General features: G+C 45.0%; 1 pseudogene; it reads right to left on the reverse strand.

Annotated features, from left to right (window-relative positions):
• Positions 1–48895: 48895 nt before the first annotated feature.
• Positions 48896–106536, reverse strand: LOC132244245 (leucine-rich repeat transmembrane neuronal protein 4-like; annotated as a pseudogene).
• Positions 106537–144179: the final 37643 nt, after the last annotated feature.

The following is a 144179-nucleotide window of genomic DNA, read 5'->3' on the forward strand; positions in this document are numbered from 1 at the left end:
CCCACCCTGGGCTCCCTCTCTCATGCCCAGCCTCTTGCTGGGACTCTCATCTAGCCCACTCTGGGCCTCCCCTGCCGGCGTGGTTCCGCTTCGGGACTCTCTAGCGGGCCTCCGGTCCTATGGGCCAACTGCACGGATACCCTCCCTGACTCTGGCTCCCCGCGCTGCTACTCCCCGTCTTCTCAGGGGCAACCGCAGCGCCCTGCCTTGGTCTGAGGGGGATTGCCGCACTAGCCTGCGGCCAGGCTCGCTATGCCCGTGCGCCTACACTGAGCTACTCAATAGAACACAATGGTGTTTCCCCCTCTCTGGGGCTCGCCGTGCCCACACTGGGCTACTCGATAATACACAATGGCATTCCCCCTCTCTGGGGCTCACCGCGCCCATACTGGGCTACTCAATAATACACAATGGCGTTCCCCCTCTCCGGGGCTCGCCACGCCCACACTGGGCTACTCAATAATACACAATGGCGTTCCCCCTCTCCGGGGCTCGCCACGCCCACACTGGGCTACTCAATACTGTACAAGGGCGTTCCCCCCTCTCTGGGGCTCGCCGTGCCCGCCCTGGGCTACTCAGTAATACCGCCCCTTTCCTGGGACCGGGGGCTATGTTCCCCCACATGCAATCCGGGGTCTCGGTCCCCGTCCGCAACCTACAGGTTGCGCCCGCAACCCACTGGCCGCGCTCCTTGCCGCCAGCTGCTCGCGCAGTGGCGTGCGAGCTGCACCTTTCCTGGTGCTATACAGGGGGCTATGTTCCCCCACATGCAATCCGGGGTCTAGGTCCCCATCCGCAACCTACGGGTTGCGCCCGCGACCCACTGGCCGCGCTCCTCGCCGCCAGTTGCTCACACACTGGTGTGCGAGTAATTGAGGCCTCCTCCAACCCCTACAGCCTCGCCCAAGCCTCTGGGTGTAATATACAGAGCCAAACGTAAACTAGAGCCTCCTGGCTATAACACAAACATAAAGCCCCCTGGCTAAACCATAGTGCCCATCCTCTCAGGGCTATCACAAGCTGTACTTGCGAGTCATGCTCCTTTCCCTATCTCAGCTGAAGGAGCTCCTGCCTCTCCAGCTGCTGGCAGAGAACTGCCAGCCTGGCCTCAGCCCTGAGCTTTATAAGGGCCAGGCCCTGCCCCCTACAGGCAGCTGGCTCCACTTGGTTGCCTCGGCAACCCGCAGCTGCGCTCATTACCTGAGCAAGCCTCAGCTGGGCTCGTTATGTCAGGCCAGGGTGCGGTCACTCGCTCCCTGGCAGTTTCTCCTCTATAGGAGTAGGGGCACCGAGGTGCCCTGTGACACCCTGGCTGTAAGGCAGAGAGCCAGAGGGAATCTTTCCTTTAATGGTCTCGCTCCGAAAGATATTAAAATTAAATTTCCTCCCTGACCCAATTCCAAATCCTACAGCGTGTTTTTTTTCCACGACAGGCCCCTTCCAGTCCTGTTTTCTTGTGCAGCCTCTATACTATTAAGGCTGTACCCACCATAATTTTCTTCGATGAAACCTTATTATTTAACATGCTTTCATTGTTCAAACAGAAACCAAAGAAAGCTGGCCTTTTTCAAAGAAGGGTCCAAAAAGCTTTCACCAACATTTTTTGGAAGTGACTAGCAATTTCGGGTATGCAACTTCAGAGACCTGATTTCAGGGAGGGGGGTTGGCAAAAAAAGCCATGCTTATTTTTGGGGGGGGGGAGAGGGGAGGGGAGGTTGTATGTAAAATTCAACAATTTCTCATTTTCTTATTTAAAAGCTTTGGTAAAAATATATCCACTCTCTACCCCTCCACCACCTTTTAAGAAGGGAAAGCTCCACTGAAGACATTTCTGTGGGAATCCCCTCTATACTCTCTGATGATACTTCAGTTGTCCATCTGAGGATCTTGAAGCACGTTACAAATATTTAAATGAGCTAATCCTGTCAGACTTCCTTTCAGATACTGTTATGGCAGGAATTACTAACAGCCTCACAAGTTCTTTTTCTTCATGTACGAGTACGGTTTTACTATTTGAAGGGACAGCATAGTGTCAAAATTGAACAATGTATAGTATTATTCCCTTCAGTTTAGCAATGAGGTAACCAAAAATAACAGACTGCAAGTTTGGATGAAGTTGATTTTTGAACTGAGTTCCCAAGCTTGGGATTTATTAACTTCCCTGGTACTCAATTCTTTTCGTAAACCGATCCTGTTCCCATTTTTTTCTCTCTTAAACATAGGCGACCGTGTTGTTCAGAGCATCTGACGTGAAATCTCACTAGTGTTTTGTACCGTGACATTGAAGAAATATCAGATGGCATTGAAAAAATATTGCTATGCGGTGATCCTTTGAGAGAGGCGCAGATGGCACAGAGTTGATTTTCTGCTTTGTAACATATTGATAGGCAGTTACTAGGAAAGAGAAACTGGTATGCAAATCCTGCCCAGGTGCCATTTGTGACCTCCTCTGTTTCAGGGCTAGTGTGTAAAGAAAGCAAATGAGTTAGACTGCATTACTGCTACCCTTGAGGTCCTTTCCAAACCAACAAGTCTATGATTTCCTTCTCCATTGCAAAGCTGAAGTGTAAGGCCCAACAGTTATGCTAGAAGGACCGATGCCACCGCCAGCAGGAGGACAACACCTTCACAATGGGTGATAATGGTACTTTACAGATGGAGGAAATGAGGGATCAGGTAACTCATCCACAGTCATGCAGCAAAATAGGTGGAAAAATGAGACAAGAATCCAGATCTGAAGTCAGGCACGACTACTTTCCCAATGCCCCTCTGGACTTTTCCCAGGAGACTATCTTCCACTGGGTGTGAGCTTCCTTCTAATAGGCTTTTCCGGTTTCAATTGTCACTTCTCTCTAGGGGCACAAGCTTCAGTTAAGCCTATATCCCATTGCTTCCTTGCTATCAATCTACTTATTTATATCCCTTGTGTACATTTTATTCCATTATGGGAGTCATGAAGAAATCAATTAGAAGCACAGCACATCTACATCTTGCTCTGAAAGAGACTGTTAGCACTTGACTCACCTACTTACACAACAAGTTAGCCTACCCTATAACTTCATGTCTGGATGTTTTCCGTGTCTATATCCAAGGACTTCAATAAACATCAGAAACCAGTGCAGAGATTTTCATCAGATACCAGTGCGTTCATTTTTGGGTGCCCGATTCCTGACACCTGAACAAGATTGATTTCCAGAGCATCTCCCCTGCATGGCTCAAATTGGGTGCCCAAATTCAGACTCCTTAGGATACAAGTCAGTTATAATCATCTTGGTCTAGATCTTTAACCTAACATTTGTGGATGTAAATCTAGCATTTTATATATGCACACCTTAACGCAGACAAGACTTGGAATCAGTGGGATCCAGGCATGTCCTTAAGAGCTTTCCTGAATTAGGGGCTACTTAGCACACAGGAAACAAAACTATTCTGTTTCTGGGCAGTTTATTCCACTAGGTATAGCTGTCCCAATAAATGGCAAAAGCATGGGATTTTTCCTCCCACTATTTATGAACCACGGAAATATGGGAACATTAACACCTGGAGGCATCTCCAATCTTTTCCCTGTTTGCCTTATCCGTGACGTCTAAAGCATGCATGAGAGCAAACGCAGCATTGACTGCTACCTAAGGTTTAAGAATGTATAGAAGCAAAAGGGCTTTGTTACTTCGGCCAGTGTCAGGATTACCGTAACAAACTTTCCATAAGGTTGGTCACATATTCTTAGCCACGACATGCATTGTTTGATTAAAGGGTACTCCCTGTGAAAGTAAAGCTCTTCTCATCAAAGTACAGCCTTATACAATAAAACCAATACCAAAGCAGGCAAAATGCATGTGCGCACACATGTAAACACACCCATTTTAAAGTTCAACACAATCCAACAGCAGCTCAGAAAAGTGAAGTATTCTCAAGTTGAAAACCCATTCCCATATCTATCTGTATACGGCATTTGAGTAATTAGATGTATAAAAAAGCCATGCCTGTTGCCTTTCACGCAGTTTCAGAGACATAAGAAGTCACAATTATAAGTCATTAGGCTGAAAAAAGTTCTTTGCTGGGCTTAATTAAGTTAAATATTCATGCAAACAGGATGGAGGAGGTAAGTGTTGTTCTTAATCAGAACAGAGACTGCTGCTCTACAGTGCAAATTGCTGTCTTATGTGGACAACACAAGGAACCTACAATGCAGGGAGCAAAGCATGAGTTACAAGGACAAAGAGAAGGCACTTCTGAACGACTCTCACTGTGCTTCCTCTACAGAACAAAAAGGAAATTGGGCCTGCTGAGCCCAATGTATGCTAAGGAAATATACTGTACCCAGACTAAACTTCCTTTAGGCTAAATTCACCGAATAGGAATCTCTCGCTCAATCTCTCTTGCACACGCACACACACACCTCCAGTTCTCAAACATTTGCACTGTGTGACAGTTGATTTCCTCCATGAGCACATCAAGCCCATGCTCAAATTGTTGAGCTCATAGATCCTATTTAAGCTTCTGCTGCCAGGTTAAGGCTTTCTTTCTAACCTATGAAAGTACCTAGTGACTAAGCTAAATATTACTTGAGGACGGTACAAAACCAGAGAAGTAGATAGTCCCTGCATAAACCAAAAAAGGCATACAAGGAATAGGGGGGAAGTACAGAGGTAAAGGACACAGACAGAAATGCCAATTTTTGCCCCATCTGGCCCCTGAAAGCGCTCTACGGCCATGACCAAACAGAAGTGTATGGGTGCAAAGCACTTTCAAGGGGCCCAATCCTGCACAAATCTGAACCCCCATTGCATGAGGGTTCAGAGGAAGAGGTTTCAAAACAACATCTTCAGTAACTTGTGTCTGCTCTGCCTCCCAGCTGTTTTTAGAATGGGAGGGGGAAAGGGAGCAGAAGGATTTTGGTATGGGGTTTTTCAGCCTCTGCTGGAAGAGGGGAGGGTGAATTGGAGCCATCCTTAGGTGGGGGTAGGAGCTCCAATCCACCTACCCCACCCTCCAGTGCTGGCTGGGGAACCCCTAGAATGAGCTCCCTCTGCTCCCTTTCCCCTTCCCATTCTGAAAACAGTGCCTGGGCGGGGGGGGAGGAGGAGGGGCCATTGCTAAGGGAAACCACCTGCAGGCTGGCAGCCAGCAGCTGGATTTCCCAAACCCTCCCTCTTCCCTGGACCCAACAATTAACTTCTGCTCCGTCTGAGGGATCGATGCAACTCAGAACACCTCCTGCAAAGTATGATGAGTTACAGTGGGAAGTTGCTCTTTTGCCTGTGCCCAAAAGCACACAACTGAACCGTCTTGTAGGGCTGTGTGAAACAGCCATTTCATTTCAGTTTTGGATTCAGCCATTTTGGAGGGACAGGGATTCATTTCTGTGTTTCGGATCACCGTTACATTTCAATTTGACCAACTCTGCTTCAGAGTTTCGACACTGTTTCGGAGATTCGGATCAGCCGGGGAGAGGCAGGCACAGCTGGGCAGCTGCAGTTTCTTCCACAGGTCCTCCAGCTGTGCCTGCCTTTCCCCAGGTGGGGGGAGCCATGGAAGAAATCCCCATGGCTGCCCTGCCCAGCCCCAGCCTCCTGGCACTTAATATATATATATATCTCCCCGCATTCACCAGCTCCAGCAGCAGTAATTCGGACCCTTGGGGGCTCATGGAAGAGCGCCCCCCACATACAGCATGGGGCAGTGGGAGGCAGCGGGGATCACCCCTCCCTGCCTGGCACCCACATGGAAGCTACACAATGACATAGGTACAGTGTGGCTCAGCAGGGTGCTGCATGCTGCCTGGGAGCTGGGGCTGCTGAGGCTGAATGATGCCAGGCTCCAGCTGACAAGTGGAGCCGCCCCAGCTCCCATACAGTGTGCAGCGCCCTGCTGAGCCACACTGCACCTGCACAATGTGACAGCTGCTGTGCGGGTGCCAAGTGGGGAGATGATCCCCACTGTGCCCCATTAACCCATGCTGCCACCAGTGTCCAGAAGTTCTGATTGCCGCTGCTACATCCGGTGAGTGCAGGGCTTTTATTTATTTATTTTTTTAATAAGTGCTGTGAGGCTGGGGCCAGGCAGGGCATGGGGCCAGGCAAGGCAGCCATGGGGGCTTCTCCTGTGGCTCCTATGACTGTGCTTGGTGCAGACTGCACCAAGCAGACTCAGGTGCTGGTGCTGGCCCCAGCCAGTAGCATGCTGTCATCATCCACGCAGACCCAGGGGCTTGCACCCCTCAGGAGAGTTGCAGGGCTATGTCAGACTCCTCCCGGGGGAAGCAGGCCCCTGGATTTGCACGTGGGATGACAGTAAGCTGCTGTCCCTCCCTCAGCGCACTGGGACTGGAAGGGACCACAGGGACAGATCGCAGACACTGATCAGCTACAGATGCCAATATCAGAGCCCTCCTTCTGCCTCTTCCCCCTCCCTCCTCTTAGTTTCTGTTTCCCTACGAGCCCAGCTCCAAAACATCCAAAACATTTTGGATAGTGCAGTTTTGTTTTGGAACCTTCCATGTCTTTTCAGATTTCATGTTTTGGGCATCAAAATGGGCCAAAACACCTCCAAATCAAAACGGCTGCCAAAATTTCGCATTACCTTACTACCTGTAAATTTACTACCTGTAGTAAACTAATTGTGCAGTAGTTTACTACCTGTTTACAACTAGTTGACAACCTATAGTAAATTAATTGTGCAGTAGATACTGCATAGTAATGCTTGTGCAAATGCTGACTGGGAGCAAATTTGCTCCCGGTCAGTCTACGCAGCAGGAATCCCTCTGTCCCCAGTCCTGGTGCTGCTCAGCTCTCCGGCTCCCCCTACAAGCTGGGAGCCAATCAGTACTGGGACTAGGAAGCTCTCAGCCTCCTCTCCTGGCTCCTGGGACATACCTGGCAGCTTTGAAGAATGAGCAGGGGCTAGAAATTCAGCCTCCGCCTGTGCACTGGAACTCCTCTGGAAAGCACCTGTGGTGCGGAGCTGGCTGCACCAGGGAGCAGATTGGAGCTGGGTATCCAGCACTCACCTGTCTCTTGGAGCAGGTCTGCACCGTGTTGAGCTGCTCCAGGGGATGGACGAGGGCTGGATTTCCAGCCTCCGCCCACCTCCCGGAGGAACATGCCGCTGTGTCGAAGCAGAGCAGCTGCCGGCAAGCTTCCTTCCCCTCCAGTGGGCAGGAGGCTCACCAGCAGCTGTGCCACATCTGGGACAGCTCCTAGCAACCCCTTGCTTCACAGGCAAGCGCTGCCTGGGAAGGGGCTAGCCGGCAGCTGTGTCCCCCCAATGGCACAGGGCCAGGAGAGCTCTGCCCACTGCAGGGGCGGCTCTCTCCCAGCCCCATGCACATCAGGCCCCCTCCCAATGTGCATGGGGCCAGGAGACAGTTGCTGCTGTGGCCAGCAGAGCTCTCCTGTTCCCATGCTACCTGGGACCAGCCCTGTGCCCTTGCCAGCCCCAGGGCTTGCACCAGGTGGAACCTGGAGCTCCCTTTGGCTGCTGCAGAGGGGCAGAGTGGGGCAGGAGCAGCCCTGTACCAGACTGTTTCCAAGGGGAGCACAAGCCTCAATTTGTAACTTAGTGTGTAGTAAGCCTACTGTGAGTTTCTAGGGTCGGGAGGGACTTTTATGCATAATTTCATAGTTTCTATGGTCGGGAGGGACCTGCATAGATCATCAAGTCTGTCCCCCTGCCCTGGGCAGGAATGAGTGCTGGGATCATCATACCCCAGCCAGAAACCTATCCAACCTCCTCCTGAGGACCCCCAAGGTAGGGGAGAGCACCACCTCCCTTGGGAGCCCAGTCCAGAGCATATAGAGAAGCACCCCCAGTTTGGCAATAGCTGGGGATTAAGAGAGTTCATGCAGGAAGTAGGACCTTAGTTCAAGCCTCTCCTCTACCATAGGCTATAGCAGGGGTTGGCAACCCCAGGCACATGTGCCAGAGCATGGCACATGAGGCGTTTTTGCTCCACACACCACATCCAGCCTAGGCTCCGGGCAGCTGCTGTTGGCCACAGTGCCTAGGCGGTGCGCAGAAGGCAGTGGAGAGGCTGCAAGTCCTGCTGCAAGCAGCCCGGGCTCTTTGGCAGGCAGAAGCTGCACAGAGCCCGGGCTGGATGTGGCAGGCAGCCAGGAGGCTGCAACCAGTGCAGCAGGATCTGGTGCCCTGGCCCAGCTCTGCGCCGAGCCGTGGCTGCATACATGCCTTGCGGGACATGGTGGGAAAGGAGCCTGGGGCAGTGCAACCCCAGCCCCTCCCCTGCTGTGTGCCCCGGTGGTGTGGGTGCAGCTGTTGCCGCCACAGAGTCCAGACTGCTTGCAGGGTGGTGGGCAAGCTGCAAACAACTGCGTCAGGGTCTGAAGCCCCGGCCTGGCTCCATGGCTGGTGCTGGCTGCACATGTGCCTTGGGGTGCATGGTTGTGGAAGGGGCTAGGGGCAGCGCAGCCCTGGTTGCTTCCCCGCTGTACTCCCCAAGGTGTGCATGCAGCTGCTACTGGCACCAAGTTGGGCCAAGCCAGTGCAGCCACGTGCAGGCTCATTGCTGCCTGCTGTGAGCAGCCCAGGCTCCATGGCGGGCAGCAGGGGCCAGCCCAGAGCCTGGGCTCAATCTAGCAGACAGCCACAAGGGTGCAAGTGGCTGCACCGGGTACCTCAGACCCAGCCCAGGTCATTGCTGGCAGCGGCTTTGCACATGCCTCGGGGAGCACAGCAGGGAAGGGGCAAGGGCTGCGCTGCCACAACAAGGATCAGGCCCCTCATCGCTCCCCCGCCATCGGCCTCTGGCACACTGACATCTTTCAAGTCCAGGGTGCAGGGTTCTTTACCCCTCTGCCCAAAAACGTTGCCGACCCCTGAGATACAGGCTTTCAAGCTAGAGGCATCTCCACCCTTTCTGAGCTGCCAGGTACAAAAAGAGTCCAACTGAGCCACAAAGAGAGCAAAGGAAGAGAGCGGGATTCTGCAGCCTGACTTGATAGTGTTGGAGAAATTATTCGCTTTAGCTCCCAACCTGGTAAGGGAACACCTGCGAATACTTCTGAACCCAACGGGGCTCATTTCCCAGCTGAGACTCAAATAAGCAGGAGACGAGGGTGTGTTCTTTCCAGTTTATTTGGCGGAAGGTCCCCCTGCCCCAGTTGCACTCTCAGACACGTATTTATATTCTCTGGTTACATGAGATTTTCGCATGCGCAAAGCTTTAGCGGAAAATTACTAGTATTGCATGACTCTTCTTCCACCTGCGGCATAAGCTCCAATCACAAAAAATGTTACCAAACAAGGCACAGGTCTGCTGTTAAGCTTGTCTATCATGCTTAGTTACTATGGGAGAAGTTGTGGGCACCTGAAGGTGCAGGCTGTGCTCCCTGTGTTGCTAGAGAAGGGAATGCCCTTCTCTGCGCACAATTTCTAACAATAGGAAGGGGCAGGAAGTCCTGGGTACGGGCCCCAGGTCCCAGGAGTGTTTCTGTATTTTATCTTTTTGAAGAAAAATGCAGACACTGTGCTGGGAGCAGGGACTAAACCCAGGACTCCCCTCTCCCAGCTGCCTGCTTGATCACTCTGCTAGAAGCCTGCGCCCTCTTGCTGTAACTTTCTGGCTTATTGCATCTGGAATGCTTTTCTGCACAGCTGCACGATGTGAAAAGGACCCCATGAAAGTCTCCCATATCCCAGCTTGGCATCCTATCAATTAAAGCAGACTTCCAGGTCCTGCCACTTAGTTGGAGATGCATTACATAACAGTGTGGCTCAGTCAACATGACAGATCAGTACTGCAAGCAACAGTCGAATTAACACAACTTTAACAACAAATGCTGTTTCTAGTTTCCTCAGGGCCATGATTAACAACAACAAAAAATGTGGCATGGGGAGGGGTTGCAAAAAGGAGCTCTCAGCTTTTGTCTATCTGTTTAAAAAGTACATTTCAGTTCGTTGTCTGCAAACCCCACGCTGAGCCTGGAATAGACCATTTGCCCTGATGGAAGTATCAGCAGGTTTACTGTTTATTAAATGGTTATGGATCCACTTAGTATGCTAGTAAAGAGCGAATGAATTCAGTTCAGATGAGAAAAGAGGAATGCGTCCTAAATCACTTTGCTTGGAGATGTGCTGCAAAATATTATTGCTATTTTACTCTGAAACAAAAAAAATATCATTGATCGTAACCAGAGTCTGAAGCACTTGCATAGTGCTTTCGTGATAGACTGCAGTAAACTAATGTGGTAGCCTGTCAAGAAAATAGTACTAACAGAAATAACATTTCTCACCTGAAGTATGTATGACAAAATGGTGAGAGACTTAATCTTGAGAGGGGCTTCTTCCTTCTACTGATAACCTTTTTCTAGGGGCAGGGCAGCCAGCCGGCCTGTGGTCACAGAACTACGCTGGGATGCTGAAGAGCAGATGTTAGACAGCATCTCATCAAGACCCCACCCCTATTTAGAAATATGGAAAAGGAATCATGGTCATGACCCTGACACCTCTTTGTGAACCGCCTCCTCCTCCTCCTCGTCCCCTCCTAGGTCTTTGTGCAAGGCAGCAAGCCCAAAATCACTGATAATGTTACCTTTGTCACCAGTGACCCTAGAGAAGTACAGCACTTCAGTGGGGTGAAGGTCAGGGAGCAGATTCAAATTCCAAAAGTGAAATTTCAGAGCAGAAAAGAAACACCTGACTGCCAGCCAGAGCAGGCTGACCTTCATGCCCATCGATGCCTCAGGACGAATGGAATAAATCTCATCCCTTTGTTCCTTCTGGTTTGGATCAAAGCATAATAAAATTGAATAGTCATGATTCAAACTAAACAGCAACAGTTCAGCCCAAGAGCCAGCTCCACTTTCTGACATGCAACCAATGAACATAATATACATGTGCAGGAAAGTCTCATCTTGCCCTGTGGACTGGAACAACTGCTGACAACCAAGCCCAAACCCCTAAGCAGCGAGGGACTGGTTGGAAGTCCGTTCTCACTGAGAACCAGTGCTTCGGTGATTTAACTGCAGCCAAGATGCTCCAAATGAATCTTCGTTGTTTGCAGAAAGCTCACATGTTGAGAGGATAGCGGGTAAGTCACTGGGCTGAGTCCCAGAAAATCTGGGCTACTATATTATACTAGACAAGTTACTTCATCTCTGCTTTCTAGCCTTTCTGTAATTTTTTTTTTTTTAATCTTGAAGGTAAAAAATGTCTTATTTCCAGTTTAAATTTCAGTTCAACTTGCTGTACCTTTCCCTGCTAGGTAGCCAGTGTGACTCTGTAAAATATTGACAAGTCCAAGTGAATCAATTTACTGGTCTGTTTCTTCCTTCTTCTTTTCAGTCTGATCCAAGCTGAGGTGGATCTTCACACAGCCAACAGGCACGCACCTCCAGTTAATATTCAGATGGCAAGTGTTTGTATCAGTTTGGAGCACACAAGAGGGGGATTTTCAGGGCTAGGGACAGACATGCAAAAAGCCAGATCCTAAATTGATTCAGTCTTTCCAGGTTAGTCTAACCTGCAGAGAGTGAACTGGTTTGCAAGTGGATAGATGTTCAGCACATGTCTGTGGTTGGTCAAGCAAGACACCGTGGGGTGCTAGAGCAGCTCTCCCTTTTCACAGGCAAACTGAGCTAAGGAGCGGGAGGGGCTTATGGCCAGGCCCCGGCAGGCCCACCTTTGCAGCTCCCTTATAGCCTGAAGCGATCTGGGCATAGGAGGGCTGCCTGACGCTAAAGGGAAACTGTGTGGAGATGCAGGCATGGCACAGAGCCACTATAGGGACAGCCAGCGCTGTGCTGGGGGCAAGGAATGCAGTCTTGGGTACAGCTACTTGTCTCACTGGTTGCAGGCAATTTAGAAAAGCGCTATCGTGAAGGTATGAGCTTTATCTAATGTGCAGAAATCCACAGCACCACAGAGGCAGTGGACTCCAAATGTCGAAAAACCAGCAAAGCCAATACAGGAAAATGATATTTAGCAAAGTCCAAATGCAGGAAAATTATATTCAGGCAAAGCCAGTGTGGGAAACTGTCTTCTGTTGTTGCTGCTATTTTCATTCTGCTTCACAATGAAGAAAAACGTTGAAGCATCAGTGTTTTGCAAAAGGGACAATCTGGTTCCTGCTCTGCTTTTGTTCCCCAATGTGGCAGATCTAATGTGTGGATAGCGAGCAGGATATGGCAAGGCAATAAGAGAAGGTCTATTGAAGGGAAGGAAACACAAGGACCATAGGCATACAAATGCATCGAACTTGCAAACCAGAGCCATAGGAGCGCAAAGTTTGGATGGGGTTCTGGACAGAGACTGTAATTCGTTCCGCCAACCATCAGTACGTGAAGTCTAACCACAGCCAACATGTTGAGGGGAAGAGAAAGGGAGAACAAAACTACAAACTGATTCAGTAATCCAGTTTACTTCTTCATACAAATCTTTCCTTGCTCTGATCTTTTGGCCTCGCGGTAACACTGAGATGGACGCCAGATTGTACTCAAAGGGTCACAAGTCCCTGGTGTAAATTTAGAGAATCCTTTTTTTTTTTTTTTTTTTTTTTTTTTTATTAACGAGCCACTTTCATATAGCTAAGGTCAAGATGCAACCTATCATATGAAATTCCTATCTCCTCTCTCTATTATGGCCAATCGTAGTAAGGTAAAAATAAAAAACAAAACACCTGGGGACTCATAAACCAAAGAGAACCAAAGTGGGTAAATTCTACTTTCAGACACCCTTTCATAGCTCCCAGGTGCTGACTACTGACCTGGCTGTTTTACTGAAAATGAGCAAAGATGCAGATTATGTTTGGTACCGTGCCACATAAAGCATATCTAGACTAAAGCTAGGTTGACCACTGATGTGTTTTCCTGGTCTAGTAGCAGGTCAAAAAAAAAAAAAAGAAAGAAAGAAACAAAGGTCAAACACAAAACAAAAACTGTATGTTTGGGGAATGACCCAGAATTTGTTGTTAAGGTTTTTTTACAAAAACCAACAAAACAAAAAAAAAACTTGAGAGAATATCAGTTTGGGGGTCTCGGAAACATTGTGTTCAACCAGAATTTGAAATCAATATCAGACCAAAATGTCATTTTGAATAAAATACTCCAAAAGTCTTCATTCTAATAACATAATAATTAAACATTTCAGTTTTTTTCAGATTAGTTTTAAGGGACAGTTCAGGGAATAAATTATGATTTGCAAAATGTTTTGCTTGATCCATTTTTCATTGAAAAAAACTTAACTCCACCCAAGAAAAACAAATGGCCACTGCAGAACAACACTGCACATTTCTCCATGGTGCTCACGCAGCCAAACGCTAGCTGATTGGAAGCCATGCCTGTAGGGAGAAGGACAAATCTCCAAATGACTTAAGAGCTAGCTGGAGTGAGCCTGAAGAATGACTGACTTTGTACCACCCACAGGCAATGATGGCATCAAGCAAAGACGTAGGGAAATACCACGATAATTGGAATTGGATGCTTGGAATGACCCTATTTCTAATTAAAAAAAAAAAAAAAAGTATGCCTCTCAGGGGTAGAGGGTATATGATCGAGGGGGAAAGCAGTGATATGCCCGTGCTCTGCTCCTGCCCTTCACTCCCAAGCTACAGCCCCACAGCCCTGCCGGTGCCCTTCATTCCTGCCCCCAAGACTTGCTTCCCATGCAGCTCTCTGCTGCCTCTGAAGAACGCCCCTGCCTTCTTCCCCCACCTCCCCTGCCCTGCAGCCCCAGTGCCAATCCACAAACACACGCACGCAAACACGCACGCGCGTGCACACTTACTTGCCTGCAGCTGCCAGGGTGTGTACAGAGGCATGTGATGCTCTTGCCTCCAATTGCCTTCCCCCGCTCTCCCCAGCCGCAAGCAGCTCCTTCCTGCCGCAAGCTGGGAAGTGCCAGGGAAGTGGAGGCACAGCAAAATCCTGGACATTTGCAGATATGTTGAAAAACTACCTGGATGGAGATGGGAGGGCTCAAAAAGAGGACATGTCTGGGAAAACCCAGACGTATGGTATAATCCTACTGGAAGATCAAGGTTAACAGGGTGGGGGAACTGCCAGAGACCATGGAGCTTGATTTACCGCTGTTGAAGTCCTGTTGTATTCTCGTGTGAGCCCATTAGAATAACTGATAATAGCAAGTTTGTTGGCGCATGAAATCTTGAACCCAGGACCTGAACCACAGACAGAGAAGGCAACCCCTCACACTGTGTCAGCTGAACTGTGCTCACATCCGTTATAGACAGTGGAGCAACAAGGATATCAAACCACTTTTCCTTCGCAAGGAATACTAGACACAAGTTCTTTTTCAGCACAGACTTTTTGCTTCTGCTGCCAAAATCCCAGGGGCTCTTTGCTACAGATTGACCTAAGGATGCCTTAGCCATATGCTCTTTCTCCTGGCTATGTCTTGCATCCATTGCCTTACACACACACACACACACACACACACACATGCATGCACACACATGTTTTATGTGTAAAAAGCTTCTAACTCCTAATGGGAAAAAATCAGTAGTGCTTAGGATCTGAAAGTGCCAAGGTAATTCTACAAAGGCTATTCTAGGGATGCAAGGTTATTTTTATATATATCATGACATGCAGCTCTAGAAAGATCCAGCTGCACAAACAATTTGCTAAGAGCTTTCCATAAAACAGGCATAATTTTAACATTAATACTGACAAATTTAATGCCAAAGACAATAAGCAGCAAATCAGGCACTAGGACAGCTTGCGACTACCACAGCAAAGACGCTGTGGATTTTACTCACCTTGCTCACAAAGATCTAACTCTGTTACTACAACGGGGTCCCTATCTATCTAAGACTTCACCATTAGATATTCATAGATTCATAGATGTTAGGGTTGCAAGGGACCTCAATAGATCATCAAGTCCGACCCCCTGCATAAGCAGGAAAGAGTGCTGGGTCTAGATGACCCCAGCTAGATACTAGTCTAACCTCCTCTTGAAGACCCCCAGGGTAGGGGAGAGCACCACCTCCCTTGGGAGCCCGTTCCAGACCTTGGCCACTCGAACTGTGAAGAAGTTCTTCCTAATGTCCAATCTAAATCTGCTCTCTGCTAGCTTGTGGCCATTGTTTCTTGTAACCCCCGGGGGAGCCTTGGTGAATAAATCCTCACCAATTCCCTTCTGTGCCCCCGTGATGAACTTATAGGCGGCCACAAGGTCACCTCTCAACCTTCTCTTGCGGAGGCTGAAAAGGTCCAGTTTCTCTAGTCTCTCCTCGTAGGGCTTGGTCTGCAGGCCCTTGACCATACGAGTTGCCCTTCTCTGGACCCTCTCCAGGTTATCCGCATCCTTCTTGAAGTGTGGCACTCAGAATTGCACGCAGTACTCCAACTGCGGTCTGACCAACGCCCTATAGAGGGGAAGTATCACCTCCCTGGACCTATTCGTCATGCATCTGCTGATGCACGATGAAGTGCCATTGGCTTTTCTGATGGCTTCATCACACTGCCGGCTCATGTTCATCTTGGAGTCCACTAGGACTCCAAGATCCCTTTCCACCTCTGTGCCACCCAGCAGGTCATTCCCTAGGCTGTAGGTGTGCTGGACATTTTTCCTCCCTAGGTGCAGCACTTTGCATTTCTCCTTGTTGAACTGCATCCTGTTGTTTTCTGCCCACTTGTGCAATCTATCCAGGTCTGCCTGCCGCTGTTCCCTGCCCTCCGGCATGTCCACTTCTCCCCATAGCTTTGTGTCATCTGCAAACTTGGACAGAGTACATTTGACTCCCTCGTCCAAGTCGCTGATGAAGACATTAAAGAGTATCGGTCCAAGGACCGAACCCTGCAGGACCCCACTGCCCACACCCTTCCAGGTTGAGACCGACCCATCTACCACGACTCTTTGGGTGCGACCCTCTAGCCAATTCGCCACCCACCAGACTGTGCAGTCATCCACATCACAGCCTCTTAGCTTTTCACCAGTATGGGGTGGAATTCCGTATTGAAGGCCTTTCTGAAGTCTAATATTGTGTTAGTAGGAAACACAAAACCAATTGTAATAGCTAGTTTTGACAGCTGCCAATCTGTGAACAACCCATAGGGGAAAATGTGTTTGTCCTTCTTATTTATGGACCTATTCAGCGTGCAGAATTCCTCCAGCTCTAGTCAAAGCCATGAGGGTGCCCTTTATTATTTGTTTGATGGGTGGAATACTTTATTATTTACTGAGTGCTGGAAAATCCTGGTAGATCTGGGTTTCATGAATGCCAAGTGTTGGTCTAATGTCTCCCATTGAAGCCAATGATAAAATTTTCCCCGGTTTTGATGGGAGCTGAATGACATGATATTTTCGAAAGAGTAGGGACAGACATCATGTATGAAGTACTCTGAAGTGCAACTGCAGCTGGTTTGAAATGGGAAATGGCTGCTTGACTTCTGTACCATCCTCTGAAGATGACAAGGCAGAGTTGTGCATGCAATTCAAACAGTGCTGCCAGAATCTCTTCCTTGCAGGCCCCACCATCTCTTCCTGTTTATCGTCTCAAAATGTTCGTCTTGAACATATCATCTGGAAATGGTCTGCTCTGCCTGATGCCTCCAACCTGCCTCTTTCTTCATTCTGCAGCTAAAGATGGCCCAAGATACAGCGTGTTAGCAAGGAAATCTGAAGCTGTATCAGAAGCTCCAGAACAATATCAGCAGCGCCAGAGAGAAAACCATGGTTCATTTACATTCCTGATACCTCTTACGCCCTGGGATCATTTTCAGGAAACTTGCATTAAAATGCCTGCTTGCTCAGGGAGCAGTGAAAGGGTAATATTACTTGGGGAGTTGACTGCATTTCAACCCAAGGCACTCCTTGCCTTCCAAGTTCAGCTTTCTGAATGTGGTGGACACTTCAGGATGAAATTAATTCTTGGACACTGTCACTGTTGCTGTCATCCCTAATGTATACTTTAGAGAAAAACGACTAAGCAAAGCACTGATAGCATCCTATTAGTCTAGCAGCAGGTGGCAGCTCCAAAAGTGTAGAAAACCAAAGGTAAAAAATGGTCTCTTTACAGAGGCAGACAGAAGTCTGACTTTGGTACCATGGAATACTTTTAGAAAGGATGGGCCTATGTAACACCATGCTGCTTTGGATTTCATACACCTTCCTACCCATGAACCTCCACAACTCCAATATTTCACAGGTGTTGAGCCAAGCTTTTGACTTGGCATATTAGAAAGACAGTCAACTATTATAAACATGACTATTTTGTACCAGTTTACTGTAAAATCAAGAGCCAGCTTGAATGAAATGTTGGGCTTGGGGGTAGGATTAGAGCAGGGGCGGGCAATTATTTCTGGCAGAGGGCCATTTACTGAGTTTTGGCAAGCTATCAAGTGCCACATGACAGGCAGCCAGGGGCAGAAAAAATATTAATTTTCTAAATGTTTAGGGTCCCCATGGGCTGGAGAAAATGGCCTGGCAGGCTGCAACTGGCCCGCAAACTGAGTCCGGCCCCCAGGCAGCATTTCGCCCACCCCTGGATTAGAGGCTAGTTGTGCTTGAAATCAGTCTCCACGTATCACCAAGTGATAGCATCCTTAGCTTTTGGTACCATCCACTGAAACTGAGACTAGTTCCAGGTATGTCAGAATCACAGGAGCAACTCTTTAACTATTTCTTCAAACTAAATAATAGCAGCTAAATTCACAGTTGCTTCTGTTTCTGTGGCTCTGCCTAGAAAGCTGATTTATGTATTGGAGAGCCCCAGGTCTCCTGTTCAAAATAAATTTGACTCTGCAACGAAGAGCTGTAAAATTCCACCTGCCCTGTCGACTGAATAACATTCATCTATAAGCATTTCTATATTCTCATCATGGGCATTTGCAAGCACCTTCACTAAGCTCTTAGGAAAATCAAGAGACATTCCTCTTGCAAGACAGGTGGAGTTTTAAGGCAGCACAAGTGTGCGGGAAATATGTCCTATAATGATTGTTCCCAAGGAAGTGTAACCACAACCAGGGATCTAAAAATGAAACAAAATGCAGTTCAGACCAAATATAGCTGCGTGGGAGCCAGATTTTCAAAAGAGCTCTGTGCCTTGGTGCCTAACTCTTTTGAAAATATTGTCCATTAGTGTCACTGTGGGAGCCACAGGGCTCTGAGTTGTTTTGCAAATTGAGGAATTATTCAAAGCCTAAAGGAGACCTTTGCTCTTTTGAATGTGTGACCCCTAATATACAATACATTATGATGACAATATCAGATGAATTTACAATCGGTACTGGTAGAAATGCCCTCCCAGAAGTTAACTTTGTCTTGTTATGCCAAGCATAGACAGTACTTGGAATCTAGTACACATTTGAATTGAGGCACAAAATAGGATTTAGTGAGAGGAATTCGATCTAGAACCTGGAATTAGATCAATGTCCGGCTCCGCCCATCAAATGACCTGCCTCTGAAAAGTGCTGTGTTCACTCATTATCTGGGGACTTGCATGGGAGTGAAAGATGTTGAAACCTGGAGTATGCTGGAAATATTTCAGCATGTTTTTTTGGCCAGAACATTACAAACTTGATTTTCAAGAAACTGCAATTAGACACAACTCGGACTGAACTGGGTTTTTCAGGACCAGTCTACTAAAAAAAATCAAAGGAAAAAAGGGCATATTCCATGCAATTAGGGCCAACTTTGATGAAGTCTCCCACTTCATGCCCCTACGTCTGACTTTTTCATCAAAGAAAAAAAAATATTTCAATTCCAACCAGATGTGAAATGTCAAAAAAATCAAGGAAAAAAAAATCACAATCACAAAAAAATCAGGAAAGCTGTTACACTGCCCCTATCTCTATCCAATGCCTCTCAGTGGTAGTTGACTCCTGGGCTAGGAGACATCCAGAACTGAGTTCAACATTTTACATGAGTACATGCCCACAAGAAAGAAATATGTACACTATGGGACAGGGAAGTCCGGGTGAGGGTGATTCCCTGCCCTCCATTAATGCTGACTTCATGAAGCAACGTCTTGAGAAGCTGGATACCTTCAAGTCAGCCGGCCCTGACAATCTTCACCCCAGGGTACTCAAGGAGCTGGCGAGCATTATAGCCCAGCCTCTAGCACGGATCTTTGAAAACTCTTGGTGCTCTGGTGTAGTGCCTGAAGACTGGAAGAAGGCCAATGTGGTGCCTATCTTCAAGAAAGGGAGGAAAGTGCATCCAGCTAACTATAGACCCATTAGCTTGACGTCTATCCCGGGGAAGATCTTAGAAAAGTTTATTAAAGAGGCCATCCTTAATGGACTGGCCGACGCCAACATCTTAAGGGATAGCCAGCACGGGTTTGTCGCGGGTAGGTCTTGCTTGACCAATCTCATTTCCTTCTACGACCAGGTGACCTATCACCTGGACAAGGGAGAAGAGATTGATGTCATATGTCTTGACTTCAAAAAAGCCTTCGATCTGGTATCCCATGATCACTTCTTGGAGAAACTGGCCAATTGTCGCCTTGGGTCCTCCACGATCCACTGGCTGGAAAATTGGTTCCATGGTCAGACCCAGAGGGTAGTAAATGATGGAAGTCACTCATCATGGTGTCCTGTGACCAGTGGGGTCCCCCAGGGCTCTGTCCTTGGACCCATACTGTTCAACATCTTCATTAATGATGTGGACACTGGAGTCAGAAGTGGACTGACCAAATTCGCCAGTGACACCAAACTTTGGGGCAAAGCATCCACACCAGAAGACAGGCGGGTGATCCAGGCTGACCTGGACAGGCTCAGCAAGTGGGCGGATGAGAGTCTGATGGTGTTTGTCGAGAATCAGAGCAGCTGCCGGCAGCTGCGTTCTGACTCTCACCGGAGTGCTTAGATTTTGACTTGACAGGTGGGTAATTAATGGATGGAGTGAAATTAACCAGGCACAGATGCGTGTTGGTTGCAGGAGATTGTTTACTTACGTTGCCCAGATAGTGATGTGCAACACAGGCAGAAGGCTTGCGTTGTTTACGTTCGAGCGTGTGTCTCAGGTTACAATCGACTGTGTGTGACGAACGAGATGCTGTGAACGACTGGACGAGCCTGCAGGAGGGTTAGGGTATGTCGGGACCGCGATGACGGGGAGTTATTGGTGGGTGATCAAACCACCAAGTTACTCTGCTGCGTGTGTTCAGAGTTCTCCGATTTGGGCGGAAGTGCGAGTTAGTTTTGTTTGTGTTATAACCAATTGATTTATGCCACGTCATCTGGTTTGTGTTAGAATCGCTAATTATACAGCAGTTTTCGCCAGGTTTTTATTGCAGGGATTTATTGCAGGGCTATCCCCTTTTACTCTGACCAATCATAAATTATGCTTAAGTTTTGTTTCTTGTTAGTAGGCTTAAGTTTCATTTCTTGGATGTGACGTGGGCATAAATTTAAGTTTCGTTTCTTGCCAGTGACGTGGGCATAAATTTGTTTTCTTGCTTGTGACACGGGCATAGTTGCTTTTAATTATGACAATGTTCAATGCCGATAAATGCAAGGTTCTCCACTTTGGGAAGAAAAACCCGCAGCATCCTTATAGGCTCGGCAGTGCTATGTTGACTAGCACTATGCAAGAAAGAGACTTGGGGGTCATCATTGACCACAAGATGAACATGAGCTTGCAATGCGATGCTGTGGTTAGTAAAGTGACCAAAACACTGGATTGCATCCATAGATGCTTCTCAAGCAAATCCCGGGACATCATTCTCCCCTTGTACTCGGCCTTGGTGAGGGCGCAGCTGGAGTACTGCGTCCAGTTTTGGGCTCCACAATTCAAAAAGGATGTGGAGAAGCTTGAGAGAGTCCAGAGAAGAGCCACGCACATGATCAGAGGTCAGGGAAGGAGACCCTATGAAGACAGGCTGAAAGCCCTGGGGCTCTCTAGCCTGGAAAAGTGCAGGCTCAGGGATGATCTGATGGCCACCTATAAGTGTATTAGGGGTGACCACCAGTATCTGGGGGAACGTTTGTTCACCAGAGTGCCCCAAGGGATGATGACTAGGTTGAATGGTCATAAACTACTTCAAGACCGCTTCAGGCTGGACATAAGGAAGAATTTCTTTACTGTCTGAGCCAACAAAGTCTGGAACAGCCTGCCACCGGAGGTGGTTCAAGCGCCTACATTGAACACTTTCAAGAGCAAACTGGATGCTTATCTTGCTGGGATCCTATGACCCCAACTGACTATCTGCCCTTTGGGCAGGGGGTTGGACTCGCTGATCTTCCGAGGTCCCTTCCAGCCCTAATGTCTATGAAATCTATGAAATGTAGGTATGAGACGTGAACTGCTAGCACTGACCACGTGGGACCTAAATATAAAACCAAGACTTGAGCTGCATGTTGCATAAAAAATAAAAGGCACCTCTGGAGAAGCTCAAGAGAAAGCCAGAGCATAGTTTTGCGAGATCAGGTGGGATATTAGGGGACTGTCAGCCTTGTGAGGATTCTCTGCCCAAGGGTAATTTTCATTCTAAATGAATATCTGCCCTAAGTATTGCCCTAGAGGTCAGATTACATCTTAAATCCAGAAAAATGCTGCTGAGACGAAATTAAATCAACACTGATGAATATGAAGACTATGGCTAGGGACAGAAATTACACATAAATCGGTTGAAGAGATCAGAACCTGGTTTCAACCTGTAACAGAACAGATGTTCAGTGCACATCTGGACTATCTGCTCCAGAGAGTAGGGCTGGGCCCACCCCTCACCTCCCTAGCCAGAGCTCCAATGGGCTGCAAAGCAGATGGCAGACTGCAGGCACAGCAGCATCTGCCTGGTTTCCCCCTGCCCCACCCTCCCCGCACTCACTACTCCAGCAGAGACCCCTCCTCTCCCACAAGAGGGACCACAGTGGCACAAACACCAGCCAGCATCTGGCTATGTCACCCCTGCGTAAGCTAATGGTGTGTGTGTGTGTGTGTGTGTGTCCAATTTCACAACAAAGGCAGACAGAATGGTGTCTGCTTAGGGATTTTTGGAATGAATCAGCAGGTCAGCTGGTAGTGTCCCTCTGTTCTTCCTCACACATGCCTTGGAAGAACTTGAACTAATGAGAGATGCTTTGTTTTCTTGATGGGCTGATAATCTTTTCTTGATTGGCTGATAATCTTTGATAAGCTCTTCTGGCTTGCTTCAAAGGCCGCAATCTGTCAGTGTTCAAGAAGGGACAGAAAGGTGCAAGAAATGACCCTGTTTGCAATGAACGCAGTGCCTGTCAGTTTGCTGCAGACAGTATGAAAAGCTCAGTGCCATCAACAGATGCACGCACTCCACACAAACAGTCCTCCCTCCCCACACCCACTTTTGCCTCAAGTGCTAGCCATGGGCCAGGATCTCACAACACTCCTTCTACTTGAGCAGCAAGCCGGGAAAAGCCTGGTGAGGGCTGCTTCTCTCTCCCCTTCCAGGCACACCCCAGCTGCGGACTGTGCAGGCTAGCATTGGCGATGCATAGGGGGTGCATGTGCACCCCCTGAGATTGGCCGTGCATCCCCTGGAAGTGCCGGTGGAAATGCACTTCCATTTTCACCACTGGTGGTACCATGCTTGGTGGCCGGCCACTGGGAGACCACCTCCCGGTCAGTGATCAGCCGCTGGGAGCCCCCAACCCCTGTCAGCCATCTGGTGCCCCACCAGGCTCAGGAGGCACCAGTCGCCCATGCAGCCAGGGTTGGGGTTTAAAGTCCTCACTTATCATAGCATCCAGCTGGGTTTTGGCCATGCCCCCCGCCCAAAAAAAGGGAAGGGAGGGCTTGCTCTAGCGCCCCCAGCTTCTAGCCTGAGCCACTGCAGGCATGTGCCTATATTTTGTGACTCAAAAGTGAATGTCTATCCACTTGTAAATCAGTTCAATCTTTGCAGTTTAGACTAAACTGCAAAGATTGAATCAATTCAGGCTCAGGCTCTAGACCCCAACCAAAGTGCACACCATGGGTGAAGGAGACCCTCTGAGTGAAGCCATACAGGATGCTAATGTACATCTATTTTCCAGGCTATACATTAATACAATGCTCCTACATACTTAGTCAAGTGTCACCATGGGTGGAGACAGCTAAATGACAGGAGTGAGCCTGGCAAAGTTACTGATGTTGTTCAAGCATGTGCAACACATTCTGTGGGCATACATTATTTCTGCATGGAGCCCACCATGGAGCAGCCAAGAATGCATTAACTGGAGGATAAAGGTAGACTTGCTGCAAAAAAGAAATTAAAAGGGAAAAAAACGACCTGATCTTGAAAGGTTTAACTAGGGAAATACAAGCTTTACATCCCAGATGACAATGAGACTTGGATCAATTTACAGGCTTCAAGGTGACATCAGCCATGAAACCTTTAAGAACCATTTCAGAGACCACTTCTTCCTCAGCAGCCCATCACGAGACCCACAATTTCCAGGGAGAGCCTAAGTAACAACGCCTGGACTATGCAAATGAACTTGGACTCTACCTAGAATTGATAGTTGCCACCAGATACAAATTTGTCTGGTCTTACACTTGTGATGTACAAACGACAACTTAAAACTGAGGTCTATTTCTCCACCGCAGGAATTAGAAAAAACAAATTCCTCCCACAAAAAAAACAGTCCCTCAGAGAAGTCCCAGGACTGGCGTGTATCACAGTGGTTGGTTGAGGTAATCTTCACCAAAAGTACCATCTCATGTGAGATTCTCTTTGTCCTTTAAAACAATCTTTCCTAATGTAGTTGACCTATTGATAGTGCTAACTTGCAGTACCAGCTAAGGCAGACAAACCTCAAAAACCCAAATCTAAATTCTATGGGGAGGAAAGTCAAACCTTGAACTCAAACCCAGAGGCAAGTTTTGCCTCTGGCTGTTTTTTTTTTTTATTTGTGTTTTTTTTTTTTTGTTTTTTGTTTTTTTGTTTTTTGTACTGTCCAATTGAATAAAGATGTCAGATGCAAAATCATTCCTTGAATTTGGGAGCATTCGAGTTTCAGACCCATTTCACATCTCCATACCGAGCGTGGCAGATACAATCATATTCTTGTCACTACATCTGTCAGGTTTAATACCAATATTTTGTCCAAGGCTCATCACAGAACACACACTTCAGGAAATTGTCTCTCTTAAACTAAATACCCTTTATTATTATTATTATTATTATTATTAGAGTATTAGTTTATGGCTGCTTTTGCTTGGAAGACCATGCCAGTGCATGCAGGAGATATATTTTGGTAAAGAGCTAAGTGGGTCTTCATTAATGCGTGTAGTACAATAATGGAGAAAACTGGTGTAGTGACTAAAGCACAGCATTCAAAACTAAGATAACTGAGATCTAGCCTCTCTTTCATCCATTGACTCACCACATGACTATGGGCAAAGCCATTTAACCTCTCTGTGCCCCATCTTTAATGAGAACAATGATGTCTATGATACCAGCTTCACAGAGATCATGCTGGATTAAATTGATATCCTTTGAGTAGAGCTACTGGTGTACAGTCATATCATCATTCAGAATTTAAATGCCTCACGGTAAACTACAGTTGTTAATGCCCAATTTAAGCAATACCGCACACATCAAAAGCTCCAGTCCGTATAATCTCTAAGCTTTGATCACGTCAGTGAAAAAATCATTGATGCAAGCCCCTTATCTGACAATTGTGGCTGACAGTCTTACATCTCCCTCCTATTCCCGCAGAAAGCATATCAAGAGGTATCTTCAATAACTTCCTACTAATGATTTTTACATCTTCTGGGAAACTCTTGTTTTTCAGTTCCACTGAGAAACAAAAATTGGCTTTTAGCTGGTGCCATTTTAGAGAGATGGGTTTCAGTAAGCACTGTCTTTCCCCATTAGTGCTGCTCTAGTGCTACTGATAGGTGCCAGATTGACATCTGCAGACACCGCACAAGGAAGAGATAAGTCCTCTGTGCATCCATGAGATATAGGTAGGAAGAGATGTGGCAAGCTCTCCCAGCTTGCCTTACTCTTGTTCCACAAGCACGGCACCCTGGGATAACTCTTTGTGACAGATTCCTTATTTTTTTTTGATTGAATATTACTAAAGGTGCCAGTTAGTGGATTACTAAAACCCCAGCTGAAGCTACCCATCAGCTGCTAAAATAGACACACAGGGAAGCTTTACCTTGTGGACCATCACAAGACATTAGCTTTACTTCAACTCTGAGAAAGCTCAAGTTGGATTGGAAAAGCCTCTGCACCCAGACAAGCTTGGTCCCCTTCTTCTGCTCAGTGAAGTTTCTCACCTGAACATTTTTTACCTGAGAACATGCCGTTTGGGGTCAACTGAAATGCTTGACGAGTTCATGTTGATTGCAGTGAAACATTTCCTTTTGTTAAAATGACATCCCTCCCCCACCTCCACCCCCAATCCTGAATCATTTTTGCCTTTTCCAAAATGGTGTTTTGTTATGAAATTTAACGCCTTTATTTTTTTTTTTAATGTTGCTTGGCCTGAAACTTGTTATTTTTTCTACAATTCTGTGTTTGGATTTAAAATTTCAAAAGGCTTTGCTCTCAGGTTAACCCATAAGAAATATTTGGTTTCCTAATACACTATTCTAACACCAAATTCTACCTTCCTCCTTGAATAGTTGCATTCACTTTGCTGGGATTTGCAGTAAAAGGTCTGAGTGACGGATATGGATAATTCCCACTGAGTTTCTACTTTTACCACATGGGAGTTTGATACCCGGTGTCCTAGGAAGCACACAAGTAGCCTCACTGATACTCCTATACAAATGCAATATGACCTAGCAAACAAAACCCTAGACTTAGATTGACCTGAGTTTAGTTTCCAGCCATGGCTCGGGTTTGTTGCATGAATCTGGGCCTCTCTGCTCTTTGGCTTCTCCATCTGCATGGAATAGAAATGCATAGATTATTCTCCTTTGGAAAAGTGCTTTGAAATGTATATAAGACCAATATTACTAATGCTCATGAACTTAAGACTAGCTGGGGCATTAAACGATTAGAGAAGAGGGACCGTAGAAGCACTGCCAGAGCGTACGAGCACAATTAAATCATCATCAACCTCTCTTCACCCCACTTTCTCCCTCTGCAAAATAAGGACAATCATCTGAGCTCACTTATGGGATACAGCAAATCTTACAACTTGCAGAATCATAGAAAGTGAGACTTGGCAGAGACCTCAGGAGGTCACATCTAGCCCAGCCCCTGCTCAAAGCAGGACCAGCCCCAGTTAGATCATTTTGGTGAGGGCTTTGGTGAGCTGGGCCTTAAAAACCTCCAAGGATGGAGACTCCACCACCTCAACAGGTAACCTATTGTAGTGCTTCACCAGTTTACTACTGAGAAAGTTTTTCCTATTATCAAACTTAAACCTCCCTTGCTGCAACTTGAGACCATTGCTTCTTGTTCTGTGCCCATTTGCTCCATCTGACCATCTGCTCCATCCTGTGACCATTGCGCCTTGGCCATTGCTCCATCTGACACAGTGGTGATAATCCTGGGAACATCTATATGAGTCCAGGGACAGAGGTCTTGGGATACGCAATTCTTTCCAACTTGACCATCTGGGTTTACTGTATTCTCCGTCAGTTTTAAATGCTGATATCAGATCCTCCCAGCATCCACAAGCATATGTGATCATATTCTCCTGAGGAGCCTTTGGAGAACAAAGCAAAACGCCTTATACTATCGTTGCATGTCAGCAGTTTATCCCATTAAGCATGGCAATTGCACATCTGGATATGCCCTTCCAAGTGCAACCAATACTGTGGAACGGATAAGCGATGTCCAAACCCGCTCTTTTGCTCTGATGGAGAAACACAAGAAGCCTTATGCTACAAAAACTTCTCCACAATGAGCCACTGTTTTGTCTCCAGGGCAGTTCTTGTGCACCTATGACCTACTTACCCGAATCAGGACTTGCAGGATGAAACCCTCTTTTTTAGTCCGTACGCAAAAGAAATCTTAGTAACTGCATGCTCCTTTTATTTTTTCCCACAAATCAAGCCTCGGGGATTTGCCCCAGTTACAATTCATGATTTGCCCCAGTCGTAGCCAATTCCAGATGCTGGAGAAACCCCTCATGCCAACAGGATGAAGAGCCAGGAGCCATCAATTTGCATGGAGGGAACTTAACCCAGTTGCAAGAATGGGTGCATGGGAGCTTTGCCTCGTGTCCCCTAAAGGGTCTGCCTTCTTGGTCATCCATGTGTTTAACAGATTTAAAATACCTATTAAAATTAGCACCAGGACTTGGGTAACTCCAGTAAAAGGAAAAGTGGCCATTCGAGCTAACACGATGAGGTCTGCTCATGCTCGCCTTGTAGAATGAGTTAACTAACAGCTATAAACAATCCCACTTATTGCATGCTTGGAAAACACTCGCACTATAAAGTGCAGATCCCTCATGCCCTGCAGACTAAACACAGGTCCCAGCTAACTCAGTTAGCCCAGCACAGTTGTTTCTGGGCGATGCGCTTCGTTTGTGCGCTACAACACACGCAGAAGCGCCATGCAAAAAACAGGAAAGCTCTATTCATATCAGGCTGACCTTGGGGATCTGTGCAGATTAGACTGCACGGAGAGCACACAGGTCAGCTGTAAGAGAGACAGCAACTGCAAAAAAAGAAAGCAGTACATGAATCGCTTTCATTTCTCCAGGTATAAGGAGAGAGGAAAACAGAACCTGAATGGTACAAAAGACTGGACAGGAGCCAAAAACTTAAAAACACTAAGCCATGATTGTGTCCAATACTTTTGGGAGCGGGACTGCTGTGCTTAAAAGGACAAAACACCTATTGAGGTCACAAGGAGATTTGCTTCATTAAGTACTACAGAATTTGGGCCTTTGGAGTTAGTTCTGCAAACAGACACAGCTCACGTGATCCTCAAGGATGCTGCCATTGAGGGGGCCCTGTAGTTCACCAAGCAAATTCAAATCATCATTGCAGCACATCCTACAAGCATTTTGTGCAGCACAGCAATGGTACCGAGGGGAAAGCCAGGAGGAATGGCCACAAAATCCTGGAAGATGGATTCAGGCTCAACCTTAGGAAAAACTTGTTCACAGTCAGGGAGTCCAGACTGTGAAAAAGATCCCCCCAGAGGTGGTGAGATCAGCTGATCACCTACCCTTAACCTTCAAGAGGAGACTGCACAGTCATCCTGCTGGGGTCAATTGACCCCGGCTGTCTTTCCTGCTTGGTTCAGGGGGCTGGACCCGGTGATCTGTCAAGGTCCCTCCGGCCCCTTACAAGCTATGAATCATGCACAAACGCTCCAGCTGGGGAGCGAGACAGCGGGCTGTATGCCATTCCGTGGCTGAAGCATTCAGCTTTTTGAAGCACTTCCAAGTGAAGCACTCATCAACTCTCAGGGTGGACAGGCACAAATTTGGCCTGTGCACCAAGCCGCTTTGAAAACCTGATTCAATGTGAAATTTGCTCTTTGCAAACATTAAAGTCCAAGGCATCCTCTTATTACTATGACATCCCTGGAATAGGGTTCAGCGCGTATAAGTCTGCATGATGTATCACAACTACTGTTTGTAGAGCCAGACACTATTGTAAAATGATACTAATACTCACACACTCAAAGGGCTGGATTAACCACACACACACACACTTTTCAGACTCTTTATACAGATAACACTCAAAAGCAACTCCCTGCCACCCCCACACTCCCACACGTACGCACACACTCTCCACTGTGCTTTGCTCCAGGAATACTGGCACATTTTCCAATGGGGAGTGGATGCCATCTGAGTACTACATAGGCTCAATGAACACGTGTTGACAGATAGACCATTATTTTCCAAACCGTGGCATGTTTGCAAAAGTGAGTGTGCTGGTTACATTACATCGCTGAAAGGGAGTTGATGTGTTAGTTTGAGTGCTGTGCTGGGACCGAGCAAAACACTGGTGTTACTGGCTAGGAAATGGACCGCTCATCTCACCAAGGGTGGCACGACGGCTTCTGCAGCTGCTCTGCTGGGACATGAACCCTGCAGCTATGAAGAGCAAGCGCTTGATCTGCAAGAGTGCAAAAGGGGAATATCGACACGTGAGGTTTTTCCCTCCTGCTTTTCCTGCCAGATATGCAAAAAGAAAGGAGAGAATAAATGGTCCTCTTTGTAAACGCAGCCCTAGCAAACAACTCCTCTTCAGTCACCCCATGTCACTCCCACAAAAGCCTCATCAAAAACACGTCACAGACAATAAAAGGTACCATTTTGGAACCACAAGTTCTAGTTTTTTTGTATGTCTTTTTGTCTCAGACCAACACGGCTACCAAGTATGCCCCTGAAACATGGAAGATGCTGAATTTTAGCTGCTTTTGAATTTTAAACTTCATTGTAGAACAACAAGGAATTTTTTTGGCCTCCCTGACTCCCATCTCACACCTCCAGGGAAGGACTTCTACCTGATCAACACATCAAAGAGCTCCTCAACACAACTCACAAAGACACTTTCATGGACCCAGAGGGACAGACTTCCATCTTCAGCTCCCTCTCTGCAAAAATGAAGTTTATTTCCTACCTATGGGGACTTTTTACCATCTTGTACCATCTACACTTTTCCCAGAGCCCGACGAAGGGACTTTGATCCAGAAAGCTTGCAGAAAAGGACAATTTTCTTGCCATTTTCCAGTTGGTCTAATAAAAGGTATCATTTGGGAACCACGACTTCTAGTTTTTTTTGTATGTCAGAGACAACAGGCATTTGTTAATAATCATTGAATCGCCTCATTTCAGCAGATGCCTCATCGCAAAAAAGGAGGTGAAGTGGGCAAGCATTGCCTCCAAACAGACTTGATTTCAGGGGATCCTGTTTGGTTCAAGTCCCGAATGTATCTGTGCTTCAGACAAAATATGTAGTGCAGTGACTTTTAGTGTTGAGACTTACATGCACTGGAAATAAAAGACTCCTGGAACAGAGTTGGCAGGGGAGGTATTTCTACTAAAAACTTGCAGGAATTGGAAATTTTCTGCACATGCCATTTTTACTGAAGACCTTTGCTGCTGGGTCTTGTCACTTTTATTTAGGAGCCTAAATACAGCCAGACTTGTGTTTTGTTCAGAAGAAGCCCCAGTGAAGACAAGGAGCCCAGCGTGCTCGGTGCTGCAGGTCCAGCTGTGCCCCAAACTGCTCCCAAGAAAAGGTGACAAAAGAAAAGGGTGGGAGAGGAAAGGAAAGGAAGCATGAAGTGGCTTGCTCAGGAGCAAACACCAGCACAGGAGCAAACAATCAGCAATAGCATCTGGATCTCCAAACTTCCTCCCCATTAGCCTACATGGCCCTACATGTGCCTTCTTATACCCCCCCATCTGAAGTCATCTGCTGCTGGGCCAGCCCTGCTGATCCCAAATGGTTTGGCAGAAGGTTCAAGCCATGTGCTCCCCTTCAGCTTTCCTGTATTGCTGAAACTGTGCGGAGGGGGAAAAAAATCCCCGGCTCTACTGGAAGCAAAGTCAAAGGAAGAGTTTTGCTAGATCAGACAGACAGATGGAGGGGCAGGGCGCGAAGATTTCCAGCGTTTTCAGTGAGCCTGCTGCAGGGCCCATGATTACAGGCAGGCTGGCAGCCTGGAGATGGGTTATGGCTGCATCCTGTTGCTCTCAGAAATATTTCTTAATCTGGCAAGTCCTGCCACCTGATGCTCAGCTCACCTACGCCCCTTGTGACCAGCAGCCCTGCTGCTTTGCCTCCTTGTACTAAAGAGTGTGCAAAAAAGGGTGGACAAAAAGGAGCAGTTGTTCCTCTCTGAGCGGTGCCTCTACCTCGATTCTCTGCCAGCCCCTTTCCTTCCCCCCCACCCCTCCCTCCCTTGCTCTGCAGGCTGCACAGATGTTTGAGTCTGCTGTCTGCTTAGTCCCTCTAGTGCCTTATTGCACCGGCTGGTCCCCCAAGCAATCTGTCCGGCCCCCCAGGCTCAGGCTCCTGCTGCATACATAGCAGACTCAGGTACGGCGGACTTACAGGTCTAGCAGCTCTGCCCCTCCGTACATCTGTTTCCTTTCCCAGAATTTTGGCATTTGGAAGACTGCAATTCGTCTCCTTTCCTCCCAGGTTTGTGGTTTCATACTGCACCTCAGCCTCTGCATCCCTGGCTATGCCCCTGTCCTCGCTTTTACATTTCATTCTTGCCTGCTGAAGTCACACTAGGAGGGGGCCTTCCCCTCACCTCCCAAACACAAAGAACTAAGGAGGGAAGAAACACACAAAGCATCCTTCTGATTTCTACTTGGCCTATGCGTTGCACTACAAGAGTACCAAATAAGAGCAGGGCCCCATGGCACTAAGTGCCTGATATCATAAATCGTCTCTGGCTCAAGCTCCTTATGAACTACATAGACAACAGATGGCAAGAGTTAGAGAAACACAGAGAGAAGAACTGACTTTCCCCGGGTGACAAAAGCTGCAGGGCTGGTAACAAAACCAAAATCCCTTTAGCTCACGCCTGTCCTCCATCCATTCAACCACTCTGCATTCAACAGGGACTTGAAGATCGATATACTGATCAGTAGCTTTATTAAGTAAAACACTTTTTCTGTTCCAGAAGCCCTTGCAAGAGGTCTATAATTGCAGACACTTTGATAAATAAATATCAATACATAATCTCTAGGTGTATCAACCATCTACAAAGGGTTCCTTCCCTCTTCCTCTGTTGCATTTTTTTCTTTTCCAAATATTTGTAAAGGCTCCTTCTGATGATTTTTTAAATTATACTCAGACCAACTAATGGTGTATTTATTGCACCCCCCCCCCCCCAGCATATTTACTTTTCATTGCAGGTCTTTATAAAGGACATCAGTATCTAGATTCCCTTTTACAGGCTGGGAAATAGGCACAATAAGGCAACGTAATTTATCCACACCTTAGCAGTGGCAGTAGATTCACCCTTGGTCTCCCCTAAGTCTGGAAGTTCATAGAAGTTGGGTACCAAACCTGCCTACTGGGATTTTCCAACAGCATCTGTAGATTTGTGTGTTAGGCACCTAAATCTCTTTGAAAACCCTGATCATCCGTGCTCCAGCTCTCCATTATACCATGGTAACAGTACTTCACAATCATTTACATAGATATCCTCATCCAGGAGAGGCAGGGAGGTGCTAGATACCATAGTAATGGAGACTATAACAAATTCTGAATTCAAAACAAGATCCATGAATGTGGATTAGGTCAACTGAGCTCTTCATATCTTACATGCTCTTTCATATCTTTACTGGTGCCAGCTCCCCTGCAGAACAGGGAGAGGAACAAGATAAACTGGTGCCCAGTCTCAAAGTAATTCCCCTCTTGCTGCCAGTTGCTCTTCGCTTTGAAGCATCAAATCTGACATAGTAACAGGTGCAGTTTGCACTCCCCCTCTAGTTAAAGACAAGCCCTGCACTGGATCTCCCAGAGGTTACAAGAACAAGAACTAATGTACTGAGTTGCTCGAATAAGACCATAAACAGCTAGAGAAAGTAATGGGCTGAGACAGAGACTGCTAACCATTATTATCCAGCCACAAGTCCAGAGCACAGGGCTCTTGCACTAGCATGAGTCATTACTTACTTTTTAATTACTAAGTGCAGTTTTCAGCACTATTTTAATAAACAGATTGATTTTTTTTTTTTTTAACAAGGATAGCTCTGGATGTTCTTTGTATAGCATCCTGTCTTTACCAGAGATGTCTTGCTTGCTGCAAGCAAAACCATCCAACTGGAATATTGTGCTTGTGATATGGACATTTTGACCAGCTTAATTTATGCAACACCCAGCACACCTTTTTGTCTTTGTGGAAACTCCCTCTCCTCAATAACAGCAAATCAATAGCTCCCTGAAAGATCTCTGACCTGCCTAGATCTTGGGCAGCTGCTTGGTTGTACACAGGCCTTTTTTCATTTCCTTGATCACTGGTGTCAACACAGATGCACGAAAGGCCAAATCATACCACAGCCAGTTTGTACCTAAAAAGCTTATTTCATCTAATGATCTCAAAGCATTTCACACACCTCAGGTAATTAAGCTTCACAGCAGTATGGGGAGGCAGTTAAGTATTATTCCCATAGAAGAAAATGGAGGGATAAGGACTAATTGAAGATGGCAGTTTAACCACAGACCCCCAGAGCAACTCCAAGAGCATTTGACCTTTGAATTCTACTTAGGGACCGATATGTCCCTCCTTGCCATGCCCTTCAGATTCCTGTTCAAGATCTGCATTGAACAGAGAGGTTAAAACACAGTCAGCCAAAGCCACCGAGATTCCCAAATCAAAGCCAGAAATGATAAGTTACTCTGGGATCACTCAAACAAATGAAACTTGGCCCAAATTCTTGGTCCTCAGCAGAGCTTCCCATTTGTCATTAAAGCAGAAAGCATATCACTCCCAATTGATTTCAGATAGCATAGGGAAAGTTTTTCTTTGCAGATCTATTGATAAATAGCTTGCTGTTGCCGTTACTGTACGGTTTCAAAGAGCGACAATTTTCTGCCAAGGTAAATTCAGGAAGTGGCAGGACATACACAGGGAAAACATGTCCAAAATGGAAAAGGGAAGGTGATTCCTATCCGTTGTGACAAAAACCTAGATAGGGCACAAAACCACCTCAGAAGATGGCCTTGAAAGTGTAGAATCCAAACTAGGAGGTGTATTCAGATCTGCATTTTTTCACACGTGCTAACGTTAGCAGGACATCAATGTACTCCAGCTGAAGAGAAGTAGAACTAGTCTAGAGAAGCATCCCAAAGCCCTTATTTTTCTTTGATGAGTTGCTTCTGAGAAATCATGCTAAACTATTTAATTTAATTTAGTTCCTGCAACAAAAAAATAAAATTGAAAAGCAATTTGTCTATTATGTCCGAGAAAGTACAGATTATATACATGTAATTATTTTAACTATTCATCACAAAACTTCAAAGGGAGCCCTCACATGTCATAAATCAAAAACCTTCAGGGCAAGTGTCACCAAACCTAGTTGTTATTCAATGCCACCAGTGTTCAATTATCCCTTTTGTTTTATTTTAACATCATCATATTGACTATTAGTCTTTTAAATTAAAGGTGGCATCTCTTGGCAAGAATGATTTCCCTTTGCAAAGATGGTAATGTTTAAAGTACATCAAAAGGAGCTGTATACATATAGCAGTCCCCTATAAGACTGAAATCCATTATATTGCAATGGGGGAAAATATACACAGGCATCAAAAGTCGCTCGATGAAAGATTTCTTTTGGTGCCCAGAAAAGAAATGGTCAGGCAGCGAACATCAGAAAAATATGTATGGGGCAAGATGTCAGGATTTTTTTTTTCCCCACGGGGACATTTAAAAAAGAAAAAAAAAAGTTTGTTTGTTTTAAATGTAGCTGTTTATGAAGAAACTAAGAAAAATAGTCCATCAAAATTAAATGGACTTCCATGAGATCAGGTACAGTTATTGGCGTTATCTGTAATATAATCGCAGCTACATATTACATGCTAGATTGCAGTCCTATTGAGTTAGGCACAGCACATGCAAATCAAAAGCTTTCATGCCACATCCACAGGACAGACCAAGTACAAAAGGGAAATTACGGAGCGACAAAGCGGCTCGTGTAAGGAGGTCAGTAACAAAGCTGGGAAGAGAAAACTGGGCTTCCTGACTCTCATCCAGTACCCTGTGAAATAGGTACATCGCCTCTGATTGAGTTCCTCAACTTAAACATTTCAGTATCAATCCTGCAGTCAGCTCCTCACCCAGAAGCCCTTGGGCTTCAGTGTCAATGTGAGTGGCCCATTACACTCACCCCATAGCCCAGGCAAGTCAGTGAGGTGCTGTACACAGTCATTTAGATTGACTTCATGGAACTGGGCCGCATTTTAGTTGTGTCTAAGTGTCTAGACTGCATGTGACAGTGACTGTAAAGCTCATGGCTTTCTCAGCAAGTTATGTAAACTAGTGTTAATATAATATCAGGGTTAAATGAATGTTTGCATTGATAACTAGATTAGAAATCCCAGTGCTTGCAAGCATTGTAGGAGCTAATTCCAAATCCTGACTTGCAAATATTTACAGAGCTTTAGCTCACTCAGTAAATACTCACAAATCATTTGTAACTCACCACTTGATGTAAACTGCAGTTTTCGTATAGTGGAATTAAGCATTCACGGCCAGCAGAGCAGCTGCGCTTCCTCGCTGTTTTTCTGAAAAGTTGCGAAGCAAGGTGGTATTTATGCACCCTAGCTGCATCACCATACCATGGTCTAATGCTTCCCAGCTTCTCTCCAATCCCTATCTAACTCGAGCAAAATAGATGAGTTTTTAAACTGATATTTCCAAGCAGGTTTTAGTCACTGCTCCTCCCTCACGCCATGGCAAAAGACACTTGGAAGTATGGGACTTACCACTGGACCCTTCACTCTTTGAAGAGTCTCGCTAACTTAGTGGCACCACTCATGGTGGGCTGTATTATTCAAAACCAATAAATCTAATACAAAGTGGAATTCAGTGACTCCCATATCAAACGCTCAGTCATGTTTCACATTAAAAGATTTTTTGGTAAAAATGTAATAAATGAATAGATGCTGTACAGTTGATAAAATACACATGGTGCACTAAAGATGCTTTTAATTTAGGCACATCAGAAGGAAAGTGTTATAAATGGTTATAAAACCCAGCAGATCAACAGATGACTCTTAATGGACCCTAAGTGTCAAGATTGGTTATAAGGGAGAAAGTAGTTCCTTTAGCTACCTATGGCCCAGATTTTGTAGGGACTTAGCAATCAAAACTAGTGCCTTGAATTGTGCCCAGAAAGCTAGTGCCGGCTCTGGAGCATTGAAGCAATGTGCCCCTGGTGAGGCACTCACATCAGAGGGCAGGCCTCTTATGTTGCTATCCCCATTTACCTGATCGCCCATAGGATGTTTTTGGCAGCAACAGAGCTAAGTCTGTCCTTCAGTGACAAGCATGATACATAACCCCATTTAGTGTGAATGCAGTTCTACCTCCCCCTACAGCGATGTTTCTGAGAGAGGCATTGTGATGGAGATGTCATCAGTTGAATAATGCACAGAAAAGTCTCAATTTTCATGTTAGAAAAGGATTTGCTCTGAAACTTTGCAACTCCAGGAAAGATCCCCACCTGAACAAATCACCAGAATTTCAGCTACCATCTGCTTTCTTTTGCTCTTTTGTTTTACCTTTGTACTTGCCCTTTCAAGTTGCTGCATTTCCCTTGCTGTAAGCTTCCCCGAGCCTTGCTTGGGAAGGGTGGCATACAACTCAAATAAAAAGGTTGTAACCAAACACATGCTTGCATTTTGCCTTAGAGAATTCAGAATTGAGGTTTTGCTGGTCCGATGCATACATCACACAACAAGGTATTTGGGGTTTTTCAGATTTCTCTCAACCTGGGCAGTGAACCCAGCATCCCTCTGTCCTGAAGGCTCTAATTGCCACAACGTGCAAGTGAAACTTGATTAGAAGGGCTAATCTGATTTTATAAAAATAAGGGGTATTTGGGGCGTTACGTGCTAAGGCGCTCACTCGAGGCAGTGACAGTCTGGCTGTTGGGAAGCTCCTAAAACAGGGTTGAGTTTTTGGGCAGAGTGCCAAGACCACCCACAACTTCAACTTGTAAGATGTCGGCATGCCAGGGGCGGATGGCGGGGGAGCCTGATCCTGGTGGCCCCTTCCCTACCATACACCAGAGGCACGTGTGCCAAGCAAAATGTCTTCGAGTGCCACACTTTGGCACCTGGGTGGGAGGGGTACCTACCCCTGTCCTAAAAGTTGTGTCAGCTCCTCTGGGTTGGGCAGGGTCTGGAGACAGATACAGATATAGGCAGTAACTCATTAAGCCAGGGGTTTTCAACCTTCTGGGGCCATCGTACCCCTGGCGGCCGGTCAAGAAGGCAGGAGTCCCCCAGCGGCCAGACAAGCAGGGCGTCCCTCATGGCCAACCGTCAAGAAGTGCCCTCGGTTGAAACCCCTTGTGTTAAGCTAAGGCTGCTGTTCCCCTGCTCTGGGCTTTCCTGACAGAGGTTGCTCGGTAGCATGAAAAGCCTTTATTACCAATGCAAACAAGGAGATGAAGTCCACCCACTCTGTCAGGGCTGGACTAATGTAGAGACAAACAAGGCACATGCCTTGGACCCTAAGTGAAGAAGGGGCCCGGTTGTGCTTATTTTACATATTAGAGTGAAAAAAAGTCATATAAATATACAGTATTAAGTAGGGGGCCACAAGTTTGTTTGCCAAAGGCTCAGTAAGGGTTAATCCAGCCCTGCACTCCTTGTCTCTCAAGCAAGGACTAGAGTCCCCAGACATGTAGAAAACATCCTTTGTTTGTAAGGGCTCTCAGAAGCACAAAAGCAAGCTTAGGAAAAATATTGGGGGACATATTTCTCCCAGGGCTGAGCAGCACCTGGAGTTCGGGCGCTAAATGTTGCTAATTCCTGAGAGCCTTGCAAGATACAGTGGCTTTTGCTCCCCACCCTTTAGAGTCGCAGCTCCAAGAGCGTGAGACCGTCCTGAGGTTTTCAGATGTCTCCTGCACTGAAATCCATTCCCAGCCCTGGGGCGAAGGCTGGCAAACTCCTGAGCCCAAATAAACCAGGCAAATCAAGACAACCACACAGTTAGCACTCGTTAAAACTGCCTTTACACACACACGTATACAAGTAGACATACACGTATTCACATGTGCGCATACACGCACACATGTATACATACATATATGCAACATACATATGTACGCACACACACGTACCCTTTGCTCTGGAAACCATAACCAGACATGTTCATGCGTGATGCTTTAGCGAATGCAATTGGAAGTCCTCTGACAGCCCAACGTACACAGCACTCAAAATGCTACCTCGGGCTTCTCATATTTCTCTCAGCCTGGGCAACGCAGCCAAGTCTCAGGTCTGTCTAGGCCAATCCTCAGTGCTGCCACATGCATTTGAAGCCTCGTTGGCTAAGGCTTACCTCCCCACATTCACAATGTGTGCCCGTTGCTCACTCAGATCAGTCGGGGCAGATCACCAGCCGTCCCACAAACCGAAGTCTCTGGTCAGAGGGCACAAACAAAGTCCAGACCTCCAGCTCATTACGTAAACAGAGGAAAATGGCACATGTACACCCCAGACTTGCTTGCAGCAGGGGAATTTTGGGAGCCTGGCTGTTGGGGAGCTCCTCACAGTGGCTTGCACCTACAGGCTCATCAGCTCCTCTGAGCAGGGCAGTGCAGGAGCCAGATACAGGTGTAAGCAATAAGTGGTTAGGGTCAGCCTGCTGCCACCCCTCTCTGGGATCCTCCCCAGAGGCTGCTCTGCCAGCACAGAAAGCTTTTGGCAATGCAGCAAGGAGCTGGAGTTCCCTTGCTCACTGCTTCTCTCAAATAAGTGATTAGTATTTAGTGGCTAAAATACCCTATCAAGGACAAAAGCCCCTTTAGTGTGCAAGGGCTGCTCAGGGCTCACAAAGGCAGGCTTAGGAACACATGATATGGCTTTGATTTCTCAGAGGGCTGAGCAGCACCTCCAGGTCTGGTCTGAAGTGTTGCTAATTTTTTGTGATACCTGTGCTGCCCCCAGCAGTATGAAAACCTGCCCTGGCATGCAGCTCAGGGCTACTTGTCCTCAGGAGCTTCTGAGGGCCGGCCAGGTGGTGTCTGGGGACACTACCCCTTGTGCCAGCTGGACTGCTGAAGCAGCTGTGACCTGGAGTGGCCCCTGCCCCCTCTACCCATCGCAGCGGTCTGGCAGTGGGGGCTGCTGCCTGGCTGTGACCTGCTGCCACCTGCAACAGCACCCCCCCCGCCCCCTTGGACCTGCAGCCCCATGGCTGTGCATCCGCCAGACCCAGATGGGGTGCCCCTGCTCAGCCATCTGGGCAGCTATCGCCCAGAAAATGTGCTCCTTGCAGTGGCCTGCATTGAACTGTCCAAGTGTGTCCTCTTGGCCCCAAATGGCCAACAGGTCAGCCACCTCATCTGCCCTCTAGCTGGGTCCCCAATGCTGGCCCTGGACAGGCTCCTCTGCCCCCGTCTCACCACCTGAGATCCTGGTGTTCCCCGTTTAAAAATTGGAAACTTTCTGATAAGAAAGCCAAAAAAGTCTCTCTTTAAAATACCCAAAATAGTGTTCTTTCACTGTCACAATGAAATGCCACTATATAGAGAGAGATCAGTTGGGCAATGTTTTATTGATCTATTTACACGTTTAAAGCAATTTGGCAGCCTACCAGTGCCCCTATCATCATCATAAAATGCATTCTAGATATCTATCCACATCAGCATTTACTTTTGGCTTTTTTATCATAGAAAAATCAGAGCTGCCCCTACCCCCTCCTTTCACCAGGATGTGCAGCACTGAATATGCCAGTGCTCTGCCCCTCCCTCTCAACCCACAGCTGCCCCAGCATGGAAACCCATTGCTAATGCACAAGGAGATGGAGTTCCCCAACTCGCTCTCTCTCACACAGCTGGCTAATATTTAGTGGCTGGAGTGCCCAGCAAAGTAGCAAGTCCCTTTCATTTGTTAAGGCTCCTAAGAGATGCAAAGCTCAGAGGCAGGCTTTTCAAAAGTCTGAGCAGCTATGGGATTTCTGGCTATACGTACTGCTAAGTTTCGCAGTATGTCATGATATATTTTTGCTTAGTTAAGATCCTAGGATTAAAAGAGATTCTCAGGCTTTGCTTATAGCCCTGCATGCAGATAGGAACTAAAAACAAACAAACAACGCTTTGAATCTGAAAGGATCAAAACTAAGAAAACAAATGAAGACAACCACAGGTTTTGTGCCTCTTGAATGACGATGATTATTTTTGTTGCTTGTGTGTTTGGTTTGGTTGGAGGAAGGGAAATAAGGGAGAAAATAAGGACCTGACTCCAGAAGTCTAGCCAAAGACAAGTTCATTATGCCTTAGAGAATTTAAATTAAAGCACTTTAATACTTCAAGGTACACATCACTCAAAACATCAGCTTGGCCTTTTCATATGTCTCTCAACCCGGGGGATAAAACTAAGGGAAACCAATGGCACTTCTGTTCAGTCAAACTCTTAGCACTGCCACACATGCATGTGAAATCTTGCTGAGACAGGCTGAATAAATAACACCCTTGAAAAAAAAGTCATTAGCTGTGTTTTACTCCAACCTCCCCTCCCCCATACACACACACCTGCACTCCTGTTGCTCAACCAAGACAACTCAGTAGGATTTCACTGACATGACCACTGAACAGCACACCCATTCAGAGGGCTCGAGCACAGTGCAAAGCAGTTCAGCATCCCCTAGACTGAGTAATAGTGTTTGATCAGTGGACTTGAGCCTGGGACACAAGGCTGTACCACAACAAGTCCAAACCTCTGCAGGTCTGGTGTGTTTGGGGTATGACATGCTTTAGGTACTCACTTTTGAGGCACCAGCAAGCCCAGCTGTTCGGGAGCTCCTTGCAGTGGCTTTGTCAGCTCCTCTGAGCAAGCTCAGGTGTGGAGCCAGGTAGAGGCACAAGCAGTAACTCCTTAGGGTCAGCTCTGGGCTTCCCTGGCAGAGGCTCCTGGGCCCCTCTCCACCACCAGGTGTGAGCAATAGCTCATTAAAATCAGCCTGCTCCACCCACATCTGGGCTTTCCTGACAGAGGCTGCTCTGCCAGCATGGAAAGCCTTTGCTAATGCAGCAAGGAGATGGAGTTAGCTAGTTCACCCAGTCTCAGATAATGAATGAGTATGTTATGACTAGAGTACCCAGTCAAGTAGAAAAGCCTCTTAGTTTGGGAGGAGTCTTTGGGGTTCAAATAAGCACAAAGGCAACATTATGGGTCTGGATTCTCAGAGGACCAAGCAGCACCTCCAGCTCTGGTCATACAGGTTGCTGACTGCCATATTCAGCAAGAAGGCAAAGTATAATAATAATAATAACCATGTCCCTCAGACAAATAGTAAGTATATCATGGTTAGAGCAGCTTGCCAGATACAAAGGGATGGGAGTTTCTAAGGGCTTCAAAAAGCTTAGGACCAGGACTGGAGAGTGTCATGGGTCTGATCTCTCACAGGAGAGACTGGCACCTGGAGTTTTAGCTGCAAGGGTTACTAAGTTTTATGCAACTAAGTTATTTCCTCTTGCAGTCTCAGCTCCAGGAAAGCTATGACTATGAGAGGTGCTCAGCCTTCACTTAGAGCAAAGCACACTTCAAGATGGAGAACATGTGAGCCTTCAAAGGGTTGAATCAAATGACTCAATAAGGACAACTATAGATGGACAGCCAGAGTGCCACAGCTAGACCTGGAGCATTACAAAGCAGGCAGCTAGAGAAGTTACAGATACCTGCTCTCTGTGTACACCCCCACATATATGCAGAGTCCTTCAAACAGGCTCATCAAACTCATACCAGTCAAGCCCCTGCTCAAGGGGCATAGGCAAAGCACAGACCTTCTTTGCTGTGAGATAAATACTAGCTGCACAAGAACAAATTATTAGAAGCAAAAATCAGCTTGGAACTGTTTGTATCCCAACAGGAACAAAACTAACCAGTCCCTGTGGACTACCACGAACTCACACTGAAGCACTTCCACTGTCACCCCTAGAAGAGGGGAAGCACCTCTTCTTGGCTTGGGCTTATAAGTGAACTCAGCTACTCTCAGAAGAGCAGCATGTGCCTCCAGGTACAGGTGAAAGCAAAAGGTGGTTAGGTTCTGCCTCATATGCCTCAGCTGTGTGCTCTCATGCCCAATGCTTTTCTGCTCTGTCCTTCCTAACACAAAAGGTGGTGAGATCACCAATTCACTGTATTGTTCAAAAAATGATTCATGTTTAGCGGTGAGAATCACCTTCAAGGTAGAAAATGGACTAAGATGAAAAGGCTGCAAGGGGCTCTAAGAAGGCCGAGCCAGACTTGGGAAAATGTTATATGTTTGATTTCTCAGATCAGCACCTGGACTTCTGACAATAAGTGTTAGTTTTTGCCCTATGTGTGTACGTATTTATTTATTTAATTTATCCCACAAAAGGTTCAGGGCAGTTTAAAATAAGAACAAATAAGTCATTTTATATATATAAAATTCCTAGCGCAGAAGTTCAATGCACATAAATCTCTTTCAAAATGGCTGAAACCAGTTTAAGATAAATCTGGATGGATATAGTATCAGATATAATTGATTTAGGATAAATTGGTTTATTGAACTTGTGTCCCAAATGCCCTCCAGATACTTGTGTATGTGTGTGTGTGTGTGTGTGTATATATATATATATATATATATATATAATACATTACTTATTTGCTGTTACTGTAAACTGCCCTGAGCCTTTTGTGGGATAAATCAAATAGATAAATAAATAGGGGAAAAAACTAGTAGTGCACTGATACACTGGTCCAATATCAGATTGGTACGCTATAAAGAAAATTGGCTGCATCAGAAATTGGCCCAGTGCAGCTGATAATTTGGCCAAAAAATGCTCATATGTGTGCCCACCCATGTGCCCCTGCATGCCTCCACCTACATGTCAGGAAGAGCTGGAGCTGTGCCAGGCATGCAGTGGTGTTGCTATGGGGGGCTATGGCAAAATTTGGGGTAGCTGCAGCCCCCTCCATAGCCCCTGCCCTGAGCCCAGCTCCTGCCCCAAGCCCAGCCTCTTCCAAGAAGAGCCTGGCACAGGCCCAGCTCCAGTGTGCAGCTGCAGCCCGCCCGCCCTGCCCAGCCCTGCACACATCTTGGGGGTACACGCTCCCCCCATGCCCTCCCAGGAACGCACAGCAGTGGGAGCTGCCCGCCCCCACAATGAGCCGTGGCTCCATCCCGTGCCCTGGCCCACCCTGGCTGGGCAAAGCCTGCCCCTGCCTTCTCCCTCCGTCACCACAGGGGGCATTGATCTGCCCCCCACCACACCCCTCCCTGTCCAGCACAACAGACTTACCAGCTGCATGCAGCTCTAATGAAATTGGATCGGTATTGGCCAATACACCTCCTTAAAAAATCGGCTGTTGGTACCAGCACCCAGAATTTCTATTGGTGCACTCCTAGAAAAAAAAACAACACTTATTGTCAGAACTCCAGATGCTGATCTGAGAAATCAAATGTATAAAATGTTCCTAAGTCTGGCTTGGCCTTCATATGGATATAGGACATTATAAGACAACTCCCCAAACACAGACAGAACTTGCAGGAGGTTGTTTTTGGTTATCCTTAGGGGTCAGAATGAGACATAATGGTGGGAGTGGTCCCTTTGGTATATAGGGCCCACACCATTAGGGCTCCATAGATTAAAACCATCCCTTTGAATTGCACCCAAAAAGCTATTAGAAGACAGTGAAGACTCTGCAGCACTGGGATAATTTGCTCCTGGTATAACACTTCTGTCAAAAAGCTGGGCTGCCATGTTCTGCACCAGCTGCAGATTTTGGAGGGTCTTCAAAGGCAGCCCCATGTAGAGCAAACTGCACTAGGGCAACATCTGTGAGCCCTGCTTTATGTACTGGGCTTTCTCCCTCCCTCTCGGAGATAACTCTCCTCGAGTACAGTGATTATGTGAGAGTCTCAATTCACATGTAAATAAAAGGAATTCTATCTCTAGGCATGCACAAAAGCTGAAAAACGTTTGCATCCTGCATGTTCAAAACTTAATAGAGCAAATAGAGAAGCACAAATGTGGTTCTCTTCATAAAAGTATTTAATTTAACCAATGAAATCTGGGGAGACAAGTCTTTGCCTAAAGGAAAATGCATACTACATACTTTATTAAATAGGGGCCTCTGTTGCAGAAGAGGCAACTATCTCACAATAATAATCATTGCTGTTGATGAGGGTATCTGCCATCCATGGGGATCTGAAAGTATGTCCGAAGCCCAAAGCACTCATGAAGTGAAATGCAGCTGTTTCTGGGGTGTAGCACTGGTTGTTTGACAACACACAGCAAATCCCCATCAAAAAGCAAACCTAGACCGAGTTTAAACCTGAAGGGGATTTTTATTGAGGTGAAATAGGGCCAGCCTACTGTGGCTCCCACCCTTACTTTTCTGAAAGGGTCAGGGGGTGATTCTTAAAAGCCATAAGTAATTGAAATATGAAGGATCCAGGTTCAGGCAGTAGCATAATTTCATCTTTATGGGATGTTACGTCTCAGCTGTGTTCTTGGGCAACCCTGGCACAGGATGCAGTCTGTCTGACTCACAAAGGACTCACCCACCCCCCACTCCCTCCCCTCCTCTACCTAAACGAAACTGATTAAGATGCAGTGAGAGACACACCTAAGACCCTCAAGATAAGGGTGACAATAGTGAACCAACTGCCCTAGGTTTCATTTGCATCTGAGATGGAACCAGATGACCATTCATTTACATGAGAGATGGAGAACAGAAAGCCTGAAGCAGAGACTGCAGTGAATTCTGGGACCAGAGAAGCAGGGGAGCACTGCATGATGGGGAATCTGTGCTCCAAATGCTAATCAACCCATGTTCACACACACCCAGCTCAGCATTTATCAGACCAGTTATAATCTGGATTTACTAAGGACTTCCCGCCCCCCCGGACACACACAAACATCTAAGTTTAATAGGCATCTCAGGCCGTACATTCCCCGGTCTCACTATGGGAGGCCTATATAAACTTGATTGACTAAAACTCGGTTGCCGGGTTAGGGAATGCTGAGGCAAGAGACCAAGTCAGAGGCGGTATGGGCAACATTTGAACAATGGTTAAGGGTTCATCACAACGTCCAGCCCATTGGAGCTCTAATCACAGGTGTTGTCATACTTTTCCCGAGACTACTGGTGGGAGTCCTCTCCACAAAAGGTTATGAACACCCCAATAATTGTCTGAAGTCTGTTAAAAGACTATAGTAAGATCTGGAAAAGTCATGCTAAGCTGAGGCTTGTGCACAACAAGTGAAAATCCGAAATCCTGATGCTGCAAGCTATATATTGTTCCTGAAGAAACCATGAGATATCCCATCAGTATATCTGCCATCCATAGGAATTTCAAGCTAGCTCCCAAGTATTTGGTTACTCCCTAATCTTAAGTGTTTCCTGATTATCAATCAGTTTCCTGGGATGGTCCAAACCAGATAACCCCCTGTCAATAGAAAAGACAATGATTTACACAATTAAGGATGCTTCAAAGAAGCTGAACTGAAGGTATAAAAATCTGTAAAAAAAGTGTGTGTGTTTCAAGAAGAAAGAAGAAGAAGAGAGAAGTGCTTCAGAAGGAGAAAGAAAAAGAAAACTCCTGTGCTGACACCATCCCTTGTCATTCTTGGGACACTGGAAGAACAGATCGTCTCTCTCTTCAAGAACTGTGCTATGGACTGTGCCTGTCAGCTCTGCAGCCTGAGTACCTTGAACCAGTGAGATCCCAGCACTCTCTCTCTCTCTCTTTTCTTTCTAGGCATAAACTTCTGAACCTGAACTGTATTAATTAAGCTTGAGCTAAGTTTCCCCAAATACTTAGTGAAACCAGGGTAGTACTGTAATTGTTTGTGTTTCTTTTTCTTTTGCATATCTATTAATACTAGTACCATTATATTTTTCATATGCTTAGCAATAAATACTTTTATAGTCAAACTGGTAGTAACTGGGTATATTTTTCCTTGTCTGCTTCTCTTTCCTCCCGTGCTCTGCAGCAATGCTTCTTTTACCTAAGCTAAAGATCCCTGTGAAGCCCAAAAATATTGTGGGGTCTGTTCATCAAGAGGCCAAAGATGGGGACGTGCTGAGTTTGAAACACATAAGGGGATCAGCTTGTACAGGCTGACTGACCCAGTTTGACTCAGACGTGCCCTTATGAACTGCATGCTGGCCCATGAGGGTGTCAGCCGGACACCCAGCTGGATTCAGAGGGATTCTGTTCACCTGTGTGCTTGTGTCTGACTGCAGTTTATTGTTGCTCTTATGAACTGATTCTTGGCATATGAGGGTGTCAGCCTGTCCATGCTGATCAGCCCTGCCAGGTCAGGCGTGTCACGTTAATCTGTGTGTGTGTTTGTGAGTATGACTGATTTGGTGACTGAAGGAACCAAGTCCCATCAAAATTGAGTCCTGCAAGATAGCTCCATTGGGGGTGAGGGCTTGCAGAAGGGAGAGATACAGCTCCGTATAGTAACACAAGCAGCACATTGACAGAATTACCAAGACCCTAGAAACTATCCCTAATGGATGAGCACACCCCGAAGGAATGGGCAAATCTGGTAACAGGGAGAGAGGATTAAAACAATAGCTTTAGAGTTAAGGCTCATTGTGCTGTTTAATGTATCTTCACATCCAAACTTTGCTTTTTATCACTATTACTTCTACCTCAGTATTGCACAAAGACCTCGGTGCCGTTCAGGCTTTCACTGTGGGCTAGATACTATATAAATAGCGAGTGGGAATCTGGCCTGAGGAGCTTGCAGTTGAAATAGGGTAGGGAAAAGGAAATGTGGTATCCTAGTGCAAAAGGTGGAGAAAAACGGGATTTGATGACTTGCCCAGGTCAGAGTGGTGGCCTGTGGCAGAACTGCGGGTTGCATCTATCACCCTGCTTTTCACTTAAGTCTGAGTTTTCCCAAACACGTTCCCACTGACACGATCATTCTTAAGCGTGTGCTGCCATGTCCCTCAATATCCAGATACGTTCCTTGCTGGTGCTAACCCTTTTTCAGACAAAGGCTGGAGCTGGCCTCAGCAAAGGTCCCTTCTGCTATACAGACAGGTGAGGAGTTTGCTCACTCCTCATATGGAAAAAAAGCAAAATCAGGGTTAGCAGATAATCTGTATTTGATTTCAAGCCCCTAGCTGCCCGGAATAGTGAAAAGAGAAGTGGCCTGTAAATCATTCTTAAAGCAGTTGTAGATAAACTGTAAACTAATTCATATCAGCATTATTGATGCATAGGTCATATTTTGCAAGGGATTTATATGCAACCCTGTCACCACTTTACACATCACCACATTTATAAATCACCGAACAAACAGTGGCATGTCCAATAAATACTTTATGAATGTTTGCCAACAATTTTTCTTACATAATGTGCTATCCATACATTGCAAATACTGAGTACGTTCTTTATAAATTGTATTTTGCGTACTATCTATTATGGCTCAGAAATACACTCATTTTTTTGCAACCTAGACGAAATGCGTCAAAGGACTGTTGCATTTCACTTAGGGTGTAGCGGTAGGCATCACCAGCTATTAAATAAACAGGCACTTTCATTCCTTCTCCCGCACCGCTTCTCAAGCTTAGCAGCAGCACCTCACAAGCGTCCTTACATCCCTGCTTAAAATGTTCCTTTATTGCCAAATACTTGATTTATCAAGTCTAACATCAGTGTCTATGGTACTGCCTCTTTGCGCTCCTTCCCTTGGCTGGAGCCACCTGCTCTCTTTTGCATAGATAAAAGATCTTTGACGGCAGAGACCATCTTCTTGTTCTGTTTTTGCACAGGCTGTTGAACAAGGGCCTGGTTCATGACTGGAGCTCCTAGGCAGACAAAAATGCAACTAATAAATAAGGGTCTAATCACTCCAAGCTTGACTCATCCTTTTTCCACTACCAGCTGTAAAGTTCATGCCCTGTCTGTCTTGAGTCTTTGGCAGCTGGGGAATAGCTAGGGAGTGATGCCCTGATATTGGGGCAGTCATAATGACATCAATATTAAGGCCAGGAAAAACCATTATGATCATCTACAGGGCAGAGAACTTCATCCCATAATTTCTGCATCAGCTGGGTTAACCCTAGTTTTGGCTTCACTAGAACCGTTCAAAAACCTTTGATGAAACAAGAGTCCTTGGAAGATGCAAGTCCATTTAAATTAAAATGTATAGCAAAAATCAGGTCAACAGTGTCAGAAGGTATCCATAGATAAGGTGATAACAAGAAGCAATTGTGTTCTGAAAGCCATAAAATGGATGGGATCCCTAAGTAAAGGGACAGCAGCTTTGAGTAAAAAAGGTATTTTCCCCATGCTTGGTGCTGCAACACAAGTAATGTAGTCATCTTTCTGGTAGACACCCTTCTCCCCCTTCCTTCTTCCTCCATGTCTCGGAGGAAAAATGTGTTAGTGTGCATCCAGGCCTAAGTTAAGATGGCTACATTACCTCCACGGTAGGACATTAGACTTTGCTGCGATCTGTATATCCCTGCTGGCTTGATCACTTTTTTGGATGCATAATGCTTAACACATCTACTAATAAAGTCCCCTGGCACACTACTGCAGTGTGTAGATATGTAGCCCCCTCACCCCACACATGGAATATTCATTGTGCGAAATGACTGTGGTGTGCTTGACTCCCACGCTGGGCTAAAGTGATCCCTTTTTAAGTCAAAATCTCAAGAGAACTTTGGAAGAACAAGTTTTTTCCCCTCTTCATCAGTGTATCAAGTTCCCCTAATTCCTACCTTGCTAAAAGTACTCTCCTAGCAAAGACGAGTGCTTCAGATCACTAGGGAGTCTAGAGCACTGGCTGGAAGGAAGTCACAACTTCCCTGAGCCGTTGTATTAACACAGATTGAACGGACTGTATCGGTTTCTTTTTAGGCATATAAAACTGCACAAGGGAGATCATGTTTTAAAAATCTATTTTTGTATCATTATTATTTATGCTTGGGTTATGTCCCAGTCCTCCCCAGAAGCTCTCACTGAGATCAGCAGCCCATTGTGCTAGGCACTGTACACAGAGCCAGAGGCCCTCCCAGCCCTGAAGAGCGTGCAGATTCAATAAGAAGAACAGACAAAAGATAACAGGGGACACTGAAATCACATGGTTGTCCCAAAGTCCTGCAGCAAGAAAAGAGAACACAAGTCTCCCACGCAACACATCTAACATGAGATTACAAATGACATCACAAAATTAGGCATGTTAGAAGTGACATCGTTTTTCACACGAGTGAGATTAGAAATGACAGTCACATTTCTAACATGAGATTGAAGTACTAGCGCTCGATTGAAAAACAAAAGCCAAAAAAAGGAAAATAAAAATTAAAAAAGCAGCAAACGTTTTTGTGTGTTGAAAAAGAAAGAAAAAAAAAATCAAAGAAGCCGTTAAGAGTAATAGGCAGACAAGGTTCCTTGGGTGAATTTGCTATCTTTTATTAGACCAGCCCAAATGGTTGGAGAATGTTATTAAGCAAGCTTTCAGTTTCAAAAACCCTTCGTCAGGCTAAGGAAGGTTCTGCAGTTGGTGTGTGCTCTTCCTGGATGGAATGAAAGAGTAATAAGCACTTAACAAAGAAACCATGGCCAACCCCCTCCCTCCCCAATGCTACCCCTCGCTTTTTTCCCGTGGTTCTTCTTCCATGGAGCCGCAGGCAGTTATGCTGAAGACAACGTCGTCCCTCAACATCACATCCTCGGCAAGTCCACATTCACCATGCTGCGCTCCGCTTCTGGGCTCTGTAACAAAATCATCTCTGCCTGCGGCCACATTGCATCCAACTTGCCAGAACCGAGACCTTTCAAAGACAGGTTTTTTTCTGGGTTCGCAGTAGTGCTTGAATGCTGCACGCACCTCTGCAAGGGTGCTGTCAGTAGGGTCTGCAAACACCCCTGGCACATTGGTGTAGATTTCTAGGGCTTTATCCCCATGCAGTGAAGCACGACTCCAATTTGATGATCCTCTGCCTCTTCCTCAGTCTTTGTGACTGCAAGGGATAATCACAGCTTCTGTTTCCATCTCCTACAGTTCACCCCAAGATTTCCAATAAAGGATAATGCTGGTGGAGGTTCAAAATGCTTCATTTTTTTTTCTCTTTGAATGAAAACTGTAACCCCCTTAATCAGGCTGCTGGTGACTCCACCGAGAGACAGGTCACTTCTGACACCACATAGTGTTTAATCTGTGCCATTGGGCTCAGGGATGGGGTAACGCACTCAGACCTCTGTGCCTGTGGGGTCCTGTCCTCGAGTCACCATTCAGCAGAGCCCAGTGGGGTGGGAAACAGAGCTGTATCTTTATCAGGAACAGGATTCAGCAACTCCCGTGCTCACAGCTTTCAGGGAGAACTACCGCCACCCACCACCACAAACCGCATGCACAGGGCATCTGGGGAGGGGGGGGAAACTGAGTCAAGAAGCTGTCTCCATCATTGGTTTGCTTTTCTCTTAATGTAGATGGCTGGAGCAGCTGAGCGCAAGATTGTAGCTATGAAGTTGTGGTCTCGACTAAGTTTGAATTTGCTCGTCTCAGCCTGCTCCTGGGAGATGGTGCCATATCCCCTATTTACATGGAGTGGCTTATGAGCCCGGCAGTATCTGATCACTCATTGGCTGTACTTGTAATAAGGCAAAGTCTTCATGTGGTGAGGAACCTGCGTGAGAGGGAGAGAAAAGGGGGCAGGGGAAAAAAAAAAAAAAGAAAGTGAGAAAGAAATGCATAAATATCATGCACATAGTGGAATGGGGTTTCAGTTATGTTGGCCTCCAGGCATGATCACAATATACATTTTAAGAATCACAAAGTGTGCACAACACCTTTTGGATCCCTTATGAGGGCGTTATGGATAGCGAATTCTGCGTAAAACATGGATTTTGCATTCACAGCACTTGCAAGCAATTGTGCAAATCACGGGGGCTCTCCGAGTCCCACTGTCATCTGTGGTTTGACTGGCTGGAGGAATTCACATCTGTGAATTATCTCATGTTAGAAATGCGCTACAGCAACTACCAGGTAACACTTGCAGCAGATGAAAGAGTCTGTATAACTGCACTAGCTGCAATGGAGCGGTGCCCATCTTCACTTGATACGGATCCTCCTCAGCCTTGAACGTTCCCCCTGAAGGCAATAAGACCCATCCTCAGTCCTGTTTATTCTTTTACTTAAAATTGCTTTGTACCACACCTCTGCTGAAAACTTCCACAATGAAGACAGCCACCCCTGAAAAAAAAAAAAAAATCAAAGTTGTAAAGGTTAAGCCTAAAAGTAAATATTTCTAGTAAAAAAAAAGTTTGCTAGAATTCTCTTCCTAGATACCTTTTCAGGTCATTCTCCTGTCTGTAGCACATGAGAAGATCAAGATGAAAGAAACCTGGTCTTTGGGAGGAAAAAAAAACAAACCCTGCATGCTTCAAGGTATACAGGCAATCAGCTTTTTCCAGAACTACCAGAAAACCCAAGCTCATTCTAGCTGGGGACATTGGCTGTAATTTCATTTTGTAACCAACACCTCTTCATTTCAAGGGCAGAAAAAGGAAAATGGAGACCTCAAGGGCAGGAAAGGGAAAATGGAGACCACAGGAATGATTTATCATGGGTTCTTATTGCTTGGTGCAGTTCATCTAGGGAGGTAGGAACAAGCTATGTATATTAGAGACACTAAGGCTAATGATAACTTTTGCAATGGTAGAGCAAATTCCTCTGCTGCTCAGAGCTAGTAAGTGGTTAGTTCTTCCTTTTTCTCTGAAAGCTGACTGGAGGGATTCCAAGACTCTCCGTAGCTGGACTTTAAATGAACATTTTTTTCACCTTACATGGCAGCTGAATAGCAGGAATGCACGAGACAAGTTGCTCAGTGGACCCTGGCAGAGCAAACTCCAATCACTTGTGGAGCAAGTTCAGCCCTGGTATAAAGAGGTACAATTCCCGTTTGATTTCCTAGGATTTGTGCCAGTTTAAACCAAGCCTTGGATCTGTCCTTCACCTTCAAAGGCAGCTCTCTAGTGCTATAAAAGCCAGAGACTGTGTGTCTGTGGAGCTTAGAAATTGAGGTCCTGTGCTGCACAGTAACAACCCACAGTACACTAACCACCTGGGTCCCTGTGTACATCTACTCCAAACAAGAGTAAGAATGATCAGAATCGCAACGACATCCCAAACTGACATATAAATGTGTTTCCCTTGTCAACCATTTCTCAGTGCTTTTCCACACCATCTCTTGCTCCACACAACATGATTTCTCAGGGTCCCTCTTAGCAGACTAGTGGCAGATAAAGCAAAACAACTAATTGTGCACACATCTGATCACGCTCAAGGCTGGACGAGACTGGGAATATCTGCCAGGATGTCGCTACACTGATACAAGAGGGTGGACACGCTGACCTTGTGCCAAAAGTTATTTGCAGGGGGTAAGCCCCCTTGTTACCTGGTGCAACCACAGGATAAAGACCCTTATAGTCATCCTCCTAGAAGGAGCAGTGCCCTGACCTGTACAAATGGAGGTTGTTTTCCATGCTCCAGGGCTAACTCTGGGTCCCATCTCCAATTCTGCTCCTTACCTGCTTCCTACCAGGACCTAAACACCTTCTGGGGAACTGGCCAAAATAAAAGTTATTCTACATTCAGGAGGTACCTTGAGAAATGCCATACACTTCCCGGGAAAGCTGACACTTGGAAAGGTAAGCCCCCCACCCCAGCACCAGGTGCTATACCAGATTCAAGATCCTCAGGGTGTCAGTAGTGTTGGGCTTTCCGGTGTCCCACCAAAAAGGCATGTTCCTCACTCTCACCTTCCCACTCCAGCCTAAGGAACAGATAGGGTTGGTTATGTTAGCTATAAGCTTTTACAGAAGAGAAAGATTAATATCAAATCTAATACACACATCTACATATCTGCATTACATAGGTGAAACAACACCCATTCAAACCCATACCCAAAATATTCTCTGTAAGCCCAACATTAGTGAATAGTCCATGCAACACGTGATCCCATGTACAACGGCCCTGTCAATACATGTTCAATCACAAATTGTAGACTTGAACCCTCAGCTCCACCAGGAATTCAGTTCACTCCCATAGAAATAAATAGCAGCACTGCTGTTGCTGCGAGCGGTCACCAGACGGCAGCGCAGGGCTCCTCTGTTTCTATAAACGGTAACCTGCATTCAGATGTCAGCAAGATGATTCCTGCCTGGATATCAACTTCTTCCAAGCACTAGGAGGCTGAATGCCTCCCCACGTTCCCTTTCCTTGTGAAACTAGGGCTGCTTAGTAGAGACTGCCTCCCTTTACCGGCAGGTCCCCTGCTCCTGCAGCTTAAACTCTCCCACAGCTCCAACCCAGCTGCAAGTGCAGGCTCCCCGTGGCATCAGACTCTTCCCTTTCCCAGGGCACCCGAGTCCTGAGTTTGCACGGCTCCTCTCCAAGATAGGGGACTCAGCTCCTTAATGAGCCAGGCAGCTGTTACAGAAAGTTTCTGGGCTGCTACTTACTGAGGGGACTAGCTGTAGGACTACTCGTATATAAAAGGAAGGGTCAAAAGTGTTGGGGGAAAAAAAATCAGTCCGCCTTGTCTTCCCGACTTGCCAGTTTAACAGCCCCCATCATATCACTACTGAACTTCTTGCCACCTTTATCTTCCCCCAAAATAAACTGAAAATCCCCTACCTCCCTGCTGGATCAGAGAAGTAACTAGATTTTTGACAGACAAGACAGTACCACTTCTGCCCCCCCAACCTTCCCTTCTCAAGCAGAGCACGTCCCACATTTGATGTTCCCACTCAAATAAAAGAGTTGTCTCACCAAGTTTCCATAATAACAATTAAATCATAGATTTATTTAAAGGCTATGACTTTTCAAAGTGCAAAAAGGAGGTAATCATAATAAAATAGCACTTAGCATTTTAACCCCACTTGGAGCAGAGTTTATTTGAAAACCCTTGATACAGAGAGGCCAAAATGGAATAACTCGTATTGAGATGAATAAAGTTTTCTAATTAGCAAATCAATGGCAAAGACAGGAGAAGAGTCCTGGCTTAGTATCTGCCACTCCATTCATACCACCATGAAGCTTATAGTTTCATAATTTCATAGTAGCTAGGGTCAGGAGGGACCTGAACAGATCATCTAGCCTGACCCCCTGAGGCGGGAATGAATGCTGGGTTCACAAGACCCCAGACAGGCGATCGTCCAACCTCCTCTTGAATTTGCCCAAGGTAGGGGAGAGGACCACTTCCCTGGGAACTTGGTTCCAGATTTTGGCCACCCTAGCTGTAAAATATTGCCTTCTGATCACTAACCTAAACCTATTCTCCATCAGCTTATGACCATTGTTCCTCATCACCCCAGGTGGTGCTGGGGAGAAAAGGGCTCTACCTGTTTGCTGTTGATCTCCCCTGATGAGATTGTAGGCAGCTACCAGGTGCCCCCTCGGCCTCCTCTTGCTAAGGCTGAACAGGTTCAGGTCCCTCAGTCTCCCCTTGTATGGGCTATCCTGCTGCCCTCTCACCAAGAGGGTGGCTCTCCTCTGAACCTTCTCCAAGTTGGCCACATCACTCCTGAAGTGTGGCGCCCAGTACTGGACGCAGTACTCCAACTATGGCCTGGCCAAAGTCGCATAGAGGGGGAGGATGACCTCTCTGGACCGGCTTCAGATTCATCTTTGGATGCATGACAAGGATTGGTTGGCTTTGCTGCCTGTGGTCTGGCAGTAGCAGCTCATGTTCATCTTGGAGTCAATAATGACTCCAAGATCCCTTTCTGCTTCTGTGCTTTCAAGAACGGAACTCCGCAGCCTGTATGTGTGCTGTGGATTCCTGTTCCCCAGGTGCAGCCCCCAAGGTCTGGAACAGCCTGCCACCGGAGGTGGTTCAAGCGCCTACATTGAACACCTTCAAAAGCAAACTGGATACTTATCTTGTTGGGCTCCTATGACCCCAGCTGACTTCCTGCCCTTTGGGCAGGGGGCTGGACTCGATGAACTTCCGAGGTCCCTTCCAGCCCTAATGTCTATGAAATCTATGAAATCTATGAACCCTCTCCAGGCTGGCCACATCCCTTTTGAAGTGCAGCGCCCAATACTGGATGCAGTACTCCAATTATGGCCTGACCAAGGTTGCATAGAGGGGGAGGATCACTGCTCTGGACCGGCTTCAGATGCACCTTTGGATGCATGACAAGGTCTGGCTGGTCTTGCTGGCTGCGGTCTGGCATTGGCAGCTCATGTTCATCTTGGAGTCAATAATGACTCCAAGATCCCTTTCCACCTCTGTGCTTTTGAGAAGGGAACTGCCCAGCCTGTATGTATACTGTGGATTCCTTCTCCCAAGGTGCAGCACCCTGCATTTGTCTACGTTGAACCCCATCCTATTCTTGTCTGCCCAATTTTGTAGTCTGTCTAAATCTAGTTGCAGCCTCTCTCTCCCTTCAAGTGTGTCCACCTCACCCCACATCTTAGTGTCATCAGCAAATTTGGACAGCGTGCTTTCCACCCCCTCGTCCAAGTTGATGATGAAGATGTTAAACAGTGTGGGCCAGAAGATCTATCCCTGGGGTACCCCACTGCTTACATCTCACCAGGTTGAGTACAACCCATCCACCACTACTCTCTGGGTGCGCCCCATCAGCCATTTTTTTACCCATCCAATTTTTTGCCTGCATCCAACTGTGCAGGCATCAATGCAACAGTTGCCTAATTTATTGATGTGAGTGGGGTGAGAGAGAGTGTCAAAGGCCTTCTTAAAGCCATTTACTGAAGCTGTTTAAGGTATGATACTCTTTTAAAATTTGGCTCTGGAACGCAGTGTCACAAAGTCAAAAATTTGCTCAGACAAGAATAAGACAAATGTAAGGAGAGCTGCTTGGCCATGTATAATCCATCAGAGTATCCGATTGAGTGTTTGGCTCACAGTGAAGCTCCATGACAGCACAGTCCCATAGACTGAGTCAAGTCACTGCACAAAATGTAGGGTGATAAGATATTTATCACCAGACAATGCACCAGTACCCATCTATTTACAGCATTTGCTACTAAATGGATTTTATATCCTCTTTTGAAAACTGTACCATGTATTAATATTGACTTAGTTACAACTGATGCTTCATTTACTTAATGTAGTGAAATGCATGTACTTTTATAAGGAAATATATCCTCTATATATGCTATGTCGATGACAGCAGTCTCTCTTTTGACTAAACTTGTATGATCAAGAAGGGACAGTTTAACTTTGACCTAAATGCTATTGTGTAAGAACATACCCTGTATATTAAAGTGTTGCAGAGTTGATCAAGTCAATAAATTAATCTGTTCTTTGAAGTGAGCCATGACTCTATTGATAAAAAGAAGCTTATTACATTAGAAACGCTTTAAATGTTCAAGTAAGGTTTTGGGCTAATGGACTGGATTCATTAACTGGAATTTATGTCTAAAGCCTTCACCTCTGTAGATCTTCTCTCTAAACGGTATAAACACTATAGTCCAAAGGGTAGCGCACTGGTAACAAGTATTCCTTTACACGTGGCATTTCCATATAGTTTGTATCCATGGGATTAACACAAAACATTCAGAAGGCGAAATTTAGGGACACAAATTTTCGTTTCCAGAGCAATTTTGACACTGGAGAGGTTAAAGGCTCACTATCCATATTGCTGAATAGCAGCTCCACAGAAAATAGCAGAACTCAGGTGATTTTACCCGAGAGCAAATGAAATCCTACAGCAATATCAAACATGGGATTCCCAAGGTTTCATTGCTGTTTGATTCCTCTTGCAGGCTCGGTAGGGAGCTTCGGTTAAGCTACAGCTTATCTGCGCATTCGTGCTTACGTACATGCTTACTTTGTTGATTATGGGAGACCGCATTTTATCACGAGCTGCCTTTTATCCGTGTGCTTACAGCTCTTTCCTGAACAGGGATGGACTGAAAAACTGGGGCTTCAGAAGCATGTACGGTGGCATAGATCCACTGAAGTGGAGTTATGCTGGGTATAGCATTGCTTTTCTAATGAAAAGGAAATTACACTATCACCCTTGATGAGTATAATGAAGTCAGGCTTCTTTAAACATGTTCCACTTTTTGGAATGGAATTTGGATGTGGGTTTCCCCAGAGGATGCATTTTTAACTGAACATCTGCTAGCCGGGATTGTGAAATCTGCCACCTGGTCCAAAGGTTAAGGACATTACAGTAAGGGTGAAAAATATGCTGTTACCAAAACCTAGAAGCATGAAGACAAAATCTTTAGCAACCATACAGGACCTGACTGAATGAGCTAGAAGGAGGACACAGGGTGGTGTGTGCGTGTGTCCACACATTGCCACAAATGTTCCCCAAACACAACACAAAATCACCAGTTTGCCACCCAAGAAAGCCACCACGCTTCTTCCCACATTTAAGAAGGTAACAAATCACCATATTTTTACACTTTTTTCATACAAATGTTCCTAAATCACCTTGGTTCCAGAGACAGTTCCCAAATCAGCACACCATTGGCCGCAAACATCCCTGTATTCCCACACACCATTTCCACACCAAGTTCCCGTAGGACCGCAGAAAGTCCCCCGTTTTCACAGAAAAAAGTTCCAATATTGCCACACAATATTACCGAATCGCCCCAGGTGTGTCACCATACTTGCACGCATAACAAAGAGCACGGTAAAACCCCACTGAACTGCGGGCATGTCCTCATCGTCTTCCACAAAGAGCATCATACTCCCATGCACACTTCTACGCAAAGTCCCCAAATCACCACACAAGATTGCCAGTTTCAAAGGAAAAAAATCCCCATGTTTCCACACAGTATTACCCGTTACATCTCCATGCACATCCGCAAAGAAGTTCCCAAAACACCCCAGAATCAGCACACCAGAGGAGCCCTTCCAGAGTATTCCCCCTAATTCTACCGTGCAGTACCGCGTCACGGCAAAAGCCGTGATCACGTGCTAGGGCTCAGAAGAATTAGTCTACTGTGCACTAGCATCACGTAAAAGGCACGTGGGGAAAATGAGTATTGTCTTGTTTTCTCCATTTGACAGAATGGAAGCCAAATGTGACAGAAAGTCAAATTTTAGAGCAACAAAAGCCCAGGTCAAGAAGCAAACCTGCCAAGCTGGACACTGAACTCGGATGTCCCAGTTCCAGCCCAGCGCCCTAGCTGTACGATTGTAAGAGCTGCACAGAGCGTCAGTTGAGTGAGGATGAGCCAGGCGGACAAACCATTTTCAGCGGGGCACATCTGTCATGTGATAGAAACATTAGGCCTGCATGAAGCAGCTAGTAATCACTTCGGACTCGGTTGATTTGGGGGACAGCGATTCAATTTGGCGATTTGAATCAATGTCCCCAATTGATTTGGCTGAATCAAATTCAGAGATTCGGCAGCAGCCAAGTCTCCGAATCACCCAGGGCCATCCCCCATCCGCTCTCCCAGCCTGGCAATGGCTGCCCTGCCTGCCCCAGCTCCCAGCACTTGGAAAAAAAAACCCAGCTCAGAGGGATCTGCTGCGGGCGGGGGGCATCCCTGCTGCTCCCCACTGCCCTGCACTACATAGGAGGCTCTGCATGAGCCCCCCCGACCCCTCTTTGCTCCCCAGCCCCCACCATGGCTGCCTCACACGCCCCAACTCTGGCCCTTTAAGGGAAAAAAAAAAACAGCAGGTAGGGGTTTGGGGGGGGACTATTGGAGCAGGCAGGGGATGGGGCCTGGCACAGGGGTCCCCCTCCTTGGTCCCCTTCCCCCTCAGCATCCCTGCTTACCAGCTCCAAGTCCACCTCCAGCTCCCTACTGCAGCCTCCGGGGCAATGCAAATGCAATCACAGCTCTTCAGATCTTTTCCAAAGATTTGGAGAGCTTCAAATCTGCCTATTCATTCAACCTGGGGGTGCAGAAGGGAATTGGCGAGGTTCTACTCACCAAGGTACCCCAGGGGGTGACAAGAAATAATGGCCATAAGCTAGCAGAGAGCAGATTTAGATTGGACATTAGGTGGAACTTCTTCACAGTTCGAGTGGCCAAAATCTGGAACGGGCTCCCAAGAGAGGTGGTGCTCTCCCGTACCCTGGGGGTCTTCAAGAGAAGGTTAGATGGGCATCTGGCTGGGGTCATCTGAACCCAGCACACTTTCCTGCCTATGCAGCGGGTTGGACTCGATGATCTATTGAGGACCCTTCTGACCCTAACATCTATGAATCTATGAATCGACTTGGACTTTTTTATTGGTCCCCTATTCAATTTGGACTGGGAGATTTGGCCACCGAATCGGGATGAACCTCCTCCGAATTGAATCAGCACCAGAAGCTTTGCACAGCCCTAAGAACCATCTGGCAGGGGCAAAGGGGTGATGGGGGAATCTGGCAACACACGACTGTTTTGGCACGCATCGCCGATGACCCTAAAGAATGCGATCTGAGCACAAGACAGTGAAAACTGGAGTGACACTGTGATTTCATCAGGTCAGCAGGACCTGTAACACCAGCAGCACAGGAAAAAGAACTCTGCTGGTAAGCAAACGCGTGTTTTATTCCCCTTACCCTGTGACAAAGATGAGCCCACCTGGGAATTTTCTAACTGTCCACCCCTCCAACCAAAACAGATTTCCCCTCAGGAACCTCCAATCTTCCACTAGGGAACAATTTTCCCCCTAAAGTGGCTATATTTATATACATGTGGCTATTAGGGCTAAATAAAGATTGGCCACATGCCATTTTAATGTAAAATGCCAGGAACATGGCATGCATAATTCTTTCAAATTGCTTCTTCTAAGATGAACAGTGGAGTCTTAACAAGCACAGTAGAAACCGTCCATACTAAAGATAATCATCTAATACGTGTCTAAGGAAAAAGACTTCAACTTTGCAGAGAAATTCGTATCTTTCTTAATACCCTGGCAAATAGGGCTCCTCCTCCTCTTCTCTCCTATTGAAAGTCACTCATTTACAAATAGATATATAGATGTATAGCCATTTTCCGCTGGTGAAACAATGCACTAGAAAGACAGTTAGATGCCTCTAGATACTACATCAATGTCCTGCTTTACTGAGCGAGGTGAATACAAAGAGAAGATGCACTCCATCCGGCCCTTGGCGTCCCGTCTCTATCTTATGTCTCTGTGCTTGGAAAAAATATTTTAAACCAAGCCTAGGTCAATTGTGAGCCAGAGACGTTCACGTTAAGTAAAGTGGGCAAGATACTCCTTGAAATGACAGATGGAAATCTGGAGCATGTAAACCCTGAATGTCAATGCAAATCTCAAGTCTGACAGACTGGGGATGTTGCATCTGAGAAGCACAACCTTGTCTGCTACATCCAGTGTATTTTTCTCCTGCACTTCTACATTAAAGCAGAGAGAAATGGCTTGAGCAAGTCTTTTTTCTCTAGCAGGAGCTCTCACAGGCTACTGCGTTTTACTAGTGCTCCCAGCAGCAGAAGCAGTATTATAAACACAGATCCAGCGCAGAACCACTGCCCACTGAGCACTGTCATCTCAAAGCCGGTTAGAATAAAATGCATAATTCCCACTGCCTGGAATCCTGTCTGCACTAGTTTTCCCCGCACCAGTGGGAGGAGAGGGTATGGCGGAGGATGAAAACGTAAGGGGGTTCACTGAGAATATAGAGTAGCTGTGTTTGGCGGGAGGCAATAAATACTTCATTAGGATTAAATAAATTGTTTGGGCAGTCAAAACAGAACGATGGATTCTGGAGTTGTCACGCTTTCCAAAATTTTTGTGACATGCATTAAAATGCAAACGCTTCTTACCATACACATTTATTATAGTTCCTAGAGAAGGGAGTAACAGCGAAAGACTGCTCTAAGAGATCCTCTGGTCAAACCTATTCTTGAAAAGAAAAGCAGTGAAAGGTCACGTTTCTGCACGTTTAGGGCCCGACTGGTAATTCCAATGAAGTTGAAGGACCTGGACCAAGATACTAATTGGGCCCTGGATCTTTCCTGCTGAACTACTAACACATTATTCTATATTTGTATTTCTCTGGCACTTTGGCAACCAGGTTATCCCAAAAGGACTTGAATTAAGTGTGAAAGCTGCTGTGATTTCAGAGAATCATAGTAGAAATCAAGTGTCATCAGTTTAATACTCGAGATGTCCCTCTATTGGGGGGTTGGAGTCTCCCTTTGCAGAGGGATGGACTCATTCCAACAGACCTTGTCCATCTAACAACTAGGATCCTCATGTGCTGCAGCAGCTTTGTTTGCTGCCTGCAGCACACAAAATGCACAGGCACCACCGACTGCATACGTACAGTATATTCTGGAAAATGTGAGACCTGCATAGGTGAGTCCTGGTACTACAGACGAGGGCAAAACAGCGACTCCTCCAGGAAAGAAAGCTGATGCATTTTTTTCTGTATTTTGATCGTACATCCAACTTGCGTGTAGCCCGGTGGCCATGACATTCCTCCTCCCCCCGCCCTATTCCTCCAGGAGCAGTTACATACACTGCTCTTAAAGCTACCTCGAGACACTTGGCTGATGCTGCTTCCCGGGAGCCTGCATCCGAGACATTGCAGAGAAGATCCCTGAGCTCCTCCAGCCCATTGCCCACTACCCTACGCTCCTTATCCATGTGGGCACATATGACATGGCTCAGAGTGCTCCCAGCTGGGTCATGAAGTGCTACAGGGATTTGGGAGCAGGGCCTAAAGGGGTGGGGGCACAGGTGGTGTTTTCATCCATTCTCCCAGTTTCAGGCTACAGGCTGAGGAGGGAGAGGAAGATCAAGGCAGTGAACGAATGACTGCAGCGCTGGTGTGATCAGGAAGGCTTTGGCTTCCATGACCACCGTCTGCTCTTTGGCAAGAGAGGCAGTGAGCTGCTGGGATGGGACAGCCTCCACCTCTCTCCACCGGGGGAAGGCTCTTCTCAGCCAGACTGGCTGACCTGCTCCACCGGCCTTTAAACAAGGCCCGCCGGGGGACGGGGGGACACTTGCCTGCCTGTATACAAATGCCAGGAGCTTGGGGAATAAACAGGAGGAACTTGACCTCCTGCTTAACACAAATCATTACTATGTCAAAGAGATAACAGAGACCTGATGGGATTCCACCCATGACTGAACCACAGGTATAGACAGCTATCCCCTGAACAGGAGGGATCGAGTGGACAAAAGGGGTAGGGGTGTAGCTCTCTATGTCAAGGAAAGCTATGTGTCCCTGCACGCTGACATTGGTACCCTGGGTGGATGACTGGAGACCCTCTGGGTTAAAATCCATGGGGAACACAGCACAGGGGACACAATGGTGGGAGTCTACTACAGACCTCCCTCCCAGGATCAAGGGCTTGACCAGGAGTTTGCCCGGGAACTGCCTGAGGCTGCACGGTCCCTGGAGGGCAGGCTGTATGAGGAGAGCCTTTTCTTCCTGTGGCAGGGGGTCAGACTTGATGATCTGCTCAGGTCCCTTCAGACCCTACCTACTATGAAACTATGAGAGGCTGAGGATCTGGGACTCTTCAGTCGGGAAAACGGAATGCTCAGGGGGACTTGGTGGCAGCCTACAATTACATAGGAGTTTCATAGGTGGTAGGGTCGGAAGGGACCTGAGCAGATCATTAAGTCCGACCCTCAAGGCGGTACATCAGGACCTGGGAGAACAGCCGTTCACCAGAACTCCCCAAGGGATAACAAGGTCTAATGGCCATAAACTCCAGGAAGGCCAATTTAGACTAGACATAAGGAAAACTTTGTGGAGCTTGTTCAGGGTCTTGAACAGACTCCCCCCAGAGGTGGTGCAAGCACCTACTCTGGACTCTTTCAAAGAACATCTGGATATTTTTCTTGCTGGCATCACTTGATCCCATCTGACTTCCTGCCTATGGTGGGGGGTCTGGACTCCATCTCACATGGTCCTTTCCAGCCCCTAATGTCTATGAAATCTATGAAAAAAAATCTTTTTTCTTGGGTCTTTCAGCTAGATTGTAGGCTCTCTGGGACAAGAACCATCTTAGCTCTGTGTTTGTACAATGGGGTCCTGGATCACTAGTGGGGACCCCAGTTCTTATGATCATTCAAATAATCTCTAGACTCCCATGCCTACCTCTGTACAATACCCATTAATTCAGGACTGAGGGAGGGGAAGTGAGCCTTGCACTGAACCCTTAAAACTCAGCTCAGGCCACTGCAGGCCTGGGAGGGGGTGCCCACGGTCCTGACAAAGAATGTCCCATCACCCCCTGACCCTTCTCTTGCCTTCACCTAAAATACCATACACAAGCCTGAAAATTAGATCGTATGGAGGGCTCAGGCTAAAGCTGTTTCCATTGCCTAATTGTGGGCCTGGGTAGGTAAGTTTTATTGCTTAGAGGTGGGGCCAGGCCCTCCCAGAAGCAGTGTCACACAGAGAGACATCCCTTGGGTAAGTAGGTGCCCTGCCTTTGACAGGGCAGGTTGATTTCTCATCAGCAACCTTTCTAAACAGGAACAGTAATTAAAAATATGCAGCTGCAACTACAGACAAATAGGTAGCTCCACTTCTAATACTGCCCTTCATCAAGAACCAAACCTCGTCTGGATTCTTACGAAGCCCACAAAGCCGCCTAGTGACTAAAACATTTACAGCAAGGAAACATCAATAGGAAGTCTTACCCATCTTGTTGGGAAGGCCAATTTTATCGTAAAGACAAACCTCACTCCTACAGACTTCAGCAGAGGACTCTCGGGATCAGGCCCTGTTTCAGGCAAATGCAGATTATTCATACCCTGGCTCACTAAACTTTCTCAAAAGCTTATCCAAACATCAATGACACCTGAGCCAAATTCACGTGGCAACTCATCTGGTTTTTCTCAAAGTCCAATTATAAAATATCCTCCCAAGATATTTGATGAACTCATGTTTACCTAGCTATAATACTTTTCATCCAAGTATCTCAAAGTACTTTATTATGTACAATCAGGGTTCAAGTAATCTCTTGCGATGGTCCGTTATTTCCAAAGAGTCTTAAGATATTCAGAAAATTTAACTTATCTATGACGGTCTCCCCTGCTAGATATGCACTGTAAATCCTAAAACACCCAGAGAATATCATGTAGTTCATTTAAAATCAACATCAACACCAAATGTTATTTTTAGATAGCCTTTTAATCTATTTATTAAGCATTGAGGAACATGAGATTTGCTCAATTAAAATATATTGGTCATTACTGACAAGAAAGGCCAAAGCCCCTTATACAATAAAAAAAGCCACCTCAGGCCCATAAAAATAGCAGAAGGGCAGAATAAGAGGAGACTATTGATAGAGATAATCTTTTAAAACAGCCATAATTTTTCTTATTTCCCTTTGAGTTAAAATAACTTAGATGACCTCCCCTGTTCAACAGTCTCTGCAATACTCCTTCTGGCTCTTCCTGGTCCCTTCTCTAATTACCCTGCTTGGCAATCATAGCATATAAAAGAGCGAAATAGGTCCCATTATTTAGCAGGGTGTTTCCAGATAGCATCCTATGAGACCCCACTGGGCACCAGAGAGACAAATGTTTGGTGATAACATTTCACATGGTTATTGTCATGACCCAAAGGTCTGATTTTTTTTGTGTGTGCTTCGGCACTCGAATTTTCCCCGTGGGTTTACAGCTTCATTGCACGGAGGAGTTCTGCTGCGCAGAGAACCCGTGTGCAGGGAAGTGTTCCCGCCACTATGCAGCGATCTTTGCAGGGTGCATTTTCTTTGCAACACAGAAATGCACGGTGCAAAGAGCTCCCACTCGTTGTATGCAAATTCGTGCCCCGCATTTGGCTAGTGCTAAATTATTCACATGTGACGGCTAGCGATTGGCCTGCTAGCCATATAAGAGGCTTGAGCAGTTTCCGCCCAAGCCGAAGAGGACTCCGCATCCATCTCGTGGGGACTCTTGGTGTGCGCGGCAGGATAACAGAAACCCTGTGTGTTGCTCAGAGGAGTTTGGCGGCCTGATCCACCGTCCACCTATTCCCGTCTTCGAACGGAGCCTACTATAAGATGTATCGACGAGTTTAACGCGCGCTTGTCCTGGACATCCGGAGTTTTGTCTGCGTGGAGCCTAGCATACTCCACGTGTGTTCGTGTTTTCTGTTGTAACCGCAACTCAAGCAAGTTCTCAGCGTGCACCGCGACCATCTCGGTGTAAGTAAAACAATCTTAAAATCAACCGTTATGTGTCTGTGCCTAATTCTAGCTTGGCGAACTCCCTCTCCGACCCGGCCTGCCCGGGCTGCCGGCCACAGCCCACGTGCAGAGCGACGAAAAGGGCCCGGGGTCTGACCCGGCCCGCACAGTTATGTGTTGTCTATGCTTCTAAATGGCACCAAGAGATAGGGAAGGGTGTTGTGAAAAGGGCAGGTTTATGATGATTTACATTACAGTAGCATAAACCTCCCAATGAAGATTAAGGGCCCTTGTGTGAAAACCCATACAAAGCACCTTGTCCCTTCCCAAAAAGCCCACACTCAGAGCAGGCAAGGGATCGGAGGAGACACTCAAGAAGAGCAAATGCAAGAATTTGCTAACAGTCCCACAGCAGTTAGCAGAGGAGCTGAGACTACCACCCAAGGTGCCTGGTTCCCCAAACGTAGTGCCTATCAGCAGATCCCAACTGCATCCGTTTTGTTACAAACCCGTGTGCTTTGGTACCCACGGCAGGTACCAAAGGAGCTGAAAGGTACCAGAGTATCACAAGGCTCTCTCATAATCTAGTTAACACATTACTTCACCAGTCATGAGGAAATGGGAAATATTGAGGACTGGAGCAGAAGCACGTTCTCAAAGTTAGACTCCACACACCTCTGACCTTCGTAGCGCAGGCTAATTTTGTGCTAGTTCAGGATCAAGATCCAGACCCACATTTTGTAACTTGAGTTCGCCATAAGGAAATGGGAAAGAATAGGAAGGCAAGAGGATTTCTTCTGTGCTCAGATGTGGCTTAATTTTGGACTTACAGATATTGGCACTCCAGGAAGACAGATTAAATTAAAATATATTTTAAATGACAAGTAATGAGGGAAGACAGAGCTCCCTAACAGTTGGTCTTACTGCAGTGCCAGTCGCAAGCATATAAAATGGGTCAAGGCCCCCCAAACACATGAAAGTTTCAAAAATAATATATTTGGAGGCCTATCTTCTTGTTTTCTCCTTTTTCAGACTTCAGTATTGGTATTTCTTAGCTTTTCCGCAACGCCACAAGCCCTAGAAACTTATTTAAGAAAAGATAAATGGTGAGATTCTCAAGTAATCCTCTGCCTCTAAGAAAAGAGGTTTAAGAAAGACACCAAACAGCATAAGACTGACTTAAATTTGGACAAGCTGGCAACTCTGGGTACTAAAGAAGCCGGAAGAAGCTTATCTTTTCTTCTGTATTTCTAGGGAGGAGGGAATTGTGAGACTAGGTGAAGGCTGGGACAAGAAATTTCAGTATACAAGAACTGATTAACTTCCTTGTTGCAATGCTACTATTTAAGGGTATTAATCCTGAAGACTGCTTATTCTACTGGCAATCAGGACTCATACTAGAGATGAAATCTTTTATTAGACTAAAAAGATTTTTGCCAAAGAATGTCTTTAATTATTCTACTGTGCATTTTAAATTATTGTAAAGGGGATACAAAGCTTGGGAGAAGCTCAGTCACTTTTTTTTTTTTCATTTAGTACAGATTTCAATAAGCTACATAACAAGGTTGGAATATGTATTGCTAAAGCAGATGGATTCTTTGTGTGGGAATTTAATGTTCCTGAATGCCTCCCAGACTGACAGCCCTGGAGACTGGAGTCCTTGCTGTAGCCACCAAAGAGGTGCCACAGCTATGTTATTCCCTCCACAGAGCATTTCAGTCTTGAGATGAAGGAATAATTCAGTCCTAATGGTTGATGTGTCTTCTGTAGCTGCCAACATATTTCCACTTGTCCCAAGCAATTTATACCATTATTATTAATATCATTTGTTACGTGATTGTGCCTCTAATCCTTGTGAAAGAACCCTTGTCAGGTGCTGTACAAGCAGAAAAATATGAAGACCTGTCAAATGAAAAATGAGCTAATAGCAGTAAACTGCTTCGATGCAGCCCAGAAAACATCAGCCAGCGCTGAAACTTTCACTCACTAGCTGCCATGACGAGATTCAAATTGACAAAGGAGAGGGGAAAAATGATCTGCTAATTACCCATCACTTCTGTCCCCTTGTCTCACACAACTGCATCAATGTGCAACAATTGGAGTAACTCCCTCTACCATACACCCCTTCCATGTATTCCCACGCTGTCTCTGCCAGCCATTTCATAGGTGCAAATTGTGTTTAACTGATTTATGACCCAATTTCAAAAGGTGTTGGGTGCCTCACACAAAGCTCTGAGATGTTTTAGGCCCTGCTGACTTTAAGAAGGGACTCAGTGAATTGCAGGATATAGTCGACAGCTCCTAGAATCGAGTGCTGTGCCGGGTCCTTCGTTCTCCCTCAGCTAGCTTTCTGTTCTGTAACAGCTGCTGAATCAGCTGATGAGCTGATCGTGCTATATATGATATCTAAAGTGTTTTACAAAAAAATCCAACTTTGCCTTGGGAATATTTTTATACCAATTCACAAAAGGAAAATGAGTGTTTCTCCCCAGAACAACATATCCTCATGATTTTCAGAGGATCAGAATAGTTTCTTAATTACCGTGTTTCCCTTTCTGCCATGGCGAGCTAATTAAGAGGGTTCTTTGGTACCACTTGCTGTATGGGTACTTGAGGGAACGGCCAGGCAGTTCAATGCAAGGAGAAACCTGGATTCATACCAAAGGCAGCGGGCAGTAGAGCTCAAGTGAAAGGCATACTTGTGCTTATTAATTAAAGGGAGTCCAGAAGAGGCCTAAGCCTTCAGTGATCCCCACGGTTAATGGGATACTCATAGAGGACTGGATGTCTGCAGAGAAGTCTCAGAGCTACTGCAGAGTTTCAAAAATTTGACTCAACTGCTTGCTGGCAGGGATGGAAGCAAGGTGCTGCTAAAATACGAGCATGAACAGCATGCTGATCTCAGCTGAAAGTAAATGCATCTGAATTTCCTATGCTGTTTGTGAAGTCGGGCAGAAGCCCTGGCTGCATGGGGCTCGCCACACAATGGAGAAGGTAACACTCAAAACGCTGGTCAGAAAAGGAGAAAACACAAAGCTTAAGACAAACTTGTTTTACATCAAATTGTGTGTGAGTTTTCCCTAAGAAAAAGGTTTGAAGGTGAGAAAAGGAAAATTGGGGAATCCAGATGTTTTAGTACAGGGGTGGGCAAAATATGGCCAGCAAGCCATATTCGGCCTGCCAGGCCATTCTATCCAGCCCCCGGGGCACTTAAAACATTTAGAAAATTAATATTTATCCGCCTCTGATTCCTGTCAAAGACAGTTCCCCAACCCTGCTGGTGCAGCCCAGCCTGGCTCCATCAAGCCCCTGCTAGCCCATGGCCTATTCTCCTGCCACCCCATCCAGAGCACTAGCAGCACTGACCCTGGTGTACCAGCACAGGCCCTGGACTTCCACTCAGCTGTTGTTGTACTCCACGCACCCTCTTGCTACCCTTTCTTCCTGCCTTCTGCAGCCATTCCCTTCTCCCCTCTCCCCCGCTCCCAGCACCATGTGATTCCCAACTGCAGCGCTGGAACTACAGAAGCAGCTGGGATGTGGTGCCAAAGCAGCACGGGGGGACGGAGGGAGTGAGGTGGTGCGAGGATGGATGGCGAAGTGGCAGGAGAAGAGCAGCAGTGGCAAAGGGGGGAGAAGTGTCTGCGAGCAGCAGCATGGGGCCGGTGCCTGTGCCAGTGCCCTGGGGCCCTGAGGGCAGAGCCCGGGCTTGGAGCAGCAGTGGTGAAGGCTCTGCCTGCTGCGGGGGGCTGCGGGCAAACCCTCCCCCTCCACATAAGCCACAATCCCCCCTAGCCACCCTCCCCTCACACACCCAGAACCCCCCACAAACCCCGTACCCACCCATAACCCACACCTCCACACAACCCACACGCTCCCTCCCCAACATACCCACACACCCTGATAAACACCACACCCCCGCAACAAATCTCTACCCACCCGCCCAGACCCTCCCACGATATACAAGAGTAAGATTTCATTTGAAGCTATTATACCATCATGTCTATGTACACCACACAAACGCATGTAAATCAGGACAAAAACTATTTTTTTAAATGAAATTAGTGAATGTTGTAGTACATGTTTGATTTTTAGAATATAATTTGGTACTTTTCAGGATCGGAGATGACAAACTCCCTTGCTGAAAGGAGTAGTTCTGGGGGGCAAAGGTAGGGACTTCTGGTGGCAAAGGTCGGGGATTAGGGGACAGGACTTCCAGTCCCAAAATACTGACCAGGGGGCGGGGCACCTGTCAAGGGGCAGGACTACCCATGCGGCTCTCGATGGCTTGCCAAAACTCAGTCAGCGGCCTGCCACACAAAATAATTTCCCACCCCTGTTTTAGTACATTCCCTCAAATAGAGAGTCTGTTTTCAGCAACTGGATACATAGACCCAATCCTGCCACGTGATCTATGTGGTTGGACTCCCTCACCTGCCAGGAGTCCTTTTGATTTCATTGGGATTTGGCACACACGTAAGGAAGCTGTGAAACACTGTATGTCAAGATCTTTGTTCACTTACTAGCTCAACAGGAAAGAGCCTGGCTGAAGAATGATGGCCTTGTAGTTAAAGTGCCAGATTGGGACTCAAGGGACTGGAAATAAATCCTTGGCTTTGCCACAGACTTTCTGGGGTAATTCATTTAAACTATCTCGGTGCCTTCGTTCTGCATAAATGAAGCTAAGAGATGCTCGAGCATCATGTGATACCCAGATGCATGAAGCGGCGAGAAAGGACAGAGAGGTGATTTTACCTCTATATCCAGTATTCACCAGGCCAATGCAGACATGTTGTCAAGAGTGAATGCTGCATGCAGGGTGCTGCCTTGCAGAGATGCATCCAAGGCACCATGCTGAAACTCCTGAAAGTCGCCTTGTTGAAAAGGCAGTTAAAGGACACCTTAATTCCAGTTGAAAAATACCTTAAGAGGGAAACAACTGTAAAAGGACTTTTTAACCTGTCAGAGACATACCATATTAGAAGAAATGAATGGACGCTGGAGTTGAACAAATCTAAATTAGAAATAAGACAAAGGATTTAAAACTAGTGAGGAACATGCTGCCAAGAAAAGTCACGGATTCATCATCTCTTGATGCCTTCAAATCAAGACTGGATGTCTGTCTAGACTAGAAGACATGCTATAGTTAAACGTATTTGAGATTGTGTGTGTATCTTCACATATACATAATGCACATATGGTTCAACCTAGAGATAACTGCAAAATGTAATGACCTAGGACACAAAATTTAATCTGGGTGACTGAATGGTTGCTTCTGGCTTTAAATTCTATGAATTATTTCTTTTTTTCCCACCCTTGGTTGTCTTACCTATTGAGATTACAGACTGTTTAGGGCACAGAATGCCTCTCTGTACTCATACATAGCACCTTGCCAAAATAGGGTTTGGTCAGATCTGAGACCTTTAGACCCACCTTCAAATATTATAACTAGAAATGACCATTATCCATAGCCAAAGCAAGAATGGAATAGAAATCCCAATAAAACTTTTCAGGACATATTAAATTTTAGAGCAAAGGATTTCCTATAGCCTTGTAAAACAAGAGGGGAAAATATCATATCAAGCTGCCTTAAAATAAAATGAAAGCCAAAAAAAAAAAAAAAATAGCAACAGAGCAGTAGCCTGTTCACAGGATCCTTAGTACAAAGAAAGCTGGCAGGTTCAAGGATCTTCCTTACAGAAAATGGCCGAAGCTCAGAGGTAGGCAGAAAGAGAGGCCAAAAAGGGAGAGGGAAAAAAGAAATACTTCACATGATAAAACATCAAAAGGATGCAGAAGTGGAAATGAAAAATCAGAACTGACTCATTGGAAGGAAGACGGGTGGCAAAGCAAGCTCTATCTATGATATTCATGCCGTTGCTTGATGCAAAGATGATGATGGCATAGTCCCAAGCCATGCTTTTAAAAGCAAACAAAGCAGACCTTGAATCTACCTAATTAGCAACCAACACAAGGCAAGCAGAACAAGTACCTAAGTGCCTACCTCAGTAGAGAAGAATAATATCACTGCATACAGAAACAAATCCACGGCCGGATGCACAGGGAAAAGTCACCATGACATTGACTTCCAATGAGACTGGGATGTATCCATATTGGCTCAGTAAACATAAATACACAGAGGGAAAGCTTGTTTTCTTTCCCGGGATCTGAAAGCACTGCAAATGCTCAGTGGCATCTAAAAAGCAAATTTCACACATTTGTAACTGAAGCTCTGTATTCCTATGCATCAAATGCAACAATTTGCACTTGGATCTAATGAAAACAGTGGCTCATTCCTGGAAATGATTACTTCATTTTAAAAGGAAGGTGTGAGACGATATTTCTGGAGGAAAGGTGTTAGGCTAGACCTCAGCACATGAAACCAATGGTCCTTGTTGTGCCTACATATGGATTTAGATGCCTAATTTTAAACAGCAAGGCCAAGATTTTTGTTTGTCACTAGGCCCTGATGTACCCACGTTTTGTATTAATGTAACTACTTGTATTACGGGTGTGATTTATTTTAAACAAATTGGCCGCATCTACATGTACATATTAAAGTAAAGCATTAAACTCTGAAGTTTATGCTCCAGAGTTTATTGTTGCAGGCGCACCATTTGAATGCACACCCAGGACTGCAGCACGTTGAGCCAGGTTGGAGCAGACATGGCTGGCAGGTCTCAATGGTCTGTGGACAGGCTGGCTGGGGTACAAGGGTACTTCAGCGCAGGGCTAGCCAGCAGTGAAGCACCCTCATGCCCCAGCTAGCCAGAGCAGCATCTACATGCGTGTTGCTGTGGAGTAAAAAATGCCACAGCAGGATAGTACTTGTATTTACCTGCTGCAGAATAAATTCATTTACTCCAGCCTAACAGGGGTGCACATGTAAAAGTGTGACGTTACTGCATAGCTCATTAGTCTAACGCACAGTAAACATCTCGTGTGGATGCGCCCAGTAGCTACATCAGCACAGCCCGTAGTGTAGGCCCAGTTCAATGGGGATAAAGATGACTTTTGGCAGAATAGCCTACTCCACTTCCTACACTGGAATACATTATACTTGTCTAAGATTACACCATATAAAATGGGGAGACTATGGCAGAGAAGATATACATCTTAATCTCTACAAGTATAATTACATTTGTCCAAGTTTGGTATAGTATCTTGAGAGGATCTAACTGTTCTGATGCGTTCAAAATCAGCTTCTAATTTCTACTTAGCCTAATGCTCATATATATATATATTTTTTTTTTTTTAATTCAGGGATGCCTTTAATTTGTCCCAAGATGAGGACCCACAACCAGACAGATCCCAAATACAAACTCTGTTTTTTGGTGAAAATTTAGGCCCTGAGTTTCAAGAATTGGGCTTGCATTCTGTTTACAGTCATAATTTGCAGCTGGTTCAACCCAGGCCAAATCAGTGTGCTACTTGTATTTAGCAAATAATACTTTTGTGAGCTTGTTCAGCTGCTTTGGAACTAGCTTTTATTGAAGGCACACTTACAAATAGTTTGTAGAGAGGTAATAAAAGGTCATTCAATGCTTTAACAAATGTTCACCAGCTGGAGATGCTAACAGAATCCTATAATCAGCAGATAACCATATATAACAGTTGCATGCTGATGTCCTTATAATCATCTTTAAAATCTATTAATCAATAACACTTCATAAACTGTATCTTTAAATATAAAATGTGCTTGATGAATTGCTACATGGTGTTGGAAAGCATCTTTAGGGTTAATGATCATTTTGGCTTTCCTGCCCATCAAGGGGAGCTGCAGAATCTTGTACCTTGTAGACCAAAAGGAACAATGGAAGAATACAAATGAAAGATACCCTCAACTGCAATGTGTGTTTTCTAGCATGCAAATCCCTTGTTTTTGCATTCATAACGAGAGAGGAAAAATGTTACAACTGTGGTCCTAAGCTGCTGTGAAACTCTTTTCATGCGACAGAAAGACCTTTGTTTTGGGAAGACAACAAGACTTTAACTCAAGGATACACGAAAACTAAATAATTAAACCCAGTACAACTCTCAGACAGCAGCATATGAATAAAGTGAAGCCTTGAGAATTTCACTGGGTAGAAGTAAAAATAACCCAGCTTCTGCAGAACTCCAAGTAAAAAAACCTTTAAATGAATTACTTCAGGAGTGTCAGGGTCAAAGTCTCCTTTGTTACTGCCAAGCTTCCAAGTACCTTGCAAGATATTCAGCACCAAACTGTGGCACATGGCACGCTGTATCACCTTGCAGGGAAGGTTTAGAGTTTGGTGGCGAGAAACCAAACAGAAATTTAGCAGTGTAACTTAATATGTCATTGAAAGATCACAGTCACTTCCTTGATAAGAAGCACCCCACAAAACTTAAATGTTAACACTTGTACAGTGCAGAAGCATCAAGGACTAAAGATTAAAGCACGGGACAGAGTGTCTTATGGTTTGGTTTCGATTACTCAATCTGCCACATAGCTCCTGAGGTGGCCTTTGCAGAGTCACTTAACCTCACCATGCCAATCTATAAAATGACCGTGCAGTTGCTTTCTAACACCGTATGTGATTCTGAGAATTTCTCATTTGTGTCTCTACTACACTGATTGAAAACTTAACCTTTTATTTAAGCCCCCAAATTATTTTTGATTCAACAAAATAATGTTTTTAAATTTAGGACAAGAATTTTAATTGTGCTTGTTTTGTTTTTTTTTTCCTGGCTCTCCTCTTGTTTTTATTATCCTATTCCTTTGTAGATAAAGATAGACTATTTTAAAAGAGAGACAGAAGGAATGAGAAATTAAGAATCAAATAATTTAAAAATTAACACCAATATGTGAAGGTTTGAATTTGGAGGTGGGTTTTGGTCAAAATAGCATTTTTGGGAGGGGAGGGACTTTTCAAAAAGCTCCAATCCAGACATCTCTTTGCACTTATCTACAATTTTTTGTCCGAGGACAGTTTCATATCTTTTATACACATGCACATTTTCCAAAGTGGTTCATGCTGACTGACGAGGGTTTCCACTGAACTCAATACAAGTTTTATTATTGACTTCAGTGGGACCACAGTTAGGTCAGCAGAGCGAGCTCTGAAAATTATAGCAGCAACTAAGCTGCATCATAAGAACATTAAATGAAAAAATAAAGGCTGGGAACATGATGGAACTAACTGGGAGAAGGACTTACCTGTGCTGAACTTGAAACATTTGCCCATGCACCTGCACTTACACCTGCAAATGTGTGTACAATGGGACGTCTTGCACATGAACAAGCCTAAATACGTGACCTGCCTGTAGAAGAATATCCAGGTTTGGAAATTTGGACTAAGAGATTCAAAGCGGGGCATAGAAAACATGGCCTACAGACCAGTCACCCTCACCTCAGTCCCCCAAAAAATCATGGGACAGATCCTCAAGGAATTCATTTCTAAGCACTTGGAGGTGAAGAAAATGATCAGGAAGTCAGCATGATTTAACCAAGGGCAAGTCAGACCTGACCAACCTGACCGCGTTCTCCGATGAGATGACTGGCTCTGTAGATGCGGGGAGAGCAATGGATATGATATATCTTGAATTAGCAAGGTTTTGATACTGTCTTCTTTCAAGCAAGTTAAGGAAGTCTGAGTTGGATGAACTGACTGTAAGGTGGACAGAAAGCTGGCTGGACTGTTGGGCTCAACAGGTAGTGATCAATGGCTCAACATGTAGTTGGCAGCCGGTAGCAAGAGGAGTGCCCCAAGGGTCACTTCTAGAACTGGTTTTGTTCGATATCTTCATTAACAATCTTGAAGATGGGATGAAGCGTACTCCCAGCAAGATGACACCAAGCTGGGGGGAGTAGTAGATGTGCTGGAGGGTAGAGCTAGGATTCAGAGTGACCTAGACAAATTGGAGGATTGGGCTAAAAGAAATCTCATGAGGTTCAACAAGGACAAGTGCAAAGTCCTGCACTTAGAACAGAACAATCCCATGCACGGCTATAGGCCTGGGACCACCCGGCTAAGCAGCAGCTCTGCAGAAATGGACTACACTGGACAATATGAGCCAACAGTATGCTCTTGTTGCCAAGAAGGCTAACGGCATACGGGCCTGCATTGGTAGGTCTGTTGCCAGTAGATTAAGGGAAGTGATTATTTCATTCTATTCAGCACTGGTGAGGTAAAATCTGGAGTACTGTTTTCCAGTTTTGGGGCCCCCACACTAGGAAGTATGCAGACAAATTGAACCGAGTCCAGAAGAGGACAACAAAAATGGTCCAGAGGTTGGGGACATGACTTATGAGGAGAGGCTGAGGGAACTGAGCTTATTTAGTCTGGAGAAGAGGAGAGTGAGAGGGGATTTGATAGCAGCCTTCAACTCCCTGCAGGGGGGGTTGCAAAGAGGACAGAGCTGCACCATTTTCAGCGGTGGCAGGTGACTGAACAAGGAGCAATGGGCTCAAGTTGCATCAAGGGAAGTCTAGGGTAGATATTAGGAAGAATTTTCTCACTAGGAGGGTAGTAATACACTGGAACAGGTTACCCAGAGAGGTGCGGGATCTCCATTCTTGAAGGTTTTCAGGGCCCAGCTCAGCGAAGCCCTGGCTGGGATGATCTAGGTGGGGATGGTCCTACTTTGAGCAGGGGGTTGGACTAGGGTTGGAGGTCCCTTCCAACCCTCACTTTCTATGATGCTATGATGCATTCATCCTTTTTGCAATGACAGAAAACGTATACTGGATCTAAGCCATGAATTATTTCCATGACAAGGAACTAGTTAGGCAGTGCAGGCATTTCTGCTTATATTACTAGGCAGATAGTCAGGGAGAGACCATCAAGAAGGGCTCTAGAGAGCCTTTCCATTGACATTTTTATAGGCAGAACAAAAAGGACAAGTAAGAAAAGAAGAAAACCGCACACACTCACCAGAACAGATAGCTTCCATTTTAACACTCGCACATAACAACTGTGCCCTTAAATGCCACCAGTTTTGATAAGCGTCTCTGTGTAGATCGTACCCCTCACAACCCCCAATACACTTCAGTTATTCTCAGTCCATCCCTGTATCCATTTTGAAAGGCTCTATTTAGGAAATCCCTCTGTGGACTTCCTGCCTCCTGTCTAATGGATACGTCCTCTGTTCTCCCTGGCCAGCTCGTTTGGCAAGCCCAGGCCCAGTTTTTTCCCTTCCCTTTTCATAGATCACTACTCCTGAGACAAAACCCTTCTCCTCACCACCGATGGTGCCGCTGCAGGGAATCCAAGCTCCAACACAATACTGCTCCTCTGCATTATGAATGAGTAGTATGGGTTCAGGCCCTACTCCAAAGTCTGGTACAACCAGTGGGAGGCTTGATTCCAATGGGTTTTGAATCAAGCTTTTAAAATTTATATTTGATCTCATTTTGGCTTCATTTGATACTGGGAATTTACTTATCCATCTCTGTACCTGTCTCTCATCACAGATGCTTATATTGGGCCCACCATTGCGATACATAAGTATCTTTACAATGCAAGCCACATTTGCCAGGATGCTAAAAGATCCTCCTTGCAAGAACAGTGGTCTATGTGCAAAATCCAGATGCCAGACTTGTCATCCTGATACACTGTTTGCCTCAAATCATTGTTTTTCCTCAAGTCAACACAATCCAGGGCTCAAATTAGACAGTTTTTAATAACCGCCACGTGCAAGTCACAAATTAACCCCCTCATTTCCATTTCTATTCTGTTAAAAATGTACGCATATATACATATATTAATTGTAAAATAACTCCTGGTATTTAAAACTCACTCTGTTAACCAAGGTACTCCAGTTTATCATGGGCACGTTCAGAAGCTCGTCTTTGTGCCTGGCCTAATCAGACACCATAAGGGCTCTCTCTGCTTGAGAAAGGTGCGCTCACATAGCTTGGGACATTATTTGACTGAGCCTGCTTTTAACATCCCTATTCCTTCCTTTCTTTTCTATTCTTTTTAAAGGTTGGCCTGGTGTCAAAGTTGCTGCTGAGGCAAAAGTGCCAGAGGAAATGTATTGCTGCTATTGTGGCAGCATACTGGAAGAAAACTGCATGGTTCAGCACAGGGAAAACTTCCACATTAAGGCATAGATGGGGGACAAAACTGGAAACCTCCCAGGCACTCTTTCATACTCAGGCAGGCTGGGAAAAGAAAGCTGTAGTTGCATAGCAGTAAAAATAGGAGCCTGCTTGACAAAGGATCACGTCCTGGGGAGGAGACTGGGGAGAAGAGTTGGCGGAGGAAAAGAAATATCCCACACCGAACCTGGGCTGAAATGCAATAACAGAAAATTACTGTACCTGAAATAATAAGCTTGCTGCTAATAGTAAAGGTGCTGCCATTAAATGGATGGGAAATAATGCAACACTGGCTTATAAATCAAGCTACTGCTTTTATATAAATGGGGGGAGGGGGAGCTTCTGTATTTTCCTTAAGCTGAATGTAATTGTATGCTACTAGTTTTGATTCATATTTAATAATAATTTAAGACAGCAGAAAGGACAAGATAGACAAATGACAAGCTCTTTTTATTGGAACGGATCACACCTATTCTATGCGCTCCTGTTTTGCATGGGGACAGGATAGGAGAGAAGCTAATATATAGAGGGAAGGGAGAACAGTCAATTGTTTCTCTGACATATTTGGGGGGAATAAAAAAGTTCTCATTGAAAACAGTAACTACTACTGCTTACCTGTGAGTTTTCATACTGCATCCTACATCTAAAGCACAACTTAGAGGGTCGTTGATATAGGGATCAGCTTTTTATTCTGTATTTCTACAGCACCCAGCACTTATTGAGTCCTGGTCCACAACAAGGGATCCCAGATGGCAACACAAGATAACTGCAGTCCAAGCTTGTCTGGCTCTATCCCAACTGTTCAGGTGGACCAATACCAGATACCACCCTAAGAAATCCTTGCCTCAACATAATATAAATAATAAACCGTCTTTAAAAAAACCTAGCCATGTTTCAAGGTTTAAGTCCAGAGCACTCTGGTAGAGCTGACTGAATGATGTCACATGAATGTATTTTCCAATAAAAATATATATTTTTTTATCTTTCCAATGGATATTCCCATAGTAAATGTCTATCTATGCCCACTTGTGCATTTTTAGGTATTTAAACTTCCTGAATTTATGTCCTCCTTCCCTCTCTCACTCCAATCGCCCTCCCTGCTTCCTCACACTGTCTGCAGCAAACTGACAGGCGAGCAAGCCAGCCGGGGGGCTGATAACAGCCTCAGGTCCTGTGAAGGAAACAGCAAGACCATGATGTTGATGTCCTAAGTCCTTTCTTTACCTACGCTCCTCTAAGTAATCACGCGATGTTTGTACATCGCGGGCTTCACCAAGGGACCTGACTGTAGCTCACCCACCCTCAGCTGCCTCCAGGGCTCTCCAGCCAACAGCTGGTACCTTGCCACGCTGGACTCTGCCCCTGCTGCCCGCAGCCCTGGGGACATGTGGCAGCCATCATGGGAACCATGAGTCAGAGGGTCTACTCACAGTACTTAACCCTGCTTCAAGTCTGCTAAGGTACGGACATAAGTTATACATAAATCAGTTTAAGTCATCAGAAACTGGATTAAACCTGCAACAGAACAGAAGCTCAGTGCACATAAACCGGTTTCAAAATGGCTGAAACTGGCTGAAGATATACCTGGTTGAATGTAGTATCAGACTTAACTGATTAGGGTCAAACCGGTTTATGAAACATCTGTCCCAGACCTCTTCCTCGTTCAAGTTAAGTCACAGTCCCCCAGCATCCCAGCATGCTTTGCAGCTTTGGGCTGGGCTGTGCTGCCGGCTCCAGCGGAGAAGAGCTGTATGCAGGGGAAGAAGAGAGAGTCAGGGACTGCCCCCCCCCCACCCCCAGCAAAGCCTGGCTGGGGTGTGGTGCCAGGAAGGGGGCTAAACCCACCTTCCCTGGAGTACCGAGCTGCTCTGCCCTGCTAAACTCACTGAGCAGCAGGAAGGGGAAGTGAACATACAGCCAGAGAGCCGTGCTCTACCACCCTCCAGCACCTGGCCTGAGCCACTGCAGGCATGGGACTGCATTTCCTGAATCAAAGGTAAATGTCTGTTCACTTCTGTTTCAATTTAATCTGTGCAGTTTAGACTAACTTGCAAAGACTGAATCTATTCAGCCTTGGGCTGCTTGAGTATCTGTACTTAGCCCTAAAGACAAACCAGCTTCCCCATTTCCAGAGGGCTGATGGGGTGGGGAGAAAAAGATGTATATTGTATTCCATTAAATGTGTGGCATATTTGGGGTGAAATAAAAGGGAGTGCTCCTTGCAAACAGGCATGACTGCTGCTCAGCTCTGAGGGTTTGTGCTGCTTCCTACAGCTAAAGCAGTGCTTTCTAACCTTCTTTGGACTTGAGACCCATGTAAGATAGCAGCTCTTTGTGTTCGCTTGTTTTTGCACGTGGAAACATAATAGAGCAATTCTTCTGTTGCAAACAACTCAGACTACAGCAGGTCAGAATGATTTTGACACGATAGATTAATTGAAATGGACACCACCAATTCTTATTTGAAATTGTTGGGTAGATCTTATGAACTATGTTGTAGAGTTTGCACCCTGTGTCACCCTTAAAAAGATACTAGCACCCTGGTTGAGAGCCACTGATCTAAAGCCTAGATTGTAAGGTCTTCAATACAGGGATAAGCCTTTTATTCAGTGCTTGTACAGCACCCAGTAAAACTCAGTCCTGGTCCATAATAAGGGATCCCAGATGATTTATTGTTTATAATGTGTTACCATCTCAAAAAAAAAAAAATATATAGGCAAGTTTCAAAGTTTTATGACAGAGCGCTCTGGTAGAGCTGATTGATTGCTGTTGGCTGATTTCTTTGGATTTATTTTTTTTGGAAAATGAAATGTGTTTTATTTTTCCAATGGATATTTTCATTGTAAATCTATACTATTATGCGTACTGCATGCCGTCTCTATTAGTAAGTATGAAACCTCACTACGATAAATAAAATTGTTCAGAGAGGCAGGTGGGTGAGAGGACCAATTTCAACGATGTGCGCTCGTGGGTGAACTGCTGCGAAAGTGTTGTGAACCTGATGAAGTGCAATGAAGTGTGATCTCAAGCAAAAATTGGCTTATTGGATTTTCATGCAAGCAACGCTGCACGGGACATCAGGTGACCATTTATGCCCGTATAAACATCAGAACATTTAAAAAGTCTTAATTTAGGCTAGTTATGCTGTTATATGCAGCTGAACATATTTTAAAAGTCTTAATTTAGTCCAATTTTTTTAAGTTTTTGGTTTGTAAAACATCTTTGGTCTAACAAGTTGGAGTGTTTGCTTCCTCAGACAAAATTGGGGAGTGGGAGGGGAGAGAAAACAAACCCTTTTGAAGCAAATTTGCACAAAAACATTTTTCTTTTTGTTAACAACTATTTTTCCAAGCATATTCAATGCTTTCCAAGCAGCTGTTATCCAGCAGGCAGCCCAAATATACCCTTCATAGGAGGGCGGTGAGGAAAGATACCCTGGGCTTGGTATTGTACGGTCCAACACAAACACTCGTCATATATTGACTTGGAAGTTCTTCAGAAGATGGCGCACATCTCGGTATCCCTATTTAATGGATGTGGAGACAGAGGCAGAAAGAGGGAAAGCACCAGTGTCCCAGGGCAGGTCAATGGCAAATTGGGAAAAGAATCCAAATCTGTTAGCTCTGATCCTGTATGTTCGAACATGCTACCTCCCCCAGCAAAGAGGTTTCTGCCGTTCCACATAGGCTATTCTATGCAAAAACACACCTTGCCAAGCTAAGTCCCTTGCTCGTGCCTAGGAGTTTCAAGTCCATTTTCCACATTCTCCTCCATATTATCCTGTTGAGTTCCCCAAGTCTGAGGGATGAGAAGGACCTCCCCTCTTGCCAATAATTATTCATTATGGGAATTGATTTGAGTTGCATGCATCTCAGTGAATGTCACGTGGGTGAAAATAGCTAAAAAGTAGGTTTGGGAGACAGAGAGGAACCACTAAGCGTAGCTTTTTTGGAAGATATATGTTAGCACTACCCAATTGACAGAGGACAACTGCACACTGCACCACTGCACTGGCTTGCAGAAAATGAAATCTGCCAGCCCTTCTTATTACAGGCAATATCCTGATTATGATCAGCCATGTAGGAAACATTGTGGGAGTAAAACAAAACAGTCATAAAATAATCCACAAAATATAATATAATATTATATATACACGTGGCTGGATCAAATCACAGGGAGGTATCTGCAAATATCTGATACATCATTTGGATAATGTGTTTGTGCCTCTTCAAAAGAGAAGGATGGATAAGAAAAGCATTTTCTAAGGAATCATGGGAAAAGGGTCCAATCCTGTAGTGTATTTAAGCATCTTCCACTCCCAGAAGGAAGTCACTGGAATTTAAGATGCTTACAGCTGACTGGATCTGACCCTCCCGAATGGTGTTTTGGGGGTGGGGGTAGGGGAGGAGGAACAGTATTGGAAATTGTAAAGACAACTAGGTTTTTGCACTGCCATTAGGTTTAGTTTTTTTTTTAATAGTAAGAGTCAAAAATGACTTGGGTGCCTAAACCCCATTGTCTAAAATGATATTAGCATATCAACAGAGAAGTGTCCTAAAAGTAAATGCAATGACATATAGGCAAGGAAGGCCTGAACTTAAAAGAGAGGTTAAATATTTGGGAATCTTATGGAATGAACCTAATAGGAAAAAGTGAGTCTTTGGCAGCCAAGGTTTTCAGATCTTGATCACAAACAATTTATATCAGGGATTACCTTTAGCTAGGAGAGCGACACATTCATTGCATCAAGACACCTAAATCAAGTGCTCCTAGTGGGCAAGAGGTCTGTGTCTTAGTCCTGAATAGCCACTGATAACCTGAGTGACCTTAGACAAGACCTTTCCTTCCTGTACCTCTCTTTCCATTCATTATTTGTATTCACTTTACAGTGTAAACTCTTTGGGCACATCTAGACAAGTGTGCGCAAGCAGTATGCAACACCTAAGATCTGGCAGCTGCAATGCAAACTGCACGCACTGCTTGTGCAGGTGCTCAGTGTGTTGCTAATTTGCAGTGCGATGGGGTTTTTTGACACCAGGAGATCCTCATGTCAAAAAACACCTGTGCCTGAAAAAAACGAGGTGGCATGCACGGCAGCAGTGTGCACTGCCCAAAACCAGAGCCAGGCTAGCCAGAGCCATGCTCCGGCTGCTGGCCAGGCTCCGCGTGCCTGGATTGCCACCATTGGAGCCCCAGGACGCCCCCAGGACCCCAGATCTGCTTGGGCCAGCCCAGGTACTGGCCCCAACCTCCCCTACCCCACCCAGAACATTTTTCCATGCTCTAACCCCATGTGCAGGGGCATGCGCTGGGGAAAAAAGCACCAGCATGAATTTGTGCTGCTGCTTTTTTCCCCACAGCGACTGCACACCACTGCTCATGGGGACCTTTGGGTGCAGGAACTGTTTCTTAATTAGGTGCTTGTACAGTATCTACCATGAGACAGCATCGATCTCAGATAGGACTTCTACGCATCAATACATCATCAATAATAACAATAAAAAAGACTTGTTCTTAACAGGGTGCTAGTCCAAAACTATAAAAAAATTGTAAGAATAATAAGCATCCTAAATACATGAACATTTCCAGACCTGAGTGATCCTGTACATGCTCTGGTCTTTTAAACAACAGTGGGGGAAAAAAAATCAGTAAACAAACTCTTAATCCCTCCTATGGATGCTCGCAGTAAGAGTTGCAATTATTTCAATGACATCTTCAAACCTTGGGAATGAGTCATATGTTAAGTCAGTATTTCCATTTCCTTCCATATATTTCTAGCTTTCTTAACATGCTGCATATGGAATTTCACTGCTTTAAAAAGTCTGATATGAGAATGGCTTGAAGGTAATAACAGTCTGCTTCTTGTATACTTTTGGACAACTGGATATTGTTTTAGTCTTGTTTATGATGCCAAGTTAGCCTATATCTTCACCTTCTTTTCCGTTCTGGTATATGGTTTAGGGATCCAGGTAAGAGCTCCTTTTTTAGTTTCCACAGGTTACAACTAGGTCCATTCTCCTCCTTATAATTTGCTGCATTCACACACACAAAAGTGATACTTGTGTTTGTGTAAATAGATAGTATGGAGGCACCAGAAGAAGTGCCACTTAATTAATATTGCCCTTAGGAAAAAAAAAATAGATATGCATACATAATTAAGCCAGAACTATTTTCACATATATAAATTATGTGAAATACAGTGCGTTACGTCCAAAGAACTCAAAGCACTTTACTGAAGAGGGAGGTAAGACTGATGGGCCTAGAGTTGCCCGAGTCCTCCCTCCTCCCTTTTTTAAAGATGGGGACCACATTGGCTATCTGCCAATCATCTGGCATCTGGCCTGAGCACCACGAGTGCTCATAAAGCCGTGCCAAGGGCCCTGTAAAAACACCTGCTAGTTCCCTCAACACCCTGGGGCGGAGAGCATCTGGACCTGCTGACTTGAACACGGCCAGCCCCTCCAGAAGCACTCTAACCCGGTCCTCCTCAACCTTAGGTCTTGAGGCGTTCCCCTTGAGTCAGTCTTGAATCACGGTTGGGGAGTCCTGGTCCCTGCACAAGAAAACAGAGGTGAAGAATTTGTTAAAGATGTCTGCCTTCTCCTCTGGCACAACCACCAGATTGCCCAGCGCATCTTGCAGGGGCCCCACATTTCCCAGTGCCTTCTTCATCCTCCCTATATATTTGAAAAAGGACTTTTTATTCTCTTTGATCTTGGACGCTAGTCCTAGCTCCATGTCCGCCTTAGCTTTCCTAACAGCCCCACTACAGGCAACAGCAGTGGAGGTATACTCTTCTTTGGAGATAGCCCCCCGCTTCCACCAAGTGTATGCCGCCTTTTTGGCAACCAGGCACTCCCGGACATCCTTGGTGAGCCAGGGAGACTTTTGGGTACTCTTGCCTGCCTTGCTTCTTGTTGGGATTGTCACCCCTTGGGCTCCGAGTATCGTCTCCTTAAGGAACGACCACTCATCTTGGGCACTGAGCTCCCCTGCCCTCGAGATCCCCAGTGCATCTCCCACCAATCTCTTCAACTCATTGAAGTTGGCCCTCTTGAAGTCTAGGGCTACCGCCTTGCTGCAGGCCCTTGACACCCTGCGCTGAATGATGAATTCCAGCAAGCGATGATCGCTGTCACCCAGGTGGTCCAGGACCTGGAGCCCCCTTACCAGATCATCACCTGTGACCAGGACCAGGTCCAACAGGGCATTTCCTCTGGTGGGAGTGTGCACCTCCTGGGTTAAGTGGAGGTTCTGTATCTCGGCCAGGAACCTCCTGGAACGGTCCGACCTGGCTGACTGCTCCTCCCAGCAGATGTCCGGGTAATTTAGATCACCCATGATCTAATCATGTTATTTCTTCCACAGGCTGAGAATGAGGAAAGAGACTGCTATTTTAATTTTTATTTTTAAGTACTTGGAAGGCATTCAGATATTATTGTGAGGGGAGACACTGGAAAGGGATTACCAATCCTATATTACATGGGCTTGTAATGTGAGGGTATGGACAAATGGTCAAGTTAATGCAAATAACAGAGGGGGGGGACTTATAGCAGAGCAGTACGTTTTGTGTTCATGGTTCCCGTGCTCACCATTACCCTGCAGTAATTGAAACTAAAAAAGGGCAGCTCAACCCATGGTTTAGCTGTCATTTAACATAGGCAACTGTAGACACAGTGACCATACCTCAACTATTGTGCCGCAAGTCCATGTCCACTGTTAACTAACATGCATTTGACTATTTACCCGTACCAAAATACAGTGATTGTCAACCGGGATTTGAAGAGATCCTACTAAGGGTGCCGATCAATATTTTATTGATTTCATAGACATTAGGGCTGGAAGGGACCTTGGAAGATCATCGAGTCCAGCCCCCTGCCCAAAGGGCAGGAAGTCAGCTGCGGTTATAGGATACCAGCAAGATGAGCATCCAGTTTGCTCTTGAAGGTGTTCAATGTAGGTGCTTGAACCACGTCCGGTGGCAGGCTGTTCCAGACCTTGGGGGCTCGGACAGTAAAGAAATTCTTCCTTATGTCCAACCTGAAACAGTCTTGTAGTAGTTTATGACCATTCGACCTAGTCGTCATCCCTTGGGGTGCTCTGGTGAACAAACGTTCCCCCAGATACTGGTGGTCACCCCTGATACACTTATAGGTGGCCATCACATCACCCCTGAGCCTGCGCTTTTCCAGGCTAAAGAGCCCCAGGGCTCTCAGCCTGTCATCGTAGGGTCTGCTTCCCTGACCTCTGATCATGTGCATGGCTCTTCTCTGGACTCTCTCAAGCTTCTCCACATCCTTTTTGAATCGTGGAGCCCAAAACTGGACGCAGTAATCCAGCTGCGGCCTCACTAAGGCCGAGTACAAGGGGAGAATGACATCCCGGGATTTCCTTGAGAAGCATCTATGGATGCAAGCCAGCGTTTTGGTCGCTTTACTAGCCACCGCATCGCATTGCAGGCTCATGTTCATCTTGTGGTCCATGATGACCCCCAAGTCTCTTTCTTCCATAGTGCTAGCCAACATAGCACTGCCGAACTTATAAGGATATTGCGGGTTTTTCTTCCCAAGGTGGAGAACCTTGCATTTATCGGCGTTGAACACCATCAGATTCTCGTCCGCCCACTTGCTGAGCCTGTCCAGGTCAGCCTGGATCACCCGCCTGTCTTCTGGTGTGGATGCTTTTCCCCAAAGTTTGGTGTCATCAGCGAACTTGGCCAGTCCGCTTCTGACTCCAGTGTCCACATCATTAATGAAGATGTTGAACAGTATAGGTCCAAGGACAGAGCCTTGGGGGACCCAACTGGTCACAGGACACCACGATGAGTGACTTCCATCAATTACTACACTCTGGCTCCGACCCCGGAACCAGTTTTCCAGCCAGTGGATCGTGGAGGACCCAAGGCGACAATTGGCCAGTTTCTCCAAGAGGTGATTATGGGAAACCAGGTCAAAGGCTTTTTTGAAGTCAAGATATATGACATCAATCTCATCTCCCTTTTCCAGGTGATAGGTCACCTGGTCATAGAAGGAAATGAGATTGGTTAAGCAAGCCCTACCCGCAACAAACCCATGCTGGCTATCCCTTAAGATGTTGACGTCGGCCAGTCCATTAAGGATGGCCTCTTTTATAAACTTTTCTAAGATCTTCCCCGGGATAGAAGTCAGGCTAATGGGCCTATAGTTAGCCGGATCCACTTTCCTCCCTTTCTTGAAAATAGGCACCACATTGGCCTTCTTCCAGTCTTTGGGCACTACACCAGAGCGCCAAGAGTTTTCAAAGATCCGTGCTAGAGGCTGGGCTATGATGCTCGCCAGCTCCTTGAGTACCCTGGGTTAAAGATGGTCAGGGCCGGCTGACTTGAAGGTATCCAGCTTCTCAAGATGTTCCTTCATGAAGTCAGCATCAATGGAGGAAAGGGGATCACCCTCACCCAGACTTCCCTGTCCCGTAGCGGGCATGGGCGTCCCATGGGGCTGATGAAAGACCAACACAAAGTACCTATTTAATAGGTTGTCTTTTTCCTGGGCGTCAGTTGTCAGTTGCCCCATCTGGTTCAGCAGGGGTCCAACATTGCCCCTGCTTTTCCTCCGGCTCCCCACATATCTGAAAAAGGACTTTTTATTGCCCTTGATGCTCAAAGCTTGTTGGAGTTCAGTTGCAGCCTTGGCTTTCCTGGTCTGCTCCCTACAGGACCAGACCAGTGCAGAATAATCCTCCTTAAAGGTGACTCCCATCCTCCATCCTTTGTAGGCCTTTCTTTTTAGCCTCAGGAGCTCTGCTAGGTCCCTGGAGAGCCAGGGGGGCTGCTGTGCCCTCTTGCTGCCTTTCCTCCGAGATGGAATAGACTTAGTTTGTGCATTGAGGATCGCTCCCTTGAGGAGCAACCACTCTTCTTGAACTCCCCTTCCTCCGTGGTTATGGTCCCTTATGGCCTCACTGACAAGCCTCCTGAGCTTGTCAAAGTCGGCTTTCCTGAAGTCAAGGACTTCCGTGTTGCTGACTGACTTGCCAGCTTTTTGGCGGATGGTGAAGGTGATCAGCTTGTGGTCGCTGTCACCCAGCTTCCCATTGATCACTAGGTCGCCGACAAGGTTATCCCCAGTAGCCAGCACCAAGTCGAGCAGCGCTTTGCCTCTCGTTGGCCCATAGACTTCTTGAGTCAGGTAGAGGTCATCCACACACGAGAGGAAGCTTTGCGAACACTCAGTTTTTGCTGAGTGATCCTCCCACGAGATGTCCGGGTAATTGAAGTCACCCATGACAACCATGGTCCTGGAGCATGCGGGCTCAGCCAGTTCCCAGGCAAACTCCTGGTCAAGCTCAGGACTTTGGGTGTGAGGTCTGTAGTAGACTCCCACCATTGTGTCCCCTGTGCTGTGTTCCCCACGGATTTTAACCAAGAGGGTCTCCACCCATCCCCCCTGTTCACCAATATTGGCTTGCAGGGACATGTAGCTTTCCTTAACATAGAGAGCTACACCCCCGCCCCTTTTCTCTACACAATCCCTCCTGAACAGGGTATAGCCATCTGTACCCATGGTCCAGTCATGGGTGGAGTCCCACCTGTTCTCCGTTATCCCTATGACATCATAATTATTTGCATTGAGCAGGAGGATGAGTTCCTCCCGCTTATTCCCCAAGCTCCTGGCATTTGTGTACAGGCAAGCAAGTGCCCCCTGGGGGTCTCCTTCCTTGCCCACAGATTTTGCCAGGGCTGGGACAGGGGTGGGCTCCATTAAGTGCCTTGACCTGCTGGCTTTTCAAGGACTGCTCAGTGGGCCAACAGTGGCGGTAGTGCCCCTGTCCCCCAGCGGGCTTAGTTTAAAGCCCAGTGGAGCAGGTCAGCCAGTCTGGCTGAGAAGAGCCTCCTCCCTGGGGTAGAGAGGTGGAGGCCATCTCTTCCCAGCAGCTCGCTGCCTCTCTCGCCAAAGAGCGGGCTGTGGTCATGAAAGCCAAAGCCTTCCCGACAACACCAGCGCCGCAGTCTTTGGTTGACCACATGGAACCTCCTCTCCCTCCTCGGCCCATAGCCTGAGACTGGGAGGATCGACAAGAACACCACCTGTGCCCCCAGACCCTTTAGGCCCGCTCCCAAATCCCTGTAGCGCCTCATGACCTGGCTGGGAGAGCTCCGAACCATGTCATTGGTGCCCACATGAATTAGGAGCATAGGATAGTGTTCTGTGGGTTTGAGGAGCTCTGGGATCCTCTCCGCAATGTCCCGGATGCGGGCCCCCAGGACACAGCAGACTTTATATTAGCACTGTTTATATTAGTACTATATTTATATTAGCACTGTTCAGCATGCAGATACCTAAACAAGCTTCACAAGATGAACCCAGACATTTCAAATAGGATCCATAATATCCAAACTATTTTGACCTGTAGTGGACTTTGAGTTCTTTGCAACAGGAGAATTGCTCTATTACAGGATTTTTCCATGGCCAAAAAACACAAATGAAAGCTAAATGCTGGTGTTTTCTGAAGAACACATTGAGTCTAAAAGGGTTGAGAACCACTGTTCTAATGTGATATGGGCTCAATGCAGGAAACCATGCTAGACAGTCAGATGAGTCTTTACATCTATTACTTTTTAACAGTGGTGCTCTACCTTTTGGCCCCCATGAGCTGAATGAGTGGTGCAGGGCCACATCCCTCAAAAGGTTGTGCATGAGGTTGTTCCCCCCACACCTGGCTAAGGCCCCACACTGCCTTGGTGCAGCCCTGCATACCTGGATTGGGTCCTGCACCTCCTTGGCCTGGTCCTGCATGCCCATATCAGGTCCTGTGCCACCCCAGCCTTGCACACCGAATCTAGCGTGCAAGGCCATGCTATCTGGGCTCCCCATGGGTCCTTAATTCAGCAGAGACAACTAATGTAGCCACTGCTCCTGCACTGGCAATTTTCCAGACCCAGGGGGGAGCCGAGCTGGTTGGACCATACAGCTCTGCAGGCCCAATCCGGCCCACCTGTCGGGGTTGAGCACCCCTGGTTTGTAAGGTTATTAACAAGTCTCTGTCTTGTTTCAAATAATGTGAAACCTTTTTCAAATACCGCCTAAGGTCAACCTTGCTTCCCCTGTTTTGTCTCAAAAGTATTCAGGAACATGGAGTGGTTGGGACTTACATCTAGTTAGAAATTATTTGAGTGAGATCACTGATTTCAAGAGAAGTTGGATGAATGAGATCACACTGCTTGCTGATTAGCATCCAGAGATCTTTACTTGCAGATGGGGGAGGGATGAAGACGAAATGAATGAGTGCCTTACCACTTCCCTGCTTTTCTTTTCTTTTCTTTTTTAGCAAAGGGGATTTGAGAATGGGATGCAACAACTCCCCCCGCCCTTCCCACTTTCTCTGCCATCTGCCTGCAAGCTCCACTTAAGACGAGTCATTATCTCTTTACAGCAGGTGGTAGTGTAAAGTAGAAGCAGGCTGTTGAGTCAAAGTGAGCAGGTTGTTCCAACCCACACGCTTCCATCTCAAGAGAAGCAATGAGATAAGTATGAGACAGGTCACTCTTTTTCAGGCAGCCTGGTTTTATTTCTGCAGTTTAGGTATTTATAGTCCAAACAGCTCGTTGCACCAACTGCTACATTTACTGCTACATTTACTACATGTTCTTTGTTGACTGCTATGAATAAGGACCCGGGGGGTGGGAAAGAAGTGGGACTATAATGGGTGAAGCAAAGTTATTCAAACGCTTCTCTTGAGCTCCTTGGAGGCCAGTGCAAACCAAAATTTATCTGGCCCTGGTTCCGAAGTGGATGTAGCTAGGGCAGCAGAACAGTGAGAAGGGAAGAAAAATGACTTGAAGACAAAGATAGTTATGGAAGAAAGAGATGACTGGGACACTGTCTGGCAAAACTGCAAGAGCACAGAAACTGGGACTCGTGCAGCAAAAGACAAGATCAAAGATTCAGGTAGGGCAGCGTTATGCCCAGTATTGTAACTGAGAGTGAAAATATTATGTTCATGCAAATAAGAATGATGACTAGCACCAGGTGGCTGGACTCTTTACGTGACAATCATGCTGGCAAATCTCACCTGAGACTGGGGCCTCCGCAAACATACAGGGATGGATAGTTAATGCTGCAAAGAGCTTGCAGTCTTGATAGCCAGAACAAACAGAGGTGGAAGAGGAAACAGTGATGTGGTGAATGGAAATGATGTTTTCCAAAAGCAAAAGCAAAGAAGAAGCTAAGTAGACTGACTTCAGCCCTTGCTTTTTCATCTGAAACTCCTTGTGGTTTGGGGCACTGAACATAGGTTTTCAGGGGTCAGCCACACTTTCCTTGGGGCGGGGGGGGCAGCAGCAAAGCAAGGCACGTGAGGAGCGGCAGACAAGTTGGGGCGCAGGAATGGCAGATGCTTGCTGGCTCTGAGAAGCAGCAGTGGGGAAAAGCGGCAGCGGGGCAAAGGGGGGATATCCCCAAAATCAATGACAGGGCCAGCCAGCCGCAGCACCATGGCAGAGGCTTGTCAGCTCTGAGAAGCAGCAGTGGGAAAAAGGCCAGCCAGCCATGAAGTGCATGCAAAAATGGGGAACGATTTGTTTTGGACCCCAAAAAAGCTGTATTCTTCATTCATCTGAACCTTGAACTAAATCACCAGTAAAAACGTGCAAGATTAGCACCTGGTGTCTTGCTGAAGCATTGCAACAGCAATTCCATGGATTTCCTAGTGAACCCAAGCAGCGCCTGGTGACGAAATTGTTGCAAAGTGGGGAAAATGCCATTTTTGCCTATATGTTAGATACACATTGAAAAAAATAATACAATAAAAAAATTATCTTGGCACAAATTCAGCCGCTAAAACTAAAACATGTCAGAGGCATTTTAAATGAACATGATACAAAGTGGCTACCACAATAAAATGAGGTTGCAACGTGGATCTTCAGACACGATCAAGCTAGCAAAATCGTGATTTTTGTCATGTGGAAACAGGAAAAGTGCCATGTGGATTGGTGGCTCTTCCATCACTAACTTGGTAACCTTAGTCAAGTTTTGTCTTCTCCCCACACTTCAGTTTTCTCTAATGGGAAAAATGCTACTGACCTGAAGTAAAATGCTTAAATATCTAGAGATGAGATGTGCGGTGCAAAAGGTAGATAATTATATACTAATGTCATAGAACAGATACAAGATGCCAACAACCGTCTATCCTGTCACTAAAAGGTGACCTTGCCATCACTGGTCCAGTCTTCATGGCACTCAGAAAAAAGGACCCTTGTAGACAGAGCAAGTTTATTTTAAATCCACAGTCTTCACAGGCATTTTAATATTCATAACTGTCTTTTATTTTTTTTAGACGGGATTTTTTCTTTTCTTTCTCTTCTTATGAAACACCTTACATGCAATGTTTGGAGAACATTGTCATAATCCCATTTTGGTGTTTTTTCCTCACCCTCTGAGTTAAGGTTGCTAACAAGTTCTGATTCTACTATTTGGGACTGTTATTTAAGTGAGGTTGTCCTGATAGTCGAGAGACAACCTTAAACCACAAGCCTCTTCAAAAGGATTTAGTAATTATCTAATACCTACTAAGCTGCTGTACCTTAGCCAATGGCATTTAAGTTTACCTGGTGAAACATAAGCAGCAGCTTGTTACTTGTACCAGTTCAAATGGGCATTTTCCAAGTCAGACTTCTTTAACAAATTCTTCACCTCCGTTTTCTTGTGCAGGGACCAGGACTCCCCCACCGTGATTCAAAACAGACTCGAGGGGAACACCTCAAGACCAAAGGTTGAGGAGGACCAGGTTAGAGTGCTTCTGGAGGGGCTGGACGTGTTCAAAATAGCAGGTCCAGATGCTCTCCACCCCAGGGTGTTGAGGGAGCTAGCAGGGGTTATTGCAGGGCCCTTGGCATGGCTTTACGAGCGCTTGTGGTGCTTGGGCCAGGTGCCAGATGATTGGCAGATAGCCAATGTGGTCCCCATCTTTAAAAAAGGGAGGAGGGAGGACCCGGGCAACTATAGGCCCATCAGTCTTACCTCAATCCTGGGGAAACTCTTTGAGAAGATCATCAAAGAGCACATCTGTGATGGGCCAGCATCAGGGATGATGCTCAGGAGCAACCAGCATGGTTTCATTAAGGGCAGGTCATGTCAGACCAACCTGATTGCCTTTTACGATCAGGTCACAAAAGCATTGGATATAATATTGGATATAATAACAGCAACAAGTTGTTGGAGAGTAGGTTTAGATTAGACATCCATAGGAACTACTTCACAGTAAGGGTGGCTAGGAACTGGAACCAACTTCTAAGGGAAGTGGTGCTGGCTCCTACCCTGGGGGTCTTTAAGAAGCAACTTGATGCCTACCTGACTGGGGTCACTTGAGCCCAGTTTTCCTCCTGCCCAGGCAGGGGGTCAGACTTGAAGATCTACAAGGTCCCTTCCAACCCTACTTCTATGATTCTATGATAAGTGAACCGTTAAATGATGCAGGGAAGTAATGCAGAGAGAATTAACGCAGGGAAGTAATGCAGTGCTGTACGTAGCGACTGATTCTCAACCATCAGTATCTTCTGGCCTTCTCTCCACGTATTTCTGCATACAGAATGGCTCCTTTTCAAAAGCAGCCTGGCAGGAACACTGCTGACATCTCCACCAGGACAAGCTTTCCATTTCCATGCTTTCTCACTATGCAGCTGAACAGCACAAGGCAAAGCTACGTATTGCATGAAGAAGCTAACATTCCTTATTCCCACTGCAGTGCTATGAAAAGCTGAAGACTTTCTCCAAAGAGCAGTGGCTGCAACTTCTAGGCCTTTGCTAGCAACTGAATCGAGCAGGCTTGGTACATAAAATCTATGCTAAGCAATCTATTTTATTTGGCTGCAGCACAGGCAGATGTGATAAAAGCTGGTTATGTCTAAAATGCCTACTGCCCCCACCCATCTCAGTTCAGTCCTAAAATGCCTGTCTTGAAATGTCCAAGTAGCAGCAAGTCAGTTGTGCTATAAACACAAAGCATGCAGGAACATTTCATGTCAAAGAATGCATGGTATGTATAATAAGAGAGAGGACCAAAACTCTCTTTACCCTGGGCAGCTCTCACCTGTAGCTCATACAACCTAGATGTTGCAGGTAACATGCATCTAAATTAATATAAATGACATGAACACACACATACTTTACTATTCATTCCATCCAGGAAGAGCACACACACTAACTGCAGAAATGATTATTTGGTCTCTGGCAAGTCCCTTAGCCTCGCAAACCATGTCTATACTGCTTGCTTGCTGAGGCCAGCAAGCTCTGCTTGCTCCCTCCCAATCTGCATGCACTCAGGCCTGGCCAAGGGGCAGCACAGATGTCTTAAAGAGGTCTTGAGGCTCTGTCAAAAAGGGCTAAGGACCTGCACTAAGGACCCTTCTAACCCACATGGCCAGCTTTGGGCATGCGCTGAGTGAGAGTGGATAGGTCTTGTTTCTTAGCTGCCAACCTAGGTTTAGTGCACAGCCATGGCATCTAGCTCAGTTCCATATCCGTAAAAGGGGGATGGGGGGGGGGGGGGGTAAAGGCTCTTCCTTGCCTCATTAAGTTTTCTGAAAATCACATTGCTTAGGGTGCTCAGCTGTGCCAGTAATGGTAACGGGCTGCTCCCAGGAGCACCACAAATGAAAAAGGGCCTCTCTGCTGGGTGATGTCTCTAGAAACAGGGTGTTTTCCTGGGGGGAAGAGGGACGCAGGAGTCTGCCATGTCACTCCAGCATCACCACCCACATTGATGCCATCACAAGCTCTGCTCCACCTTTAAACCCACCAACATTTCATGTCGACACTTTTCATATTGAACTTCCTGTTTATACAATAAGAAACAAAAGGTGTAGAACTGAAGGCAAGGAGTCTTAAATTTACAAGGTCTCAGGAGCATCCAGGAATTTTGGCTGGATTTGCAGAAGAGCTCAGGTGCCATTTAGGCACCTAACTAAAGGTGCAGTGAGATTTTCCAAATGGCTCAGCAAACTGCAGCTGGATTTTCCATACCCAACATGCAATTCTGCCATGAGCCAATATTTAAATGGGAGCTAAGCTAAAAGTCTGACCTTTCCTAAGAGAGCTAGGCACTCTCAGCCTTTGCATACATTTTACTACAGCTACTTCTATAGCCTCTTTAGTGACAACACCTACACCTGCAACAAATATTAAGGACCCTCCAAGATTTACTCTGTCCTTTGTCAAGCAAACCTCTCATTGGTCTAACCTTCAGGTCATCTACCTAACATGGTGCCTAAAAGCATACACACAAACCGGCTCTCATTCATCAAAATGTTTTCTTCAGAAATGTTTTACTGATGAGCAGCTGTGTTCCTTTTCTCCTTAGTTGGTTCCTGTATGCAGATACAGAGCTGCAAGTGAAGCTGCATCCTTTTTACCCTTGACTTCGATGCATTCAAAGGAGAAAAGGGAAGCCTACACAGAACTGGGGGAGAGGAAAGCCAGGGAGATTCAACAGTGTAAAAGAGGAACAAGACACTGAAATGCATCATGCTTATTCTCACAATTTCAGCAGATGTTAATTATCTAGCAAATCAGATGATCTTCAGCCCCATCTGGAATAAAGTTGCCAGTGCACTGTGCCTGCAGGGTCACCTCCTTTACCCCATTCCCTCCAAGCACCCCCATTTCTTTGCCACTCTTCTCCAGTCCCATTTCACCAAGCCACTATTCTCTGCTCAGCCATCTTTGCTAAGGGAAGGAAATTCATAACAGAATTAATAGGATCATTTGTTTTTAAACTCTCCAAGTTATTTCCTCTTCTCTGTTTCCCATTTTCTCTGTGCTCCAGGATCCTGTAAAGACAAGTCCTCACCATGTACACATCAGTGGCTCCACTGAAGTCAAGGGCACATGAGGAATTAGGACATTCGACTCCAAGATCTTTGGGCCAGAGAGTGTCCTAACGTGAGCCTTATACAAAACAATGCATGTTGTCGGGGCTCAATAATTAACTAATAAATGACACTTGACCAACACTTCCTTTTCAAAATAGTGTTACAGGGAACAGGTCTATAGTTTCTCAACAGGTTTTTTGACATGACAGTCCTTCAGTGCTTTATCTCCTCCTACTGATGAGAGGAGAAGGTGGATGAGCATAATATAATGAGACTGATTTAGCATATGTGAATGGAAGCAATGACTTCCTCATTTTTGATCCCAATGAAAAACTTGGGAACATCAGCCATGGGACGCTGTCCTGTCCGAACAAGCAGCCTCATTCGCCAAATGTTGAAAAGTGGTTAGATTAAAAAGTGAACCTGTAAAAGTGGCAACTCAAGGTTCATGTCAATGATATCTTCAATGATTTTGCTTCAGCTTCTCAATTTACAGGGAAAAAAGATCACTTTTTAGTTTGTTGGAGGTGTTGTTATTCTTGTTATTTTATAGCTTTGATCCTGAAAAGCAGTAAGGCAGCAAACTTCCACTTGAAGGAAGCAAGCATCTTTGTAGCAGGACCCCAGCCCAACACACAGTGGCATGGTGCAGATCAGTATACATGCGTGATAGTATACTTTGGTTGATAAAAAACAATTGCCTTTTGAGTACAGTCTGAGCACTCATGCAAATAAGTGAGACAAACGCAGGTTGCATACCGGCACGTACACAAGGCAAATACCTAAATAAAGCAGCTGCAGTTGGTTAACAGAAGAGCAAGAGCCAAAATCATAAGCATGGCATTATTTAGCAAGGCTTGCCAGTAGACTAAACAGAATATGATGAGCCAGGTGCTGTGATTTGACACCACAGGGTGCCAATGGATTTACACCCATTTAAAACAAGGATGAATCTGACTCTGTACCTGCATTTGAGAGAGTCATTCTGAAAGTCCAGTTTGTAAATGCAGTCATATAACTTGCTTCTGTTGCTCTCTTATTTGCAAGGTTATGCCCTGGTTCAGGGAAGCTCTCTAAATGCACACACTGCTTTAAGCAGGTGACAGGAGTCCCTGAAGTATTTGGGGCTGCTTACATGATAGAGTGCCGTCCTGAGCTGGAATCTAAGATGCACTGCTTTAATTCTTGATTGACAGAAGAAAATGGGGGGTTAGGTATAAAATGTAGCCAGGCCTTTTTAACCACAAAATCCACACTGTGAAAACAACAGGGGCATCCTACACAGCCCTTAGGAATCATCAACTATCTCTAATTTCCATTGATAAAACTTTCAGGAACCTTCCACTGGTTATAAATGGAAAGGTGAGTTAAATAATCCTTCCTTTCCTGCTGCCCACACATTTTTCAAACCATGAGATGGTCACTTTTGCCTGTGAAAAAAGAATAGATAGGAAGGATTTTTAAAGACAGGCAATGATTTACAAAAAGACAAAGTGGAATCAATAAAAACTTGAGCCACTTCAGCTTATCCTTAAAAACATATTTGAGACCCTGACTTTACTTTGCCTCTAAATCTTTCTTGTGTGTGAAAGCTGAGCATGGGAACAATGAATGAGCCAGTCGGGACTGCTGAAAGACGGCCCTGAGTTACGCGTCTCTCTCACAAATACGAGTCCTCTCGGACTACGTCTGTCTGACTACATCAATTATTAATACTGTTATGTTCCACTTCCCCTTTTCCCCAGTTATGAAACTTTTTTTTGCTGAAGATACCGAGGAAGATTCTTTTCCTATTGATAAGTGCTGTACAGAGCATGTCTGTCCTTTTACAAGTTGAACCTGGTAGCTATAGGGATGAAAAATGTTAAATCCAAGCTGAAGATAGTAGGAGCTTATGAATGTTACATGAGTCTTCAGTGATCAGGTGCTTTAATGTCTTTTCTAGTCTTCTCTATCAATAGCCAAGGTATACAAAATCATCATGGAAATACAGGGTCAACTTTCCAGCAGGTGCACAGACAACCTGTGGCCTCAATCCAGCAGATATTTATACACGGGCTTAACTTTGTTCACATGAATAGATGCACTGAAGCAAATGCTTATTATTTAATACTTGCATTACAGTAGGGGCTGGAAACATCAATGCCACACTGCACTAGGTGCTGTACAAGCAGTCATGGAAAGGCAGGTCCTTCCCCCAACAATTTACAAATCAAATATCAACTGGCAGACAACACGCTAGCAAACAGAGGGAAATAGGGGAAATAATCCTCAGCATGAAAAGCAGAGGTGACAGAACACGAGCCGGCAGCCATGCTCATACCGTCGGTAGACACCGGGGAGATGGGAGTTTTATGGAGAGATCTGAGAACGCGGCTGTTTGAGTAAATAAAATTAACTTGACCGTACTTGCCTGCAAACGTTCGACCCGTGGCGACCATGTGGAGTCGGTCGGTCCCTTCAATTGTTGAAAGAAAAAAACAAGATTCTTCCCCTAGTACAAACCTAGAACAGCTGCACTGACGTTGGCAAAGTTACTCTAGGTTCAGAGCGGTGGGAGAGAGGAGAATCCCCCTGAGGAGTCTAATCCAGTGAATCCTATCCAAGCGCTTGTCCAAAGTTAAGACTACAGGACAGATCCATACATTTGCACTTCTCCAATGCACCGATGAAATTCATAGAGTCCTAAACGCTGGGGCAGGAGAGGACTTCAAAGGACCATCGAGTCCGACTCCCTGCCTGGGCAGGAAAGAGCACTGGGGCCAGATGCCCCCAGCCAGATGCCTATCCAGCCTTGTCTTAAGAACCCCCAAGGTAGGGGAGAGCACCACCTCCCTTGGAAGCCCATTCCAAATTTTGGCGACCCTTACCGTGAAGACGTTTTTCCTGATGTCCAGCCTAAATCTGCTCTGTCAGTTTGTGACCATTGCTCCTTGTTACCCCAAGAGGCACCCTGGGGAACAGAGCATCTCCAATCCCTTGCTGCCCCCCTAATGAATTTGTAGGCAGCCACAAGATCACCTCTTAGCCTTCTCTTGCAGAGGCTGAAGAGGTCCAGATACCTCATGAGTCTCTCCTCATAGGGCTTGGCCTGTAAGCCCCTAACCATATGAGCGGCCTCCTCTGGACCCTCTCGAGTCTACCAACATCCTTCTTGAAGTGCGGTGCCCAAAACTGGACGCAGTGCTCCTACTGGGGTCTGACCAATGCCACATAGAGGGGAAGTATCACCTCCTTGGATCTATTTGCCATGCATCTGCTGGTGTATGATAAAGTGCGGTTAGCTTTGCTGGTGATTTCATCACACTGATGACTCATGTTCATTTTGGAGTCCACTGTGACTCCAAGATCCCTTTCTACTTCTGTGCTGTTGAGAGGGTCACTTCGCAACCAGTACATGTGCTGGATATTTTTGCACCCTAGGTGCAGCACTCTGCATTGGTCCTTGTTGTACTGCATCCTATTGTGTAGTGCCCGCTTATCCAACCTGTCCAGGTCTGCCTGCAATCGTTCCCTACCCTCCGGAGTGTGCACTTCACCCCACAATTTAGTATTGTACGCAAACTTGGACAGAGTACACTTCACACCCACATCCAAGCCACTGATGAAGACATTGAAATGTACAGGTCCAAGGACCGCACCCTGCTGGATTCCACTGCCCACATCCTTCTACGTCGATAGCGACCCATCTACTACCACTCTCTGGGTGCGACCACTAAGCCAATTTGCCACCCACTGGACCATGTAAACATCTATGTCACAGCCTCTTCATTTATTTATGAGAATGGGATGAGACATCATATCAAAGGCCTTGCTAAATCCAAGAAAATGACATCCACCTCTAATCCTATGTCTAAGCATTTTGTGACCCTGTCATAAAACGAAACCATATTGGTCAGGCATCAACTACCTGCTACAAATCCATGCTGCTTTTCCTGCTCCATTGCTTTTCCCACTGGTCTCCCACAAATATGATCCTTCATAATCTTTTCAAAGACCTTTCCAAGGATGGAGGTGGCACATGTAATTTGTAGGACTTACAGGGCCAGATCTAAGCTCAGGTACACAGACATGCTAATGCAGGTCATGGAACTGTGCTGACTTGCAACTAGTAATTTAGCTAATACTATGGATTGCATTGTCCTTCTTAAGATTGCATCAGAATCCATTTAGATGCCAATTTCTGATTAAATACCTTTATATTACATTTCCTTTATTGTGCTCTTTGCTACTTGCATCTGAACTTGTATCATTTGTGAGCACACTAATCTTCAGCTACCCCTGCTTTCTAAATCCACAAGAAAGACTAGAACATTTACTGTTAAAGGCCATCTTGCACTTTTACAAATGGTCTTAAAACCTTACTTGAATGATCTTTCTTTGCAAGGCAATTGGTCATAAACAGATGCTCAGACTTTGTCTTCCCAGCAGATGACCTTTACTGCAGCATCACCATGGCCTGAAGTCTCATTATTGTAAATCTCAAATTAAGATTACTATAGGCCTGGAGAAAGTATGCAATATAAACCCCCTTGTTTACTACCCCGTGGTAAAACACACACCTTTTTTATTCAATTGCCATGATCACACACCAATTAGAGATATTTTCAAACCTTAAATAACTTCAGACATATAGCATCTCCTGTGTCTCTTAGTGGTCATGCCACTCAGATACTGGATTTTGACTCATTCTTTAGAGATGCAATTCTCCTATGAGTTGTGCTGACGTAAATCAAAGGGAATCTCACTGAAGCTAATGGAGCTACACTGGATTTAAAAACCAAACCAAACCCAGGAGTGACAAGAGAAGGAGGTCTTGGGGGTCACACTGATACCAAGACAAACCCAGAGTAATCCCACTGAGTTGTTTTTTTTCTGTACCACTGCTGACAGTGATACCATACCATAATTCACACTGCTTCTGGTGGCAATGGCGAGGATATGCAAGGTCCCTTGATTTCAGCAGGGATATTGCTTTAAGCAAGTTAAACGCAAAGCAAGACTTCTACTTATAATCAGGCTCATTAGAGCAAACATGTTGCAAAAGTGACTGGTGCTTTTGGGTGCCCAAATTCATATATCTTAAAGGGTCTGGATCTTCAGAAAAGTGCTCAAAAGATCAGGTCCTGGGAAAGAATCTCCAGTTGGTCACTCAAAATCAGTTGTTACACTTAACCAATCTTGACCTTACATTTTAGCATATCTGAACATCAAAGACACTGTCCAAGCCCTAACCTGGTTTAAACCCATCCTGCAGAAGTCATTGAGAATTCCCAGGTTGGGAAGGAGCCACAACAGGCCATTCATGTTTCCCATTAGGATGCTTACAGTGATAAGAAAAGCCAAGTCTAACCTGGCTTTAACACCACAGCAGCACATGCACAATGTCACATAAGCAGAAAGTCAGTTGTCCAAAAAAGTCTTTGTTGAAATGGCATAACACAAATCCATCTTACCATGTATAAATGGGCCATGGGGATCTAAAGTACAACCCTTTCTTATTTATTAATGTCCTAATTATTACAAAATTACAGCTCAACATATACACATGCGTATATGCTCCTCACACACACACACACACACACACATTCCCCAATGACTGCCAGTTTTTTTTTTACTTACACTTACAGAGCCAAAACGACATCTCATGTAAGAGGGTGCAACTCTGAGCTACATCCCCTTCTGCCGTCTCTTGGTCTCTCAGTTGAAACTTTACAGCAAAACACACCAAACCAGGCATTTGCAAATGTTATTTTTGACTTTTGCCCTACTTTAGGACCCAAGTTCAGGCAAGTCCATAAACAAGAGCTCCCATCTGTCCTGATTCAGCAGAGCACTCAAGTGAGTTAAGCCAGTGCTCAAGTCTCATTGTGCTTAATTATATCCCTGAACTGCAGACTGAATATGGAAAAGAGAAACGGCATCATCTTTTTTAAACCCCTGCCACATAGGTTGGAGAAGCCACCAGGTGTAATACTGACCCTACTATACAGATTTCCGCCCCAAGCATTCTACTCTGTGTTCCCTAGACCAGCAGGTGCCTTAATCCCCTCCCAGTTACACCAGTGCACATTGTTAGTGACTCCCGTAAACCGTCCCTGATTTAGGCTTAAATTACTTAAGCTACACTTTAGGGCCTCACAATATGAAGGGTCTCTAAATAAGAAAAAGAAAACTGGCTCAATGTTGAGTTTTATAATAGGCAGTTGGTAGATAAAGGAGATATGGGAAAATGACTCTTAATATGGACATTTTCATCCTTATGTGACAAAAGTATATATACACTGGATTATTTTCATCGTATGCGGCCTCTTAAAATGGACATAGTTTAGGGCCTCAGCGTGTCATAATCTGGCGCTGCTCATAAAGCAACTGGTGTAAAATGGGTCCCGGCAAGAGGAAATTCAGGCTCTAGATGCGTTTAACATGGCTTAACATACGTTAAACATGCGTTTAACATGGTTTAACATACCATCTTAATCTCATCCTTGGATGAACCTCTTTCAAGTCTGCACTGTTGAAAATAACCACTGGCACTTCTCCGACTGTTGTCATTTAATTAAATAACCTTTCACACTGAGCACACCCAAAAGCAAAAAGGCTCATTAATCTTTCTAGTGATTAAAAATGCCGCAAAAGGTTCAAACATTTACCTCTCCTTCCCAGCTGCTGAAACGGTTTTAGGAGGATTGGGGTTCATACCTCACATTCCCTGGAGCCAGAGATAGTGTACTTGCAGGGTCCAGATCCATTAATGGATACACCCATGGTTGGCTTGTAGTCCACATAATACTCCTGTAAAGGGGAGTTCATTTGCCTTTCAGACTCTCTGGCATTTTTTCTGCACCTCTTCATAAGAGAGTGCTGCTGGAGTTGTTTCACGCTGGCTGGGTGGCACCTCCATGACACGGAGATAACCAGCAAAATCATAGCCACTGAAAGAAAGAGGGCCATGCTCCCAGCAATGATTTTGTGAAAGGAAACACGCTCGTACTCCGGTTCCACTCCAGGTGCCGGCAGGTCCGGAGAAGGACTTGGCATAATGGAGGTTGGCTGATTACCTTCCAGTTTAGAAAGGGTAGGTTTGGGAATAAAAAGTGGCCTCTGGGGCATTTTAGGTGCCTGGTATGATCTTTCAGAGTACATTCACACAGATTTCCGGACAGAGAGATTTGTATTAGTGAAAGCCATGAACTGATGGTCTCCTGAGAGATGCTGGTGAGTTTGTCTGCTTCCAGGTTCAGCTTGTGCAGGTTGGGCAGGCGGTGGAACGTCCCGGGTTCTATTCACGTCTTGTCATTCCCCGATAAATCCAAGTTGTCCAAGGAGCTACAAGTCCACATAACCCTGGGCTAGCAGACCGGATCCTATTCCACTGCAAATAAATGGATCGAAGGTTGAAGAGGCGTGGAAAGTGGACCAAGCTGATTTTAGAAAACTAGTTGTGCTCTAGATGGAGCTCTGTTAACTGCAGGAGGCCAGCAAAAGCATTGCGGGACAGACTCCGCACACGGTTGTAGCCCAAATCCAGAAAATCAAGGTTCCGGCAATCTTGAAAAACTTGGACTAGTCCCATTTTCAGCGAGTTGGACCTCAAGTGCAAGAACAAGAGCTTGCGAAGGCCCTTAAACTGCTCCGACTGTAACACCTGCAGCTTGTTGTAAGAAAGGTCCAGGTTGCAGAGATTGGGGACCAGGTGAAATGCTTTGTTGTGCAGATGAGTAATTTTGTTGGAGTTTAGAATTAGTTCCTTCAGCCTTTGGATCCCCTGAAACGCATCTTCAGCCACGGACCTGATGTAATTATGGTCAAGATAAAGCCAGATGAGCTGATTCAGGCCCCAAAACTGATTTGATTTAAGCTTCTGGATGCTGTTGTAGCACAGCGATAAGCCTTGAGATCCTCCAGAAATATTCTGAGGGATATCTCTGAATGAGTGAGATTCACAGTACACCATCACATCTGCAGTTCTTGGGGCAAGTGCGCTGAGCCGCAGTGAGCATACCAGACAGCACCGTAGGAAGTAGCACTAACACCACACTCATGCATCTCAGCTGCTTCATTAAACGGAAAACTGCAATATTAAAAAGAAGACAAATGTGCATTGTAAAACTATTAAAATAAATCACAAGGAGATTACTTATGTCAAGGGGTTTCTACTGGGGCATTGGAGGTCCAGTGGATTTGGAGACAACCTGTTTGTCCCTTCCTGCATTGTTTGCTATGTAAATGCCTGTTATCATTTCACTTCCTAGCCTGCCTCCCTGTCCCACCGCACCCACGCCACCACCACCACTGTGGTTATTCAATTACTTGTGTGTGATTTATGATCCCAAAGATGGGCTGAGAGCCTGTCTGCTCTTCCCTTGATCTCATGTACATACGCACACCACGTAGCAGATATATCCTTATCACTGGATGCTGAGGTTTTAACAATAAACGTATCTGTCAAGTCACTGTTCTGAACTCACTGCAGGGTTCAATTGGAAACTCAGCCCCTGCTTTGGTAGTTCAACAAGAAGTAAAATATTTCTTAATAAACCCAGCTGCTTGTAAATCTTTGCCAGCCTGCCCCCCCCCAAAAAAAAATGAGTATAAAAAGGAGCTACAGTGATCAGCTGACATATAATAAAGTTTGACCTGCATTTGAAACATGCCTTTATTGCAAAATGTAAGGTTTTCATCTACTCTTTCTAACCAGCATTGAGGGATCTTTTTTCATGTGGAAAAACAAAAGAATGCACTGTAAACACACGTACACAAACACTATCATAAAGCATACATGTGTATTATCTATATTGTGTATCAGATGTAGGGGACCCCGATATCATGAGGATGCCTTCATTAATATACACAGCTCACAATTTAGTTTTGAAGGTCGCATTATATGTGCATTACATGGATGTAAACACATCTACTGATATTTGAATATCTATTATTTTGTATGTGTGTTATTTTGATGTACTGCATGTGCATACCTACATGTATGTCTGTGTATATACACATGTACACACACATACACCTATATAGAAGTATGAGTATGTGTGTATATGTATGCACACATACTTTTATACCAATGTTGTGTGACCCTGGTGGCAGCACTACCTGCAGCCATGTCCAAGTTTTTGGGATCCTGGGGTGCCAATAGGTCTCGGTCTACTCCCACTCTGTCTACAGGCTGGGAGCACCACTCACTGGAGTGCTCTCCTGTGGTGCTCCCCGCACCAGACCACACACTAAGTAACTATTTACAATAATGTATTGTTTACAATAACAACTCAGAGATTGACAAATAATAACTGAGAGACTGACAGATTCGACATCCCATAAATAACAAACTAATGTTCATTATTGAGACATTGTAGCTATATTACTTGTGCAAGCTATTGAGCTATTAACTTGTGTGAGCTATTGAGCTAGTAATGATAGCTCACTATAGAGCTGTTTTCAATAAGCTCAATAATGATCTATACCAGCAGATAAAGCAAATACTCATCATCTAACAAAAGCGATTATGTTATCAACCTTACCACTCAGACAACTTATAACAGGTATGTATATATGCTTAGTCACAAAATCCCTCTGCTTGCAGCAAAGTAGCCCACTGTGCAGTGGTTGCAGTGGAGCCCCGGGGAGCAGTGCTCGCTCTGCCTCACAAGAGGGGCGGCGATGCCGTCACCTGGACAGAAGATGGGGGGCTTGTCAGGAGGGTGGCTGCTCCAGAGGCCAGAGATTATTCCCTTGTCCAGTCTTTCCTGGGCACTTGCAATCACTCACACAGATCCCCAGACACTTCCCAAGGCAGCTCTCCTGTGGTTGACACCTGGATCACCTCTCTCAGCTGTAGGTTATTGAGCTCTCTGCTGGAGCTCCCGCACAGCTGCTTTCTGCAGCTCTCCCAGAAAACTTCCTCTAGCAACCCCTGTCCCTCCTTCTCTCCAGGGACTCCCTGCGCTCGGGGATCTTAAAGTGGGGAGGGGAACCCATTTGCACAACCCCTGCTCCTTCAGTAAAGGCAATCCTGGGTACTCAGTAGCTGGTGGCTCCTCTGCCCGCAGTAGCAGGCCTTCTCCACAGACCTTCAGCTCCCCTCTCCCCAGCTGCTTTCCCCTTTTATTTCCTGGGCTTCCTGCCCTAGATTTCCAGCAGTCATATCTTGTGCACGCATCCTGTGTGCACAGCCTGATGCAGAGCCTTTTCTCAAGAGTGCAAACGCCCCGACTGAACTTGCACACTCCAAGGAAGCCCTTCAGCGTCTTCACAGTTCCATTAAGATCAGCAAAAAGCGTTACATTTAAAGAGTCATATTTTCATCTGGACCCCCTTGCTGTTCCTCACTGCTGCTGAGCAGTCAGATTGTGCAGTCTCTGAATAATTGTGGCAAGTCTCAGAAATTTCACCCTGCACACACACACACTTTCTCAGAGCAAATCATAATTTTGAGCCCCCCTGGCTCAGTCCAGAGTTGTAGTCCCACCCATCACTTGGCTGCATTCTTCCATCAGAAGAATTGATTAAAGGCCTGTTATCTTCTCTGTAAATAGTCATTTTATTATTTGTCAAACACATGCACACACCCTGTGCTGCAGTTATTAATTCCAATGTTAAACCAAGAGGCAGTAAGTGAAATCATTCTTAATCTAAAAAGCCCTTATGTGTCTCTCTCTTTCACTTCAATGGTTAGGTCTCTAATTTAAATCCTGATCTTCCCCTCTTGCCTGTGTGCCAGCAGCAGCCAGCGAGAAATATGTTCCAGCTGCTGCAGAGTTGAGGGAGATGGAAATTAAAACTGTCACACTTGAAAAAATAAGACAAATGACTGCTGGAGATCCACTAGCTATACTAGGGATATTTATTGACAAACCAAGTCAGCCTTTCCAAAACCCACAAAATCACCCCCCTCTTGCCTACTTCCCACATGCTGCAAACTGTTCACAATCCTTCCTGACCACCTGCATAATCTCAATACAGGTTTATCTAATGTGCACACAATCCCAAAGGAAATCTCGTATGTGCGCACCTCAGATGGATACAGACACCTATTTAGAGGTGTATGGGCAAGTTGGATCATGAATGGACTTGCTGTGGTTGTCAGCTCCATGCATGCATTTACAGATTAATTACATATAAAACAACTGTGGCAGGGGGGTGGGGGGAAGGTGTGTGTGCTTGTGCAGAGGGGGGGATACACAATCGAAAAATATAATAGCAAGAACACCTGGCAAAGGACTGCACTGCTGCTGTTCAGACTGGTCCCCGCTCTCCATCAGCTAATAATCCAGCTGAAAAAATATACTGTACACCTGCAGCTGTGCTAAGGAGGCAGCAACAAAATTTCACTTACCCATCCTTTTGTCATCCACAAATGTATTCCCTTTTTTCTTCCTCCAGCTGTTTTCTTCTCCCTCTCTCTTTCTCTTACTATTTTTTTTTTCTTCTTTTTTTTACACGGGGCTCCTTTCTTTAAACCATCACAACCTTCATGCCACAGCACAGCTGCCACTCACATCACCACCATCCGACCGGCATGCCAGTAACCCACACAAAGTTTCCTAGAGGGGACAACAAAGAATTTGGTGGATGAGGAAAAGAAGGGTCAGGGGAAGGGAGTAGAGGGGGGTGGGGAAGACAGGACCAGGGATGGGGAGGGTACAGCAGAGGCAGGGGTGGGGTGGGGGAGATACTAAGCTCTGAGAGCCATTGTGCAAGTCATCAGAGAACCATCACCATTAATTGGCAACCTGCATTTAAGAGCTATAGCACAGCAGGTAAACCAACTTCTCTGGGAGGAATAAAAATAAAATCTTCCCATACCTAACACCCCTTATTCTGCTGCCCTTTGCTGTTCTCAGGCGCAGCAATCCATCCTTCAACTCTTGAAGCAAGCAGGTGTCCTGTGCTGTTTAAGAGCTATGCTGGACAGATTTATCCATTTAGCTGGTCAGGTTGAAAGTGTTTTGTAGCTGTGGTGAGAGGCAGCTCTTGTCAAATTGGGCAGGCTTTCCAGAGAATGAGGTTGCTCCGGAGCGTGTGGGTGTTTGTGATGCACCGAGTGCCCTCCACTGGAGAGAATGGATCACACATTACAGGAATGAACAAGTGATCCTGCCATTGCTTATGCACGTTCCTCTTTCAGAAAAGAAAATTAAAAACATAGTATTGCTTCCTCCCTCCCGCACTTCATTTTCCTTCCGAGATTATTAAACATTTATACCATGGATTTTCCTGCAATTACTATAACTGGCCAAATACAACACTTCATCCTTGCATATTTAGCAAGCTGCATGCCCAAACCACCATCTTCTTCTTGTGCAAATTATAGGCTCTTTTTAATCCCTTTATTCATTTCAGGGGGCTTGGTGTGGAGGGGGGATGCTTATAGATGAATAATAAAAATGCTGTTAAAGGCACTAGGTGGGGGCTGTAAAATATAAAAATCTAGCATCTGCATAAAGTGAATTTAATTAAAAGCACAATGTTGAAATGTAAACAGACTGAAAATGGCATTTTTTAAAACTCCTCTAAGTTCTTTTTGTCAGGCAAAAAATACAAAGTTCAACATATAATTGTAACAGACTGCCAATGTGTGTGTACCAGATCGGCTTGAGATACTTACCCTGGGCTAGAAACAATGCCAATGAACTGAAAGCAAGCCCAAGGATGGAGCTGGGGAGCCCTACCCTGTGGAGAAGGGGAAGCCAATGGAAAGAAGGGGTTTTCAATCCCCCCATTCGCAGGAAAGGGGGATGGCTGGGGTTGGGGGCCCCCCACCCTGAGCCCTGGCTGCCCGGTTTGCAAGCCAGGGTGGGACTGCCGGAGGGGATAAAAGCAGCAGCCAAACTGGTGTGGGAGCTGCTGACAGTGACTCTGGGGAACGATGCAGGAGGCCTAAGAAGAGCTGGGGAGAGCTGACCCAGTCGAGGGACCAGAGACCCCTCTGAAGAGCCTCGACGGCCCTGGGAGAAGAAGGCAGCGGCAGTCGGCCGTACCTCCAGCCCTGCAGCAGAGAGGGCAAAGCAGCCAGGAGCAAGGGCAGCATCCTTATCCGGAGCAGGGAGCTGGGCCGGTGAGTTGAGGAAACCCCTCACCTTCCCTGGGGAAGTGGGACAGCAGCAGGCAAGGTGCTGGGATCCGGAGGAGCAGCAGAGTGCCAGGACAAGGGTCTCCGGGAGCTCGGGGTGCAGGCCACTGCTCGGAGCGGGATTGGTGAGCCGCGAGGCATGTCAGATGCCCAGCCAGTCATCTGGAGCAGGGGTTTGGAGCAATGACCCCTGGGAGCTGCTTGTGCTGCTGACCCTCTGCCACTGACTGCTCCAGAGGGGACTCAGTCCTGTCCCTTATTCTGCAGCTGATCGTCATCACATGGAGTCCCTGAACTTTGTGCTGGGGTCATGCTGATTGTTGCAGGAGCCTACTCTGTTGCTTGCCTTTTTGGTAGCCACAGAGGGTCATTCTTCAGCCTCTTTGTGGGGTTGGGATTTGATACACTTTGATTGCTGCAGACCAGAATAGCTGAACCTGTTGCAGTCTGTCACTTATTGGGAAGCCTGTTGGAGCTGCTGGGAGTGAGCACCCTGCTTCCTTGTGGTAGCACCTCAGCAGTGGCTGAAAACTGCCAGTTCCCCTACCCGGGGGTCTTGAGTCAAGGGTTGACTAATGCATTCGGGTTTGTTTTGTGATTCTGGTTATGCCATTGAAGTTCACGTGTAAGTCACCTTTCCTATTATTCTTGTTTTGTAAATAAAGTGTAAATAGTTAAATCAGTTAAGTGTTAGACCTGCTTGGGACCACAGGCTGCTCTCTGGAGAGCAGGGGCCGGCTGGGAAGTTAACTGGTGCTGACCAGAAGCCCTGCCCCACTCTCACCACACCATCCCTGGTATTGGGCAGGGTGGCAACTACTGGGCTGCCACCGGGGTTACATAATGCAAGGCTGGAGAGGCATAATTACAAACACCTTTTTCCAAATTCAGAAGCAGTCAGGTCTCACAGACAGAGCACTGGCCTGGGACTCAGGATGCATGGTTTCTACTTTGATTTTCTGTGCAACCATCACTTCTGTAGTGTTTCATCTCCCAACCTTGATCTACCTTGCTTATCTGAGGGCCTGATCCAACTCCCACTAAATTCTTTGGAAAGATGTCAATGGGCTTTGAATCAGGGGCATACGATTCTTGATGCGTGGACCCGATTTTCCAGATGGTTCAGCCCTCAATGTGTAAATATTTTCAGAAAACCTGGCCACTTACTGACATGCCTAAGATGGATCTGAGCTCCTTAGAAAATCTGTCCTCATTTTTATGTGCTGTAGAAAGTCTGAAAGTAATAGCCAATGTGGCTAGAAAGAACTTAGCAAAATAAACCTTGATCCTATCTGAGGTCTCTGTATGCTACCACTATTCATTCTACTAGTATTAACAAAAATAAAATCCCATCATCCTTCAGGGCCTGATTCCATGCCTGTTTTTCTAGATTTCTTATTCCTTTATCAAGCACAAAGATTACTGCCTCCAGTAGGAGTGTTTCCTTACATAAAAAAATGAGGGTTTAATATTGCAATCAGCTTTAAATGAAATCAAGGTCACCAAACAGTCTCTGCTTTCTCTCTCTCAACCAGTCTCAGTCAACTTCAGGAGTCGCGCCTGCCAAAAGAGTTCAGTATTTGGCTTTCATTGACTAGGGCCAAGCTCACCGCCAATAAAACACAGAAATAGGCTCAAGTCAGCATTTTTCATCCTGTTCCACAATCCCAACATCTCACTATTGGGATATGTCTTGATCCCGGTTTTCCTTTTATCCTCTTATAATGATTTGGGGTCATTTGCATATAATGGTTCAAGGTTTTGAATTTGGATTCATCTGCATGACTAACTATGATGGTGATTTACAATTTACAAGATCAAGCTGTAAAGCTAGTCCCATGTCAGAGGCAACCAAAACCAACTGGGCTCAAGTTTAAATTGTAATGACATGATTATGAAAGCAACATGCCATCGTGATCAGCATCATTTTTGTTCTCATTCATATGTAAGCCCAGTAATATTTCCTAATATAAACAGTGCCAGAGTCTGGGATCCTGGGACTTGGATAGATAGTTCGCTAAGAACAAGTACATGGCACAACTAAAGCTGAATTGAATCAGGTTTTATCCCCTGCCCCTCCCCAATCAAGGAAGATCTAAAAAGACTGAAAACATTTCCATGTGGTTTTCTTTCCCCAGCTTCTGTGTCACTTCATTTTTTAAGAGAGAAAGTGCCAGAACTGTCCTCATTCTAGACGCTCTCAGGTGAGCAAGAAAATGGCTTTATTTGCTGCTGTAAAATTTGATGAACTTTCTCTCCTAAACTTTTGATTTTTAATCAGAAAACCATAGCCCCCAAAACTGAAATTTTTGGCGGTTCCACCAGTGCCCACTCCCCAAAACGTTTCAGTCAACAACAACAGTCTGGGTTTTTTCTTGGTTTTCCCACAAACCATAGTGAGAAAACTAGTTCAATAGTCAGGAAAGTGTACAAGACAGGAATGAAAATGTCATTTAAGATTTCTAGTCCAGGTCTATCTAGGCACAGGTATCACAGAAATCTTGCATGAAGAAGTTTAGGATGTCATATAGAGGTTTGGATGCTCCAGATGACAAGGTGTCCTGCCTGCTATCATCACTAACCTGCAAAACTTATCAAAACTAATAACCACTAACCTTGCTTACACTGCAATCCATTCTTTAGCATCTAGACTGATGACTGCATTTATTTAATTCAGCTCCCAATCAATATAATAGCAAATCTGGGGAGTAGGGTAGCAGGGGTTCATTTTGAATCTCATGATTTCTAAATCACGGGATTCAAAAAATAAGAATGTTGCAAATTCTTTACATTTGTCTTCTTGTTTTTGTGCATTTAAGATGTGTTTGAGTCCTGTTGTAAGGTCTTTTTTGGAGAACTACAGGAGTCACAAACTTACACATGCTGAACCCTTTATCTGTGCAATTTGGAGGGACAAGGGTGCTCTCCCCATTTAAAAAAGAACAAAAAATTCCCCAAACAAATGATCTCAAACTTTCATACAATCAGCTTTTCAAAAGCCCTGCATAGTCACATGGTACATTTCTATTGACTGCTACAGGAGTTGGACTATGGCTCTTACACAGTTTGAAAAGCCCCAGCCACTAACTGGTTGACAAATGGAGGTCTTCTTCATAAAAGCTTTATGATTTTTTTCTTGCTTTGCTAATTTAATGTTTAAAAATACTGTCCACCACGGCTAATCAATTATCTAGATTCATTGGCTGCTTACCAATGTCATCCCATTCACAAAAACTTTTAAGGTGCATGTAGAGCTCTAATTATGGCCACCTCAGCCAAGTCATTGTCTTATTTATTTAACTGATTAAAAAAAAAAAAAATAAGGCCAGGGGAACCATTTCAAAACCCAGGCCTGTGTAACATCTGCCAAAGAACTTTCCCCCAACATTTCTGCAAGAAGTCCACAGCTTCTGCATCATACGTTTCTGAAAGACAGAAAAGGATGGAGAATCTACCACATCCTGTCCCCCTGGCTAATTCATCTTCTGTTGAACAGCTTGAGGATGAGAGCTCTGGCCACACGGGCTTTGAGAGCTGTAGTTTATTGCTTCATGCCATAGTGATCCAGCAAACAGCTACTTCACATACTTTCCAGATGCATGGATGTAACGTGCTTGCCTCCCTTGTATGCCAGCCTAACCCTGTTGCTCACTGCTCCCCCAATGAACACTGCTATTTATATTTGACACAGGCAGTATTCAGGCAGACCTCTGTAATGGAGACTCAGCATTTTTTAGGCACATAGCTCAGAAATGATTGCTTGTGCACAGGTATGTCTGTAGGACTCTCAGATTTACTTCTCCTTTATAGTCTGGTGTGAGCATAACCCATCGGTGATCACACTCAGATCCCATGCTGTGGGAGTCCACAAAGTACAGGAGTATGCTACTGCCCCCGGCTACATAGCCTTATACAGCTTCTAAAAATACTGTATTGCTTGAAAGAATGAATCTCAAAAGACACCCAAGAAACAAAGCCTCCGTTTTTGGCAGCATTTATCAGAGCTGCTGGAAACCTTGCTAAAAGCCCTCAAATTATTCATTATATCTCTCTTTAGTACATCAAGCTCCAGGTTCTCCAAGCGTTGGTTTCACGTGTAACATTTACTTTGTGACACCGGACACGCCGAGTCAAAACTGAGCAATAACTACACAAACCCAGTTCACACAGTGCGAATCAGCTTATCCATCCTTTGGGATGGAAATTTTTTATCTTGGCTGTTTTGGTGCAGCAGAAGTACATATTAATCACAGAAAGGACAGTCTACAGGCATCCCTCAGGAATATATCTTCTTGTGTGCTTTAATTCAGAATGAATCAGCATTGGAAATGGCCATTGAAAATATTGTTCAAAAGAAAAGGCATCTTAATTTTAAAATGTTGTGTTTGTTGGTTTATCAGCAGCAGCTGTGCTTTTGACATATATTGTCACTTTTGGACCAAACAACAGGAAACAAGCCTGCCCCTTTAAGCACTATTTTTTTTTTTTTTTTAGAAATGGTACTACTAGTTGCCCCCCAAAATGAACACATTTCAGTTCGGGGGATTGTTTTTCTTAATTAACAACTAAAAATATTTCTATCCTCCTGTGAGGTAAGGAAGTGACAATTTATACATGAGGGACTGCAACAATTTCTTTCCAGGTTGGGCACCTAAATACCTTTGAGGATCTGGGTCTAGATAGGATCACAGGAAAGTAAGGCTGGAAGGGAACTCGTAAGGTCACCTGGTCCCCTCCACTTGAAGCAGGACCACCCCTGACTAAACAATCCCAGCAAGTGTCTGTCCTGAAAACATCCAGGGATGGAGACTGAACAGCTTCTCAACACAGCCTGTTTCAATGCCCGACCTCACAGTCAGGAAGTTCCTAACAATCTCCAACCTCCATTTCTTCTGCTGCAGTTTGAGGCCATTGCTTCTAGTGCTGTCTCCTACAACCACGGAGAAAAGTCCATCCCCATATTGTCTCTATAGTCCCCGTTCAAGTATTTGAAGACTATTAACCAATCGCCCCATAATCCTTCCAAGCTCAACATGATTTGAGCAAATGACTGCAGCAGAGCTTTCGAATCAGAGACTAGCCTTGTATAGCACAGGCTAGTCATCTTTCTACACCTAATTTTATCTTGCTTTTCTTCTCATATAACCTGGCCCTCTGCTTGAAGAGGGGATGGCAGGGGGTTGTGAAACATTCACCGAGCAATAAGGTGGCATTTTATACTCACTTTCCACTGGGCAAAGTAAAGGTTCATTACAAATTTGAACTCTGGCAAGGAGGTCTGCCCTTACTCTTCCAAGTTCTCAGCTTCGGATGCTCTGCAACTTCTTGACAGAGACATGGAGCCAGGCATTTCCAAACCTGAATGCACAAGCTAATATAATCTGAACAAGGAGACAAGGCTCTGGGGCTCAGGGCTCTTGCAAATGCAGATCAGCACAAAAGGGGAGCTGTAAATACTTGCCCAAGAGGCTTACAGCAGTAGATACTGCAGTGGTACTAATGAGGAGCTTGCTGACAGGTGTAAATTGCTGCCTGTTGCCAGGTGTGGCAGGCTGAACCAGGGCAGAATACCTCTGAGTAACAGCAGCACTGCAGCAGCAAGGCAAAATGCTGTTCAGCTTCACAACAGCGCCACGTTTTACCAGCAGAGGATCTGAACCCCTAATAACCACCAGAATTTTTTAAAACTCAGTTTGGGTTCAACTTATTGTAACAGCCCCCAAACCTGGTGTTATCACAATCTAATTTTCAGAAAGAAAGGAAAAATCCAAATCAATTGGAAAAGGTATTAAGAAAAAAAAATGCTAATGAAACATTTCCTTTCCTTACTCCACTCTAAATTAAAATTTGCTCTTTAAATTCAAGACAATGCTGAGGCATATAATATGCCATGTACCCACTTTCCTTTCCTCTCCTGCACAGTAATTGTGTCTGAGGTTGTCATTTATATTGAAGATCATCCTGGAGTTAGTTAATTGGGCCTGAAGCTCTATAACAATAATTCAAACTGGGCACTTGTTAATAAATGTAAATTTGTTTCATCCTTGGAACAATTCAAAAGGCTAAAAAATTCACCTGTCTTTACTCCTCATGTTACTGAAGAGGGAAACATTTAAGCCTTGCAGTATCAGGTTATTCCATTAACGTATGGTAATTTAAGTTTCAAAGTGGAAAATGAGAGTCCTGGCATTTGTGGAGCAGGTCCATTTTTAAAGCAAGACAAGATTCACTAAACATGTCGATAGCATTGTAACACAGCCCATTTTACAAGCCACAGAGGGAATGTTTCCATAACTCTTTCTCTGGGTGATTTCTCTAAGGATATTAAAGCCTTATTTAATTACTGGATCAAGAAGATGGCCTAATATTTACAACCAAACCCACTCAAACTGGTCAGGGCCTCAGCAAACTTACCCCACCATGGGGAGTGACACCCACAAAAACATTATTTTGGAAGTGAGTAAGACTCACTCCTGTGTAGACAATAAGTGCGAGGGCTGCAAGCTACTTAACACCATCCAAACATGGAGTTTAGTGCAGTTGTATTCTTATCCTCAACTGAAGGCTGCCATGGTATAAATGTTAAAATGCTTGCGCCCTCCACACCCTAGAAAAGACTCATCTTCCCACTTAAGTTATTTCATTTCTAACTCTACAGTCTCCATTTTCACAGAGGGCACATTTTAATCATTTATAAAGGGCTGGTAGATGTTTTAATCGTGGCTATTCATTGCTAATGAGTTTTATATGCAGCTTACAATAGTTTATATGTATTCATAACACTTCCCCCCCATCCACGGCCCATTGCTGATTGGGGGGAAGGGAGGGAGGGGGTCCCCCAGCAGCCGATCGCTGAGCCCAGAAACGTCAACAGTGGAACCAGCGGCAAAAGTGGAAGTGGTGTTGGGGGACCGAGTACCCTCTGGATGGCCCCCCACCACCCCGGTGCCTACTTCGTCAGTATGCCACTGCTTGATCCACTGGATGCAGGTTTTCATTAGTGTGGGACTTACTTCAGGAAACTTTCCCAGTGATTTTCAAAATCTGGCCCTTTATTTGTATGCCTTAATGACAGTGAGCATTATTGAAAACCTGCTTTTGGGGTTCTAATGGCTCCTGAAAACTCACTGTGCAGTGCCATGTGCATCGTGCGTCTCCACTACCGAGTGTTAACAAAAGGCGCCAAACTGATCAGCCTAGACAATGACGCTATCTATCCATGCAGTAGGTACCGCACGGCCAGCAGCAGTTCAGGCTCTTCTCATGCTGTCCCACCAAAACACTTTTATTCCTGAGCTGGAGCGTATACACATGGGAAGGCTGTTCAGTCTTCAAGGCACAAAGCAAACCTTTGGCTCAGCTGCTGAAAAAGGGCAATGAGGCTATTTTGTAGTGCCTAGGGTGATGGGGGTTTGTGATGTGTACATCTGCCCAGGACAGCCTGGACTAGCACCACCAACTAATTGTAAGGCATCACACTGCCACTAGCCAACTTTGGCTGGCTTCAGAGCAAACTGGATTCAAACCAATGACCTCAGGTGACAAGCTCGGTCAAGGCATTTCCAATGTTTTACCTGGTCAGGCAGATATTTATTTAAAATAATGAGGAAGTCAGGCACAATTCCAACCAAGGGATATGCAGCTGCAGTTCATTAAGAGACTGCTTTAAAAAGATAAGTCACTGCTGTAATGCTGGGAATTGTACCTTTCAATGGTTTAACTTCACAGATTTAAGTTGGGGGCGGGGGGGCAGATCTGCAGAAGCGTGCGTTCTGATAAGCAGACACAGCTGAAATGGTGTGAATTCCAGCACATTGGTGTTTCACACTGGGGTAACACAAAGCAACCATGGACCTTTTCTTACATGAGCCCTATTACACATTCAACACAATTACATACAATCATATATGCGCACAAATATGTCATAACCCTGTAAATATGTACTTATTCACATACAGACAAATCACATACACACATACTATCTATGTATAGATACCTAGTTATGTATACTGCATATAAATACACACACTGTAGATATGAATCATACTCTGCCCTGGAGTGCACCTAGCACAATGCCGGACTGCAGAAGTCTATGCAGAACTCACCAGCCAGACTTATAGAATGTGACTTCACTCAAAGCAGCTGCTATGAACAGGCACCAACAATAATTGGGGGCATCGTTTTTAGATCAATAAAACATTTACCCTTAGTACCTGACTGCACCTGCCAAGCAGTCCTGGCCAGCCAGAACAGCCTGGAAACTGGGGCCTGCCTCTCTGAATTAATACAGGAATGTCTTCTGGGAAGCTGAACTACAGACAGGGAAAAGCAATGTGAAATGCCCTAGCGGCAGTTACCAAGAGGGACAGACCCTTTGGATTGAAATGGCTGCATAGTTTTGGCTATCTGCAAAGATGCTTTGGGCCAGCAACCACTGGGGCTTCTTTCTCCCAAATTAGAGCCGTGGCGTCTTTGGCAGAAAAACATTTCAATGTCTCACAAAGATGCTTAAGAGAGTAATGCGGCGTCTCCACTGTTTAAAGAATTCATCTAGCCTTGCAAATCATAATACAAAAGCTGTTCCCGCTTCCCCACAAAAATAAAAGAGCTCCCCAAACAACTATATGATTTTCACATAATTTGCCCATACCCCCTGTAACCACAGCTTTGGTGCTACTCAGTGTAGGAGGCTGCTATTTACACAGGAGGAATGGGGTGCTAAAAAAAAAATCAGGTTACATAAATACATACTGATCAGGGTTACTTTGAATTCAGTGAGCTTGACTACATTTTAGACATGCCATTGAATTAGTAGTGAGGAAGCAGGATTTATACACTGCATTTGGGTACTAACTAGCATTCAATTCCATTAAAATGTACAACCCTCAAACTTTAACAAAATACTGCTGATTTCTAACCATTTGGACAAGAAAAAATCTTCAGAATTATGACCCAAGCCATACAAATTCCTACTTTGGGCTGAAATCAGCTGTGATCAGCGCTGGGGCACTTCCTATTGATTTTTTGGGAAGTATCAAGACTGAGTTTGGGAATCTAGTTCCCAATGCATTTGTTTAAATTGTTGGTTGTTTCTCTTTCTACCTGTTGAATTAACTAAGGTGGAACCAGATTTGGCAAAAATGGCAACGCATAAATCTGGCCTACAGTCCTTACCCTGCTTCAAGCCCCATTGGCTGAGACCAGAGTGGTCTAAAAGGGCCAGAGCAGTGTACAGGAGCCCTTCAAGAACTGGCCGTAAACGTGGGAAGACAATTCCACACCACAGGTTTGAGCACAGGGGTGTAACGCAGCACCCGGTGCTGGGTAAATTATGCCAGCAGCCTTCTCAGGCTAGGCAGCAGGCCCAAATCAGCAGCCTACACAGCAGGCCCGCCTTAGTTTATTTCCGTTTTTAACAACATTACATTTAGTTTCCCCCAAAACTACCCGACAGCAAAATTCTGGCATGTAAAACCTGGCCCTTAACAAGAGACTCTCCAGTGGAAGAGAGCAACCGGAAGGATGGCCCAGTGGCTAGCGACTGGGGGACCCAGGTACAAACCCTGCTCTGCCATAGACTCCCTTCAAGATGCTGTTCAAGTCACTTAGCCTCAGCCCCTCCGTTTTCCATCTGTGCTCCATAACCACACATCCCTACCTCACCATGGAAGGGGTCGTGAGATGCTCACACATTATAGTAATGAGGACTCACAGGTGCTATGATATAAATGCTGCAAAATACCATCTGCTCTGGGCTTACCTGAGCCCTTCCAGAATTGCAGCAGGTTTTGGCTGCTACATTTTAGATGTAGCTTTCTATGGCTAGCATTGCTGAAGAAAGAGGTTTAAAGTCAGCAGTACATCCTTAAAAGGTAAAAAATTTAGATAAGCAATCATAGGGATCCTCCAGCTGAACTGAGTAAAAACTTGCCATGTGCAACTTACTGCAAACAAGTTAAAACCATTAAAGCTATATATGTAAGGTTGGGATCAGCTACTTTTCCCAGCATGATTCCAGTTTAGGTGGCAAATTCATGGTTGAACAGCTAGCAGCCTCAGCACTAGTTGTGACAGTCATGCTAATGAGCATAACACTGGGTGCCTACTGTGGACCTTTTGCTTATGAACTAATCCTGTTGATGTTAACAGGATTTGTATCAAGAGAAGATGCAGAGTAATTCAAATTGCATTTTCTTCAATCATGAATCTATGCGGTACAGGTTTACTTACAAAAATGGGACGGACAAATTAGTGTCTGTAGAGCACACAGAGCACAAGCATATTCTCTTTCTGGCGGGCACTCTGCTCTAAGAAAATGTATGTGCTACATAACAAGACACTGTCAGACTAACAACGGGTAGCAGCAGCCTGAAAGAAAATGATGCATTTTGTTAAAGTATTTTTGGACCATCCCACAGAATTTAATACTATTCCTGCTATTGATTTTTTTTTCTTCATGTATGTGTAGAAAGGGCATCATTCACTATTGTATCCCACAGCTGTTCAGAATAATTTCTATAGGTGTCAATTGGCTCCAATCATCTCTATAGGACCAGAGGAAAATAAGATCTTTTTTTGGAGAAATTGTTCAATAGTAAACTTAACTATGGATGTATTCCCACACCACTGAAATCACAAAGAGTGAAAACGTATGTGTCAGAGGTTGCAATATTTGCCTGGTAAGTCGCAACTTAAATTATTCAAATTTAATCTTTTTGTTTGTTTGTTTGTTTTTTAATGGACGGAGAGCACAAATTAAATTAGTCGGGTGAGCAGGCTATTGATTTAACCATAGCTCAGTTATTTTCACACTGTGAGGATAGCTGCACTGTTTGACTGCAGCCAAATTAAACCATTGCTTCCATTATGAAATTTGGCAGCACTAAAACACAGGACAATTTCAGACTTCAATCTGAAAAGCAGGGGGAGCCTTGTATTGGCTTTACTGGAAACAGCTGCTGACAAATGTTCCTGACCAGATCCTGGTGGGACCAAAGCACAATTAACAGCGTAGAGACTGAAAGCCTAGTGGATTTGGGGGTATCATGCTGTTCAGTCATTTAATAATAGGCCCATTTTTCAGCTCTCTATTTAGTGGAAATGGGAAACCAAAAGACTAATTTTTCACTCAGCTCAGATTGGATTTATGTAGCTTCACTGAATCCAATACATCTCTGTGTTTAAAGTGCTTGAAAGTCTACCACATCAATGCACTTTTAAAGTGTTCAGGGTAAGCTACAATTATCCTGGTCTCAAAAGCTTCCAAAAAAGAAAGGCAGAGAGAGAGAAGAGAAAAGAAAAGAAAAGATCAAGCCCACTACTGCCAACCTCAACCATTCAAAAATAATGAGCCAAAACCCTAACCATCATGTGATTAGGTAAAAATAAAAAATAATAAATTTCAAATGGGCATTTTCCAAGTGAACCATTAAATGATGCAAGGAAGTAATGCAGACAGAATTAACGCAGGGAAGTAATGCAGTGCTGTACGTAACGACTGATTCTCAAAGATCAGTATCTTCTGGCCTTCTCTGCATGTGGTTCTGCATACAGAATGGCCCCTTTTCAAAAGCAGCCTAGCAATAACACTGCTGACATCTCCACCAGGATGAACTTTCCATTTCCATGCTATGCAGCTGAACAGTGCAAGGCAAAGCTATGTATTGTATGAAGAAGTAACATTCCTTACTCCCACCGCAGTGCTATGAAAAGCTGAAGACTTGCTGCAAAGAGCAGTGGCTGCAACTTCTAGGGCTTTGCTAGCAACTGAATTGAGCAGGCTTGGTACATAAGAAACTCTATAAGAAATCTAGCTTATTTGGCTGCAGCACAGGCAGATGTAATAAAAGCTGGTTAGTGTTTAAAATGCGTACTGCTCCCACCCGTCTGAGTTCAGTCCTAAAATGCCTGGGTTGAAATGACCAAGTAGCAGGAAGTCAGTTGTGCTATAAACACGAAGCATGCAGGAACTTTTCATGTCAAAGAATGTATGTTATATGTATAATAAGAGAGAGGACCAAAACTCTCTTTACCCTGGGCGGCTCTCACCTGTAGCTCATACAACCTAGATTCTGCAGGTAACATGCATCTAAATTAATATAAATGACATGAACACACACATACTTTACTCTTCATTCTGTCTAGGAAGAGCGCACACACCAACTGCAGATGCTTCCTCAGCCTGATGAAGCATATTTATACCCAAAAGCTTGCAAGGAAGAATTTTTCCAACATTTGAGTTGGTCTAATCAAAGATATCAGATTTACCCAAAGAACCTTGTCTGGTTATGAACACCCCTCCCCACAAGACTTGCACCCCACGGCTTCAGATGGCCCAGACCTGTACTGCTTGAGCCAGAGAAAAGGTTCTGCAGCTGGTAGCAGTAACTGGCCCATAAAGAAAATAAAGGCATCAGCTACCCCTCGGCAATATTTCTTCTTCAGACAGAAAGAAAGTGCATTGCCCAGCCCTCATGTAGTGTTAGAAGTTTTAGGGGGATTCTCAAATTCCTCTTGAATGGGCACATTAACCAGTGTACTGCAAAGTGCTCCTTTGTGCTGTATTCGAGCAACTATTTCAGAGAAGCCTGCCGAAAAGTGCCCATGTCTGGAGCACTGTTGCTGAAAGGCGAGTGATATCAACCTGCTGCCACAGCTAGACTGCTTCCAGGACCTGAGCTAGATTGGGTGTGTCTGCCTTGAACTGCTTTGTGCAATCGAGACAAACCCTAAGCACAGAGAGGAATCATGTTCGGTACAGTTTTGAGGAAGGAATGAAGCCTCACTAACATTTCCAGTGCCAGGACACTTGTTTGTCTTCCTCCAAAACATGTTGGAAGCGGCTCAATACACTCCACCCTTCTTCCACCCTTCCTTTCTGAGCTTCCACCCTTCTTCTCTGAGCACTGGAGGTATCAAGTGATTATTTATTTAATTTAGTTAAAATACTGACAGCGCATCACAGAGTTGTGACAGAGGGAAAGGAACAGGGGCAAGAGAAAAAGAGGGGAGGGATAAAGAAAGGAAATTGCATCTATCACAATTCAACCAATGCAGGCGTTTTTTTCCTGGATCCCAGGCAATGATTATAATACAAGTACTTTTTCTCTTGCACAAACGTTATGCAATTCAGCAGCCTAGCTGTTCTATCAGCCCTTACTACGTATAACACGAACTGTGGCTCTTCTAGTGCTAGGTGTCAGGAAAAAAGAAAGAGGAGATGATAGGGAGGAAAGCATATCAATTACTCTTCGTGGCCTACTCCTGGCATTTTCTATAAAAGCAGGGTAGGAGGTAGCGTAATTTGAGAGCTCCACGTTATTTCATTATCAGCCTCTGAACGATAAATAATGATGACAGCTTAATGAATACGGCACTATTAGAAGGAGGGCCAGCGGTTGCAGCACTAACATGATTTGTGAAATGTGGGTTGCTCTGCTCTGCCACCAATTTCTTATTTGGTCTCTGGTAAGCCCCTTAGCCCCGCAAACCATGTCTATACTGCTTGCCTGCTGAGGCCAGGACTGATGCCAAGCTCTGCTTGCTCCCTCCCAATCTGCATGCACTCAGGTCTGGTCAAGAGGCAGCACAGATGTCTTGAAGAGGTCTTGAGGCTCTGTCAAAAAGGGCTAAGGACGTGCGCGAAGGACCCTTCCAACCCACATGGCCAGCTTTGGGCATGCGCTGAGTGAGAGAAAGTGGATAGGTCTTGTTTCTTAGCTGCCAGCCCAGGTTCAGCGCACAGCCATGGCATCTAGCTTAGTTCCATATCCGTAAAAGGGGGTAAAGGCTCTTCCTTGCCTCACTACAATTTGTGAAAATCACATCACTTTGGTGCATGTAGAGCTCTAATTATGACTGCCTCAGCCAAGTCATTGTCTTATTCATTTAACTGATTAAAAAAATAGGGCCAGGAGGAACCATTTCAAAAGCCAGGCCTGTGTAACATCTGCCAGAGAACTTTCCCCCAACATTTCTGCATGAAGTCCACAGCTTCTGCCTCATACGTTTCTGAAAGACAGAAAAGGATGGAGAATCTACCTTATCCTGTCCCCCTGGCTAATTCATCTTCTGCTGAACAGCTTGAAGATGAGAGCTCTGGCCACATGGGTTTTGAGAGCTGCAGTTTATTGCTTCATACCATAGTGATCCAACAAACAGCCCTTTCACATATTTTCCAAATGTATGGATGTAACGTGCTTGCCTCCTTTGTATGCCAACCTAACCCTGTTGCTCACTGCTCCCCCTAATGAACACTGTTATTTATATTTGACACAGGCAGTATTCAGGCAGACCTCTGTAACGGAGGCTCAGCATCTTTTAGGCACATATCTCAGAAATGACTGCTTGTGCACAGGTATGTCTATGGGACCCTCAGATTTACTTCTTCTTTATAGTCTGGTGCTAGCATAACCCACCTGTGATCACATGCTGAGATCCCACACTGTGCGAGTCCACAGAGTACAGGAGTTTGTTACCACCCCTGGCTACACAGCCTTAACTCTTCAGCTTCAATGAGATAGCTTGGGTAGGTTCCTAGTCTCAAGTAGCAGTAACTCCTGCTTTTTGCTCTCATAGTCCTTGTTTCAATCTTCACTGTAGCCAAGAGGTTGGTCGTCACACTAGTACAGCCCGGGAAGGTGAAGAGGAAGATATCTTTAAATAAGGAATGGGGTGCAGGAGAGGGATCAATCACTTTTAACTCTTTAACACCTGAATACTCTACCCTCCATCATAACATTAGCTGCCTTCAAATCTATTTCAAACCAGCTATCACAGTTCATTTTCTCATTTATTTTAATTTTGTATCAGCTTTTACATCAAAGTTTCTTAAATAGTTATGTCATTTTCATTCATAAATGACTGTGAATAATAATCTATGTCTGACTTCTCTTATGTCTGTGTTCTTTGGCTGGGATGACCCTGCTTTGAGCAGGGGGTTGGACTAGTCGACATCCTGAGGTCTCTGCCAATCCTAACTTTCTATGATTCTACTACTGAATTGCCCACCAAGAAGGGGCTACCATCCCTGCAAGTTTCATCCAAATCAGGCAAGAAATGACAAAGTTATAGGCAGTTTTGTGCTTCCCCATTCTAGCCTATAGGCAAAGCATCGAAACAGCGAAACAGTCTCGACAAAACGAAACAGAACAATGCTTTGTAATGAAACGAAACGCAAAATGAAACGCTGTCCCATCAGAACCGTGAAACAGAAGTCAAAATGAAACTGCGCTGTTTTGCACAGCCCTAAAACATATCATACATGTGTGCCAATTCATACCATTATGAACCATTGGATAATAGACAGTTGCTCTCACAGCCTTGTCTTGTCACCTTACTGGGAAAAACATGTCATTTAGGCAATGCATTAAATGGAAAGTTACCTAACAAAGCTTACCTCCTAGCACAGAGATGGATCGCATTAAAAAAAAACAACATATTGGCTGGTCATGGCTAACTAAGGCATTGGCCCTACCCTGGAAGACATTCAAACTGCTTTTCATGCAATTCACACCTCCTGAGAAGCACAGGTGCCAGGAGTGGGTCAGGGGCTCTCACAGGAGCAGGAAGCTGCAAGTCAACCTCTGATAAGAGAGTCTGACTCCATGGAAAACAGCAAATGCTGCTCATCCCCACTTTACAGGGGGAACGATCATCATGACTTCAAATATTGCGAAATGTGGGCTGGAAGAATAGTAATAATGGATAATATGTCACAGCACTCCAGTGTTGTATCAATGTAGCTGTGAGATGAATATATTGCATTTCTTTGGCAGCGTAGTCACTTAGAAGTTATGCTTATTCTGAGACTTAAATTCATGTCACTCTTTATTACTTCCAAATGTTAACATAGCAGTACTGACTGAGCAGCAAAAAGTAGTTAGCAACACAGATACAAAGTAAGTTATCATTCCAACAACGCAAACAATACAATAAAATAAAACTTCCAAAAGGAATAAAATCCATTTCCTCCAATAAAGAAATTATACAGTTAGGAACATTGCTATATCCCTCCTAACAATACCAAATGTGAATGCACAGTACTCACCCTCCTTCAGGCATATAGGGTCTTCTGCTGCTTCCAGTTCATCTTGGGTTGTGGGAAAAGTCCTTAGGTCACCACTAATTTGCAGGTGCTGTGGAAAGCAGTGTGCATGTCCCACAGAGATGAAGTGGAGGTTTGCTCCGAGTCCTCTGGCCTTCTAGGACATGACCTTCAGAGATTTATTGTTTTTATCCCCTCTGCACGGAGATCCCATCTGTTCAATCCCTTTTGCTTCCAGTATCTCAGAGAGATTGTTATCAAATAGAAGACGGTGGGTACACTTCTCCAATGATGGGTCTTACTGATATCACACCACGAATTTACAAGAAGGCTGGCATCGGCATCTGGCCAGCTGGCAGCATTTTGGGAGGATGATTTATTAGACTGAGTCTCTGTTTAGATGCAGTAAAATGAGCTCAAATGATGCAGGCAAAGGTGGGATGAAAAAGGCTGACCCAGGTTATTTCTAGTGCAGAAGCAAGGAGGAGTTCGACAAGAAACTACACTCCAGGTGGAACTGTAGCACTGTAGGACAAAGGCGTCTCACTACCGGGTAGGCAGATTTCCAGCCCATGCTGAAGTGAAGCCTAGTCCAAGCATATTTTGCAATTGTTACTACCTTCAAACCCAAGTTAGGTCATTCACTGTAAAAGTGAAAGGCAACACATGGGCTAGAGGCCAGGGCACCTTTATAGTGGGGACATAACTATGAGTATTCCCTTTGAGTATCGTGTCAAATAAAACATGAAACGTACTGTCTAGCTCATGTCCTAATTTCATACACTTTCCAGTGGAAAAGAATCTGGGACTTCTTGCAGTTTAGGATCTATCCTATGTCTACATGATGATACTACAGAATCATCCCAGAATTAGCATTTTCTCATTTATCGAGGATTTTTCAGCCTCCATCTTCCTCCGTCTGTTTCCACTTCTGGATTTTTGGTATGCAAGGATTTGATATTGCTGTTGCGGGTGTCTGAGCTCCTGGAAGCTGGGCAAGGTCTTTTCCTTTTATTAGTATTTCAATATATTCGTTCAGAACAACAGTGAAAAATATTGCCTAGATACAAGCAGAAATAGAGGGTCCAGCTCCTGAAGCCCTGATTGCATGCAAAATGAGCCTGATTTCCAAGCTATATGGAAGCCCTAGGTATGCTATATACCACTAAAATAAATACACCCTGATGGACTGATTTTAAGACGGGTTCGACAGCAATTTAGACATCCAAGTAACTGGCTAGATTTTCAAAAGAGCTGGGCGGTGTCCAGAATCTGATCTTTCTACTGGTGCCTCCATGGAAGGCGCTGATGAGGAATTCTGACATGGGGATTTTTAAAAATGTGGCCCTTAAAACCTTCTTGTGCCTTCCCTCAATGATTGGCAACTGCCTACTGGCTGATGACAAGGCTCTGCCTACTTCAGTGAATTGGGAGAGATTAAACCAACCAAAACACCCCTCCTCCTCCCCCCCACACCTCTACCAAGTTGATTGGGACTCAATGCAGCCTTCTTTGAATACGCCTACAGCTTCTAAAAATACCGTATTGCTTGAAAGAATGAATCTCAAAAGACACCCAAAAAAACCCCCTCCATTTTCAGCGGCATTTTTCGGAGCTGCCTGGAATCTTGCTAAAAGCCCTCAAATTATTCATTATTTCTCTCTTTAGTATATCGAGCTCCAGGTTCTCCAAACATTGGTTTCACGTGCAACATTTACTTTGTGACACCAAACACGCCAAGTCAAAACTGAGCAATAACTACACAAACTCAGTTCGCACAGTGCGAATCAGCTTATCCACCTTTTGGGATGGAGATTTTTTATCTCGGCTGTTTTGGTGCAGCAGAAGTACATATTCATCACTTAGAAAGGAAGGTCTACAGGCATCCATCAGGAATATACTTCTTGTGTGCTTATATTAAGAATGAATCAGCAATGGAAATGGCCAAAATATTTTTCCAAAGAAAAGGCATCTTAATTTTAAAATGTTGTGTTTGTTGGTTTATCAGCAGCAGCCCTGCTTTTGACACACATTGTCACTTCTGTACCAAACTCCTTAAGCATTTTTTTTTTTTTTTTAAGAAAGGATACTACTAGTTGCACAAAAAAATGAACACATTTCAGTTTGGGGGATTTGTTTTTCTTAACTAACAACTACAAATATTGAATATTTCTCTCCTCCTGTGAGGTAAGGAAGTGACAATTTATACACGAGGAACTGCAACAAATTTCTATGCAGGTTGGGCACGTAAATACCTTTGAGAATCTGGGCCTACCTAGGATCACAGGAAAGTGAGGCTGGAAGGTCTTCTGGTCCCCTCCACTCAAGGCAGGACCACCCCTGACTAAACCACCCCAGCAAGTGTCTGTCCTGAAAACGTCCAGGGATGGAGACTGAACAGCTTCTCAACACAGCCCGTTTCAATGCCCGACCTCACTGGCAGGAAGTTCCTAACTATCTCCAACCTCCATTTCTTCTGCTGCAGTTTGAGGCCATTGCTTCTAGTGCTGTCTCCTATAACCACGGAGAAAAGTCCATCCCCGTATTGTCTCTATAGTCCCCGTTCAAGTATTTGAAGACTATTAATCAATCTCCCCATAATCCTTCCGAGCTAAACATGATTTGAGCAGAGCTTGGGATCAGAGATTAGCCTTGTATGGCACAGGCTAGTCATCTTTCTACACCTAATTTTATCTTGCATTTCTTCTCACATAACCTTGCCCTCTGCCTGCAGAGGGGGAGGCTGGGAGGGGGTTGTGAAACATTCGCTGAGCAATAAGGTGGCATTTTATACTCACTTTCCATTGGGCAAAGTAAAAGTTCATTACAAATTTGAACTCTGGGGAGGAAGTCCATCCTCACTCTTCCAAGTTCTCATCTTCAGAAGTGCTGCAACTTCTTGGCAGAGACATGGAGCCAGGGATTTCCAAACCTAAATGCATGAGCTAATATAATTTGAAAAAGGAGGCAAGGCTCTGGGGCTGAGGGCTCTTGCAAATGCAGATCAGCATAAAAGGGGAGCTGTAAATACTTGCCCAAGAGGCTTACAGCAGTCGATACTGCGGTGGTACTAATGAGGAGCTTGCTGACAGGTGTAAATTGTTGCCTGTTGCCAGGTGTGACAGGCTGAACGAGGGCAGAATAACTCTGAGTAACAGCAGCACTGCCGCAGCAAGGCAAAACTCTACTCAGCTTCACAACGGCACCACGTTTTACCAGCAGAGGATCTGAACCCCTAATAATCACCAGACATTTTTAAAACTCAGTTTGGGTTCAACTTATTCTAACAGCCACCAAACCTGGTATTATCACAGTCTAATTTTCAGAAAGAAAGGAAAAAATACAATTCAATTGGAAAAGTTATTAAGAAAAAAACATTTTTGCTAATGAAACATCTCCTTTCCCTGCTCCACTTTAAATTAAAATTTGCTCTGTAAATTCAAAACAATGCTGAGGCATATAATATGCCAAATACCCACTTTCCATTCCTCTCCTGCACAGTAATTGTGTCTGAGATTATCATTTATATTGACGATCATCCTGGAGTTAGTTAATTGGGCCTGAAGTGCTATAAAAATCATTCCAACTGGGAAATTGTTAATAAATGTAAATGTTTCATCCTTGGAACAATTCAAAAGGCTAAAAAAGTCACCTGTCTTTACTCCTAATGTTACTGAAGAGGGAAACATTTAAGCCTTGCAGTATCAGGTTATTGTATTAACGTATGGTCATTTATGTTTCAAAGTGGAAAATGAGCGTCCTGGCATTTGTAGAGCACCAGCCAGGTCCATTTTTAAAGCAAGCCAAGATTCACTAAACATGTTGATAGCATGTCCATTTTACAAGCCACAGAGGGAATGTTTCCATAACTCTTTCTCTGGATGATTTCTCTAAGGATATTAATCAAAGCCTTATTTAATTACTGGATCAAGAAGGTGGATTAGTATTTACAACCAAAGCCACTCAAACTGGTCAGGGCCTCAGCAAACTTACCCCACCATGGGGAGTGACACCCACAAAAAGGTTATTTTGGAAGCAAATAGGACTCACTCCTGTGTAGACACTTAACACCCTCCAAACGTGGAGTTTCGTGTGGTTATAGTCTCATCCTCAACTGAAGGCTGCCATGGTATAAATGTTAAAATGCTTGCACTCTCCACACCATAGAAAAGACTCCTCTTCCCACTTATGTTATTTCAGCCTAACTCTACAATCTCCGTTTGCACAGAGGGCACATTTTTATCGTTTATAAAGGGCTGATAGATGTTTTAATCATGGTTATTCATTGCTAATGAGTTTTATATGTGGATTACAATAGTCTGTAAGTATTCATAACAGCTCCCCCCATCCACAGCCAATTGATGAGTGGGGCGGGTGGTGGGGGGAGGGAGTCCCTTTAGCAGCCGATCGCTGAGCCCAGAAATGTTAACAGTGGAACCAGTGGCAAAAATGGAAATGCTGCCAGGGGACCAAGTACCCTCTGGAGGGCCCGGCTGGTACTCTCCCGTCCCCCCCGGTGCCCACCCCGTCAGTATGCCACTGCTTGAACCACTGGAGGCAGGATTTCATTAGTGTGGGACTTACTTCAAGAAACTTTCCCAGTGATTTTCAAAATTTGGCCCTTTATTTTTTTGCCTTAATGACAGTGAGCATTATTATTATAAACATGTAAAGAAAATCCAGTGATTAAATTAAATTAAAAAAAAATCCAAACAAACAGAGGTAGTCACAGCTAGGATGGCGAGTAGAAACTTAACCCGGCACTTCAAGACTCCTGTTCAGACTCAATACTGCATTAGCATACATTTGGACATTTAACAAAAAGCATCAATCCCAACTCAAAAATGGAACCCTATTTATTGCATCCATGAATTGTGCAATATCCAGCAAAAAAACATGAGAGGAATATTGGCCTAATAAGTGCAGAAAGATATGGATGTTTCCCCAGTTTGGTTGTATTTGAGTTACTTAAGTAAAAAATAAAATTGTTATATTAAAACTTTTCTTCTTTAAGACACAACACAAAACTTTCTCCTGCACATGTCAATATAAAGGCTACCCACCATTTGGGCTCTTTTTTGCACACCTGTGGATCAATATGCCTCTGTACCAAGGGTGATTTTTGCTCTAGATTTGGGAAGTCAGTTCTACTGCCAGCTTTGTGGACACCATAACAAGCTGGGCATAAATAAAGGGAGAATAGGAGATAAACACCTTATCAAAGCTCACGGAAGACTTTCTCTTCAAATCACAGGGCTTTTGCAACTGCCGGACAAAGAGTTTGGAGGGCCGAGGGGTGGTGCAGTCTACGAAGAGACAGAGATAACACAAGACAAAGCATGCTGGAGAGTGGGATGAACTCCCAGAGGAGATCAAGTGAATCCAGACTCCCACAATCTTCAGGAAATGTTGCAAAACTTTCTCACTTGAGACAGCATAAATGATGCTTGCAATACAAATACGCTGGAGCAGCCACCAAAACCTCCCTAACTAAGCAAAGTATCAACCCCAGAAGGAAAAAAAAATGCCAGATTCTTCACTGTTGTTATTGAAGGTTTTCAAGTTCTCCAGTGAGAGGTGGCAGTACACTGCTCAAACTGTAGTAGATGAGATAGCTAGAGGGAGAATTTGGTGAACAGGGCACAGGAGCTGCACCTGCTGGGTGAGCAGAAGGTGCAAATTGGGATAATTCACAGGCACACTGCAAGGCTTAATTAATTAGCATTTGACAAGGACTTCAAGATCCTTGGTGGAATAGGGTGTTCAAGACTGAAATGTGGCCCTGTGCAGCACAGCCTCTCAAGAGAGCTTGATCCTGGCGTAGTCCTTGCAGGTTGGGCACCTAAATACCTTTGAGGATCTGGGCCTACATAGGATCATAGAAAAGTAAGGCTGGAAGGGAACTTGTAAGGTCATCTGGTCCCTTGTGCCTCTGCAGAGGGGCAAAATTCACTCCGAGAATAGATTCATAGATGCTAGGGTCGGAAGGGACCTCAATAGATCATCGAGTCTGACCCCCTGCATGGGCAGGAAAGAGTGCTGGGTTTAGATGACCCCAGCTAGATACTCGTCTAACCTCCTCTTGAAGACCCTCAGGGTAGGGGAGAGCACCACCTCCCTTGGGAGCCCATTCCAGACCTTGGCCACACTAACTGTGAAGAAGTTATTCCTAATGTCTAGGCTAAATCTGCTCTCTGCTAGATTGTGGCCATTATTTCTTGCAACCCCCGGGGCCACCTTGGTGAATAAAACCTCACCAATTCCCTTCTGTGCCCCCGTGATGAACTTATAGGCAGCCACAAGGTCGCCTCTCAACCTTCTCTTGCGGAGGCTGAACAAGTCCAGGTGTCCCAGTCTCTCCTCGTAGGGCTTGGTCTGCAAGCCCTTAACCATACGAGTGGCCCTTCTCTGGACCCTCTCCAGGTTTTCCACATCCCTCTTGAAGTGCAGTGCCCAGAATTGCACGCAGTACTCCAATTGCGGTCTGACCAATTCCCAATAGAGGGAAAGTATCACCTCCTTGGTTCTGTTCGTCATACATCTGGTGATGCTCGATAAAGTGCCACTAGCTTTTCTGATGACTTTGTCACACTGACGACTCATGTTCATCTTGGAGTCCACTAGGTCTCCAAGATCCCTTTCTGCTTCCGTTCCACCAAGCAGGCCATTTCCTAGGCAGTAGGTATGCTGGACGTGTTTCATCCCTAGGTGCAGTAGTTTGCACTTCTCCTTGTTGAATTGCATTCTGTTGTTTTCTGCCCATTTGTCCAACCTGTCCAGGTCAGCTTGTAGTTGTTCCCTGCCCTCCGGCATGTCCACTTCTCCCCACAGTTTTGTGTCATCCACAAACTTGGACAGAGTACACTTTGCTCCCTCGTCCAAGTCGCTGATGAAGACATTAAAGAGTATCAGTCCTAGGACAGAGCCCTGTGGGACCCCACTGCCCACACCCTTCCAGGTGGATACTGACCCATCCTCTACGACTCTCTGGGTGCAACCCTCTAGCCAATTCACCACCCACCGGACTGTGTAGTCATCCAAGCCACAGCCTGTTAACTTGTTCACCAATATGATGTGGGATACCATATTGAAGGCCTTCCTGAAATCTAAGTAAACGACGTCAACCCCTATTCCTGCATCCAGTCGTTTTGTAACCTGGTCATAAAAAGAAACTAGATTAGTCGGGCATGATCTACCTGCTACAAACCCGTGCTGGTTTCCCCTCAGCATAATTTGGCCTGCCATGCTCTCGCAAATGTGAGCCTTGATAATTTTTTCAAAGACTTTGCCTAGGATGGAGGTGAGACTGACTGGCCTATAGTTGCCCAGGTCCTCCTTCCTCCCCTTCTTGAAAATGGGGACAACATTGGTCCTTTTCCAGTCCTACGGGACTTGGCCAGTGCGCCACAAGTGTTCAAATATTCCAGCCAGTGGCTGTGCAATGACGTCAGCCAGTGCCTTCAGGACCCTCGGATGGAGCTCATCCGGGCCTGCCGCCTTAAAGGCATCCACTTCCTCCAAGTGACTCTGCACTATCTCGGGGGCTATGCTTGGTAGTCTGGTGCCCTGCTGCTGCCTCTCTGCAATCCCAGTGAGAGACTTGTCTTGCCCCTCACTTAGGAACACTGAGGCAAAGAACTCATTGAGGAGTTCAACCTTGCCCCCCCTGTCCATCATCAATTGCTTCTGCCCATTTAGTAGGGGTCCTATTCCGCTGTGGGCCTTCCTTCTACTCCCTATATATCTAAATAACAAATTTTTGTTATCCTTAACTTGGGATGCCATCCTCAGCTCCATGGTAGCTTTGGACTGTCTAACTGCCTCCCTACAAGCACGAGCAGAGGAGGTATACTCCTCTTTGGTAATCTCTCCCTGTTTCCACTTTTTATATGCTCCCCTTTTAGCCCATAGGCTGCCCTGGATTTCTCTGGTCAGCCAAGGAAGCCTCCTGGCCCCTTTCCCTCTTTTTCCTCGTATCGGGATCATCTCCCTCTGTTCCCAAAGGATCATTTCCTTAAGGCACAGCCACCCTTCCTGGGCTCCCATCTCTTCAAAACTCCTACTCTGCAGTGCGTCCTTGACTAATCACCTGAGTTCATTGAAATCAGCTTTCCTAAAGTCTAGCACTTTCACCCTACTAGTTAACCCATTTGACGTCTAGAAAAGGAAAGGAGAATAATGATTTTATCTTTACGGTCTGTAAAGTGCTTTGAGGGAATTTCATGGTTGTCAGGAATTGTTATTATTCCATTGTTACCACCTTTAAAATTCTTTAATATGGCCATTTGGGGTATTCCACAGCTGACCTCTATTTGTTTGGATTTTTTTTTCTTTTTAATTTAATTTAATCACTGGATTTTCTTTATATGTTTATGACAAAGTATACTTTGCATCCTATGGTGCAGTGGTCATCACAGGATTCACAGAATGCAGTACTTGTGTATTAGGGAAAAGGATCAAATATGTTTCATGGACTGGACACAAAAAAGAAAAACTTTCAAATTTATTAACTGTGGCTAGAAACCAGCCCTGGCAGAGGTTGAGAAACATCTGTTTTTCAATCAAAAAAAAAAAAAAAAAACCGAACAAAAACCCTCCTTCCCATTTCAAACGTTAACCTTAGAAAACCAAAGAACCTCATTAGTTATTTTTTAAAATTCATTCACATCTTAGCTTTTGCAATGATAGAAATCAAATGTAATACAAAAGTATCAATGGCAGTAGCCTGAAATTAGATGTCCTTGCTTTCATTAGGTGTGACACTGAAATGCTTCCTTATGTTTCCCAGACCAAGGCTGCAAAAGCCTTCCCCGTTACCCAAGGAAGATTTCACAGCAGCAGGCTCTGGTCTGATGGGTGCAACCAAGTTATTTTAATGAGATTTTCTGTAAGATTGCCATTGCAGCATAGGTATGGGCAATGACTTGCAAAGATGCATCTTACGGTGGTCTAGAGTACATTTCACTAAGCCAATAAACTTTTTCACTCTATGGCACAGGAGATCCTTATTGCATTGGTTTTGCATACTGTCTGTGCAACATCACCCTATAGTGGTTGGTTTCCAAGAAAAATATTTGCAATGCAATACACACAGAAGTGATGCAAGTGATACGACTGCAATGTTTGGATAGCAGGTTACATCCAAAATTAGTCTCAACTGAGACGATTAGAGCCAGCCCATGCAAGGGATGGAACAGGTAATTGCCCTTTTGGTTTCAATATAAGGATTTTTACCAAACGCTAAAAGTTTAGAAATGCTTGGCTGATTTTCCAGGAAACTGTTGCTACAGAATCCTAAAACTCGGCATCACTACCAATGAATTTCCAATACATTCAGTCTCACAACGGATTGAACTGGGAAGAACCAAAACTGCAAGACAGGATGCATTACAGTTGGGAACTGCTGGCAAGATTTAAAAATCACAGAACAGAAACTCAAATGTGAAAGCTGCATTAAACTGAACCTCCTGTCTTAAAGCCAGTGCAGAATTTGCTCCAGAAGTCTAGAGACACGCATGAAAAAATGCACTGATATTTAAGCACAAAGGGGAAAACCATCCCTGACTTTGTCCTACTTTGCTTTATTCTTCCTTAGTTTTCTTTCTCCCAAATTAGAGCCTTTGGGAGAAAAACATCTCAGTGCCTCACAAAGATGTTTAAGAAAGTAATGCTGTATCTCCACTGTTTGCAGAATTCATCTAGCCTCACAAATCATAATAAAACAGCTGTTCCCACTCCCCCACAAAAATAAAAGAGCTCCCCAAACAACTATATGATTTGCACATAATTTGCCCATACCCCCTGTAACCACAGCTTTGGTGCTACTCAGTGTAGGAGGCTGCTATTTACACTGGGGGAATGGGGTGCTAAAAAAAATACAGGTTACATAAATACACGCTGATCAGGGTTACTTTAAATTCAGTGAGCTTGGCTACATTTTAGACATGCCATTGAATTAGTAGTGAGGAAGCAGGATTTATACACTGCATTTGGGTACTAACTAACATTCAATTCCATTAAAACGTACTACCCTCAAAACTTAACAAAATACTGCTGATTTCGAACCATTTTGACAAGAAGAGATCTTCAGGATTATGACCCAAGCCATACAAATTCCTACTTTGGGCTGAAATCAGCTGTGGTCAGCACTGGGACACTTCCTATTGATTTTTTTGGGAAGTATCAGGACTGAGTTTGGGAATCTAGTTCCCAATGCATTTGTTTAAATTGGTGGTTGTTTCTCTTTCTACCAGTTGAATTAACTGAGGTGAAATCAGATTCGGCAAAAATGGCAACGCATAAATCTGGCCTATGGTCCTTACCCTGCTTCAAGCCCCATTGGCTGAGACCAGAATGGTCTAAATGGGCCAGAGTGGTGTACAGGAGCCCTTCAAGAACTGGCCGTAAACGTGGGAAGACAATTCCACACCACAGGTTTGAGCACAGGGGTGTAACGCAGCACCCGGTGCTGGGTGAATTATGCCAGCAGCCTTCTCAGGCTAGGCAGCAGGCCCAAATCAGCAGCCTACACAGCAGGCCCGCCTTAGTTTATTTCCGTTTTTAACAACATCACATTTAGTTTCCCCCAAAACTACCCGACAGCAAAATTCTGGCATGTAAAACCTGGCCCTTAACAAGAGACTCTCCAGTGGAAGAGAGCAACCGGAAGGATGGCCCAGTGGCTAGCGACTGGGGGACCCAGGTACAAACCCTGCTCTGCCATAGACTCCCTTCAAGATGCTGTTCAAGTCACTTAGCCTCAGCCCCTCCGTTTTCCATCTGTGCTCCATAACCACACATCCCTACCTCACCAAGGAAGGGGTCGTGAGATGCTCACACATTATAATAATGAGGACTCACAGGTGCTATGATATAAAAGCTGCAAAATGCCATCTGCTCTGAGTTTACCTGAGACCTTCCAGAATTGCAGCAGGTTTTGGCTGCTACGTTTTAGACGTAGCTTTCTATGAGTAGCTTTGCTGAAAAAAAAAAGGTTTAAAATCAGCAGCACGTGCTTAAAAGGTAAAAAACTTAGATGAGCAATCACAGGGATCGTCCAGCTGAACTGAGTAAGAGCTTGCCATGTGCAACTTACTGCAAACAAGTTAAAGCCATTAAAGCTATATATGTAAGTTTGGGACCAGCTACTTTTCCCAGCATGATTCCAGTTCGGGTGGCAAATTCGTGGTTGACCAGCTAGCAGCCTCAGCACTAATTGTGACAGGCACGGTAGTGAGCATAACAGTGGGTACCTACTCTGGACCTTTTGCTTATGAACTAATCCTGTTGATGTTAACAGGATTTGTATCAAGAGAAGATGCAGAGTAATTCATATTGCATTTTCTTCAATCATGAATCTATGCGGTACAGGTTTACTTACAAAATGGGACGGAGAAATTGGTGCCTGTAGTTTTTAAACAGAGCACAAGCATATTCTCTTTCTGGCAGGTACTCTACTCTAAGAAAATGTATGTGCTACGTAACAACACACTGTCACTGTCAGACTAATGATGGGTAGCAGCAGCCTAAAAGAAAATGATGCATTTTGTTAAAGTATTTTTGGACCATCCACAGAATTTAATACTGTCCCTGCTATTGATTTTTTTTTTTCTGCATGTATGTGTAGAAAGGACACCATTCACTATTACATTCTACAGCTGTTCAGAGTCACTCCTGTAGGGGTCGATTGGCTCTAATCGTCTCTATAGGACCAGAGGAACGTAAGATCATTTTTTTGAAGAAATTATTAAAAAGTAAACTTAACTATGAATGTATTCCCATACTACCAAAATCACAAAAAGTGAAATCATATGTGTCAGAGGTCACAATATTTGCCTGGTAAGTCACATCTCAAATTATTCAAATTGAATCTTTTTTTTTTTTTTTTTTTTTAAAGGATGGAGAGCACAAATTAAATTACTCAGGTGAGCAGGCTACTGATTTAACCATAGCTCAGTTATTTTCACACTGTGAGGATAGCTGTGCTGTTTGACCGCAGCCAAATTAAATCATTGCTTCCATTATGAAATTTGGCAGCACGAAAAAGGAGGATTTCAGACTTCGAGCTGCAAAGCAGGGGGAGCCTTGCATTGGCTTTACTGGAAACAGCTGCTGACAAAAGTTCCTGACCAGATCCTGGTGGGACCAAAGCAAAATTAACAGCGTAGAGACTGAAAGCCTAGTGGATTTGGGGGTATCATGCTGTTCAGTCATTTAATAATAGACCCATTTTTCAGCTCTCTATTTAGTGGAAATGGGAAACCACAAAACTAATTCTTCACTCAACTCAGATTGGCTTTATGTAGCTTCACTGAAACCAATAAGTCTCTGTGTTTAAAGTGCTCGGAAGTCTACCACATCAATGCACGTTTCTAGTGTTCAGGGTAAGCTACAGTTATCCTTGTCTCAAAAGCTTCCAAAAAAGAAAGGCGGAGGGAGAGGAGAGGAGAGGAGAGGAGAGGAGAGACAAAAAGAAAAGATCAAGCCCCCTACTGCCAACCTCAACCATTCAAAAATAATGATCCAAAACCCCAGCGATCATGTGATTAGGTAGAAATAATAATAATAAATTTGGATGTCTTCAGCTGCTGCCTTAGCTTTAGGGGCTATGTTTTGCAACTTGTATCTGCAACTGTGAGAACTAGAGATTCAAAATAAAAGGGGCCATAAGATCATAGAAAGTTATCTAAACTAACCCCCTGCTTAAGCCATTCCTGCCTCACAGGTGTTTGTAAGGACTTATTTTTAATACGAACAGTTCATTTTCTTGTGTAATTACCCACATCCCTCAAAAAACAGCATAGGTGAAGTCAATGGCAAAACATCCAAAGTATCAATACAGCTAGGATTCCTAGCTTATATATCACAAAACTCGTGATCAAACCAAGAGAGTTTGCAAAAATGATTTAACAGTTAACTTTAAGACACCCCTACCAAAGCCAAGTATCATATGCTTCATCTTTCCCACTCATTCCCAACCCAAGGCATAACAGGGTAATGTTATATGTCATTAGAGTATGCTGGACCATTTTTCTCTTGGCCATGAAAAGATGGGGGTTAGATCTCGCGGATGGTAATTATGTGTGATGGTATATGTGCAAGGAGAAAGGGATTCATTTATTTTCTTTTACTGAAGCTGCCACTGGATTATTGGGTTTCACGGGGGATAAAGGAATAATGTGTCTTCCATTTGCAATGTACTTTGTACAAAATAGCAATGAGGCACCCAGAGCACTGGATAGGCCTTCCTCTCTCCATTTGTACAAAACTACCCAAGATGCTTGCAGTGTCAGAGCTTAGGTTCATTGCCTGTTTTCGTTTCTGGAGTAATAGATTACATTTTTTCATCATAACATAAGGAAAATTAAATAAAGTTTATTTTAATGGATGGAGTATGGACGAATGAAAACACTAAAAGGACAGAAATTAGTGCTAGAGTATGCCAAGTATTGCCCGTGGGTGTCACATGTTAGTTCACTGTAAAATACCTTCCCTGTTTCATTGTAAACCAGGTACAGCATAGAGAGAGAAGCAATCAGTTGGATTCCTGCTTTAATTTAATCTCCCATTTCGCACCACAATGCCTGAGGAGGGTGAGCCAGCAGACACACAGTCAATAAACGGAAATTGAGGTCAAGTTATTTCTTAGGCAATACCAGTTTACATACAAATCCTGAAAATTGGAACTACAATCTGAAGTTATCATCTACCTTTTGGCTAAATAAGTAATAATAAATACCATTTCGTATTCCTACCACGCCGTGCACTCAAGAATCACAATGCTGCAATAAATGACTTCTAATTAATTAAACCTTCCACACCTAATGAATTACATCCATTTTACACCTACAAGCAGGTAGACTATTATTAATCATATTCACTTACCTCCTAGAGACCCTAATTCAACTGAGGCCCCTTAGCTAGTCACTGTACATACCGGCACAAAATAGGGTGAAGCTGCCCTGGTGTTGCTTTTATTTACCATGGGAGAGCGCTGGGGGCAAGAAGGAGTCACTCATGTCACTCCCCATGTCCTTCTGATTTGCTATCATTTGTCCCTCTCCCTATTTTTAAGACATCTCCACCCAAGTGATTTCTCCAGAGCGGGGTGTGTTGTTCTCGCACACATCCCAGTCATTACCTTAATCCTCCAGCTTCATCATTTTAAATAGTAGTTTTAAAAGACTACCACCACCAACCATATTTCCCACTCTCCTTTCTGTGGCACTTGCACCTTTTTGGTGGCTTCCCCAATCACGTACGGACTCACTCCAACCTCACTTAGTTGTGAAACGAGGCTGCATCACAGCACAGCACGAAGAGGCAAGAGTCCTAAAAGCTCCGAGGCCTGATCATTAAATTCCCACGTATTTCATTTTAAAACTCTCAGCCTTTCTTTGCAAAAGCAGAAACTCTAGGGAAATAGGCTTCATATTTTCTTCTACACAGAAATCCTCTGATTCAAAGATCAATTTTAATCTCTGGAGGGATGCTGCATGTGTTCATTTTCAGTTACTCATTTTTGCTAACAGTTCAACCTCTGGAAGATCAACATTAGTTTTTCCAATTAGGTCAGCCACCTTTTTCCTGAAATGAATCAAGTGAAAGCTTATTCAGAGCGCTATTAAGAAAATAAGTCCTTCAAGGTATCTGCATGTTTTGTATAGCTGAAAATGTACAATGGATTAAAGTTGTTGCAAAAGTTGGTATGGTAGGAGCTATCTGAAAAACTTCTGATCCCAGCAAGCAGGCATTTATATGAGGTCACGGTTGTGATCCCCAAGGCTTTCTCCTGATGGATCTAGCCTGCTAACACAACTGACACTGTATGAAGTCTGGACTTGCGTCTTTATTAAAATACAAAGATACTCTCAAACCAAAGTCTGGCTGCTCCTGAAATTTTCTTTCTTTCCAGCCACACACTACCCTGCCTTCTGCTCCTCTTCAGACTAACCCCAATAACTAGCTCTCTCTACTAGTTTATAGTACCACAAGATAATGAGTCACCTGCCGCAATCCATCAGCAGAGCCTATTAACCCTTCCATGATGAATCAATACCTGCCAAAAAGGGTGGGAAGCTTCAAGCAACCACTGCTGGCTTGGCACTGTGGACCCAGAGCTGTCCTGATTTACCAAGGTTGAATCAAACAAAAATTATCATTAGCTGAAGTTCAGTCTCGTTCTTCCACCCAAATAGTGGGTTCCCTCTAAAACTGGCTGGTTTGCAACAGAGGGCCACATCCTGCTCTGTCTGATTTAGAAAATAGCTGTATTTGACTCTTGATTTGACACCTTGGCTCAAATCCTGCAGTTTTGAGCCATTTGGCCCTGTTTCTATGAAGCACTTAGGCATAAGCTCAACTTGAATCGTAGTGCTTAAGATCAAGAGCCTCAAAGATATTTAGGTAACTTTTTTTTTTTGGGGGGGGGGGGTTGGTGCTAACTCCTACAGAAACCAGTGTAAGTAAAATCTCTACAGCTGTGACCATCTTACCCAGACCTTCCAAACACTTGAGCTTTTCAAAGGGTTTCCCCCCTCTGATCCCAGTCTTGCATCACAAACCTTGGGAAAAAAGGAGGGGAACGGGTTGTACCACAATACACCTAAAAGCTATAGGACATAATATGTATAGCAGGAGTATACACTTGTTGGTATATGCATAATGTACATAATACCCATGCCTATCCATAGTTTTTATTTAATGCTGCAGACCCATGAGTTTATGAATTATTCACATAAAAGTTATGCTTGGTAGCCATTATGATGCTGGAAGAATGTCAGTTAATTATGACGGTGTTGTAAGAGTAATTGTCTAGAGCTCAATTATACAAGTGCTTTATTTTTACCTCGTTTTAATTAAAGAAATAAAAATAATAGGCAGGTGAATGTAAAATAGACCATACTATATTTGCTGCACGCACACTGTAGAAGCATCGTTCTATTCTACATTGCAGCAGCAGCAGCTATACAGTACATCTGTGCTTTATTCACAGTACGTAGCACTGCTTCAGATTTGCTGGACGCACTTCTAATCTGGTGATTTAATACCTTAAAAAAAAGTAGCACAACTCAAGAGTTGGCATAGCACAGAAAGCAATTTAGTAGATTATCATAGCGCTAAATTGTACCTCCAGAAAAGCATATGTGGATATTCCAAAAATGATCTGATAGCTTATTAAAAGTGGCAGGCTCTGCCCTAGGTCATCAGCATAATGGCTAAGAAGATATAAACCGTATCTCAGCAACAGAACTGTGTGACCATGTTGGAAAGCAAAGCAGAAGGGGAAAAAAGAGAGAGGGAGAGGCAGGGGGAAGAAAAGGGACAATACTAATCAGCATGCCAAGCTGCAGGGTTGATGTGGTGTAGAATACAAATGTCGCTGGTGAACAAGATGGATCAATTTGAAGTGGCATCCCCTTAAAGCCCTGCCGATGAGTAGGGGCTTTTGTCAACCCTGGTATTACCAAAAGCCTCATTATGTTGTAAAAATATAAGCAAGGTAGGTATTTTAAATTTTATTTTTATTCCCCCATAAACCATTTTTCCTGTTGCAGTAGCTGATCACTTTCATATCTTTGTTGTCTTAGCTGACCACAATATGGTATATTTTCCCACTTGTCATCCTTTGTGTGCCAGTGCAGTTCTGCCCTATTGCTACCACCATAGGCAAACCACAGGGTGAGTTCATAAAATTAGTGTATGACCCCTACATGGTTTTTGACAGACGTTAGTAACAGAATTATCCCACTTAGGAAATGGTACTACAAAACTGCACTTGGGCGAGCCACCCCTTTTTGAGCGGAAATCTAAAAGTTAAATTAATTCATGAAAAAAACAAGGTTCATGCAAAATGAAAATATTTCCCTCCAACCCAAGATGATAATGCTATATAGGGCATATGTAGATGCAATGGGGGCCCTAAATTGAAGTGGCGGTTTTTTAAAAACACTGCTTCAATGTAGGGCCCTTTAAACCCCCATGTTGTGCACACACATGAACCTACTTGCCTCTCTGGTAGTGGGGAGAGGACAGTGAGCTGCTGGTGGGTGGAGTGGTCCCTAGACTGTAGCAGGGGACTGGTGCTTCCCTCTGCAGCAGTGGTGGCACCTGCCCACAAGCACCTGGCTCGGGCAGTCCCAGGGGGTACCACAGCAGTAGAGGGAAGCACCGGGACCTCGTGCAGCTCAGGCAAGCAGGCTCCAGGGAGGGAAAAAAAAAGATCAGGTTCTCTGCTTTTTTTTTTTTTTTCTTGGTCTGAGCCTGCCTTCCCAGGCTGCTGCCAGGCTGCCTGCATGGGCCTCCTGCAGAGCCCCTGAGCTGCACGGAGCTTGGTGCTTCGCTTTGTGGTTGTAGGGCAGCAAATTAAAACTCCTCAAAGGAGTTTTAGTTTGCTGCTCCCCAAGTCATTTAAGGCGCATTATGCCACCAAATTTGCTACAGCAGCTAGAATTACTGTGCAATACACCGCCAACATGTGTAAACACCAAGACCATTAAAGTAGTGCAAAAGCCTGTAACTCATTTTCAACTGTCGTACACGCATGCCCCTTGTTTCGTCTACACACGGCCGTAGTCATTACTTATGCTGAGCTCAACCTAGGCGTGAAACGGTATCATGGGCCAAGTGCACGGCTTTGAAATCTAAGCAACAGGTTTGTATCATTTCAATTTTCTAGAGCTGCAGGTTCCTGTCCCAGCAGGGAAAATTTGTTCTTCTGTGCAGTGGTAGAAGGATTTATTAACGTGTGAAGGTTTTCCAGAAGGGATCTTGAAAACCTGGGTACAGGCTGCAGAATACCATCTAGTGCCAAAATCTGGTCCCAGTTGTGGGTCTGGAACACTTTGGAAAAAATCTCCCCATCACTGACCTGCCTGGGAACAGAAAGTCTGAAAGGACCAAAAATTACAACCACATCACCTGCATCTCTCTCTAGGCTCTGAATCACAAGGCTTTCCTTCTAACTAAGTCATTTTTTTTCAGGCAAGAAAGAAAGAAAAGAAAAAATGTATAAGAAAATGCAGGACAATGATTACAAGGTAAATTCTAAAGAGTTTTGCATAGAAAGACCTCTATTGGTAAGTTCAATTTACAAGTAGTGATGCAGCAAAATCACTGTCAGTCCATTTCGCTGAAGAAGGTAAGAGTATATCTTACACGAGGGAGTGCTCCCTGATAAATACTGCAGTCTATCTGAAGCAATGTAAGGGGGTCAAAGAAATGAAGAGAAATTCTCACAAGAGCCCAAGTGACTTAGAACCCTGAGCTCTAATGACTGTCAGTGGGACTTTGGCCCTGTGCATCAAAGAGCTGGTTTGCAGCACCTGCACCCTGAGCTGAGGAGCACTGCTGACATGCAGGTCCAGGCCCCTCGCTCCTGTGCTCTGTGTGCTAAACCTTGGGGAAGGAAGCTATGTCCCAACAGGAAAGCATGTGCCCAGATCCCTCCTCAGGCTCCATCTCTGCCATGCTTAGTGGTCCATACTCAGGACTTCCCAAAAGCTGTCTCAAACCATTGCCTTATTTCTGTGCCTGTCAAGTTCAGACTGAACCATAGGAAGGTAGGGTTCGAAGGGACCTCAGGAGGTCACATCTAGTCCAACCCTCTGCTCGAGGCAGGACCAGCCCCAACAAGATCATCCTAGCTGAGGCTTTGTCTAGCCAGGTTTTGAAACTCCCCAAGAACGGAGTTTCCACCACCTCTCTGGGTAACCCATTCCAGTGTTTTACTATCCTCTGAGTGAAACAATTCTTCCTAATATCTACCCTCAACTTCCCTTCCTGCAACTTGAGCCCATTGCTCCTTGTTCTGTCATCTGCCACCACTGAGAACAGTCCAGCTCCATCCTCTTTGCAACCCTGCTGCAGGTAGTTGAAGACTGCTATTAAGTCTCCTCTCAGTCTCCTCTGGTCTAGACTAAATAAGCCCAGTTCCCCCAGTCTTTCTTCACAAGTGGGAAAGGCATATTCTCAGTAGCCCTTCCTAGCTTGATTTGGAGACACCATAACCATGCCCTAAGGACCTGAGAAATAGGACTTGGTGTCCTTATTCACTGAAGCACTTTTCAAAAGTTTGCTCACCCTTACCAGGATTTTGTTCTTGCCTAATGACATACCTGGTGCTGAGTGGGACCTAGTTAAATCTAGCCCCTGCCCAAAGACTTTCATTGTATACTGATGAACCTAAGTGACTGGGACTAATTGCAGGGTTGTATGTGCTTGGATGTATGACATCAAAAATAGTTAATGGTCGATAAAATAAAAAAAAATGGTTGCCAAAGGGAGTGCTGTTAATCATGCAGACAATGCACAACCACAACAAATTGGCATCCCAAAGCACCTAATGTGGTGTGGGGTCTAGATGGGGAAAGGGGCGGTTTTGAAGAGATCAGGTTTTTGCATCACATCTCAAGGAAAAACTATTGGCACTTGGGGAAAAAAATTCAGATCCCATTTGCTTCCAGTGCCAAAGCTTTTATTCTTCCACAAAACTTTATTTCAGCTAAAAAAGAAGTTTGTTCCTCTGCAAAGAAATAAATGAACCCAGGAGATCAGCTGTGGTAATTACAAGAACTGGTGCTCACTGGGGGTCTGATTTCATTTGCACTAATGTAAACCTAGAGTAAATCCATTAAAGTCAACAGTTATGGGGTTAGACTGGGGGTGTAAGAGCAGAAGCAAGCTCCAAAAAAACATCAACCAGTCAGACGGTTTGGGGGGATATGTGGACATTACATGCAGGGCACATTAAAGAAAAGGGGTGGGAAAACTGCTCTTCACACAAATGGCCTCCTGTTTTTTGCACTGCATGGTAGTGCAGTGGTATGGCATGGTGCACACACACACACACACCAAGAGCCAGCTGTGGGAATGGTTACCATCTAAATACAGAATGCAGTATAGGTTATGATCTAACTATATTGGCACCAATATCCCCCTTTTTTCTTTAACAGGTAAAGAGTGGTGGCATAGATTTTTTAATAAGAGGAGTTTTTTAAACTTTTTTCTCTGAGAATTTTTAAAGTAAACCAGTAGGTCAGTCAGAATTTGTAAAACTCTTGGGCCATTGGTAGCCATGGTCCCTGTTTTCTACACCATGTTAATGGACTTGCATCACACAGTTGGAATCAAATTTCAATTTGAGTTAAGGGCTAATAGATGATCATTGGCCACCAGGGAGATTTTCACCTATTTCTGCACTTCTGTAGTAGAGATGGCAGGGGGCTCTGGACACTTCCCACCACCCACAAGCAGGGCCACAAAACTGCACTCATTTGCTACACCTGGTGGAGGGCACAAGCAACAGCACACCCAAGATACCTGCCATACATATGTTTTAATTAATACGGCTTAAATTGCCTAGTTCAAACTGCCTTAGTCGGCATTAACTTTAATCCTTTACATTCAATTTTAATTCAGACTACTGATGTCCATATGCTTATAATAGCTCTACTCTGGATTAAACCTAGAAATATGTAATGTCTAGAATTAGGATCATTAATGCCAACTTCCATGGGTTTATCAGGTAGCCAATAGTTCATCAAGTGATTGAACTTCATAACTAACTTTACCCATGC

Source organism: Alligator mississippiensis, chromosome 11, assembly GCF_030867095.1.
Source record: "Alligator mississippiensis isolate rAllMis1 chromosome 11, rAllMis1, whole genome shotgun sequence".
Lineage (NCBI taxonomy): Eukaryota > Metazoa > Chordata > Crocodylia > Alligatoridae > Alligator > Alligator mississippiensis.